Here is a 102,417-nt window from a genome sequence, read left to right on the forward strand (position 1 = left end):
CGCCGGGACTGCAGGCGCCCTGGGCCCTCAACTTGCAGCCACCTGTCGCCAGCTCTGTTGTCCGGGTTCCGCGGCCTCCCCATCCGGACCCTTTGCCCTTCCTTGCGCAGACCGACTGGCTGCAGAGAAGGGTCGGCTGTCTGGGCCGAGAGCCGCGACCTGATCCTCAACACGTTCAGGACAGGACGGACTCGCGCGCTGCTCGCCACCAACCTCCACTCGGGTCCTCCTCGCCCCACCTCTAAAACCCAAACACTAGAGCTACCCCCTCCTTCCCAAAGCGGCGCTTCCGTCCTTCTCGTCGCTGTTCCATCAGAGCTGGCCGCCGTGCCCCTGGCACGCTTCCCGAGCTAGCGGTCCCGGCACCGGAGCGCTTGACGCTCCTCCCGGGAACTGCGACCCCGGCCCCACACTGAGCGGCGCCCGCGCGCGGAGTGAAACCCAACCAGCAACTTCTGCTTCCCAACATTGTTGTGCGCTTGTCCCCCAACTCTTCCGTGTCCCGTGGCTCACTGACCTGTTAAGTGAGTGTGCCTCGGGTCGTGTGTGGAAATGCTCATTCTCGTTGCATTTTAAGGGAATGCGGAATTTTAGCAAAACTAAGGCCAGAGGGGAACAAGGCCCGTCCCTTCGGGGGTGCGCCTGTTTGCGGACTGCGGAGCTGGGGCCGGAGTCTGAAGCGCCCTGCGCGTGGCCCCTCTCCCTTTCCCGGGGAGGTCTTCTACTCTCTTCCTGGGTTTGCGGTCTCTTTAGTTAATAAAAGGCTCGCGGGCAAAACTGGGAACGAACACAAGTTTCTGGGAACCGTTGGTTACCGCGTCCAACCTATGCACGCCCCTTCCCGCGCCCCAGACAGCTGCCCGTTCTCCGCGGCTCAGAACCACACTCACTCTTGGTCTTTCTTTGACAGTTCCCGTCTCCCCACCCCTCATTCTTCAGTTTTTAATCGTTTAATAGTCCCGAGTTCCCTCTACTGGAAAAGGTCACGGCAACTAATAGTTTTTTGACTCCGAAATGCTGAAGAGACAGAGCTCTCGTGTTATTTGGAGTCTGAAATTATGCTAACGACTTAGGTGACGACTCTGCATACCCAGTCCGCGTAGCGAATCTAGCAGTCCGGCCAGAGGCAATTCAGCTTCCGATCTTCCTTTCCCTCTGGTTGTGTCTTTAGGTAAGAGAGCCCAGGCAGGCTGGAAAAGAATGCCAGTGGCAAGGTGGAGTCCCGACGCCTCGGTTCTAATGATGGCTAATAATTACAGGCACACCTGGGAGAAACCACCGGTGCGTTCCAGGCCACTGCAATGAAACCAGTGTCGCAAAAAAAAAAAAAAAAAAAAAAAAAAAAAAAAAAAAAAAAAAAGGCGAATGGTGATCCTTTTTACCGGGGGAGGGTCTTGCCTTCAGTTTGTAAAAACACAGCAACTGTGAAGCACAATAAAATGAGGTCTGCCTGTACATAGCTGTGTGAACTTACATTACATTTCATCTTTGTTGGTTCGTCATTTTTCTAACGAGAGGGTGAATCCTAAAGGCCCTTCTAGACCTAAGTTCTATGTGTTCATGAATGTAGGAGTAGGGTGTTTTATTTATTTATTTATTTTTAGCAGTAGGCTTGTTCAGGGAAACATCGTAAGCGGAGATAAGTGTCAGAGTGAGACTTTTATCTATTTTGCATCATTGAGGAGGCAAAGCTATTGCGTTAGAGACATAAGCATTGCATAGCTGTTTGGATTTCCCAAAGTGCTCTTTATTAGTCAACAATTTTGTGAGTCACAGGCAACGGAAGTTATTTTTCTCCTTCATAGTTAAGGAAATTGAGCCTTGGCAAGATTGTAGGATTTACCCATGAAACCAGGGCTAGCTAACAGCCAAAGCAGGACTCTATATTCTGACTTCCTTGTTTACTTCTCTGTCCAGTACACTTTTCCCCCTAGTAACAATGTATTGATTGGCATTTTGCCTCTCACTTTATAAGAACACCACTGTCATTTACTTAGATTGTGTAGATGCGTTATTAAAAGCAAATTTAAACTCAGATTTCTCCTTTCTCTTCTTGTTCAGATAATGACAGTACTGTCTTAAAGCAGGTGTTTTTGGCAAATGCTTTACAATAAGACAAAATACTTGGTTTTAAGATGAAAGTGATTTATGAATAAGAATGTTCCTAGTAACCTGGAAGGGAAAGTAGATTTTATTATTCAAAGTGTGTGTGTGTGGAGGGGGGAGAGACACTCAAATTGCTTCAGTCCCAGGAAGAACGGCTACTAAAGGGGATTTGGGGAGGATTTTTAAAGTGAATAGAAAGACTATGTTTTTGAGGAAATTAAAAAAATAAATTAGATGGTTGACACATACTCCAAAACATCAAGAATTTATCCCTTTCTTCTGTCTCCACAAGGAGATACATGGGCTTATCTGGGGTCAGTTTATGACTTGTTGAAAAGCCAGGCAGATAGGAAGCTTTGTTAGCATAGGCACAGCTCTACCTGATTGGAGCCCAGGGAATAGCTGTGTTTTTGATTCATGAGCATTAAACATAAAAAGATGCTTATTCTGCCTCATTCTGTTCCTCCTGTTGTGGCTGTTTCTGGTGTGACTAGGTGGGAAGGGAAGAGCTGCAATCTGATGAGACTGTTTCTCATCAGACAGTATTCCTGGAAATTGGTGGCAAACAACTAACTAGCAAAGTTCTCTTATTTCCTTCCTTCCTTCCTTCCTTCCTTCCTTCCTTCCTTCCTTCCTTCCTTCCTTCCTTTTTTTTTCTATACACAGGGAATAAGTGATGATAGTAGAGGATAGATATAATTTAGTCTCAATTTAACATAACATGATAGCACTTTTTGGTTTGGGCCTTCAATATTGATCAAAGCCTCCATAGATGAAAAAGGTATTTTGTCTGAATTACTCAGCCTTTTGCCTCAACTCATTTTCACTTAGTGGTGAAGACCTGACAAAACCATGTTTGTTATGATATATTAAAGAAAGAATTCTAGAGTTCTGATTCAAAAGAGGCAAAAACATCTTTAAAAAAACAGCCAAGGTGGGAGAGTCAGCCTCCAGGTAATCTCAACTATAGTAAATAATTGGTTTCATATTTGTTCTTAATGTTGTTTGCGATGGATTTCACTTTATAGATCCTCATAGAGGAGCTCTGGGTAATATTTCTGCTCACAAGACATAGGAACATAAAAAAGAAACAACACACCATTCAGCCCAGTATGAAACAGATAGTGGCACTAAGAAATGATTAATTGGAACCTATGATGCTGCTTTATAAGACAAGAGAATTGGCTAGTGTGGACATATTTGATAACTAGAGATAAAGAGATATGAAGGCAAAGAGCAAACAGAATGTTTTCCTCTGCTAAGAGAATCATTCAATAAACACATTTAGTTGAAGCAGTGCCTCCCTGGTCTTCTTGAATTGGGCTTAGTATATGTGTAAAAACAATGGATTAATTACAACACTTTATATTTGTTATATTCTTGTCTTTTGACAAACTAAAATTCATCCAATGTACAGGAATCTGGATATAAAAGGTGTGGACAACAACAAATAAAGGAATGTGAATTTCTCTAGCTTGGAGTAACACAGCTTTGGAGACATGTGGAAGGGGCGATTAGCTATAGTAGTTGTATTCAAATGGTTGCTTGGCTATTAAGCATCAAGGAGCATATCTGTTTTGCCATGTGAAGAGAGCAGAATCAGAACCAATGAGTGGTTCCAGGAAAACAGATTTTTGAAAAACATTTAAATACCTTCTATAGATCTGGCATTGTGTTCTTTATCAATAGAACAGGCTAAGTCTACAGAGCACTAAGCTCCCTTCACTAGGACAGTTTGAACAAAAGTTGGAAGGCAAAACATTAGGGATGCTCGATTATGGATGTCTCCTTTAGGGGGACATTGGGCTGGGTATAGTGTGTGGTCCCTTCTAACCTTTAATATCTTAATATACAGTCATCTTTTTATATGAAAGAAACTCTAAGTTCCAACTCATTAAAGTTACTTGTCATTTCACTAAAAATAAGATTTCAGGTCATATGCTCTAATTTAAATAAATAGATCCAGAACACTTAGAAGAGTTAGGGGACACAATTAAAAAAAAGAAAAGAAAAGTATATTCTTCATTAAAGAAATCTCAAAACTTTCATTCTAGAAAGTAAAAACAAAGCGATATTCCACTGAGTTCAGGACAAAGATCTAGTCAGGAAGGAGTGATAAATGTTAGAAGAGACATTTGACAAACTCCAAGCCCTTCATTTTATAAGCAAAGAACTAAGATCCAGATATAATGAATATCTTGCCAATAGCTGAATTAAGACTGGAAGCCAATTTTAATCATCACACCTTACACCTAATGCATGTTTTGCTAAAGTGATGGTGGGGCTATTGTAATTGTATTATGTAAAGGAGAGGAGAGGATTTTACATAGTGTATTTGAGTGTAATTTTTTTTTAAATTAGCTAGAAATTATCTAGTAAAATCTTCAATCAATTTATGGAAACACTTATGATTAAGAACAATCTGAAAAACTTAAATTGGCTTTCCTAGGAGGTACTGAGCCTGTAGGCCCTGTTTTCATTCAAGCCCAGGTCGAATCACTACTTGGCGAGATGTTTTAGAAGAGGTTCATATAGTCAACAGGATGAGGTAGGTGATCTCTAAGCTACTTAAAATCTCTACATTTTTCTATTCTAAATATTTTGGCCTAATGTCCTTTAATTACAGATGAGACCACTGGGAGGCAGAGGGACTGACTTTCTCAGTGTCACACAGCCTATTAATTTGGTGAGTTATAGAATTAATACATGGAGAGGTCAGGGAAATAACCTCCAATAAATATTTCAGAGTGAGATAAAAATCTGAAACGATTTTCATGCTTTCTCCCCAGTCAGGTTCTCTTCGTTGTTTTTTTCTGGTTTTTAATTTGTTTTTCCTCTCTTAGAATTCCCATTGTGCAGACCAGACGACCTTTCCTCCATGATTTATTTATCTCTCTCTCTCTCTCTCTCTATTTATTTATTTTTATTTTATTTTATTTTTTTAATGAGAGAGAAAAAGAGGGAGACAGAGACAGGCAGTGAGGGAGAGAGATGAGAAGCATCAGTTCTTTGTTGTGGCACCTTAGTTGTTCAGTGATTGCTTTCTCATATGTGCCTTAATGGTGGTGGGGGTTCCAGCTGAGCCAGTGACCCCTTGCTCAAGCCAGTGACCTTGGGCTCAAGCCAGTGACCTTGGGCTTTAAGCCAGTGACCATGGGGTAATGCCTATGATTTCACGCTCAAACTGGGGACCCCACATTCAAGCTAATGAGTCTACGCTCAAGCCAGATAAGCCTGTGCTCAAGCCAGTGACCTTAGGTTTTTGAACCTGGGTCCTCAGTATCCCAGGTTGATGCTTTGTCCATTGCACCACTGCCTGGTCAGGCTCTCTATAATTTTATTTATAATAATTCTGTGAGCGTTTTTTTTATTACTTTCTTTATAATATTTGGCATAACAGCCACTGGCTAGATGGCTTGGCTTAGAGACTTAAATTCTAATCTTACTTTTGCTAATGATTATATTACTTCTCTTACTTGGCCTCTGAAAAATGAAGAGGGTGCCTTATAAACCAATAAAGAGTGGAGAGGTGATGTGATATAAGAGACATAAAAGTACCTACTGTGAGATATTGTATAAAAAATGCTAGAGGAAGATAATGAATTACTATACAGATCTGAACATATCAGTTTAGTTCTTGACATCATACTTCATAGGACTATTGTAATATGATTAACTAAAAGGTATTAGTTTTGTGCTCCATCACCATTATTACAAAAGGGTCCTAATATCTCTTTCCAAGGACTTCTTTTCTTATAACTTCATCTTATTTTCTCTTTGTCATTGCCCTACTGTGGGGACTAAGAGAGGACATGTGGGTCCTGGATGAAATATGGGTCAGAAAGTTTCACTGAGGATACTTCATCTAGAATGCTCCTTTTACTCCCCGTTACCGAATCCTCTCACAACCTGCTCCAGGGTTTCTGTTATCCCCTGACAGTTGTAATGCTATGTAGGGAGAGAAGTTAGAATCCAAATCCATGGGGACCTTCTTAAAAGATAAAGAATTGTCTATGTTTTCAGTATGGAATCTACCAAGAAAATCCAGAATTTAAGCGTCCTTTTTAAGCTTTTAAGAAAGATTTTTAGTTTAAAAGGACACATCAAAATATACCTCCACAACAAGAATAAGTGAAAGAGTTGTGTAAAACTATTGACCAATATAAGCCTCGGGGATTATCTGAATATTTGTAGCATGTATTCTCTTCCTGGCCTCCGTGGCTACGCATAATGGAATAATTAAGTACACTTGCCAATATCCTAGCCAGAAGGTAAAGCCAAACAGTTTTTAAAAATATTTATTTTATTTATTTTAGAGAGAGAAAGGGAGATACCGGAGAGAGACAGGAATGTATAGTTCTGTATGTGCCCTGACTGGGGAATTGAACCAGCAACCTCTATGCTTCTGGACAATGCTCAGCCAACCAAGCCATCCGGGGAGGGCCAGCCAAATAGCTTTTATTCTTCATCAGTGCTTAAGTTGGGAAGGGAAATAAACCATAGAAAGTAATGGGACTCAGGTATAGAATGGTTGCTCCATACCCTGAGTTTCCAATAGAACTAATTTACAAGCTAAAAGCAAAAAACTAATACTTTATGCTTGCTCTGATATTTTTCCATCTATTTGTCCCCTTTCAATTCCTAAATTCTCTAATTTTAATTTTAAAAGATTTGAGTTTCCTCATTTACCTATGCACATTGTTTAAAGAGTGACATTGTTCTACAAAAGTTATTTTAAAAAAATAAGCAGTCCCAGGCTCCCTTTCCACAGTCTCCTCACATAGGCAACTAGTTTCAGTAGTGTCTGATTATTTTGTATCTACTTCTGCTTCCCAATTATTTCACCGAGTTGCTGCTTTTGGTATTTTTATTTTAGGAGTTATCTAGGACTTCATGTCATAAAAAAATTAAGATTTAGTTCTCTTTTTTTCTCCTGCTCTTATCCCATATGTGTAACCTCTCCCTCAGTTTTCTCTATACTATAATTTTGTTAAATCATTATTATGACATGTATGTGTAATTCTCAGCTAAACCAGGTAATCAGTTACAATCCCTTTTCTTGTTCTTCAAGACTTTGTTTTTCTTGGAATTAATCCTTGTCTTGTTTTATTTATTTATTATTATTATTATTTTGTATTTTTCTGAAGCTGGAAACGGGGAGAGGCAGTCAGACAGACTCCCGCATGCGCCTGACCGGGCTCCACCCGGCACGCCCACCAGGGGCAAAGCTCTGCCCACCAGGGGGCGATGCTCTGCCCCTCCGGGGTGTCGCTCTGCCGTGACCAGAGCCACTCTAGCGCCTGGGGCAGAGGCCAAGGAGCCATCCCCAGCGCCCGGGCCATCTTTGCTCCAATGGAGCCTTGGCTGCGGGAGGGGAAGAGAGAGACAGAGAGGAAGGGGGGGGGGTGGAGAAGCAAATGGGCGCTTCTCCTATGTGCCCTGGCCGGGAATCGGACCTGGGTCCCCCCCACGCCAGGCCGACGCTCTACCACTGAGCCAACCGGCCAGGGCCTCTTGTTTTATTCTTAATATTTAATGTACCTGTGACTAATTTAACTCCAAGCTCTTCACCATTTGCCTATATCCCTCTCCCAAGATTTGTGTGTATTCTTATCATTTCATTTTCCTGAATAAATCTCTCCCCAAACCTCTGGTCGGCTTCATTCTGGATACTCCTGTCAATGCACCTCCCTTCCCTTTATCCCTGGGATGCCTTTCACTTTATTATTGTTTCCTTGATCTTCCTTTTACTTGGTTTACTCTCTCATTCCATTGAAGAGCAGTGTGTAGCTTCTTAATTGGTGTGCAAAAGGCAAATGTTTTATGATCATCCTTGTCTAAAAATTTCTTTATTCGGGTCTTGTGCTTTATTAGCATTTGTCTAAGTATAGAATTCTAAGTGGGAAATCATTTTTGAATACTTTTGAATAAGTTTGAAGGTATCCTCAAATGATTTTTAGCTTCCGATTGCTGTCTAAAGCCATTTTAATTCTTGATTCTTTATATGTCTTATTTTATTTATTCTTTATTTATTTTTCTTTTTTGAGGCTTGTAGGATACTCTGTTTGTAGCTAGTGTATTGAAAATTTACAGTTATGTGCCTTGGTTGAAGGTCTATTTTTACTCACTGTTTGGATATTCAACAGTCCCTTTTGAATTGAAAACTCAATTATTTCAGTTATGGAAAGATTTCTCAAATTAATCCTTTGATGATTTCTATTTCTCTTTTTCTGTGGTTTATTTTCTTCTTCATGAAAATTCTATTGTTTGGATTTTACCTCCTGGATTTATCTTTTAAACTTATTGTCTTTTTGCTTTTTTGTTTTGCTTTCTGGGAAAATTCCTCTATGGTATCTTCTATGCTTTGGGTTTTTACAATTTCTACTACCATTTTTTTTATTTTTATTAATTTTAATTTACTGTGTTAACATGGATTCAAGTGTCTCACTCAATATAACCTGCTACCATCTTTCTAATTCCGAATATCTCTTTTAATTTCCTTCCCCTCCTGCTTTTTTGTAATCTTATTTGATGTAATAACTCCAGATGCATGGGAGTGCTTGGCTGTCTGCTTATACTTCAGTATGAGAAACAAAAAAGCTAGTGGGAATTTATAAGCATATGGTGGGACTTGTTGGCTGTGAGCCTTACTGTAGGATAACATGGTTGAGGTCTTTAGTTGGAGAACCTCTGAGGTCAGAAGTTTTATATCTTTTCTTTTAGGCTGGTCAGATTCCCCAGAGAAGAACTTTCCAAATTCCTGTTTGTGGGACGAAGACCTGATATTCTGGGGGCCAAGTGGCCCAAGAGACCCAGGAGTCTCTGTACTTAGAACACGCATGTTCACCATTGACTGTGTTCAGTGCTGTGCCTTCTAACACGGTGTGTCTCTCCCCAGACACACTGTTCCGCCCTGGCTGAGGGTAGAGCAGCCTTTCTCTGGGGTGTTGGAGAGGCAGTTGTCATTCATTTAGTTCTCTTCACCTCCTTCTTTACTCACTTCTAGAGATAATTGACACCATTAACTCCTGAGCATTTAGGGGTATTCTTTAGTGTAAATCAGTTTGATCCATGGATGTCCCTTTTGCTAGGATAGAATGAAGTATTTTTGGAATCTTCCATTTTTTTTAAATCCTTAGCCTTTTAAAAAAAATTTTTTTTCTCATCTTTTTAAAAATTTTCTTGTTTATTTTTTGAATTATTTTTATTTATTTATTCATTTTAGGGAAGAAAGACAGAGAGAGAAACAGAGACAGAGACAGAGAGAGAAGGTGGGAGGAGCAGCAAGCATCAACTCCCATATGTGCCTTGACTGGGCAAGCCCAGGGTTTTGAACTGGCGACCTCAGTGTTTCCAGGTTGACACTTTATCCACTGCACCACCACAGGTCAGGTCTCTTCCATTTTTTTTTTACAACTCATTTACCTGCTTCCCAGTTTTGAAAATTTTATTATTATTGTCCCTTCTCCTGTTCTTTCAGTTTTTATATGCTTATGCCTTAAAAAATACTCTTTGCTGTGAGTTTAGCAGGAGCTTGCCAAGAGAGTAAAATGTGTGTGTGTGCGTGTGTGTGTGTGTGTGTGTGTGTGTGTGTGTTCGGTCTACTGTATTTATACAGGAATCTCATTATTTAGATTTTGTGTTGTTTTGCTCTGGCTTGTACTGTAAGGGAGGGAGGTGTTGATGTTTTACCTCGATGCTTCTTTTATGTAACTGAATTGGTGGAGGTTCAGGAGAATCACATCATCATTAGAACAGATTTTTTAAAAAAGGCTAACTTCCTAGCCAAGGACAGTATAGCCCTTCCGAACTCAAAGTCTGTGATGTGGCCCAGTTTGCGAGCATTGGAACTTGGAGTTAGCCCTTAAGAATCCTTGCGGAGGATCCTGAAAAAATTTACAAGATATTATTAAAAATTTTGAGGTGAGGGAATTGATATTATTTTATTTTCCTTGGTTCAGATTAAGTTAAAGCCTAGGTCCCTCCCGTCACCAGACCTGTTCTGGCTACTTCAGGAAGGCGCTGTCCTAGGAAGCCTCATTGCTTCAGTGTTCTGAGCTGCAGGAAGGGAGTGTTTTGAGTCAGGTAGAATTATACACTTATTATCTTTTTGAAACCTTCAGTGCACAAGATCCAGCCATCTCAGGGTCCTGACGTCATGACCTCAGTTTCAGCACACTTGTTCTTGGTCCTCATTTCCCTGTTGTTGGTGCTGTCTGTTGTTAAAGCAGAAGCCAGAGATATAACCGCTCTATTTTAGGTGTGGTTCCCTGTTACAGGCATTGTGCTTGTTCGGAGGTATGTATATGCACAAACAGAAACATGGAGGTGTGACTTTGAAGGGCCTCCTGAATCAAACCTTGCCCTGAAAACATTTGTGCTACTGAGGTTAAAAACTGAGAGTTGGTGTCTGAAAGTTCCCAAGAAACAGTGAATAGAATAATTTCATATTCCTAGTTTCTCTATAAAGGGGAATAAATTGATATATGTTAAATAGAAAAAAATGTGCACTGAAAAGTGCAGTTTGTAATTTGATTTGCTAGTTAGAAAGGGGCAAATAAGTAAGAGGGCTGAAAATTGCATAAGCAATATGAAAGCCCATGAGATGGGCAGAAAGAAACTCTGGCCCAGAATCCTAGGAAGTCGTCATGGCTAGTCAGTTGAAACCACTGCCTCCTGCATCGCTCATCAGTCTTTTTTCTATATTTTTATTAAATGTTTGTCTTCTCTCTCAAGTTGATATTGTACTTAGATATTAGATATCAAATATAGTCAGTCAAAACTTAAAACTTTTATTTCTCTTAAAAGGGGGGAATTTTAAAAATGTGTGTCCTAGCCAGTTAGCTCAGTGGTAGAGCATCGGCCTGGCGTATGGAAGTCCCAGCCAGGGCACATAGGAGAAGTGCCCAACTGCTTCTCCACCCTTCCACCTCTCCTTTCTCTCTCCTTCCTCTCTGTCTCTCTCTTCCCTTCCTGCAGCCAAGGCTCCACTGGAGCAAAGTTGGCTCGGGCGCTGAGGATGGCTCCATGGCCTCTGCTTCAAGCACTAGAATGTCTCTGGTTGCAATAGAGCAGTGGCCCAGACAGGCAGAGCATCACCCCCTAGTGGGCTTGCTGAATGTATCCCAGATGGGCACATGTAGGAGTATGTCTCTCTGCCTCCCTGCTTCTCACTTCAGAAAAAAATAAAAATAAATGTATTTGATATATTTAACATTAAAATGGAAAAAAGATTCAATATAAAACTTACTTTGTATTGACATTGAATTAGAGAAGAGATTAATGTAAAAAAAAGCCTTCATATAATCAAGTAATACCCTGATGATGAGAAACACTGTATTAAATATAAACTCACTATGTTATAAAATATAGCCTAAGTCCCTAATTCTCTGAGTAAAGCAGAGAAAAACTAGAGAGAGAAAGACAGAACTACAGAAACACAAATGCACACACATGCACACACACACACATACACATATACACACATACAACATGAGCTTCAAAAGAGAATAATGCACTCAGGACAGGGAGGATTGGAAGGTGATCAATTAAGACATTAAGTGTTTTGTGGCACATGGACGCATCTGCATTTTGCCCTGATAACAAGGCCATCAGCTCATTTTCAGAGGGCTGCTATCCTTCTTCAGCTCAATCCCCAGATCAAAGAAATACTGTTGGCTTGCATTTTCCAATCAGAATGAGGATGCTAATTTATCCTCCTTAATGTGTGATGGTAAGAGACTCCTTCAATTAACTGAATTCTATAGCCCGCCAAATAAAAGGTATACAAAGAGGCGCAAGCTGAAAGAGCCGAAATTCTCATTAAATCAAAAGGTCCTGTATTCATTACCTCGTGCATCTGAGGCTAAACACTAAATATGGGGATCATCAAAGGCGGTTTAATGGGTTAAATTGAGAATATAATTTAATTAAAATATTAGACATGGCTAAATTGTTCTTTGATATTCATCGGAAGGTTTCATTAAAAATAGGTGCTTGAGGTTTGCAGGATAGATTATCAATTTTAAGTGGAGACCACAATTTTAGGGACGTTGACACTGCTTCAAAATGTTACCATGGTATGGTAGCAGAGGACATGGTAAAAGCATCATTGCCAGGTGGCGGGTTGGAGACATGAGGCAAGGTCAACCAGGCTTCATGATAGTGACCTTGGTGGTGTTTGGATGGCACAAAAAAAAAAAAAAAGAAAAAAAAAGAAAGGCAAGGATTTGAGAGACACATTTGCCATGGAGGAAACATGGGACCGGCATTATTTAGTGTAGAGATCTGCACTGGTTTTATTACCTGTGCAGTCATTCTGTTCTCTACTTCCTTCTCCTGTGTACTTTTATTTTTATTTCTGAGGGTTGTTTCTTTCACCATCAAATTTACACCATGATGGTATCTACTATTTATTTATTAAAAAAAAATTTTTTTTTTTCTACAGAAACAGAGCAAGAGTCAGAGAGAGGGATAGATAGGCACAGACAGACAGGAATGCAGAGAGATGAGAAGCATCAATCATCAGGTTTTTGTTGCAACACCTTAGTTGTTCATTGATTGTTTTCTCATATGTGCCTTGACTGTGGGCCTTCAGCAGACCGAGTAACCCCTTGCTTGAGCCAGCAACCTTGGGTCTAAGCTGATGAGCTTTGCTCAAACCAGATGAGCCCGCACTCAAGCTGGCGACCTCAAGGTCTTGAACCTAGGTCCTCTGCATCCCAGTTCGATGTTCTATCCACTGTGCCACCACCTGGTGAGGCAGTATCTACTATTTAAATATCTCTTGCAAAAGCTTGGGATCTTGGTGACAAAGTGTACACTGAGAAGCCAGTTCAGCAGCCCCAAGATCAGTCTGGTCTCTATGAGCTGTCAGCTCAGTAAAGGATATTTATGAAGTGCTATCAGATATTACCAAACTTCACTAGATATATTTGCCCAAAATTCTCATATCATTATAACCCCCTCAACCTGGTAGACTATTTAATAGCAGAAAATCATTTATGTAGCTTATTGAAAATTAATTAAAGACCCTGGCCAGTGGTTCAGTGGATAGAGCATTGACCTGGAGTATGGATGTCTTGGGTTTGATTCCTGGGCAGGGCACACTGGAGAAGTGATCATCTGCTTCTTTACCCCCCTCCCCCTTCTCTCCCTCTTTCCCCTCCTGAGCGTGTCAGTCTCAGGCACTAAAAATAGCTTGGTACTCAAGCATTGGCCTTAGATGGGGTTGCCAGGCGGATCCTGGTTGGGACTCATTTGGGAGTCTGCTTATCTCCTTTCCTCTTACTAAGAAAGAAAGAAAGAAAGAAAGAAAGAAAGAAAGAAAGAAAGAAAGAAAGAAAATCAATTACTTACATTGCAAGGGGAAAATGCAAGGGCAATGGAGAGGCAGTAAGGGAGATAAACTCTGCCCATCAAATTCATTTTTTCCACTCTCATAATGCCCAAAGAGCCCCATTATTGAAAGGTAGAAAGAACTGAAAAATCTGTTCACTTTGCCTCTTGTAGTGTGACATTTTTATAATATTTCGGGGAAGCCCCAACTTTCCAGTTATTTCACTAAGCCAAAATTAAATAACCAAACATGAAGAATAGGAATCTTCCAGACCGGGGAATAAAATAAATAAAGAAATGAACAAAAGTCTACCAACCAAAATCTCTTGCTTTTCATAGACCAAATGCTTGTTTAGGAAATTGAGGCATTTTGTTTTCAACTTGTAAGAAAACTCTGTGGTTTTGCTTAAAGAAGCTATAGGGAGAAGAGGGACAAATATAGTCTTTAATCTGGATACAATGGAGTGAGAGGACAATCCTGAATATAAGATTTTTAGTTACACTGAGGTCCCACTTCAACATATTTTAAAAAGTGAAATAAATGTCTAAATAAAAATTTTACTAAAATACATATTTCTCTTTTATTTTGCTTTTAAGTATATAAATTTTGTCTGATGATGTAGACAACTTATAATCAGGAACAGAAGGGGAATGAAATAGCATGGATAAACAAAACCCACAATATTTAAAGAATTTCACTTTGTGAGATGTTTTAAATCTTTTCCTCACTGGAAAATAAAGAAGCAAATGGAATAGTCATGTATCTTTTTGTTGTTCTTCTTACCCATGTAGGAATAGAAGTTATGAAAATACACAGCATTAGGGAGAAATCCAATAGTAATATTATGACTACTTGAGAGTTGGATAAAATATTTATCACTCAAGATTCTTACCCTGACAAGAAAAAGAAATATTTTTTAGAAAGGTGTATTTAGGAGAACAACTTTGATTTTTTTTTCTTAAGAACTTTGTATTTTCAAATGCTACTTTCAATATAGTGGTAATAGATATTTTAAAGTACATCTTAGAGAGAATTAGCTGAACTTGCCCTGGTATCTGTGGACTATCATCCAAATTTAATTCATTTTCTGCTATTTTTCAATAAGTAATTAAAAAGAATCCCTTCTGAATTTATCTAGTCTGCTATTGTAGACCATTTGCTATCAACTGAAAGTTCTCAATTAGGTCTAGTGTTGTTATAATTACTGGATGTGTTTTCAAACAACTCCCAGATAATAACTATTGGGATGGAGAGTCATTTTCTCACTATAGCCTCGACTGGGCACGCTCGTGCTTCCTGTGATGTTTCGACAATGATTCATTAGCCAATAATAAGGCCCCAATTGGAACCATTAGGCATTGGTGCTTTTGCTAGGCTTACCTTTCATTTGTTCCTCAACATTGTCTTTTCTTGAGTTGGTTTCTAGATAACTCCCCATAGACTCCTTTTTATACAAAACTGTGTGGTTTTGACATTTAATGAAGACAGCTGTCATTAAATTCAGCTACTTGTAAGAAAGCTCCCTCCAAGAGGCTGCTCTTGTTGGAAACTCAAGATGAAACAACTCCATGAAAAGGAGGCTATAATAAGAGATAATATGGAGTTTAAAGGTCCTTTATTCACCCCTGTTCTTAGTGATTAGGCAGATTAGGCACTGTGTCTTTCAATGGCATATATGACATCTGGTAAAATACAGGCTCCTCGTCATTATATCACTCAAGTTTAAAGTACTTGCTTTCTAATAGGAAGATTATTTTTACTTCTTAAATATCTAAAACAGAAATTCTATAAAAATTTATCATTGATCCACATGGGTCTGTAAGAAATCAATATTATCATCATTAGTACAATTTACTTTAAAGGAGCAGAAAAACATTGTCATTCACTGTTTTTGCCAAGTCTCTTCCCTGTCTTAGTATCATGACAGCTTGGTGACCGTCTGCTGGATCTCATCATTGTGAAATGACTGGGGGCCAGATGAAGGTTTTCTGATTTATTCTTTGTTTTCAACTCTGAACGTTCAACAAATATGCCCTATTTCTTTAGCCAAAGTCATTTTGGATGACTTTTGTCACTCTGTGTACAAAGAATTTTGATGTTGTTTTATAGGTAGGATGGTAAAGATTTGCCTCGGAAGTAAAAGTCCTGTGAAATATTGGACAATTTAACAGAATTATTTAACCTGCTTTAACTAAGTGTAGGTTCCTGATAATACGTGTGAAAATGCCCAAGAGAGTTAACAATGCTTGGGCTAACAGAGAAATGGTTATGGGAAGGTTTGTAAATGTTTTGGGAAAAAATATGAAATAGTGTCTCCTTTACTGGTCAACATTTGACTTGCTTTATGCACGTCTCTTACACCTGTGGTGGTGCAGTGGATAAAGTATCAACTTGGAATGCTGAGGTTGCCAGTTTAAAACCCTGGGCTTGCCTGGTCAAGTCACAAATGGGAGTTGATGCTTCCTGCTCCTCCCCCTTTCTTTCTCTCTCTCTCTCTCCTCACTAAAATAAATAAATAAAAATTTAAAAAATATTAAAAATAACTTGTAAAATATGATAAAGTACATAGTAAAGTATGTTTCTGAATATGAAACTTAATTATGGACATTCAGGTCTAAATATGAAATTCATATCGATTATATGCTCCTTGACCACATAGTAAAACAAGAACTATTTCTTCCCATAAATAAATAATGCAACAATGCTGTCCTTGGTGTTGAAAGATTGACGTTTAGACCTGGCTGCTCTTCTATTACTATCAGTGGGACTGATGGACTTGAGAGTCATGTGTCCTTCCTCCCTCCCTCTCTCCCTTCCTTTCTTTTATATTGAATTTATTGGGGTGACATTGATTAACAAAATTATATGTTTCAGGTGTACAATTCTATAATACATCATCTGTACATTGTAGTGTGTGTTCACCACTGCAAGTCAAGTCTCCTTAACTTTAAGGCATAAAAAAATTATTTCATGTCATATTACTTAGAAAAATCTTCACCATGTACCCTGAAGGCTTTTCTTCTTTTGCAAATATGTTTAAGAGCCACTTGGGCTGTGACTTTTCTGAACCAACTCCTCATGCATGATATGATTTTCCAACTACCATAGAAACATGATTTGTTAGTTTACTATTTATCTTTCCAGACTTGCAATTTTAATTGCTTCCGATTTTAAGAGAAAGTTAAGTACAGATAGTTTTTTTTTTTTTTTCTTTTCTGAAGCTGGAAACGGGGAGAGACAGTCAGACTCCCACATGCACCCGACCGGGATCCACCCGGTACGCCCACCAGGGGGCGACGCTCTGCCCACCACGGGGCGATGCTCTGCCCCTCCGGGGCGTCACTCTGCCGCGACCAGAGCCACTCTAGCGCCTGGGGCAGAGGCCAAGGAGCCATCCCCAGCGCCTGGGCTATCTTTGCTCCAATGGAGCCTTGGCTGCGGGAGGGGAAGAGAGAGACAGAGAGGAAGGAGGGGGGGGGGTGGAGAAGCAAATGTGCGCTTCTCCTATGTGCCCTGGCCGGGAATCGAACAGGGTCCCTGGCACGCCAGGCCGACGCTCTACCGCTGAACCAACCGGCCAGGGCTAAGTACAGATAGTTTTTATATGGCATCATGGCTTATGTGAAATGTATACCACATAGGGATAAATCTGCAAAGTTAGTCCTTATGTCATGCCACCTGTATAGATAAATAGATTCCTAAATTATTGTTAAAATTGTCCATTTCTGGATATGGCCATCCAAGGATACAATGCTCATGTGATACAAGCAAATAAAAAAATTCAATCATCTAGAATTGTTTTAAAACCTGGTAATTTTATAATGTTCATTCAATTTTAAAAGATTTTAAAAAGTGGCCCTGGCCGGTTGGCTCAGCGGTAGAGCGTCGGCCTGGCGTTCAGGGGACCCGGGTTCGATTCCCGGCCAGGGCACATAGGAGAAGCGCCCATTTGCTTCTCCACCCCCCCTCCTTCTTCTCTTTCTCTCTCTTCCCCTCCCGCCGCCAAGACTCCATTGGAGCAAAAATGGCCCGGGCGCTGGGGATGGCTCCTTGGCCTCTGCCCCAGGCGCTAGAGTGGCTCTGGTCGCAGCAGAGCATCGCCCCCTGGTGGGCAGAGCATCGCCCCCTGGTGGGCAGAGCGTCGCCCCCTGGTGGGCGTACTGGGTGGATCCAGGTTGGGCGCATGCGGGAGTCTGTCTGACTGTCTCTTCCCATTTCCAGCTTCAGAAAAATAAAAAAAAAAAAAAAAAAAAAAAAGATTTTAAAAAGTAAAAAAAAAATTGTTAATAGGGTCATTCAATAGTAAAATATAGAATGCTTTTGTCTTACCTAATATTATTTTTTGTGTAAAAGCACATATTCAATAATATTTTAACTAATCTCTTTCCCTTCTCTGATCCCATCTTCTCTTCCACTTTCCCTCTGACCGCTTTCCCTCTGCTCTCTTTGATCCCGCCTCTGCCTCTGTTCCTTTCCTCAGTTTAGTGAAATTATATATACATAACATAGCATTATAGAGAGCAGGACAACAAATCCTGGAGGGAAGGGGGGAGGCGTTGGGGGGAGGGGGCAAAGGGGGGGCCGAGGGGAACACAGGGGTGGGGGGAGATATATTCAGTGGGACACTTAAATCTATGTAAACACAATAAATTAAAATTATAAATAAAAAACAATAATATTTTAAGATATTTGTGATGGCAAGATGTCCAGCAAATTTATATACTTGGAGTACATAGCATTTTTTTTAAAAGTCATTTTTTATTTTTAAATTACAGTTGACATACAATATATTAATTTCAGTTGTACACCCCAATGATTAGACATTATATAACTTACTAATTGATCATCCTGATAAATTTCGTACCCATCTGGCATCATATATAGTTATGAGAATATTGTTGACTATATTCCCTATGCTGTACTTCACATCCCTGTGACTGGTCCATTACTACCAGCTTGTACTTCTGAATCCCTTCATCTTTTTCATTTATTCACCCAACCGCTCTCTCATCCGGCAACTGTCAAAATGTTCTCTGTATGGAGGAGTCTGTTTCTGATCTGCTTGTTCCTGTTTGTTCATTTATTTTGTTTTTTAGATTCAATCATTGACAGATATGTATTTATTGTCATTTTACTGTTCATACCTTGTATCTTCTTTTTTTCTTCTTAAAGAAGACCCTTTAACATTTCATGTAATACTGGCTTGATGGTGATGAACTCCTTTAGCTTTTTCTTATCTGGAAAGCTCTTTGTCCCTCGATTCTAAATGATAGCTTTGCTGAATAGAGGAATCTTAGGTGTGGGTTCTTGCTTTTCATCATTTTGAGTGTTTCTTGCCACTCTCTTCTGTCCTGCAAAGTTTCTGTTGAGAAATCAACTGACAGTCTTATGGGAACTTCCTTGTAGATAACTGCTTTTCTCTCACTAGTTTTAAGAGTCTCTCTTAGCCTTTAACCTTTTATATTTTAATTATGATGTGTCTCAGTGTGGCAACTTTGGGTTCATCTTGTTTGGGACTCTCTGGGCTTCCTGAACTTGTACGTCTATTTCCTTGACCAGGTCAGGGAAGTTTTCTGTCAGTATTTTTTCAAATAAGTTTTCAATTTCTTGCTTCTTCTCTTCTTCTGACACCCCTATGATGCAAATGTTGGTACACTTGAAATTGTCTCAGAGACTCCTTACACTACCTTCATTTTTTGGATTCTTTTTTCTTTATGCTGTTCTGATTGGGTGTTTTTGCTTCTTTATATTCCAAATCGCTGATTTGATTCTCAGCTTCATATACTCTACTGTTGATTCCCTGTAAATTATTCTTCATTTTAGTTGGTGTATCCTTCATTTCTCACCATCTTTTTCCTCATGTTTTCTATGTTCTTTTTTATGCTGTTGAAGTTCTCACTAAGTTCTTAGAAGTCCTCACTATATTCCTTGAACATCCTTATAACCAGTTGTTGTTTTGAAGTCTGTAGCTAGTAGTTTGCTTGCCTTCATTTCATCTAATTCTTTTTCTGGAAATTTCTCTTAGTCTTTCATTTGAGACATGTTTGTCGTCTACGGCCATACCACCCTGAACGCGCCCGATCTCGTCTGAGACATGTTTGTCTCTGCATTTCGTGTGCTTCTCTGTGTTTGATTCTATGTATTAGTTAGAGCTGCTATGTCTTCTGAACTCGGCAGAATGGCCATGTGGAGTAGGTGTCCTATAAGACCCAGTTGCACAACCTCCTTAGTCACCTGAGCTGGGCACTCCAGGTGCGCCCATGTGTGGGCTGTGTGCATTGTCCTGTTGTAGTTGAGCCTTGATTGTTGTTGGTGACACTGGAAAGGACTGACCCCAGGCCTATGGGCTGTGTGGACTGGCTGCAAGTATAGCAGGGGAGCTGCTGTACAGGAGTGGACCCTAAGGGGTAGGACTTGCTTCAGTGGAACCCTCGTGCTCACTGAGTTCACCCCTGAGGGTGTTGCTCGTGGAGGTGGTAGGGCTATGATGGGCATGGTCTGTAGTTGCCCACCAGATGGCCTGGCTCTGCACCATTTAGGAAGAACTGTCTGGGACTCCAGCAGCCCTCCATCCTACTCAGCCAAAATCCTCATTGTGTCTTATAGCCAGAACTTATGGGGACTTCTCTTCTTGGCACTGGACCCTGGGCTGGGTGGCCTGGTGTGGACCTGGAACTTCTCATTCCCCCGGGGGGGGTGTCTCCACACTCAAGATATCCCTCCCAATTTTAAATCACCACACCTGAGTGTGGTACCAGCCTATACCCTATCTCTGTCCCTCCTACCAGTTTCGATGTGGCTTTTTCTTTCTTTCTTTTTTTTTAACATTTGAAATTTTTTCCTTTTTGTTGAATTTATTGGGGTGACACTGGTTAACAGAATTACACAGGTTTGAGTTGCACAATTTCACAACACATCATCTGTACACTGGATTGTGTGTTCACTGATGTGGCTTTAAAAAAATCCCTAGTAGTAGGACTTCCATTCAGCTAGATTTCAGACAGTTCTGGATGATGGTTGTTCTGTAGCGTAGTTGCAATATTGATGTGGTCATGGGAAAATTCAAGTACCGCCTTTACCTGTGCCACCATCTTGACCAGGAGTATGGAATAAGTAGCTTTGACAAAGTATGGCTCTCAAAATTGTCCGAGTTGGGTGTTTCTGGACTTGGAGGATTGCTAACCAATGTCTTCATGCTCTGTTAGAACAACATGGGGATTTGCTCTGCTTGGGTAGGCACAGCTAGATGTATCTTCATTGTTTCTAATTTTATAGTACAAAGCTTTGCTAAATTTAAAGACTTTAGAAATATTTTGTTAATGGCATCTGAAAATATACTGATGATTAGTCCCATTTGAGTTCATTTTAGTAGAAACTGAAGTATTTATACTGTTTTTATTCTCAGGAATTTAAAAGAGAGAAACACAAGTTGACAAACTTATTTCTGGGTAATTTCAAGGTTCTCATTATGCTACGGAAGGGTAGAGATCATTTAAGAAATCAAAACATCCAAAATATAAAACCAAAAGGCTTTATTCCCTAGTTCTTATTAAGTCTAAATTCTGAAAAAATAAATAATTAAAATTTTTTCTTCCTAGAAAGTAAAATATGGCACTACTATGTAATAGGACTCCATATTTTAAATTCTATGCAAAGCAAACATGGACTGCAGTTCAAGGTCACTGCCCTCCATGCAGAGAAGTTGTTGGGAGTTTCTTTGCTCCATGTCCGTTGTCTGGGCACTTCTGGTCTCCTTCATGTCTCTACACAATGCGAAGGACTTTGAAAGCAGCCACAGCTTGCTTTTCCCTCTCGTGTCTGCTCTGCAGAATTTCCAGCAGCGAGATTTCAGGTAAAGTGTCTTCCTTTCTAGCACAGGTTGGAGTTTTCTTTTCCTTTGATACTTGATCAGTCAGATTTGAAGGTTTGGGTTTTGGGACAGTCTTAGCATATTCCAAAGCCTGAAAGCATAAAGATAAAATTGTATTTAAAATGAAAAGTGATCCCTGGATTCCTTAAATTAAATCTAGTCTTAAGCAACATTTATTGGTAATATAAGTGAAGCATATTGCTATAATAAAGTACTAAGATGTGGATGGAAATGCATATTAAATGGAAAATGTCAATAACATAGGAGAATTTAGTTTATTTTTTATTAAAAATTTTTTTATTTTATTGATAGTGAGAGAGGAAGGGAGAAAGAGAGAGAGGGAGAGACAGGAACATTGACCTATTCCCACATGTGCCTTGACCAGGAACTGAACCGGCAATCTCTGTGCTTCAAGATGACACTCCAACCAACTGAGCTATCAGGACAAGGCAACTTACAGTTTAAACAAAATTAATTAGCCACATAAGAATTAGCTGTGGGCCACCTGCCAAGACCAAATTGGATTACTACTTAATTTAAAAACAATCTTCTTGAAAACCAACTTTGGACTAAAGGAAGAGGATTCTGTAATCCAGGGGTCCCCAAACTACAGCCCACGGGCCGCATGCAGCCCCCTGAGGCCATTTATCTGGCCCCCGCCACACTTCCGGAAGGGGCACTTCTTTCATTGGTGGTCATTGAGAGGAGCATAGTTCTCATTGAAATACTGGTCAGTTTGTTGATTTAAATTTACTTGTTCTTTATTTTAAATATTGTATTTGTTCCCGTTTTGTTTTTTTACTTTAAAATAAGATATGTGCAGTGTGCATAGGGATTTGTTCATAGTTTTTTTATAGTCTGGCCCTCCAACGGTCTGAGGGACGGTGAACTGTCCCCCTGTGTAAAAAGTTTGGGGACCCCTGCTGTAATCAATGATTACAGAAGAAGACACAATAAAACTAGTAGGAAGGGTGGGGACATGAAAAGGGCTGCCTCACTCCCAGGAGTAAGTGGCAGTGGAGGATCCGCAAGGACCCTCACTGTGAGGAGAGTGGCACTGAGAGGTGTAGATCCTCAGCCCCAGGCCTGCAGTGCCAGCTTAGAGTCCCAGAGCCTGGAAGAGGCATCAGACAGTATTTAGATGTGAAAAGAGCTGGGTTACTGTTTGCGAGAAAGGGACAAACTCTCAGACCCTGGCTCTGTCTTAAAGGGCCCGTGCAGAAAACCCTCCTTCACAGCCACTTACCTGGGCTCTGGTGGCAGGGAAAGCTGAAAGGACTGGAGTTGTGAGGGAAGACTGTAAACTTGGAGGCCCAGGGAGAGACACTGTGGAGGAAGGCCACCCTTATGCTGAGTCATTCCCCAATAATAAAGTGGCCATTTTTCCTGGGAGAAGCAACACCTTTCAGTGGCACCAGCAAAGGAAAGCAATTACCCTGCTCACCGGAGTCTCTCCTGCTCCAGTCATGGCAAAGGGTCACTCAGAAGCAGGGGGTGCATCAGGGACACAGGTTTTGGGTGGTAAAGCCTGAGCTACATCGCCCCCCTCACACTGCTGAGTACTCCCCAGAGGGTGGGCGGGCTGGTTCTGGTGGGCAGAACACATCTCTGGATCTCAGAGGCCACACCTACTGAACTCCTGTGGCCACACTCTGCTGAGGTCTGAAAATAAAAGTCTGGATAGAATGACAACTGAGGCTAAGGGGCAAGCCACACCCACTATCCTTCCTAATCCCTGAATTACCATGCTGAGCCCAACAAGCAGCCAGCAGTAAGAAGCAGCAGAAAGTGGGACTCAGGGGAACTTGAACTTTTAAGCAGACTTTTTCCAGGCCAAGAATAGATTAAAGCCAGCGTAGGAGTGCAGCTGATATTTACAATGGCACCTGGGCCCAGCAGAGGAAGCCACAAACTCTGGATCACTTGTGGCTCCAAGAAGGTAGCTAAGGGCCAGTCATAGGCAGTGACTCCCACTGATCTGCTCCAGGTTCCAGCCAAGGAGGTCCAGGGCTGGCACACCCAGTGGCCAGATGTGGAGAGCAGAAGTTCAGGACCTAACAACCCTTGTTAGAGTGGTATCTTAAGGGAGGGTTCTTCACACCTGACCCAGCTAAGGCACAGAAAACACTAACACAAACAGCAAAAAGAATAGTAGCTTCAGACAAGTAGCCCACAGCAGATTACAAATGACAGCTGATGCCAACCCACAAAGATCTAGAAACAACACAACTAGAAGCTGGAGGCAGACAAAACCAACCCTAGACTCAGCTAGCTACACAAACAGCATACCCAAAGGAGGAGTCTATACACAGATAAAATGAGAAGGCAGAGAAATGCAATCCAAATGAATCAACAAGAGAAATCCCCAGAAAAAGAACTGAATGAGATGAAAGTAACCAAACTACCAGATGCAGAGTTTAAAACAAAAATTTTCAGGATGCTCAAGGATCTTAGAGCAAAAATGGATGGACATAATGAACAATTAAATAAAGAGATAGCAAGCATCAAAAAGAACATTGAGATCATAAAACAGAATCAGCAATTTAGAGGACAAGATAAATGAAAGAACAAAAGCAGAGCAGCAAAAAGAAAAGATACTAAAAAAAAAGTCTGAGAAAATTCTAAGATAGCTCTGTGACAACATGAAGAGAAACAATATCTGCATCATAAGGGTTCCTGAAGGAGAAGAGAAAGAACAAGGGATAGAGAACCTGTTTGAAGAAACCATAGCTGAAAACTTCTCTAAATTGATGAAGGAAAAAGTCACACAAGTTCAAGAAGCACTGAGAATCCCATTAAAGAGGAACACAAGGATGCCTACACCAAGACACGTTATAATTAAAATACCAAAGTTAAGAGGCAAAGAAAGAATACTAAAAGCTACAAGAGAAAAGCAGTTAATTACTTACAGAGGATCCCCCATAAGAATAACATCCAACTTCTCAACAGAAACACTTGAGGCCAGAGGGATTGGCAAGAAGTATTCAGAGAGATACAAAACAAGAACCTACAACTAAGACTTCTTTATCCAGCAAGGCTATCATTTAAAATTGAAGGAGAATTAAAAAGCTTCCCAGACAGAAAAACAAACAAACAAAAACACCCCAAGGAATTCATTATAACCAAACTAATAAAGCAAGAAATGTTAAGGGGCCTGTTGTAAACAGATCAAAGGAAAAAAATCTAGAAAAAGATAAATGTACATTTAAAAAATAAAATGGCAACAAATGACTACATATCAATAATAACCTTAAATATAAATAGATTAAGTGCTCTAATCAAAAGACATAGGGAGCTGCATGGATAAGAAAATAGGACCTGTACATATGCTGTCTACCAGAGACCCACCTCAAAACAAAAGATACACATAGACTGAAAGTGAAGGGATGGAAAAAAATATTTCATGCAAATGGAAATAAAAATAAGCTTGGGTAGCAATACTTATATCTGACAAAATAGACTTTAAAACAAAAGCTATAGTAAGGGATAAAGAAGGTCACTACATAATGATTCTCCAACAGGAGAATATAACCATTGTAAATATCTATGTGCCTAATATAGGAGCACCTGAATATATAAAACAGATTTTGATGGACATAAAGGGCAAGATCAACAGCAATACTATAATAGTAGGAGACTTTAGCTTGACCAGGCAGTGGCACAGTGGATAGAGCGTCAGATTGGGATGTGGAGGACCCAGGTTTGAGACCCTGAGGTTGCCAGCTTGAGCGCGGGCTCATCTGGTTTAAGCAAAGCTCACCAGCTTGGACCCAAGGTTGCTGGCTTGAGCAAGGGGTTACTCGGTCTGCTGAAGGCCCACGGTCAAGGCACATATGAGAAAGCAATCAATGAACAACTAAGGTGTTGCAACAAAAACCTGATGATTGATGCTTCTCATCTCTCTCCATTCCTGTGTGTCTGTCCCTATCTATCCCTCTCTCTGACTCTGTAAAAAAAAAATTATAATAGTAGGGGACTTTAATACCCCACTAACATCAAGGGATAGATCCTCTAGACAGAAAATTAACAAAGAAACAGTGGCCTTAAATGACATACTAGAACAACTAGATTTAATAGATATTTTCAGAACCTTTCATCCCAAAGAAGCAGAATATACATTCTTTACAAGTGCTCATGGTACATTCTCTAAGATAGACCACATGTTAGGACACAAAATGAGTCTCAATAAATTTAAGAAGATTGAAATTTTATCAAGCATCTTCTCTGATCACAATGGCATGAAACTAGAAATCAACTACAATAGAAAAACTGAAAAACATTCAAACACTTGGAGGCTAAATAGCATGGTATTAAATAATGAATGGGTTAACAATGAGATCAAAGAAGAAATAAAAAGTTTCCTTGAAACAAATGAAAATGAACATACAGCAACTCAAAATCTATGGGACACAGCAAAAGCAGTCCTGAGAGGGAAGTTCATAGCACTTACAGGCATACCTTAAGAAGCAAGAAAAAGCTCAAATAAACAACTTAACCCTGCATTTAAAAGAACTAGAAAAAGAACAACAAATAAAGCCCAGAGGAAGTAGAAGGAAGGAAATAATAAAGATCAGAGTGGAAATATATGAATATATAGAAGCTAAAAAAACAATACAAAAGATCAATGAAACCAAGAGCTGGTTCTTTGAAAAGGTAAATAAGATTGATGAACCTTTAACTAGACTCACCAAGAAAAAAGAGAGAGGACTCAAATAAATAAAATTAAAAATGAAAGTGGAGAAGTAACAACTGACACTGCAGAAATACAAAGGATTGTAAGAAAATACTATGAAGAACTATACGCCAAAAAACTGGACAACCTAGGTGAAATGGATAAATTCTTTGAAACATATAATCTTTCAAAACTCAACCTGGAAGAATCAGAAAACCTAAACAGGCCGATAACAACAAATGAAATTGAAACAGTTATCAAAAAACTCCCAACAAACAAAAGTCCTGGACCAGATGGCTTCACAGGCAAATTTTACCAAATATTCAAAGAAGAACTAACAACTATCCTTCTCCAGCTATTTCAAAAAATTCAAGAGGAGGGAAGACTTCCAAACTCTTTTTTTGAGGCAAGGATAATTTTCATTCCAAAACCAGGTAAAGACACTACAAAGAAAGAAAACATAGGCAGTAAGCTCTCTGACATCTCTCTTAGCCATGTCTTTGCTGATTTATCTCCATGAGCAAGTGAAAAAAAGTACAGGATGAACAAATGGGTCTATATCAAGCTAAAAAAGCTTTTGTACAGCAAAAGACAACATGAACAAAATAAAAAGACAACTCACACAATGGGAGAACATATTTGCCAATATGTCCGATACGGGGTTAATTACAAAAATTTATAAATAACTTCTAAAACTCAACATCAGCAAGGTAAATAATCCAATTAAAACGGGAAAAAGAACTGAACAGACACTTCTCCAAAGAGGACATACAGATGGCCAATAGGCATATGAAAAAATGTTCAACATCACTAATTATTAGAGAAATTCAAATTAAAACCACAATGAGATACCACCTCACACCAGTCAGAATGGTGCTCATTAACAAAACAACACAGAATAAGTGCTGGTGAGGGTGTGGAGAAAAGGGAACCCTCCTGCATTGCTGGTGGGAATGCAGAATTGTGCAGCCACTGTGGAGAAGTGTATGGGGTTTCCTCAAAAAATTAAAAATGGAACTACTTTTTGACTCAGCTATCCCACTTTTAGGAATATATCCGAAGAATACCAAATCACTGATTCAAAAGAAGATATGCACTCCCATGTTTATTATAGCATTGTTTACAATAGCTAAGATCTGGAAACAGCCCAAGTGTCCATCAGTAGATGAGTAGATTAAAAAGCAGTGGTACATATACACAATGGAATACTATGCGGCCGTGAAAAAGAAGGAAATCTTACTTTTTGCGACAGCATGAATGCACCTGTAGACTATTATGTTAAGTGAAATAAGCCAGGCAGAGAAAGATAAATATCATATGATCTCACTTATATGTAGAATCTAACAAACAAAGTGAACTGAGGAACAGAATAGAGGCAGAGGCAGGATCACAGGGACCAGAGGAACAGAGTTCAGAGGGAAAAAGGGGTGAGAGGATGGGATCAGAGAAGGTGAAGGGATTTGTGAAATTATATATACATAACACAGAGATATAGATAGCAGGACTGCAAATCCTAGAGGCAAAGGGGGCAAGAGGGGTATAAAGCGGGACATGGGGGTGGGGGGTGAGGGAGTTATATTCAGCGGGACACTTGAATCCATGTAAACACAATAAATTAAAATTAATAAAAAAATTTAAAAAAAGAATTAGCTGTGAAGCCTGACCTGTAGTGGCTCAGTGGATAAAGTGTTGACCTGGACCACTGAAGTCGCAGGTTCGAAACCCTGGGCTTGCAAGGTCAAGGCACATATGAGAGGCAACTACAGCAACTATGAACCAATTATGATGCAACTAGAAGTTGATGCTTCCCACCCCTACCCCACTTTCCCTCCCCCCCCCGCTTTCTCTAAAATTAATAAATAAAATCTTTAAAGGGAACTATAAAAAAAAAGAATTAGTTGTGAAAAAAAGAAAGAGTTGAAAAATGGTACAGAGTTGTGCCTTTCAATGTTTTCTTTATAAAACAGAATTTTATTCAAGTGTTTGAAAATAGATTTCTCACATTTGATTCATTTAGCTTCTGGTAGTCTTATGAAAAGCAAACTTACAATAACGAGATATTAACAGACCTTTCTATCCAAGGAGGACTTGTTTCTGCTTTAGACCAAAGGTATCACTGTAGTTAACATAAAATAGCACTTCCATTATCACACCAACTATTCTTGTTCCTAGGCTTTTAGAAATCTAGCGGGTATTTATTAGAGGTTAAAAATTATTATTTTTCTTATTTTATACTTTAATAAGAGGTTTTTGATGGCTAAAATAGGAATGGGGAATATATTTAGGTCCTAGAAGGGAAAAGATACCCTCAAAACAGAAAAACTCCAGACTTCTCGGTATGTGTAGGTAACTTCGGTATGTTGCCTGAATCTCTTCATGAAAAAATAATGAATTGGAGAGAAAAAGAAGTGGCACTAGGGAAACTCAAGTGGATTGAGGTCTTCAAGGTCTGAGGAAGAAAAGCAATAGATCAAAAATATGATGGTCTGTGAAAGAGATCATAAAGTACAAATTCTTAAAGGCTCCAAAGGGTCACTTGTCCCTCTTGCAAAGGATCCCTTGCTTTTATTGTGACTGAGGCAGAAACTTGCTCTTCAAGGCTCCGTATCCCTATAGAACATATTTCATTCACATCATGACTTACAGTTGGATGACTACGACTGAGAGGGAGAACATTCTGTATTTTATGAAATTACTTTTCTTGGATAGAGGAAGCTATAAACTATATTTACAACCCATTAGGAAAAACGTAGAATGAATCTGAGAGAAACAATCAAGGACTTTTCTTTGACATAGGCAGCCACAAACAGCACAAAACACTAAATTCATTGATGTATTTAATGGTAGAGAAAGAAACTGATGGGAGAAACTACAAATTCTGATTAACTAAGATATCTCCTGACTGTTCGATTTTTATGTGTGACAAACTTGAAACACTACACTTAGAAGAAAACATGGAGATGAATAAAGACAGTGATGAACTTCAGGAAAAGTAAAAGGCTAACCTTATAGCATCATATGTGTGTATATCATTTTTACATCCATATCTGTGAATGGTGGGGAGCTGCAGGAATGGTAGTAGCTAAAACATCCCCTATGTTCAAAACATGTGGGGGAATTTATTAAGTTATGAGGTTACAAAGTTTTCCTTTAAATTCTTTTTTTATTATTACATGGGAGGAGGGGAGGCAGAGAGACAGGTTCTCCCAACCGGGACCAGCAAGCCCTCTATGGGGCTAAGCTCTGCCCATCTGGGGATTGCTCTGTTGCTCGGCAACTGACCTATTTTAGTGCCTGAGGTGAGGCCATCAAGCCATCCTCAGTGGCTGGGGTGAACTTGCTTGACCCATTTGAGCCATGACTGTGGGAGGAGAGAGAGAGAGAGAGAGAGAGAGAGAGAGAAGGGAGATGAAAAGGGGAAGAGAAGCAGATGGTCACTTCTCTTGTGTGCCCTGACCGGGAATCAAACCAGGACCTTCACACACTAGGCCAACACTCCACTGCTGAGCCAACTGGCCAGAGCCTCTTTTTAATTCTAATTGAAAAGGTAACTGCCCTGGTAAGAAAGTCTTACCTTCTGCCGAGAGATGAGAGATTTATTTTCAGTTTTTGTTGTTTGTGGTTTTGACAGACTGGATAGTATCCTCATGTTGTACTCCTTAACTTGTTTCGCATATTCCTTTTGCTGTATTAATTTCTTCATCTATGCAGAGAAACAAAGTGACAATGACTCGCTGGTCCTGCTAGATCTCCGTTTTCGACTTAAAGTGACACTAATTTTATTGAGCACGGCATATTCTATCAGCAACACAGGGGAGATGGGACTCGCACATGTAAGGTGACAGCGGTGAAATGGTTAAGTTGATATTTCTCTCAGAAAGAGTCCTTTCTCTGAGGGACAACATCACTGCAATAGCATACCCAGAATTCCCTTAACAGTGGCTAACTCACATTCAGCCTCTTCTTTGTTGTATTTACCCAATTTATTTTCATTTTTACTTCCACCTTTGAACTATACTCTCTTTTTATGCCTTGAGTGCAACTGCAGTTAAAACACATTAAATGAAGATCTCCTTTCTCTAGGGGAAAGAGAATAAAGTGGATGCACTTTCCATGGGTTGAGAAACTCTTACCCTAAGTGTCTTCTCTGTAGCCACTGTTCAAAATTACCAAGATAATTCTATTGGGAAAGACCTACAACCACATAACACACACGTCTCTTTTTATGTGCACATGTCCCACTTTTCTGCTCGGGCCTTCAAAACTGAAAGGTGGATACATCAAACAACATTGGCTAAGTAATTTTATTTTACAGTCGGAGAAATGCCTGGGTCTCTATTACCAGTGATAGTTCAGAAGTGTCTCTATTCAGAGTGAGACATTTGAATGAGGACTTGGGTCTAGGGGCAGGCATTTTATACATTTTTTGCTAAAAGATAGATGAGCAAATCCAAGCCTGAAAACACTATATGCACATCACGCTCACTTTCTTTCTGATGGACTCAAGGTCAGGTCCAAGGCCTCCAAGCTTCACGTCTCTTTTCTGATAAACTTTCAGCTTGGGACTCTAAAAATACATTTACAGAGACAGTTTCTTTTAAGGACTCATATGCCCTCCAAAGTTGTCATAGCCACCACATAAGGAAATGAAAAGAGGTGGGTGCATTTTTCTGACAGTTCTTCCATTTTGATGGTAGTTATTGATAATAGCTTCTTTGGTATTTTTGTAGCTGGTTAGCTAACATGTTTTGACTTTGCCACTTCCGCAATTAAAAAAATTGAAATTTAGGAATTCTGAACATTACAAATAAAAATTTTGCCTGCCCTGTGGTGGCGCAGTGGATAAAACGTTGACCTGGAACGCCGAGGTCCTCAGTTTGAAACCCTGGGCTTGTCTGGTCAGGCACATATGGGAGTTGATACTTCCAGCTCCCCTGCCCCTCAACTTCTCTCTCTCTCTATCTTCTTGCTAAAATGAATAAAAGTCTTTTAAAAAAATTTCAAGTGAGCAAAGTGCTGTTTTGTTATTAACATTTCTAGTATAGCATGCACGTTACCACTTTGCTGCTGCTGCTATTACTATTATGTCTAGTCTTAAACTGTTCACTAAACCGAATTAGTGCATTACTTCAAAATAAGAGTTCCCTGTCCAATGATTTCATAATATTCAAAAGAAAGTAAATATTTAAGGGTTAAGGAGTCTAGGTATGACCCACTGAGAAACTCACTTTATTCAGTGTGATTTAGATATTTTACAAGGTAAAAATAATTTTATATAACTCTTTTTTTTTTTTTTTTTTGTATTTTTCTGAAGCTAGAAACGGGGAGAGACAGTCAGACAGACTCCTGCATGCGCCCGACCGGGATCCACCTGGCACGCCCACCAGGGGGCGACGCTCTGCCCACCAGGGGGCGATGCTCTGCCCCTCTGGGGCATCGCTTTGCCGTGACCAGAGCCACTCTAGCGCCTGGGGCAGAGGCCAAGGAGCCATCCCCAGCGCCCGGGCCATCTTTGCTCCAATGGAGCCTCGGCTGCGGGAGGGGAAGAGAGAGACAGAGAGGACGGAGAGGGGGAGGGGTGGAGAAGCAGATGGGCGCTTCTCCTGTGTGCCCTGGCCGGGAATCGAACCCAGGACCTCTGCACGCCAGGCTGACGCTCTACCACTGAGCCAACCGGCCAGGGCCTTTATATAACTCTTATTAGTATTTTTATCTTTAAAGGGACAAAGTAACATGAGGCAATTTAATTAACTGATCATGGAATGAGCACAATAATGGGCAGGAAAAATTCTAATACTCTTCTGACCATAGGATAGATTAAAATATTCTTCAAAATTCTTCTTTTGCTACTAAAACTGACTTGATACATGCAGTAGATGCCCTTTGGGGCAGCTAAGTTTGAGTTTGTGAGTTTATTTGGTTTCCTTTTGTGGGAAGGGTATGAAGAACAAAACCAAAGAGGTGTTTGGATGACAGCAATTCTCTTAGGGCACAGCTGGGTGTGCTCAGAGTGGCAGAAGGGGGAGGAACTCCTCCATACTGAGGAAGCAGTGCTGTACTAACTCTGCACAGGGCTGTCTGTCTCTGTGCTCATGACGACGCATGGTGTTGTTCTATATTTTGAAAGTTTCTGTTCATTATTAAGTCCTAAGATATACAATATATCCAATGTGCTCTTAGATTCCTTAGAATTGGGCAGACAGTCCAGAGACTTTTTTTTTTTTTAGCGAGAGTGACTGGGGGGGGGGACAGATAGGGACAAACAGGAAGGGAGAGAGATGAGAAGCATCAATTCTTTATTGTGGCACCTTATTTGTTCATTGATTGCTTTCTCATATGTGCCTTGACCAGGGGGCTCCATCAGAGACAGTGACCTCTTGTCCAAGCCAGCAACCTTGGGCTCAAGCCAGCAACCTTGGGCTTCAAGCCAGTAACCTTTGGGCTCAAGCCAACAACCATGGGGTCACATTTATGATCCTACCCCACTAATTCTAGTGATCATCTCTCACTATTTATCACATTATTGACTGTATTCCTCTTCCCCTTTTCACCTATCCCCCAATCCTTTCTTTCTGGTAAACATTCCTTTGGTCTCTGTTTCTAGGGGTATGGCTTTTTAGTTTGTTTAGTTGGTTTTTGTTAAATTCCACATATAAGTGAAACTATACTGCATTTGTCTCTCTGTATGACTTATTTCACTTAGCATAATACCCTTTAGATCTATCCATGTTGTCACAAATAGCAAGATTTCATTTTTTGTTGCTGTGTAATATTCCACCACATATGCGTTGTATAAGCACACATGATACACATGTCACAATATGTATATGCCACATACAACTCAAAAACAAAAAGGAAACAATCTGATTGAAAAATAGGCAGAGAATATTAAAAGACATTTCTCCAAAGAAGACATAGACATCTGAAAAGATGCTCTATGTCACTAATCTGTAAAACGATTTCTATTGTCTAGTTATAGGTGAATTATTTAGCTATTCCCCTAGATGTTGAAGGATTAAAATGTATGAGGAATGAACACTGTTAGTGGGCCACTCTGATGATTTTTTGGAGATGAATTAAGAGAAGTAAGATTATGGACACAGACTCAGAAACTTATTAAGGTTATTAATGAACACTTTCATTAAAAAGGTATAAAAATGCCTCTTTTGAACAAAATAAATGGACAAAATTGAAACAGATTCACAGACAGAAACCAAACTGGTAATCGCCAGAGGGGACAGGGGTTGGGTAAAAGAGGTGAAGGGATTAAGAAGCCCAAATTTGTAGTTACAGAGTAGTCACAGGGACATTAAATACAGCATAAGGAATATAGTCACTAACATTGCGATAACTATACATGGGGCCAGGTGGGTACTGGAGATATCAGGGGAATACTTTGTAAAGTATATGATTGTCCAAGCACTAGGATGTATGCCTGAAACCAATACAAAATAATACTGAAAGTAAACAATAATTTAAAAATTAAAAAACTAAAAATATACACATACATACATACATATATATTATATGGTATTTAAAAGGCAAAAAAGAAGAGAATGCTCTTTTTTGCCTAAACCTGTATTACACTGGGTATTACCACATTTTAAATCCTTTGCTAATTTTTAATAAGTGAATAAACTCTAATGTCTTATATTTTGCAACTGCAAATTTGTTCTTTTTTCTGACGTATGCCTTCTGTACCATTGCTTTGCAATCACTAAGTTGTTGTCGATTTGCCAAAGTAAACCAATAACAAAAGAGAGAACCCCATGCGTATCCAAGTCGTATATCCAATTTGTCCAAAACTGATGAGAAAGACATGATCGGGGTCCAGAAATCACATCCTTAGTCTGAAGCCGCTTAACTTTGATCACTGCACTGACTCAAAAAACACACCATGAAGCGTGGATAATCACTTGCTCCTCCCAGTCCCAGTTTTCACTGTCACCTTGAATAAACACGACTTGGCTGTTAGAGGAAAACAGAGCTGAGGGTCTAGCATTACATATCAACTGGAAGGAAAACGTGTGGCCCAAAAGGACTATCTGCAAATGACATTCACCCCTTTAGAGGATAAGACACTTCTAGCAAAAGTGACATATCTCAGGGACAGCAATGGCTCTAACAGAATTTGTTCTGGGTGACTGGCAATGAAAAATCCTGGATTTCCTTAACTCTGGTTCAAGTAATCTTGATTGGTTCACAGCCATGCAAGTTTGTTTGATCTCTTTCCACCAGAAGTCTTTTTAATGGCTTCATTGAGATATTTCACATACCACAAAATTCACCCATTTGAAGTTGTACAATTCAGTGGTTATTTAGTATATTCATGGAATTGTGCAAACATCACCACAATCCAATTTCAGAACATTTCATCACCCTAAAAAGAAACCCCACACCCATTAGCAGTCACTCCCCTTTCCCCTACAAATCCAGCCCTAGGCAACCGCTAATCTACTTTCCATCTCTTCAAAAGGCTTTCATAATAAAATAATCCCTAGAATTTACTTTGATTTACTTCTCTTTGACTGTTACAAGACTAAGAGGTCAAAATAGCACAATGTAAAAAAAAAAAATCAACAATGATAGTCCTGTTAGTCTCCAAACACAGGGGCGGAGGGGAGACAAGCATGTTCTCAGTGAACCCCTGATGGTTTGCTGCTAGTCTTCACATAAAATTCACAAAGCTGACATCCGGCCCCTGGCTCGATGACTGCTAAGCAACGACCTGCCCCTCTGAACTGATACTCACTATTGATCTCTTTAGCAGAAGATGGCATAAGACTCTCCTTATGGAAGATATTTGCAAGTAATTAATGACACTTCTTTTCAAGCCAGAAGAATTATTTTTTATTATAAACATGGGGCAAGGCGTGTCAGAACTGAAAATGACATCGGCTGTCCGTGAGGACTTGTTTCAGCCCTGACATGTTGTACACTGCTGTGGGGGACACTGCTGAGCTTTTTTTCACCCTCAAAACATTCCTCAGATGTGTAAATGTGAGAAAGTTACTCCAAAAACAGGCCAAGAAAACAATGCTTCAAATACTGAGGAACAGCAAGTGAAGGAAATTTGCTCTGCAGTTGCTAAACTTAATCCCAATAAACCTTTTCTTGGAAGCAGTCAAGCAGCAATGCCCAGATGACAACAAACACAGAAGTTAATCACTGTAGCTCAGCTCAACATAGTCAGCTATCAGAGAACCCTTAAGCAGTTATTTTGGGGTGGGTTGCGATAGATATTTTTGGACTGTCATCCCTTGCATTGTGTTAATCTCTTAAGGCCTGACGTCTGGATTTAATGTCATGGACAATGCCTAGTATTTATAAATCAGTCACAACAGAACTGTGAGGAGAAGAGGCATGGTGCTTGGGCCTATTATCTTTACAAATCCTCCAAGTTTTAATGTGATTCAAGTTGATTCCCTTAGAAACCACAAGATTTGCCGACTAGCAAATGGGCATGACCTGGATAATGATTCCTTCTGTCTGGTGCCTCCGCTACCTGCTGTCCTATACAAATAGTTCAGTTCTAAATCATTTTAGCTTCTGGAATAGCATAAAGGACAAGAGTGCTTCTGTGTGTTTGTCAGAAGTAGACTGAAGGTGTTGGATGGAGAAAGTGGATAGGCCTGGATTGTAACATTTCTGAAAGAAGGCAGGAAGGGAGGGATTTTCCAAGTTGGAAACAGGGTTTGGGAGGGAGCAACCAGAGGTTCTCTTTCTTCCTCTTGCTTACCCTCCCATTGTCTTCAATTTTCCTGGTGAGGTACCCTGTCACGAGGGTACTTTCTGTTGCCTTTTCTCAGAAAAACATGAATTCGAAATATTAAGAGGGGAAGAAAGGGAAAGGAAACTAATACTTATTAATGTCTGTTCTTTGCTAACTAAGGTTTCAATAGATCATTTAATTAACCTACCAAATCTACAAAAATAAAGGACAATTCTGATTGTGCATATGAGGAAATAGGGGCTTAGGTGAATTAATAACTTGCCCCAGTCACAGAGAGATCAGGTAACAGACAGGAGAGGAGAGAAGAACTTGGGGATGGCCGACTCCATTGCTTCCACTAACCCCTGCTCACTAAGTACTGAATTTAATGCTTGCATTTTCTTTCTTTCTTCCTTCCTTCCTCCCTCCCTCCCTCCCTCCCTCCCTCCCTCCCTCCCTCCCTTCCGTTCTTTCTTTCTTTTTATAGTTAACATATTTTAGCAATAAAGTATTTTTAATTAAGTCATGTACATTGTTTTGTTAAATATAACACACACTTAATAGAGTACAGTATAGTGAGAACATAATTTTTATATGCATTGGCAAACCAAAAAATTTCATGTGACTGGTTTTATTATGATCTTTGCTTTATTGCAGTGGCCTGAAACTGATCCCATGATGACTCTGAGGTGTGCCCATTACTCTGACACTGGCTCTTTTGTCTCCCTCTTCCACTTTTAAGGACTCTTCTAATGACATTGGGCCACTTGAATAGCCTAGGATCATCTAGGATAATTTCTTTCATGCCAACTGACTAGCAACTTTAAAAATTAAGAATTAACCTTAATCTGCAATAAAAGCTTGCATTTCTAACAATAACCTATAGTTGGCAAGAACCTTTGCTCAGAAGGTTCTCGTCTGAGGTAGTATGTTTGAGCTAGATTTAGGACCTGGTGACACATAAACTCTGGAGTGAATGGACCATTCCCACATAGAGAATGTGTTGGTCCCCAAGCTCTGGATACATTTCCCTTTAGAAATAATAATAGCCATGGTATGTGGCTTCCTAGTCTGGTCTACAAAACTTATTTTATTTATGAAGTACCGTTTTTCCCCATGGATAAAAAGCACCTTAATTTTGAGGCCTGAAATTTGAAAAAAAAATGTATTACATAAAGTTATTGAACTCAAGTTTTATTCATCATAAAATTCATACAACTTCTCATCACTGTCACAACTCCCATCCATTAGCTTGTCCTTATCTGTGTCTGATGACGAATCACTGTCTTCATATATTGCCTCGTCCTCAATTCCATCTATAGCATTTGAAATGCCACAACCACTGTATTAGATGCATCCAGTTTTTAGACTCCATATTTTTCGGAAAAGGGTGCATCTTATACATGGGGAAATACGGTACTTGAAAATGGTACTAATGGTACCTCAGAACCTATCATGCAATGATGTTTCTCTGGGGTAAAAATGACTTGTGATCCCAGAAACCTATTTCTTCTTATTTATAGTGAAACTGGGGGATATCCCAGCTCCAGGCCAGTAGTAGTGGTTTCCTGAGCCCAGGCAGGAATTATGGACTCCGGCAAAGCAGAGGATATGAGGAAGCAGTTGAAGGAGCCCTCAGGTGCAGTACGGGACAGCGCTGAGCTAAGGACTCCAGTGTTATGAGTGAGCGGATGACTGGGGCTATAAACCTGCAAGGTGGGGGTTGCAGAGGTAGGCTGCGTGCCTCATGACCATCAACCTCCAAGGTCATATCTCAGCCCAAGCAGTATTGATTTTCTCTTTAATATGACCCACTGTCTATTCTAGTCCAGTTCCCCCTTCTCTTCAAAGGCACCCTTTTCTTTTCTCCTGAAGGTCCCACGTGAGGATCCCCTGACTTTACAATCCCCTCACTTTCTGGAACACTTTGCATCTGCCTGCATGCAAATCTAATCATGGTCAATATTCTTTAGTTGTGTGTCCATTCCTCCCACACCCTGCCCTACAGAATAAAGCCCTTTTTGAAATGATGAACAAGACCCATCTAGGCTCTAGCCCACTTCTCCACATTCCTCCACACTCTGCCTTCTAGTTTCGGTGACAGCAGCTGAAATGCTGTCAGTGCCCAGGATGTGTCATGCTGTCTCAAGCTTCCTCAGGCCAGTCCCTCTATCAAAAAGGTTCTTTCGATCTTTCTTCTTTTGTTAACTCTTGATCAGCCTCTAAGACCCAGCTCACAATGATTTCCTGAAACTCTGCCTGACCCCCAGGTGGGGAAGTGTCCCTCCTTGTGCTCCTCTGTGTTCCCCATTCGCCTCTCTGTCCCCTTTTAAAATGACAACATTATACTGGAGCCATTTGCATGTGTGTCTTCCCCAGTTCCGTGAATGTAAACTTCTTCCAGAGGAGGGTCATGGCTCGTTCTCTCGATACCCCAGCACCTACCGATTCCTGATACCTTGCTGGAATTCAACAAGTGAGTATGATTTCCTAAAACTGCTCGTAGTGGATGTTCCTCTGGAGGGAGGCCCTATTCTCTCAGCTGCGGGGAGTGCTGTCTGCTAGGGCTCACAGCTGAGTCCCTCCCTATAAACTGCCCTTGGCCAAAGGGAGCTGCTATGCCCAACCCCTCCTAATGGGTATTCAATAGCCAAAGGATGGTTCATGTTGGGTAACAACAGCCTGGGTCGCTGGCCTTAGGGAGCCATCCCAACTTCCCAAGCCTCATGGGTTTGGCTTAGGTGTCTGTCATACCTGCATGACAGTGACACTTCTCCTTGGGCTCAGCCCTGCCCGCCTAGCTCCTCAACAATAGAAGCACTACTCAATAACCCTGGTGCCTGCAGACCTCCATTTCAGTGTCTGTTCCTGAGGAACCAACTCAGAACAACAGGCTTATTGCTTCCTACCAGGTCTTTCCCTGTTGCCCTGTAAAACAAAATGCATTCTCCGGCTTCTTCCCTGCTATGTGACACTAGAAGCAAGTGTGAGGTCTTTCCTGGGGGGAAATACAAAGACTATAAGGAGGCTCCTTCATTACCCCTTCATTTCTTCCCAGAAACATTTCACTTTGCCAACCCCTCTCCTTAACTCCTCCTATTTAGCCATGTAGACCCAACCGGAGAGATTTAAGCAGACAAAGGTAATGGTGAATCTGACTGTGAACAAAGGACTCGGTAAAGATTAGCAAGTGTTCACGAGCGAGCTCCGTCATCGGCTATCCTGAGTATTTTACAGCAGGAGCTGAGGTGCGATTAGGGCCAAGCAGTGTTCTCAGGAGTGGGCAGGCAGTGTGGGTGGCAGGGAAAAGGCAGTGGCAACAGTGGCTTTCACCTGCTCAGCCCGGCTTCCTCTTCTTCTTGGACGTGAGTATGTACCTGGGGATCAGCCCAGACGAGGGCATGAGGTGGGGTGTGGGCAGCTGCCCTGAGGGTGTGATAGTGAAGCTTGTGCCAAAAGGGGGACTGTTGCCTCTCTGCAAATGTAGACCCTTTTCTGAGATGAAGCAGAAAGGGGATGGAAATAGGCATCGCTGGTAGCAACGACTCCCAGCAAGAAGAAGAGGGAAACCACAAGCAGTAGCAAGGCTCAGGTAAAGACTTTCCTTCTGGACCTGGAATACCCAGTTGTTACAGTAGCTTAGTAGTGACCATCCCTGCTCCAGGGCTGTGACAATGGGAATGGAAATCAAGGTCCACCTGTATTATCACAATTAAAAGGTTATTGGGTAAAAAGATTTTTCTTACCTTCATGCTGCTTTTTCTAGGCTTTTTTCCTTTTTCCAGTTGAAACAGATAGCCTTCAGAATTGCTACGACTAACTTTCCTTTGGTTTCTTTGGCTGCTCAGTGAACTGAGCTGGGATTCAGTGTCTATTCTTGACGGTCTGGGTGGAAAGGGGACGCTGGTGGCGGCCCCCTCCCTGGGCTGCACCTCAGCCAGCTGCAGTAAGGCCTGCTGGTGCTGGTCCATGATGTGAGCCAGCCGCGAGTCTGGAGATGCAGGGGCAGCTCGGCTCTCAGAGGGAGAAGGGAATTTCCTTTGTGGGAGAAAGAAGCACAGATCTGTTCGTAAGACCTGGATACATACCTAGGACTTCTAGCATAAATGTCTTTATGAACCATTATTTTGATATATTTATTACTCTGTAAATCAAATGGATGACCATTAGCTTAAACTCTTCATAATTACATTGATTTCTTATCTTAAAATGTTTCTATCTTTTTTTTTCTTGGATAGTCTAGCTCTGACTTAGAATTTTCATTTAATGTATATATATATATATATTTTTGTATTTTTCTGAAGCTGGAAACGGGGAGAGACAGACAGACTCCCGCATGCGCCCGACCAGGATCTACCCGGCACGCCCACCAGGGGGCAGTGCTCTGCCCACCAGGGGGCGATGCTCTGCCCCTCCGGGGCGTCGCTCTGTTGCGACCAGAGCCGCTCTAGCACCTGGGGCAGAGGCCAAGGAGCCATCCCCAGCGCCTAGGCCATCTTTGCTCCAATGGAGCTTCGCTGTGGGAGGGGAAGAGAGAGACAGAGAGGAAGGAGAGGGGGAGGGGTGGAGAAGCAGATGGGTGCTTCTCCTGTGTGCCCTGGCTGGGAATCGAACCCGGGACTTCCACACGCCAGGCCGACGCTCTACCACTGAGCCAACCGGCCAGGGCTCATTTAATGTATTTAAAGTAGAAAAAGAAGCCACTGTTTGGAAAAATCAAAACACTTCCCACTCCAAAGTACAAAAATGGATTAAACAAACACCCTTTCAAAATATAGTTGAATTTGTAAGACTCTTCAAAGACTAAAAACTAAAAAACAAACAAACAAACAAACAAAAAACACTAAAACTAAAGTAGATTTTGCATAAGCTGAATCTATGGCTTTCTTAGTGGAAGTTTTGGACCTACAAGATTGAGTTTTAACATTTAACACTGGCACTGGGTATGTGAGATCATAACCCCGTGTGGGGCAGGGGGACAGAACTGGGATGCCTGCATGAAGTTCGTAACCCTCGAAGAGCTACATCCTCCATAAAAAGATGGATTAGTGAAAAACTCATTCAGCACCCTGAGAAACAACAGGCAAGCTGTATTGTCTTGGTCAAGGCTATGAATTGGGGGGAAATCCCTGTGGATGCAAGGGGAAAATATTTGGGGTTCAGATTTACCTTATTCACATAATCATGGAAATCCAACCCCAAGAAATTAACATAATTAACATAAAAATGATCCTGGAGGAGGAATACCTCTGTAGTAACTGATGGTAACCAACATAAAAGTTCTCTGGAGGGATATACTCTCAGCCAAGTCTGCCTGGCAGTCTACAGACAAGATGGCTAAACATAAGTTTACAATCCGAAATCACGCACACACACATGAAGCAGTAGCATATTCCTAAGAAGTTCAGATAATAGAATATTAGATAATATTCATAAAGAAAGCAGGCTTAAAATTATTAAAGACATGAAAGAAGCAACCAAAACTTGTGGAAACATATTTGGAAAAAAGAACAGGAAGGTTTTAATCAGAACCAAAAAGAAATTCTAGACATGAAAATTATGCTCATTAAAATTTACAACTCAATGGTTACATTAAAGAGCATATTGGACACAGCTGAAGAGAGTTATTGCACTGGAAAACTCATCAAAGGAAATTTCTCAGAAACAAGCACAGAGAGATAAAAGCTGGGAAATAAGAAACAGAGTTAAAAAGACACAGAGTCTAGAATAAGAAAATTTAATATACATGTATTTGGTGTTTCCAGAGGGGGAAAAAAATAGAACAAATATGGAAGACATAATATTCAAAGGGAAAATAAGTGGTAATTTTTTAGAATTTATGAAAGAGATGAATCCTCAGATTTAGGACTCATAGACAAATAACAAGCAGGATTAAAATTTTCATACCTAGACAAATCAGAGTGAAACTTCACAACACTATAAGCAAAAGAGAGAACTTAAAATGAGCAAAAGAAAGCCAAATTAAAAACAAAAAGAATGATGATTATATTGACAACTTTTAAAAGAAACACAAAGTAGGAGATAGAAAAATAAGGTTTTTAAAGAGCTTAATTCTTTACCAGGTTAAATTAAAATTTAAGACAGAGGGTAAAGTATTTTCAGGTAAGTTTACCAGTGACACACACACTTGCTGAAAGAATTTCTAAAGAATCTACTTCCGGAAAAGAATAAAATAGAAACAAGAATATGAGACAAAAACATTAATAAGCAATTAGTTAAATCTAAAACACCATTCACTGGAGGGAAACCAAGATGCCAGTGGGGTAAGGGAAGCTCCACTCACCTCCTCCCAGAACCAAACTGGAATTACTACTAAGATATAGAACAATCAATCCGAATAATCAACCGAAGACTAGCTGAAGAGAAGTATCATAACCAAGGATTTATAGAAGAAGCCACATGAGACTGGTAGGAAGGGCAGAGATGGGAAAAGGGCTGACCCCACCCCACAGGCGGCAGCTGAGATTCTGTAGGGATAGTTCAGCTGCAAAGGTTCCCCTTAGAAGAGAGGTCTCAACCCCATGCCAGGCTCCCCAGTCCAGAGCACCAGAGCTGGGAAAAGGTGCCCGCATAACATCTGGCTGTGAAAATTGGCAGGGGTTCTGTCTGTCTGGGAAAGACAGGAGTCCATTAGAGACACAAGCACCCTCTTAAAGGGCCAATGAACAAAATCTCATTTGTAGCCACTTACCCTGGGTTGTAGCAGAGGGAGGGCGGAGTGGGCTGCAATCACATGAGGAGAGTCTGAGGTTTGTGACTCTGGGGAAAGACTTGAAAAGACAGCTGCCTATGCTGTCCTTTTGAAAAGGATGCCTGTGCTGAGTCCTTCTCCAATACTGCAAACACCATCTTTCTTGAGTGAAGCGCTCCCCTCCATAAAGCATCAGTCAGGGGGAATGTAACAGCCTCACCCTTTGGACTCTGTTGCTCACCTGGTGGAGCTTGAACTCTGCTGAAGGGTCAGCTGCCTGGAGCGGAGGTGTAGAATTCTGGACAAACTCAGGGGGTGTCCGTGACTGAGAAGTGTGGCTTCGAGGCAAGAGCCATCCCTCCCACTTTCCCATGAACCTGGCTTGCCTTAATGGGAGATCTGATAGCCCCACTTGCCAGGCTTCCTGTGGTTTCCACGCAACTCCTGGTGGCAGCACCACCTTGCCTAGATCTATCAGGGGTCTCCAAACTTTTTAAACAGGGGGCCAGTTCAGTGTCCCTCAGACCGTTGGAGGGCCGCCACATACAGTGCTCCTCTCACTGACCACCAATGAAAGAGGTGCCCCTTCCAGAAGTGCGGCGGGGGGGCCGGATAAATGGCCTCAGGGGGCTGTATGTGGCCCGCGGGCCGTAGTTTGGGGACGCCTGGCTAGATAAAATCCAAAACTAACTGAGTTTTGTGTTCTGGGGCAGAGGCCATTCCCTCATCCTTCACCCAAGTGTGACTGGCCCTTCCCCTTCGTGGGAGATCCACTACCACAATCCTCCTGACTCCTGTTGGCCCTACCCTGCTAAGATCAGGCTCCTGGCAGAATCTGGAACTGACCGACTGTGTGGCTCACGATGGCGGCCATTTCTCCCTCACACGCCTGACTGGAGCAGAGCCTTTCATTGGTCTGTCAGGGCCTGATAAACTCTGCTGGCCTCCTCCTGATGACTCCCTGAGACCCCACCCCAACACAAAGGTGTGTGAGCACCCAGCAGGTGGCAGTTAGAAGGGGTATTCACTGGGACATGTGTTGAGTAGCCTCAGATCCAGCACTGGCACAGGGTTTAAACCTGCATCAATCTGGTGAACACCACTTGTCCCTGCTTGGTGCCTCACCGAGAACCTGACTCATGAAACTGGAGAACCACCGGAGGCTCTTTCAGTGCCTGAGCCTAACCGGCAGCTGGCAGGCAGGGGCAGTTAGAGGCAGATCTTGGGGGATATTTTGGGTCTTTTGCTGACCTGTCTCCTGGCTTAGTGCTGGTGGAAACAGGCCTTCGTGCATAGCTTGGTCCTTCACATGCACGTTCAGGCCCAGCAGAAGCAGCCACAGAATGTGGATTCCTTTGTAGCTCCAAACAGGTTGCAGGGCCAGTCATAGACAGCATCTGACATTAGGCTTCACCAGACTTCCTCCCCCACAGAGACCCAGAATCAACACATCCAGTGGCCAGTTTCAGACAACATCACACCAGGATCCAGTGGGCTTCAGAAGCCACATATCCAAAGGGATATCTCATTGGGCACCAAACCCAGTTAAAACAAATTTCACTTCCTATGGTCAGCACCTTCACAGCAGCTCATACACTGTGGCTGGCTGATCCTCACAGTCAGCCAGCCTGAGGGTCAGGTCCATGCATGAATTAGCCAACAGCAATCAAACTCTATTACACAGGAGGGCCCAAGACCCCACAGAAGCGACCCTCAAGGAGCACCCAGATCAGGTGATCAAGGAGACTGCACCACTGGGTCCCACAGGACACTTACTGTATACAGAAGGCCACCACAAAAAGACTGGGAGTCATAGAAGATCTACTTAACACGTAGAAACAAACACGAAGAGATAGCCAAATAGGGGAGTCAAAGATACATGCCCCAAATGAAAGAACAGGAGAAGTCTCCAGTAATAAAGCTAACTGAAATGAATGCAAGCAATTTATGCAATATAGAGTTAAAGAAATAGTTATAAGCAAAAAAACAAAACAAAACAAACAAAAAAACAAAATTCATAGACACAGACAACAGTATAGTGATTACTGGGGGGGAGTGGAAGGGGGAAGGTGGAGGAGGATAAAGGGGGTAAATGAATTGGGTGCTGAACACAAAATACAATATACAGATGATGTATTATAGAATGGTACACCTGAAACCTATATAATTTCATTAACCAATGTCTTCCCAATAAATTCAGTAGAAAGTAACAATGTGAAAAGTAAAACATCATGAGTCTATACAACTATAGTAAAAGTAATAATTTTGGAGATATAAGGTTCTGGATAAGATGCTGAATGATAATAAAATGTATAGCAGAAAGAGTGATTGGGTAACAACAATCCAATGATCTTGAATATGTTCTTGAGGAGAATAGAAACATTAATTTACCACCAAACTAGTTAAGTACAGGTATTCCCCGGGTTACAAATGAGATATGCTCTGTAGATCTGTACTTCAGCTGAATTTGTGTGTAAGTGGGAACAGGTATACTTACGTATTAAATGCAACTTAGATGTTTGTCATAACACAGTATTTACTTTTACCTTTCTGTGCATTTAAATACTTAAACATTTTCAAACCTACAGAACATATCTCACTCATAACCCAGGGACTACCTGTATATAAGTTAAAAAAAGAATAGAAATATAATATGTATTTCCAGATCATATGAAAATGTAACATGAAAAAGTAACAGAGAATATTCTCTCAGTTCAATAGAAAATATAAAAAGGTGTAAAGAGAAAGGTGATCAGAATGGACAAATCAAGATGGTAAAATAAATCCAAATACATGAATACCACAATAAATTTAAGTAGCTTAAAGTTGAAATCTGCCCAAAAGCAACAAAACAAAGCCAAACAAAAACTACTCATAATTTAGTTTTACAAGAAAATTCTATGAAATCTCCAAGTAATAGATAATTCCAATTGTATATGAAGATGTAAAAACGGGGGAATCTTCCCAACTCATTTTATAAGGCTGATATACCTTTTTTAAAAATTATTTTTATTTATTTATTCATTTTAGTGAAGAGAGAGAGAAAGAAAGAAAGGGGAGAACAGCAAATATCAGCTCCCATATGTGTCTTGGCAGGGCAAGCCCAGGGTTTTTTTGAACCGGTGACCTCAGCATTCCAGGTCAATGCCTGATCCACTGCACCACCACAGGTCAGGCCTGATATCACTTTGATAACAGAGTGCTAATGAATCAAATCAAGCGATTTATTTAAAAAAATACAGTATGACAAGTTAGGTTAATCCTAGGAATGAAAGATAGTGCAATATTAGAAAATGTTAATATATTTAACCACATTAAAGAATTAAAGATGAGATTTTTTTTTCAATTGAGGCAGAAAAAGATTTGATAAGATTAAATATCCAATCATGATAAAAAGTTCTTTGCAAAAGGAATAGGGCTAAAAGGAATTTTCCTACCTCTTTCCCCTGCCTCTGTACCAAAAATTAGATATTATTTGTAATGATAAAAATGCCAGAAGCATTCCTTCTAAAGTCAGATAAAAAAGACATGCAACTATCTTTTCTAGGAAGCTAACTATGAATGCATGTTCCATACCTCCAGTTATAGCACTTAAATGTCTCCTGATTAATTGATATATGTAAGATTATCTCCCTTTGAAAGTAAGCTCCTTGAAGGAACCCATGCATCATACTACTTTTGTATTTTCTGTCCATTTTAGCATTCATTATACTCAGCACAAAATCAAGTGTGTAATAAACACATCTATCTGATTGAATGACATCAAGCAATGTCCCCAGAAGTAATACTTAAAATAGTTTTCCCTTTTTTCTGATTGTAAAAGTAATACATCTACACTGTAGGGAACCTCAACAGTTCAGAAAGTATAAAGAAGAAATTAAAAGGAATCCCAATCTTTCTTGCCAGAGATAACCACTAGTGACATTTGGGTGCCTTTTTCTTCTCCTATATGCATTTTAATATAGTAGAGTGCAAACTCCTTAGATGTAATTTTGTATCTTACTGTTTTCTTTTTGTCGAAGTCTTTCCTCATAACCATAATTTTGAGTGGTTACATGATAATAAACATCACCTCTTACCTAGACAATTCCTTATTGTTGGATTATTGTGGTCATTTCTGGAAACATTTCCGTGCATACATATTTTTCTGTATTTTAGATTCTTTTCTTAGGATAGGTCATTACAGTGGTGGTGCTCATATGTTTCCTCCAAACATTATGTAACCCTCAAAATATACTCATCTTTTCTGATTGGGTTTCTAGTCCTTCTCTCCTTCTCCCTTCCCTCTAAGCTCGGATTTAACCAGAGTGGAAAAAGTGGAGGAGATAGGGAGGAAATGCCTGAAAAGTGGACGACTTTAGGCAGAAATCAGAGCCAAGGACATTGCTAGGTGAATGCTTCCTGACCACCCCCTGACCCCACTTTCCTGCCACCAACTTCCCATTCTCCTTCCCCTGTCTGTCTCCGGCAGTCTCTCATTTCTCCTCTAGAAAACCACTTGAGAAAAAAGCATTCTTACCATAATATTTCCAAGTTCTTATATTTTGTGTCTGTATAAGTTTGTTTGGGTTGCTTCTTGTTTTCAGTTGCTCTATGAACGTTCTTTTTAGGCTGAAAGCCTTTGTGACTCGGGGGCACTTGTCTCTGGGTAATTCCATTAAGACAGTTCCAGTCCATATCGGAAAGAGAATTGATGTGTAGCTGCTGGTATGAAAATATTTTCTCTTCCTGGTCTTTGTGTCCTCTTTTTTTATTAAAATTTATCACTGAGTGATATCTAGAAGAGTTTTCATACAATGTCTCGTCAAAAGTCTGCTGTGGTAGAGCAAATTTACTGGAGGTTACTTTGGGGTCCTGGACCCTAAGTGCACTTGAGTGTTGTAATTCGTTACTAGGGGCATTCATAATCACAACTGTTTCATGCTTCATTGAAGTATCCATAGGCTGGTTTTGATTTTGTTGCTGTCTGGGAGTGTTGTTCAGGTTTCTTCGAGTGACAACCAGCTCTTCAGTCCCCAAAGACTTCAGGTCATGATTGTGTTTCTGCTTTTTTCTAATCTTGTGCTTGGCTGGCCTTCTGGAAGGTTGCTGACCATTGATTGCTTCAGAAGACTGACTTCTTGGTGCATTATTTGATGTTGCATTTTCATATTGAGACCAGTGTTCCTGGAAATTCCAAAGAGATATATTTGGTTAATGTAAATTTAAAATATTAGTACTCTTCACAGATTTTAAGTTAGTGTTTTTCAAACTGGGAGTTGAGACTTCTAGGAAGGTGACCATGGAACTGTAAAGAGGTAAAGACTACAGAGGAGTCTTTCTTAATTTCAGGCAAGGAGAGGGTATTTAGCTGAGTATTCCTGCTGACCATTTCAGATTATGAATTTTCTAGAAAGAAAGATAGAGTTTTGAATGTGCTTTTTATCAAGGACATGTCTTTGACTTAAAATGTTATAAAACAAAGAATTAAAAAGTTGGGGGGGGGCGGAAAAGGCTTACCTCTAAAGAGCTATATACAAAGAAAATGCAAATGTATATCAAAATATACAAGTTCATTTTAACTACTATAAATATTTTTAAAATATTGACCAGAAGGAACATCAATGATCTGCTTTATCAACCAAGTACAAGTTAAGTATGAAATACAATTCAGATTATCAGATCTTTCTACTTATATAGTTCAGAAGCTAGAAATGACCTCTTCGCCAGATGAAACAAATTAGATTTTATTCAGAGGATTATAAAAGAATCTGCACTGTGATAGGACATCTGTAAAACCACAAGGGTTGTTTTGCTTCTGTTCCCTAATTTAGCCTTAGGCAATCAAACATCTGGGGGAAATATTTCAATTTCACAACAGTCTTTATGCTTTTCAAAGTCTTGTAACAACAAAATGTATTCCTGATATAACAGATACACTATGTAACTATATTGTGCTAAGCCAATTTAGAAATATTTTCTGAGGAATAAAGCACTCATTACTTTGTGAAAAACTAGCTGAGTCAAGAGGCCTTTGGAAAGAATGATTAAATGCTTATTGAAAACAGTACGATTACCATATGCATCAGTGTGTTTTATAACTGCAACACATTTCTTCCTTTCTGAGCACACATATATAAAATCTCTATGGTCTGTATTCATACAATGTTAATCAAAATATGCAAGTTACCTGGATCATTTGAGAAAAAAGCTTAAAGTGAATAAATCATGGATTCGCTTAAACTATTTGTTTTAGCTTGCTATGAAGAATGACAGAAGTATTGTAATGGGTTCAACTTTTATATCACGTTTCTGGTGTAATCACTAAGATGTCTATTCCTGGTGTAATCGCTAAGATGTCTATTCCTGTATAATATGAAGTGTAATTCTATTTTGAGTGAAATTTCATTATCATATTTTTTAGTAAGAATGGCTTATAATTTGAAATTTAGAATATGTTCTCCTTAGAAGAGGATTGGTCAAATTCTAATGAGCTCCTCTGAACTTTAAATTTTATCTTTGGTGCTCCAAAAAAGCAAACTTCCTTTTCTGTATTCCAATTAAGATAGGTTCTTCCTAAAAAAAAACAACAAAAGTGAAGCAACTATGAGTAGATACTTCTCATCTCTCCCCTTCCCCTCTCTCTTTCCCTTCTTGTCTCTCTCAAAAAAGGAAGGAAGGAAGGAAGGAAGGAAGGAAGGAAGGAAGGAAGGAAGGAAGGAAGGAAGGAAGGAAGGAAGGGAGGGGGTTCTTCCTTCCATGCAGTATATAGCATACTGAGCCGCATGGGAGAAATGTGGGTACACAGCTCAAGAGCATCCTTTCTTGTAGTGGATCCAGAAGAGAACTGTTATTTTACAGTATTCTAGGTCTGCTCATGACACATAGTGGATCTTTTAGTGGCTGTCATCCCTGTTCATGAAGAACAGAGAGGACCCTCTTGGCTATGACATATAAATATTTATTGATGCTGCTAAGGTCATTCTTTTAAATATTTGTTCTGTCTTTTAATTGCTAGAAAAATAAGTGACCAGAAACTCTTTTACTGCTGCCACCCAACTGTAGGTATCTCAGTTCTCTCTCCTCAGTCCCACCAAAAAAAGAAAGAAAAGTCTACCAGGAATTTCTTTTCCTAGAGTAACAGACCTGAAGTCTTAGGTCACCACTTGGTGTTAGTCACGTTACATCATTGCCACTGACAATTCAGGTTATAATAGTATTCTTCATGGGGTGTTGTGTCAACAAGACCAAGGACTCATCATTCCATGAAACTCCAATTGTCTCAAGTGTTAAATTCGCTATTCATGGACATGTAAGTGTCCAGAGATGCCATTTCAGTCCTAGAAAGGAAGACGTTGATGGGCTTGATGTGGTTTCGCTCACCTTCTCAGCAGCCTACTTGAGATCTGTGGTTTACTGAAGATTTATTACCCTACAATGGAGGCATCAGGTGTCACTCTTTAGGTGGCAAGATCTGAGTCCCCTGAAGTTAATATACAAAGCCGTTCTCAAGCTATTTAATCTCCATCAGCCCTGAAATCCTCTATTTCATCCGGCTCTCCCTGGGGTTCCTTTGTTGCCAGCACGCACAATCAGTCTATACTCCATGCACTCAGAATAACTGCTTAAAGGCAGTGGGTTTTCTTGGCACCCAAGGAGCAGGGGAGCAGGGTCCTTCAGCTGGACTGTTAGCATCAGGGAATCCTAATGCCTAGTGCTAGGATGATAATTTCTTAGTAAAACATGTGCTTAGTTATTAATGTTTGTTCATACTGTGCCCTCTGAGAGAAGTTGGCCCCAACCCTGTGAACAGCAGGCAGCACCCAGGGATTTTCTCTTTTGTGGCTTTGCTGTTCACATGGTCTATGCAGAAGGGAGAATATATTCTTATTTCAACCACGAAGCTCATCTACTTTAAAACAAAACCCACTCTTGCTCTTAAGGTGAACACACATGTAACTTTCTATGTCTCTGGCAGTTACCTGATCAACCTTGGAGTCTTGAGGGTTGTGGTCTGGGGTCCAAGGTGAATTTTGACATAGAGAACATTCTGTTGTGTTTATTAACAATAAGGCGCCCGAGAAAGATGGTGGTGTAAGTAAACGTGATAATTGCATCCTCCCACGACCATACAAAAATTGCAAGTAAACTACAGAATGACCATCATTCAGAACTGCCTGAAATCTAGCTGAACAGAAGTCCTACAACAGAGGATATAGAGAAAAAGCCACAGTGGAGACTGGTAGGAGGGGTGGAGGTGTGGCAGAGGATGGTCCCACACCCACATGTGGCTGCTAAAAATCAGGAAGGATATCTCAGGTGTGGAAGTCTCCTCTGAAGAGTGAGGAGGCCTAGCCTCACACCAGGATTCCCGACAAAGGGTTCCAATGCCATAACTTCTGGCTGTAAAAACCAGCAGGGTTTGTGGCTGAGTGAGATAGAAGGCTGCTGGAGTCCCAGGAGTTCCTCTTAAAGGGGCCACACACAGACTTCCTTGGACTCACTCTCTTTGAGCTCCAGTGCTGGGGCAGCAGCTTGAAAGGCTTATGGAGACCTTGCTTGCTGACTTTTCTTGAAATTTCCACATCTCCAGTTTCATAACACTGTTCTATCCTGGACAGCTTTCTGTCTCTCTGGTAATGCCACTGTAACCTTGCCTTTTGCTCTCTATTTCTCCTTCTGCTCATCCTTAAAATTCTGCCATTCTCTGTAGGCTCCTGTTCTTAACCCTTCTCTATTCCCCCACAATTTACAATCCCTTGGGGCATTTCAGCACTTCTGACATGTTCAATGCACCAATGAATTCTAATGATGGAGATATATGTTGCTAAGTCAGATGTCTCTCTTGTGTTCTGTGCCCAGATCAGATACAAGCAACTCCAAAGTCAACATCAGACCTGCCCTGTCCTCATGTCCTCCCACTTTCTGCCCAGCACCAAATCCCTTCTTGTCTTCCTCAGTGGTATTGATACCACTAATCAGATACTTGCTAAGCTTTGCTTTTGGGTCTAGCCCTCAGCCTTGACTCAAATAAACTCTAAACCTTTCTTTAGGTTTGAAATTTCTTTCATTGCCATTTTGGTGATGTGAGCAGGGTTCCAGAGAAAACCACCCAGGACCACCCTGTGGGCCCAGACCTTGTGTAGGCACCACCAGCAGGGTCCCATTATGCCCCACACACTCCCTACTTCCTTTTGGGGGACCTTAGGTGAGCTCTCTCTTGGAATTCCAGACTTTCCTACTTTTGGTCACAGGTCCTGACTTTATGTGAGCTGTTATTAGAAAGTCCTTGAGGTGGCACCAAAAGATAAGGGTTGCTTGCACTGAAATTATCTCCCCAGATAGCAAAATAGGAAGGCAGAGAAATGCAACCCAACTGAATCAAGAGAAATCCCCAGAAAAAGACATTTTGAATGAGTCAGATATAACCAAATTACCAGATGCAGAGTTTAAAATAATGATTGTTATGATGCTCAAAGATCTTAGAACAACAATAGATGGTCATTATGAACACCTAAATAAAGAGATAGCAAGTATAAAAAAGGACATTGAAATAATAAAAAAGAATCAGTCAGAAATGACAAATACAATATCAGAAATGAAGACCACAATGGAAGAAATTAAAAGTAGGATGGATAAAGCTGAGGATCGAATCAGTGAGTTAGAGAACAATCCGTGAGTTAGAGGAAGGGGTGTCTGTTTTTATCTTTCAATTGGGATTGCTTTTTGAGAATATAATTTAAAAAAACCTCTTTGCTAGTTAAATGAGAAACTGAACTCGTTCAGCTCCAAAGAAAAGGGACATCTACTCCTTCTGGCCTAAATGTTGGATATCCTTAGGTAACTGAGAAGAATTGTGGGTTGTCTGAGAAATTGCAAGGCACAGAGTGGTCCCATAGGTAATTCAATACATTGTAGTTAAATAACTGACTTGTCTGGGAAGTGGCAATTAAGGACAGGTCATCCTGTGCTTCAAGTTCTCATGGTTGTATTCCACAGCCAGAGAGGGACCCTAAGGCACATAAGAGGGTTTAAGAGACTCAGGAGGTAAAAGCCCTCTAGGAAGTTGTTGGTCAAATACATTTGTAAAATATGATTTTTATGTTTGCTCGCTTATAGTTTGCATTGGGGGCTGGGCAGTGCCAGGTATATGTGGTCTGTGAAATTGCAAATTACTTTCCTGCTTGGGAAGGGTCATTGTTTTGCTAATGTTTGCTGGAGGAGAGGTAGAAGTTTCATGACAGAAAGTTTTGAAAAGAGAGAGAAGAAAGAGAAAGAAGCCATATTTTGCAGAGAGAGCAGACAGAATGCAGAGTGCTGAAGGAGACACCATGTTGGCAGGGAAAGAGAAAGTGTACAGATGGGGAACTAGGGCTGAGGGGTTTTGTGAATTCCCCTAAGACTGGTGGAGCATTTGATTGTAGGAGAAACCAGAGAAGATTCTCCTGGTTGTGGAACAGAAGAATGTGTAAGAGCTTTGGGAGCTCTGAGTGAGGGGGAAGTGGAATTCTCTGTGTGTTTGCTCATTGGCCAGTGTGAAACTTTAATAAAGGAATGGCCCACCACTTTTTGGCTCCACTGTCTCTTTTCCATCTGCTTGAATCCGGTGTGAACCTAAATGTGAATGCACATGATGACAGTGGCCCCTGGCCCTACAGAAGTCAACCCACAAGCAGTACACTGTAACCCACAACATAATATTTCTATAAGCTTATTCAGATTCTACAGCTTTCAAAAGAGAATTAAATTTAAAATGGGAACTTCTGCCTCCAAGGCATACAACCCCAGAACAAACAGCCGTCCATTAATACTCCCAGAGAATTAGTGTACAATTCATACAAAGCTTTCACTTTCTGTAGTTAAAGAAATGGTGAACACAGCCCCTCCCATGGAGGAGAGGCAGAAACAGCAATGACAGCCACAGTGGGCCAGCACCGGCAATGCTCATACATAAACGCCAGAGGCAGCGACACAGGGGGTGGCGGGCCTGCAGACAGACCTAGAAAACACAGAGGCAACATCCATTGTACTCCAGTGGCCACACCCTTCTTATACACAGACAAAATGGGAAGGCAGAGAAATGCAACCCAAATGAATCAAGAGAAATCCCCAGAAAAAGACATTTTGAATGAGTCAGATATAACCAAATTACCGGATGCAGAGTTTAAAATAATGATTGTTATGATGCTCAAAGATCTTAGAACAACAATAGATGGTCATTACGAACACCTAAATAAAGAGATAGCAAGTATAAAAAAGGACATTGAAATAATAAAAAAGAATCAGAAATGACAAATACAATATCAGAAATGAAGACCACAATGGAAGGAATTAAAAGTAGGATGGATGAAGCTGAGGATCAAATTAGCAATTTAGAGGACAAGATAAATAAAGGCATGGAAGCAGAGCAGCAAAAAGAAAATAGACTCAAAAGGTCTGAGGAAACTCTAAGAGAGCTCTGTGACAACATAAAGAGAAATAACATCCACATCATAGGGGTTCCTGAAGAAGAAGAGAAGGAACAAGGAATAGAGACTTTGTTTAATCAAATCACAGCTGAAAACTCCCCCAAACTGATGCAGGGAAAAGTCACACAAGTTCAAGAAGCACAGAGAATTCCATTAAAGAAAAGCCCAAAGAAATGTACACCAAGACACATCATAATTAAAATACCAAAGCTAAGTGATAAAGAGAAAATATTAAAAGCTGCTAGAGGAAATAAGGCTATCACCTACAAAGGAGCCCCCATAAGGATGACATCCAACTTCTCAACAGAGAAGGAAGGCCAGAAAGGAATGGCAAGATATATTCAAAGTAATGTAGAACAAGAGCCTACAACCAAGACTACTTTATCCAGCAAGGCTATCATTTAAAATTGAAGGATAAATAAAAAGCTTCCCAGACAAAAAAACTCTAGGAATTCATTACAACCAAACCAATGCTGCAAGAAATGTTAAGGGGCCTGTTGTAAACAGATCAAAGTGGGAAAAGAATATAGCAAAAGAGGAATACAGCTTTAAAGAATAAAATGGCAAGAAACAACTAGATATCAATAATAACCTTAAATGTAAATGGATTAAATGATTCAATCAAAAGACATAGGGTAGCTGTGTGGATAAGAAAACAGGACCCATACATATGCTGTCTACAAGAGATACATCTTAAAACAAAAGATGCACATAGACTGAAGGTAAAAGGATGGAAAAAAATATTTCGTCAAATGGAAATGAAAAAAAAAGACTGGGGTGGCAATACTTATATCAGACAAAATGGACTTTAAAACAAAGGCTATAGTAAGAGATAAAGAAGGCCACTACATAATGATAAAGGGAGCAATCCAACAGGAAGATATAACCATTATAAATATCTACACACCTAATATAGGAGCACCTAAATATATAAAGCAGACTTTGATGGATATAAAGGGCAAGATCAACAGCAGTCCTATAATAGTACGGGATTTCAATATCCTACTAACATCACTAGATAGATCCTTAAGAAAGAAAATTAACAAAGAAACAACAAACTTAAAGGACACACTAGATCAACTCGATTCAATAGATATCTTCAGAACCTTTCACCCTAAAGCAGCAGAATATACATTCTTTTCAAGTGCTCATGGTACATTCTCTAGGATAGATCACATGTTAGGACAAAAAAGCAGTCTCAACAAATTTAAGGAGATTGAAATCATATCCAGCATTTTCTCTGATCACAATGGCATAAAACTAGAAATCAACCACAACAGAAAAACTGAAAAATACTCAAACACTTGGAAACTAAATAGCATGTTATTAAATAACAAATGGGTTAACAATGAAATTAAAGAGCAAATTAAAAAATTCCTAGAAACGAATGATATTGAACACACAACAACTCAAAATTTATGGGACACAGCAAAAGCAGTACTGAGAGGGAAGTTCAGAGCATTACAGGCATACCTTAAGAAGCTAGAAAAATCTCAAATAAACAACTTAACCCTGCACCTAAAAGAACTAGAAAAAGAACAGCAAGTAAAGCCTAGAGGTAGTAGAAGGAAAGAAATAATAAAGATCAGAGTGTAAATAAATGACATAGAGACTAAAGAAACAATACAGAGGATCAATGAAACCAGAAGCTGGTTCTTTGAAAAGGTAAACAAGATCGACGAACCTTTAACCAGATTCACCAAGAAAAAAAGAGAGAAGACTCAAATAAATAAAATTAGAAATGAAAGTGGAGAAATAACAACTGACACAACAGAAATAAAGTATTGTAAGAAAATACTATGAAGAACTGTACGCCAAAAAATCAGACAACCTAGATGAAATGGACAAATTCCTTGAAACATATAATATTTTAAAAATCAATCTGGAAGAATCAGAAAACCTAAACAGACCAATGACAACAAATGAGATCGAAACAGTTATCAAAAAACTCCCAACAAACAAAAGCCCTGGGCCCAATGGCTTCACAAGTGAATTCTACCAAATAGTCAAAGAAGAACTAACCCCTATCCTTCTCAAGCTATTTCAAAAAATTCAAGAGGAAGGAAGACTTCCAAGCTCCTTTTATGAAGCAAGCATAATTCTGATTCCAAAACCAGGCAAAGACAACACAAAGAAAGAAAACTATAGGCCAATATCCCTGATGAATTTAGATGCTAAAATTCTCAACAAAATATTAGCAAACTGGATCCAGCAATATGTGAAAAAAAAATCATACATCGTGATCAAGTGGGATTTACTCTGGGGAGGCAAAGCTGGTACAATATTCGCAAATCAATCAATGTGACTCATCACATAAACAAAAGGAAGGAGAAAAACCACATGATAATTTCAATAGATGCAGAAAAAGAATCTGATAAAATCCAGCACCCATTTATGATCAAAACTCTCAGCAAAGTGGGAATACAGGGAACATACCTCAACATAATAAAGGCCATCTATGACAAACCCACAGCCAACATCATACTCAATGGACAAAAATTAAAAGTAATCCCCTTAAGACCAGGGTGCTCTTAACAAGGCAGGGGTGCTCCCTTTCACTACTTTAGTTCAACATAGTTCTGGAAGTTCTAGCCACAGCAATCAGACAAGGAGAAGAAATAAAAGGCATCAAAATTGAAAAAGAAGAAGTAAAACATTTGCAGATGATATGATATTGTATATAGAAAACCCTAAAGTCTCAGTCAGAAAAGTACTGGACCTGATAAATGAATTCAGCAAGGTGGCAGGATATAAAATCAATACTCAGAAATCAGAGGCATTTTTATACACCAACAATGAACTGTCAGAAAGAGAAATTAAGGAAACAGTCTTCTTCACTACTGCAACCAAAAAAATAAAGTACCTAAGAGTAAATTTAACCAAGGAGATTAAAGACTTGTACTCGGAAAATTATAAACATTGATAAAAGAAATCAAGGAAGATACAAATAAGTGGAAGCATATACCATGCTCATGGTTAGGAAGAATAAACATCATTAAAATGTCTATATTACCCAAAGCAATCTATAAATTCAATGCAATACCGATTAAAATACCAATGACATACTTCAAAGATATAGAACACATATTCCAAAAATTTATATGGAACCAAAAGAGAACACGAATAGCCTCAGCAGTCTTGAAAAGGAAGAATAAAGAGGGAGGTACCACACTTCCTGATATCAAGTTATACTACAAGGCCATTGTACTCAGAACAGCTTGGTATTGGCATAAGAACAGGCATATAGATCAGTGGAACAGAACAGAGAACCCAGAAATAAACCCACACCTTTATGGACAACTGATATTTGATAAAGGACGTAAGAGCAAACAATGGAGTAAAGACAGCCTCTTCAACAAATGGTGTTGGGAAAATTGGACAGCTACCTGCAAAAAAATGAAACTAGACCACCAACTTACACCATTCATAAAAATAAACTCAAAATGGATAAAAGACTTAAATGTAAGTCATGAAACTATAAGCATCTTAGAAGAAAACATAGGCAGTAAGCTCTTCGACATCTCTCGCAGCAATATATTTGCCGATTTATCTCCACGGGCAAGTGAAATAAAAGAAAGGATAAACAAATGGGACTATATCAAACTAAAAAGCTTTTGCACAGCTAAAGACAATAAGAATAGAATTAAAAAACAAACCACACAATGGGAAAACATATTCAACAATACGTCTGATAAGGGGTTAATAACCAAACTTTACAAAGAACTTGCAAAACTCAACACCAGGAAGATAAACAATCCAATCAAAAATGGGCAAAAGAAATGAATAGACACTTCTCCAAAGAGGACATGCAAATGGCCAATAGGTATATGAAAAAATGCTCAACATTACTAATCATTAGAGAAATGCAAATTAAAACCACAATGAGATGTCACCTCACACCAGTCAGAATGGCGCTCATCAACAAAACAACACAGAATAAGTGCTGGCGAGAATGTGGAGAAAAGGGAACCCTCCTGCACTGCTGGTGGGAATGCAGACTGGTGCAGCCACTGTGGAAAACAGTATGCAGATTCCTTAAAAAATTAAAAATCGAACTGCCTTTTTTTTTAATTTATTCAGTTTTAGAGAGGAGAGAGACAGAGAGAGAGAGAGAAAAGAGAGAGAGAGACAGGGGGGAGGAGCTGGAAGCATCAACTCCCATATGTGCCTTGACCAGGCAAGCCCAGGCTTTCGAACCGCGACCTCAGCATTTCCAGGTCAACGCTTTATCCACTGCACCACCACAGATCAGGCCGAACTGCCTTTTGACCCAGCTATCCCACTTTTAGGAATATACCCCAAGAACACCATAGCACTGTTCCAAAAGGAGAAATGCACCCCCATGTTTATGGCAGCATTGTTCATAATAGCCAAGACCTAGAAACAGCCCAAGTGTCCGTCAGTGGACAAGTGGATTAAAAAGCAGTGGTACAGCCTGACCAGGCGGTGGCGCAGTGGATAGAGCATTGGACTGGGATGCTGAGGACCCAGTTTCGAGACCCCGAGGTCTCCAGCTTGAGCGTGGGTTCATTTGCTTTGAGCAAAGCTCACCAGCTTGGACCCAAGGTGACTGGCTCGAGCAAGGGGTTACTTGGTCTGCTGAAGGCCCGTGGTCAAGGCACATATGAGAAAGCAATCAATGAACAACTAAGGTGCCACAACGAAAAACTAATTATTGATACTTCTCATCTCTCTCCCTTCCTGTCTGTCTGTCCCTATCTATCCTCTCTCTGACTCTGTCTCTGAAAAAAAAAGCAGTGGTACATATATACAATGGAATACTATGGGGCCACGAAAAAGAAGGAAATCTTACCTTTTGCGACAACATGGATGGACCTGAAAACTATTATGTTAGGTGAAATAGCCAGGCATAAAAAGAAAAATATCATATGACCTCACTCATTTGAGGAATCCAATAAACAATGTGAACTGAGAAACGGAATTGAGACAGAGGAGGGATCAAAGGGACCAGAGGAAAAGAGGACAGAGGGAAAGGAAATGATAGGATGGGATAAACCTGAAGGGAAGGGGGGAGGGTGCTATGGGGAGGGGGAAAGGGAAATGCTGAGGGGAATATGGGGGAGGGGGGGATGCATTTGGGGCAACACTAGAATCTATATAAACATAATAAATTAAAATCAACAAAAAGAGAAAAAAAGAAAAAGAGAATGATTAAAACAGATTTTAAACACTGTATGAGTAGTCTCTATTTGGGGATCAATAAGTCACCGCAAGCCCAGTTTGTAAATATCCAAGCACCATTCACCACAAAAGAAAAAAAAAGAAATGGAAAAATATAATTGAAAATGATCTCAAAATGCAAATCAAAACTGCAATGAGATACCACCTCACACCTGTTCGATTAGCTATTATTAGCAAGACAGGTAATAGCAAATGTTGGAGAAGCTGTGGAGAAAAAGGAACCCTCATACACTGTTGGTGGGAATGTAAAGTAGTACAACCATTATGGAAGAAAGTATGGTGGTTCCTCAAAAAACTGAAAATAGAACTACCTTATGACCCAGCAATCCCTCTACTGGGTATATACCCCAAAAACTCAGAAACATTGATACGTAAAGACACATGCAGCCCCATGTTTATTGTAGCATTGTTCACAGTGGCCAGGACATGGAAACAACCAAAAAGCCCTTCAATAGATGACTGGATAAAGAAGATGTGGCACATATACACTATGGAATACTACTCAGCCATAAGAAATGATGACATCGGAACATTTACAGCAAAATGGTGGGATCTTGATAACATGATACGAAGCGAAATAAGTAAATCAGAAAAACCAGGAACTGCATTATTCCATACGTAGGTGGGACATAAAAGTGAAACTAAGAGACATTGATAAGAGTGTGGTGGTTACGGGGGGGAGGGGGGAATGGGAGAGGGAAAGGGGGAGGGGGAGGGGCACAAAGAAAACTAGATAGAAGGTGACAGAGGACAATCTGACTTTGGGTGATGGGTATGCAACATAATTGAATGACAAGATAACCTGGACTTGTTATCTTTGAATATATGTATCCTGATTTATTGATGTCACCCCATTAAAAAAATAAAATTATTATAAAAAAAAAAAAAGAAAAGAAAATGATCTCAAGATCGCTAAAATGGGGAACTTTTGATATATTCAAATAGATTTTTCTGCATGCACAATTAGAAAAAGCCAGCTCTAAAATTAAACAAAATAAATAGGAAGCTTACTTTGATTGAAAATTAGGAGCCTCTAGATGAGGGGCAGATAAACTCTCTTCCCTCCAGAAAGTTAATAAAACATTTTAGAAGACTGTCTCTGAATTTAAAAGGGCTTCCAAAGCTACTCACTGCCAACCACTTACTCCTTCCCCTTTTCCAACTACTCCACTATCTCCTTTACTTCATGAGCTCCTCTCTGTGGACTAACTTCCCTTCCTCCTCCCCTCCCCCTTTCTTCTTTTTCTTCTCCACTGCCTTCACCTTCAGCAACTGAAAAAGAAACTAAAGTTGGTTGATCCAGGACGAACTAGAAAGACCAGATATTCTAGTGGCTCCCCTTAAGGAAAAGCCAGTCTCAGGAAGGGGAGAATCCGAGACAATTTATACTGCATTTATTAGAACAGAATTTAAAAATCTAACTAAAGATGTTCCCGATCCCTAGGAAGACCCCATCAGACTTGCTAGGGAGTTTGACTTAGCCAACAGAACACATGATTCTGGTTTTTCATACCTGTCCCATCTGACACACCTATTAGTTTCAAAGAGTAAGGTAACACAATAGTTAAATAGGGCTGGTTGGAAAAAAACCCAATCGTAGATTTTTTAAGACAAAGAGAAACAGACCAGGATAGGGAATAGAGTCAATAACTATAGATGATGTCAGATGGGTACTAGACTTATTGGGGTGATCACTTCATGAGTTATTTGAATGTCTAATGACAGTGTTGTACACCTGAAACTATTGTAATAGAATGTTGTTTATTAACCATAATTAAAAAATAAAAGTTAATTTAAAAAATTAAAATAAGTGTGGTCTGGAGGCCACTGGGGAGGAAGGATGGTTTGGGCAGTCCCTCTTTTCTATCGTCTCTGAAACTGGAATGAACTGTAGTATTGTTGTTATTACTTTCACCACTGTGCATAGTTTTAATTGATGATGTCAACAGGCTCTATACAGACTAGTGATTTTAAAGGAATTGTTCCTTCTTAAGCAGGGAGAAAACCAGGTCCATGAGGGTCTGTTCACATGACTTCAGACCCTCACTCAAGAAATTGGTTTCTCCTGATTCATCCAGGAAAACAGTCAGCAGGCACAGTTTCACATACATCTTCCCTGAAACAAAATATGGGTTTTTTTAATTTAGAAAACTAAATTTAACAGGGTGACATTAATCAACAAGGGTACATAGATTTTGGGTAAACATCTTCACATCATTTGGACAGTCGATTATGTTGTATACCCATCACCCATAGTCAAATCAACCTCTGTCAACTTATATTTGTCCCTCCTTATACCCTTCCCCCACCCCCTCCCCCCTCCCCACCTCCAACCCCCCTCCCTTTGGTAACCACTGTCCTCTTATCTATGTCTGTGAATCTCAATTTTGTATCCCACCTATGTGTGGAACCATAGAGTTTTTAGTTTTTTCTGATTTACTTATTTCGCTCAGTATAATGTTCTCAAGGTCCATCCATGTTGTTGTAAATGTCACTATGTCACTGTTTCTTATGGCTGAGTAGTATGTATGTACATGTTCTTTGTCCAATCTTCTATCAAAGGGCACTTTGTTTCCATGTCTTCGCCAGAAAAAATATGGTTTCAAAGTAGTAAACCCATGGCCAAAAAATAACATCATCATGCTAGATTACTGGTTAGTAGGCTTTCACATTCTGCAAAAAAGGGTTCTGGGAGGCTCTGGGGATCATGTTTAAGGGTTGTGTTCACCCCTCCCCCCACTTAGGGGTTCTATGCAACTGCCAATTCCAAAAGGAAACAGACTTGGAGCAGCATAGAATTGGACAATATTTTGGAATTCTGACATTTTTCCCCTTGCATTTTCTCAATGCCTTTCTTCTCTAAGGGTTTATAACTCTGAATATATAGAGAGTGAAATAATGATCTTCTTCTAGGAAGATAGAACCTTTGGAAAAATGGATAGGGTTTGCTGGCTGAGCAAGCAATTGGCCCTTCCGGACAGAGGCCAGTCTTACCCAGAGGAGGGTGTGTAATTGTTCTCAGGAATAAAAACACACTCTTCAGTGATAAGAAGTCAGTCACAAACATTACTTATATTCAGCAGTAACCCTTGACACATGTTTAAAATTAAATTCAGCAAGTAACCTTTAGCTGTTGGGCTCTTTGGTGCCAGTTGTTTTCAGGATCGATGGCAACCTTTTCATTCTCTTTGGCATTCTGAACAGACATCTTGTCAGTTACTCTGACTGGGTAGGAGATCTAAGAGGGCAAAACATATATAGCACATTATTAGCTGGGTTCAGGCTGGTCTTAGAGCCATGGGGCTCAAGTGTCTAGAAAGAGGGCTGGGTTTTATTTTCAGTTCATTTCAAGGATTCATGTTAGTCTTCCAGGACCTACATTGTTCCCAAGGAAAATGGGAATAAATGATGTTTTCCCCTTCAGGCATGGTCTCAGAACTGGTGCTTTGAGGTCACACTACTAATTACTTTAAATGTTCTATACATACTTAGGGGACCCAGTTTTACAGTAGTTATCTGAACCAGATGTGCAATTCATGTTTGAGTATGCCAAACAAAATAATATAATGAAATAACATTACACTGCAAGATGATGATAACAATAGAAATAGCAATAGTATTTAATAAACATTGAATGCTCATAATATGCCATTAGCTGTCCCAGTACTTAGCGTATATCAGTTAATGCTCAAACAACCTTATGAGGTACATACTATTATTATCCTTTTTTGGAAATGAGAAAAGTGAGGAACAGAGAGGTTAAGCAACATGCCCAGAATCAACAGCTAGTAAGCAGTGGAGCCAGAAGGTATGACTCCAGATCCTGTACATATAATAGTTTTGCTAGACTAATTCACTTAGTAGGAACATCATCTTTGGTAGGATTTTTTGTTTGGCACTCAGTGAATCAGAATAATGTAGGTCAATGGTTCTCAACTTTGGTAAGATATTAGAATAACCTAGGAAGCTTTTAAAAAATATCAACGCCGTTCCATCCCAGATCCATTATATCAGAAGCTGGGGGAGGGATATCAATATTCTTTGAGCCAACTCCCCCTGCCCCAGTTAGGTCTAATCTGCAGCCAGGTTTGGGAATCACTGATGAAGGCGACAATGGAAGATTTAGATCCCCAAATTATGAAAGCCCTCATTACCTCCATTAGTTACTTGTTTAAAATAAAGATAAAGAAATTAGATTGTCTCTGTCCTATGTGGAATTCTAGCCAGCAGGTAACATTTTATAAAGCCAAGTTAAAGTTATACAATGTGAACATTGGAAAGGATTCGGGAGGTAATCTATGCAACCTCTGGTCCTTCTATTTCCATCAGGGATATGTTCATCCACTCGTTGCCTAAACACATTACCCTTCTCCTGGCAGAAGTTATCTGTTGGTCAGTGTTAGTATAGGTTTAAGGATCTTATATGAATGAAAGAGGAGAAAAGAGTAAGGTGGTGTGCAAACATTCCCTTTCTTTGGGAGACTGGGTCCTTTCAACCATCCCTCGGAGTAAAACGTTAAGATTTCTTAATTTTTGTTTAATGGATGATGAACCCATAACTCCATCACTGAGAAACCTAAGTGCTATAAAGCTCTTCCTTACAAGAACAGAAATATGTCTTCCTTTTATTTCTATCCCTCTGCCCTCTGAAATAATATGGAATAAGTCAATCTCTCTTTCAGAAAACAGCCTGAAACTGTGAGAAGCAGATGAAGGTGTCTTTCCAATAAGCATTCTCGTATTTGAAGGAACAGCCTTGAGATTTGTCATTCCTCCTGGGATGGCTTACTTGGTTTGGGCTCCTTTGGCTTTATCACCTGTAAACGCTGGTGTCCCCCCACCCCGCCCCCGCCACTTTCTAATGAGATTAATGTCAACATTTAGATTCAGGATTTTATACAACAAGGTGTAACTCTGGGAAGGCTGGGATTTAGAACCTGTCATGTTTGCATTCAAATTCTCTGCCCGCTGCTGACTTTTACTTCCTACTTTTGCAGACTCATCTTCAATATGAAAAGAAGCCAAGGTATTTATTAAATGTTAAGTAATAAGCAAGCATTTAACAATGAAGATAACCTCATTCCTTACCACTCAATGTGATTTCTCTGGCACAAGAAAGACAACATTTTGTTTCCTTTATTTTGAATGTAACCTTCCCTACCTGAGGGTCTACTTATCACAATTACTGTACTTGTGTGCATGTGTGTGTGTGTGTAAGTTTAGATACTTAAAGGTAATTCTGAAAATAGGAACAAATGAAAATAAAACTTTTTCATGCTTGAATTTTCACACCTTCTATCAGGAGCAAATGTACTATCTGGTGATGGAATTTTTCTGATTACAAATGGGAGTCACCAACAGGCTTTGAATGACTCTTGACTCAGCAAATGGAAAACTGCACAGCACCGTGAAGCAGCTGACCTCGTGCTACGTGGAAAGTTTAGCACTATAAATGCTGCTGCTCAAAGTCAGGCGCCACTTCCATGTTTCTACCTCCTGGTCTCTCTCCCAGCGCTGGTTCAAGAAACATTTGGTGACTATAAAAAGTGTTGGGTTTTACAACTCTGTCTTCATTGTTACAAAGGCTTCAATCCATATTGCCACATAGCTCCCTTGAAAGAAAAATTAACTCCGTGCTGGAAGAGAAATGAAGTTTAAGAGTTTAAAAACAATCTAAATAGGCTGCCTATGCAGACATGGAAATAATCCCTTTTCAAAGCTCAAACAGGCGATGTCTTCTTGGAGGACAAGTTGTCTGGAGCCCAGGAGAAGAGCTGGGCTTGTTCCTCCATCTGCAAATGGGCAGTTTTATTCCCTGGCTGTTGTAAAGGGGACTTGGTTGAGTTAATTCAAATTTTCACTGGCGAAATTGTTTGATCGACTAGGATAGGATCTATTATGTAGTTTCGGTAAAAAATTTACAAATTAAAAATACAGTGTCTTATGCTTCCTTCCCCAGGGAAGGCAGGATGTATAACATTTCCATCCACAGGCTGTTTTGTTGGAACTTAGAGTCTGAATCACCCCCGTGAGTCTCTGGGCAAGTAAAGCATACTTCTACATTATCTCTTTGAAAGTGGAATGGGACGCAACCTCTGCCAGCCATTTTTTTTTGAACCATTCTATTAATACCAATCAAATTGAGAAAATGATCAAATGAAATTGCATTTTGAGCATCATAAGCTGTGTAATGTCTATTCTGTTAAATTGGGGCCCATAATTGCTTCTCTACTGAAAAGATACAACAAAGACAGCAATCATGGCATGTCATTATCCCAGACTAGAAAACCGGCCTTTGCTGGGCGGACTTCAAAGGCTTGTGGTTCTCGAATTGCATTTGGCTGCTATTGTTGAAGCGCAGGCAATCTTGATTAGGTGTTTACACCGAGGTAAGGCACAGAGCAGAGAGCCTGAGTGCCTGGGTCTAGAGCCATTAAAAAATTGTACATTATGTTCCTTGCTTTGAAGTGAGGGTTTGTAGGTAGGAAAGCAACTCAGATTGAGCCCAGCTGAGCTAGATTGGGCTGCTACTGCTCTCTCAAAGAAACTCATCAGGTTCTTAGGAAATCAGCACCACATAAAAAAAAAAAAAGTTGCTGCTTTACCAAGAGCTGTATGTGAGTTAATTTATCTGCATAGACATATTGCAACATGTCTAAATAGCATGTTGTCATTAAGGTCTACCATCACTGGGGACTTGGATCCTTTTTTTCCTTTATCTTGTTTTTCATTACTGACCTTATGTTTGGATGTTGTGAGGAGTCTCGTTAATTTACGAGGTTCCTTATTATTCTCATTCTTTGATGGTATTTAACAACTAGCACATACTCAAATACAAATAAGCCAGATTCTGATATTTTAAAACGTAGTGTTTGTTTGCCATGATGCCAACACCTCTGTTAATTAATCCGTTTCTTCAGGGCCTGCTCACTGGCCTCAGGGTGCGTCTTTGTTAGCTCGGCTCACGTGGGACGCGCACTATTAACTCTCTGCCCTATTTCGAATATGTTTTGCCGTGTTGGTTCACGCCCCCGACGTCAGCCCTGCTGCCACCTGCGTTTATACCTGGCCAGCAGAAGAGGCCGAGGCAGGACAGCACAAACAGTGCGGCTCTGCAAGGCTCCAAAGGGCGCAGTTAGCACAGCCGTTTGGATTCGCTGGGCACTGATATTAATTATTCAGCTGTTTAGAGACACAACGCATGGAATGTTTTGGTTCTGCTGTTGGCCACTTTCTCCATTCCTGTAGAATATTTCATAACTAGATGACAGCGGAAACCTTTGGGTATACTACTGTTTACATTCATTTTCTGAATAAGTTACTCGTGTTTTACAACCCTAAAACTAATTATGCCAGTCACCGTCTTAAAAACACTAATCTTTAAAAAAGTACAAGCCTCAGCCCCAAATAAAAAGTAAAAATAAAGAATAGAAAGTTCTAACGCCCTGCATCCTCTGGTCTTCAGCCTCTACTTCTTCCATGCTTCGTTTGTATGTTTCCGTTCCGCTGGTGGGCCACGTGCACCATTACCTCCAGAGCGGTGCGAAGGCCAGCCGTCGCCTGGATGACAAAGAGTCTTCTTTGTCATCTCGCTTATTCTGACCAATCCCAGTCACTGTTTCAGGTTTGGCTGAAATATAACTTCCTCCAGGAAGCCTTCCCTGACACCCCAGAGGTTAAAATAGCTGCAGCTGAGCACCTGTCCTTAGTACTTTGTACTTTCCCTTTTGTAACAAGCATCACCCTGGCGGTTATGTTTGTTTCCCTTCTATCTAGACTGTGAATCCCATGAAGGCAGGAAAAGAGTGGACCCTGTGTGGGGCTGCCAGGCTGTGCAGCTCCAGTGTGCTGCTCACATAAGCTACGTAGTGGCTCTATGTATGCCTGGCACATACGTGCTCAATAAATACTACTGAGTGGGGAAAAAAAATCAACGTGCATTGCTCACTGAACTCTTCATTTACATCAGAATACATATAACTCGCTTTATTTATGTTTATCTAGCTAGATTTGTGGTTTATATTAAAGCCAGGTAGTCAACTGTCAACAAAATCAGGTGGAAACTAAGACCCTGTCTTCCATTTTTTCTCTTCATTCACTAGGCCCCAGGACCACTGGCTCTTCCACCCTTTGTATTTGCTGCTCCCTCTTCCAGAATGTTCTTTCCTCAAATATTTGTAGGTGAGCTCTCTCACTGCTTTTGTGATCTATTTAAATTCGTTATTTCCCCCGATCCCAGAACTCATCACTCTGCTCTGCTTCATGTCTCTGCTTAGCATTTGTATCCCATACTAATGGAATGATTTTTCTATTTTGTCTATTGTCCGTCTCCTATTAGAAGGTTAGCACCACAAGAGCTGCGATTTTTGTCTGTTCTCTTCAGTGATGTATCTTAAGACAATGCCTAACACAAAATAAGCTCTGAATAAGTATATGCAAATAGTGAAGAAATGAACCATTTTAAAAAATGTGAGAGATTTTTAGGAATGTTTTGTGTAACCTGTATGAAGGCTGATTAGCTAGCAACCTGACTCTCCATAACACAATTAAGACTGACTAAGTGTGACCTCTGGATGGTCACAGTATTCAAACTGCTCCATTACTAAAATCCTTCATTGATTCTGTATCATGGAGAGGAAAGGCCCAGCTCTTCATCATAATGGTTCTAAAACTTAAGCATGTATCAGAATCACTTGGAGGGCTTGTTAAATTTTATTTTTTTACATTCAGTGTTACTTTGTGCTAGTTTCAGGTGTAGAGCATATTGGTTAAACAATCATATACTCTCCTACAAAGTGTTTCCCCAATATTTCCAGTGGCTACTTAGCACCATACATAGTTATCACAATATTATTGACTCTATTTCCTATGCTGTACTTTACATGCCCTTGACTGTTGTGTAACTACCAATCTGTACTCATTAATCTGTTCACCTTTTTTACTCATTCCCCAACCCCCCTCCCATCTGGGAACCTTGAGTTTGTTCTTTGTATCTATGAGTTTGTTTCAATTTTGTTTGTCCATATACTTCATTCTTTAGGTACAACATATAATTGAAATCATATGGTATTTGTCTTTCTCTGACTGACTTATTTCATATAGCATAATACCCTTGAGGTCCATCCATGCTGTTGGAAATGATACAATTTCATTCTTTTTCATGGCTGAGTCATATTCCATTATATATATGGACCCCATCTTCTTTATCTACTCATCTATCGATGGGCTCTGGGGTTGCTTCTATACCTTGGCAATTGTAAATAATGCTGCAGTGAACATAGTGATGCATATTTCAAATTAGTGTTTTGGGTTTCTTCAGTTATAAATCCAAAAGTAGAATCATTGGGTCATAAGGTGGTTCCATTTTCAATTTTTTTAGGACTCTCCATACTCTTTTCCATAGTGGCTGTACCAATCTGCATTCCTATCAATAGCATATGAGGGTTCACTTTTTCCCACATCCTCACCAACACTTGTTGGTTGATTGATGAATGGAAGATAGCCATTCTGACAGGTGTGAGGTGATGTCATTGTGGTTTTAATATGAAGTTCTCTGATGATCAGTGACATTGAGCATCTTTTCACATGTCTATTGGCCATCTGCATGTCCTCTTTGGAGAAGTGTCTATTCAGGTCCTTTGCCCATTTTTTAATTGGATTGTTTGTGTGGTATTGAGTTTTGTAAGATCTTTATAAATTGTTGTATGACTTCTTTATAAATTTTGGATATAACCCCTTATTGAATATATTGAGGCCCTGGATGGTTGGCTCAGTGGGAGAGCATTGGCCCAGTGTATGGCTGTCCCAGGTTTGATACCCAGTCAGGACACACAGAAGAAGTGACCATCTGCTTCTCTACCCCTTCTCCTTCTCTCTCTCTCTCTCTCTTCCTCTCCTGCAACCATGATTTGATTGGTTCGAGCAAGTGGGCCTCGGGTGCTGAGGATAGATAGCTCTGTGGCCTCTGCCTCACGCTAAAAAAAAAAAGGCTCTGTTGCTGAGCAATGGAGCAATGGCTCCAGATGAGCAGAGCATCGCCCCCTAGTGGGCTTTCCAGGTGGATCCCGGTCAGGGAGCATGCAGGAATCTGTCTCTCTGCCTCCCCTGCTCTCACTAAAATAAAATAATAATAATTTTTAAAAGAATATATTATTGGTGAATATGTTTTCCCAGTCAGTAGGTTGTCTTTTTCTTTTATTTATATGGTTTCCTTGGCTGTGCAAAAACTTTTTAGTTTGAGTTCCATTTGTTTATCTTTTCTTTTGTTTCTTTTGCCCAAGAAGATATATCAGAAACAATACTGCTAAAAGAAATGTCAGAGATTCTACTTTTGGATTTATATCTGAAAAAGCCCAAAACACTAATTCGAACTATGCATCACTATGTACATATTCTTCTAGGAGTTTTAAGGTTTCAACTTTTACATTTAAGTTGTTAATTCATTTTGAATTTACTCTTGTATTGGCGTAAGAAGGTGGTCTAGTTTTATTTTTTGCATATACCTGCCCAATTTTACCAACACAATTTATTGAATAAACTATCTTTCCTCATTATATGTTCTTGCCTCCTTTATCAAATACCAATTGACCATATAGGCATGGGTTTATTTCTTGGTTCTTCATTCTGTTTCATTAAACTATATGTCTGTTTTTAAAGCTAATACTATGCTATTCTAATACCATAGCCTTGTAGAATAGCTTGATATCAGGCACCATCATACTTCCAACTTTGTTCTTTCTCAAGAAATCTGTGGCTATTCAGGGTCTTTTGTGGTTCTATATAAGATTTTGGAGTTTTTGTTCTAGTTCTGTGAAATATGCCATTGGTAATTTGATAAAAATTACATTGAATCTATAGATTGCTTTGAGTAGTATGGACATTTTAATGACGTTAATTGTTCCTATTCATGAACACAGTAAATGCTTCCATTTATTTGCATCTGCTTCAATTTCTTTCTTCAGTGTCTTATAATTTTCTGAGTATAGGTCTTTTAACTCCTTGATTAGATTTATTCCTGTGTATTTTTTTTTTTTTTCTATTTTTCTGAAGCTGGAAACAGGGACAGACAGTCAGACAGACTCCCGCATGCGCCCGACCGGGATCCACCCGGCATGCCCACCAGGGGTGATGCTCTGCCCGCCAGGGGGCGATGCTCTGCCCCTCCGGGGCATCGCTCTGCTGCGACCAGAGCCACTCTAGCGCCTGGGGCAGAGGCCAAGGAGCCATCCCCAGCACCCGGGCCATCTTTGCTCCAATGGAGCCTTGGCTGCGGGAGGGGAAGAGAGAGACAGAGAGGAAGGAGGGGGGGGGTGGAGAAGCAAATGGGCGCTTCTCCTATGTGCCCTGGCCGGGAATCGAACCCGGGTCCCCCGCAAGCCAGGCCGACGCTCTACCGCTGAGCCAACCGGCCAGGGCCCTGTGTATTTTTTAAATGCAATTATAAATGGGTTTTCTCAGTTTCCTTCTCTGATAGTTCATTATTGGTGTACAAAAATGCACCAATTTTATTTCCAATAGTTTTTGGTGTTGTTTATATGGTTCCCTATATACAGTAACATGCCATCTGCAAATAATGGAAGTTTTATTTCTTCCCTTCAAATTTGAATGTCTTTTATTTCTTCTTCTTCCCTGATTGTTGTTGGTAAGACTTCCAGTACTATGTTGAATAAAAGTGGTGAAAGTGGATATCCTTGTCTTGCTTCTGATCATAAGGGAAGCCCTTTTTGTTTTTAAACACAGATTGAAAGGCCTTACTTTAGAGTTTCTGATTCAGGAGATCTGAATGGGCCCAAGAATTTGCAATTTTAATGAGTTCCCAGGTGATGCTGCCACTGCTGGTTTGGGGATCACATTCTGACAGTCTCTGATTTTAAATGACATACAAGGGCCTATGAAGGCACCTGCCAATTTCTCTAGCTTAAATACCCACATTCCCTAACAGTATAGTTACATACAGCACAACACTATCTGCCTTCTCTTTAAGTAATTTACTGGCTTAAGCAGTAATGTCCAGTCCCCCTGTAAGATGTCCTAAATAATGCCCACAGCTAAGTACTTACGGCTGGTCAGCTACTCACAAATATGTCTTTGTACTCTGTTTCCACTAGTTAAGTTGTATATTTACCAAGAGTCTTTAACATTTATTCCCAAACCTGTTTACTCCTATTGAATGTGTAAAATTATGGAATCCATTTAAAGATTAGAGCACATGGAAAAATCTGAGTGTGAACAGAGCTGTTCTTTTCATGAACACTAAGTTAAATAATTTAGAAGGACCCAATAAAAGCAAATGGCAAAATAACGTGTAGAGGAAAAAACTGTAAAAGATTAGTGGAAACAGTCATAAAAATCTGTAAAGATTATGATCTTGATTGTTTCTAAAGGCTTTTAATGTTTTCACCTTCCTTCTAAGAAATCAGGAGTGGAAATCATAGATGCTGTCAAACTGACTGAAGAAAGACAATGCGACATTCCAGTCCATAGGATGTGCACCCACAGAACAGGCCCTGGCTCCTCAGTGAACACCTGGCAAACTCACATGTGTTGTGTATTTCAAGTTATATAGTTGCCATTCTTCTGCTTTAAACATTTTATTTGATTAATGGACTACCGGTTCATAGCTAGGACCACAGAGGTTCCCACTGTGCCAGTGGGCTTCTACTTACACAGTACCCCTAATGCCTCCTACCATTGTGTGTGCTCCCCTTGCCTTCAGTGCCTGTGCTGCCCACCTACACCTGTTACCTTCTGCTTCTTTTCAAAGAATCAGTTCAGTGATTGCCTCTTCTGTGAAGACCTCTCTGACTTCCCCTGGCAGAGGCTGGCACTTTTCCTTCTAGGTTCATTTGCGACCTCACACATCCCCAGTATAGCAGTTGTCACTTGGCACTGACTGTTTACATGTCTGCTTCCCACCTGGCCAGAGGCTCCTAAGAGCAAGTTCACTGACAGCATCAAACATAACCCCCGACCCCTAGCACTCTGGGGCATTTAATAAGGAGGCAAAGAACCATTCCCATTACCGCTGCTCCAGACTTGATTATAGAACAGCGCAATTTGGCCTCCATAAAACAGTGCAACATTACCAGGTACACCAGGCACAGTGTTAAAGCCGTCATTGGAAATGACTAATTATATTGGTGTTCTAATTTTTGAAAGGGCATGCTTTAGTTACATGGAAAGTTTCCTTTTCACAGATCCTTCGTCAGTAATGTCGAATTAATGAAGTAACACTTTATAGATCATACGAATCGGTAGTTAGGCAGCTAAGTGCTGAATAGCGCGTACAAGAAAGATGCCTTCAAAACGTCTTGTATTGAAAATTCCATCAAGTCCAATTTAAATCACGTTGTCGTAAGTAAGTGCTCTTGCTGCTGTTGCACGGGGCAACATAAAAAAATCTAAGAATCAATAAACATACATAGAGTACTCACTCTGTAGGACAATTTTTGCAAGTGTAATAGAAGAGGGTGGGGATTCAAAAACACCAGCAAACTAGAAGAATTCTATAAAAAAATAATTCTGTGTTTCTAATCTAATTAGAAAGTCATAATTTAAATAAAAGAAAGCTTAATTTTATAGACAACTAATAGTTTTGCTAAATTCAAAACTATAGAAAAGAAGAGCAATATATCATTTAGATATTGATCTTAACCAGTAGGAAATTAAATTTAATGCAAGTGTTCAATAATAAATATGACTTTTCCATAGGGCTGTATGATTATGAAAAGCTTTCGCATATAGTAACTGGTTTGGCCATCCCAATAATCCTCGGTCTGAGGTAGAAGCAAATATTTGCAACCTCACTTTAATGGGGAAAAATAAGGCCCAGCAAGATGTTGTGATTTACTAACGGTAATAAATGGCTTCAATAATAATAAGCCTCAAATCAGGTCTTTTGATGACAAATTCCAGTATTTAAGTCAATAGCACAAGCTCCAGTTAATTTTTATTTTTTCATTTTTAAAACAATAAAATTCTGGACCAAAGAAAAAGATATCTAAAAATGACACCCTTTTGTCAAAAATAGATAGTACTTCCTATATGCCAGGCTCTGGGAAGTCAGAGATGTCGGCCCATGACCTTACGGAGCTCAGAGTCATGTAAAGACAGGCACATTAACCACACGGTGCAGGTGGCGGTGTTTGTGTCTGGGTTCTATGGTGCATTTTTAGGTATCAGGAAGGCAGTGGGAGGGGGGTACTCAGAATCTTCATAAAGGCAGAGGCCTTGGAATGGAACCTTAAAAGGAAGATGAGGTTTTCCCAAGAAAACAAGACAGGGCAGAGTGGTCCATCAGCATGACGAGGCTTAGAGGATACCAGGAATGGGGGCGACAAAGGATGAGGCTGAATCAGCAGGAAGGGGCCAGGTCAGGAAGGGCCTTGTGTACCTCTCTGAGGCTTTGAGTCAGAGACAGCATGGCAAGTGTGAGGACTGACTAAGTGTGTGCCCTTTGCACGCAGTCTTATTTTTTCCCCCAGAGTCTTTTGGGAGTCTCACCGTAAAATGGGCAACCAGAGCATATAGGTGCTATCCTTTTGGCTACACTTCATCCTTATTCTACCAGAAGTCAACATCCCTTTCATGTTGAGGCACTATAGCCTGAAAAAAAAAATCTGTTTAGAAGGGTCTATACCCAGAGTGGATTCCTGTACTTTCCCACAGCTTAAGGTATGCCCAGGGGTATAATAGCTTTCCCTTTTGTCTGCCATGCACCAGGAACCTTGTATAAATTCTTCCAATAACCCTCCAAGGCAGAACTTGACCCCATAGAATAGATGAAGCAGGTAAGGTTTAAAGAGTCACTTGTTCAAATATCTAGTAAGAGCTACCTCCTAGGACACTGAAGAGCCAGGATCTAATTCATGACTGACTCCCAAACCAGTGTTTTGTTTGGTTTTATTTTCCCCCATAACACTATGTTGCCCCATTGAGAGAATGCTGTTACCAAGACTGCTGCAAACCAAAGCTCTTCCTCCAGAACTCTGCCTGCATAATTTTCTCTTTCTCTGATCCATTAACGTGTCAACTCAAGACATATCTCCTTGACAACTCTTTCCCAAACCCCTAAATATCCCAGTTACATGCTCCTCATTACTGTATTAAGTAAAGTTTATTCAGTCTCCCTTGAGTACCTAGGATTATTTTGCTACACGTTACCATGTTTTTTACCTGCATCACATGACTAGAAAGTAAGCTCTTTCAAGACAGGGGCTCTGTAGGTTTTGTTTCCTGTTACATCCCTAGCTCTGATGAGTGTACCTAGTGCATAGTTGTTGCTCAATAAATGTGTGTAGACTGACTGACCTGCTGTCTCAGCAACAGCCACAGAGCCGTGCTGATTCCTAAAATGGGAAATGAATTCTATACATGGCTTTCTGTTGTCTTGAAGACTCTAGGTGATTAAATAACCTTTCTATATCCACATTTGCAAAGTAGCTGTAATTTCTTTCCAAGAAATTACAAGGAAAGAGAAGAGTGATATTTATAAAGCACTTACCACTCTTTTCTGAGCCCATACTAAATTTCATTGTCTTCAGTCTTCAAAGTCACATTAAAATTAAGATAGAAAGGTAGCTCATTTTTCAAGATTCAATTTCCTTTAATGGTAGATCATAAAATAGACTCAAATTCTAATGAGTTTCAGACAAACACTTCTGGCTACTGAACTAATCATGAATAAAAAAGTAAGCACTGTATATTCACCAGCAAAGTTTTTGTCCAATTATGATACTTAGGTGCCCTCTAGTGTGTGTTAGTTTTTACATCCAGTTCTTTGCTTCACACATCATGTTGACTTAGATCTTGTAATGTATTCAAAAGTGACTTTTCCACTGCATTTTAATGTATGATTGACGTATCTATGAAAAATGGTCAAACAATTGTGGAACAATTGAATTTAAAAATCAATGGTTCTACACTGAGCCATTCTTTACAAACAAAAATTGCAATTTTGGTGACTGAGCAATCAGGGTGTGATGTTACAAGGGTTCCTACAAAATATTGTGTACTGCAAATACATAGGCATGCTTCACAACTAAGAGCTATGAAAAGGTACAAATGCACAGCGAGGCTCCCACCTGTCCCCACCTGTTCTCCACCCTGTACAATTAACCATCTGTGTATCCTTCCAAAGCTCTTATGTATACCAAGCCTATACGACATATATTTTTATTTCCCTCCAACTTTTTATATTCTACAGCTTTCATTTCTCTCTTAATAGTAATTCCTCATAAGTTCTTCATAACAATTCAGAAAGATCATCCTCATTTTTAAAACAGCAATAACTGTACTCTATGATTGCAAGTACCCCAAATAATAGACATTTGGGTGGTTTCCAATCTTTTGTTATTATATTAAGGATGAAATAAATGATCTTATACAGGAGTTATTTCAAAACTGTACACATGTAACTAAGCTAAATTCCTAGGAGTGGAATGTGTTGAGTCAAACAGAAGTAATAATGGCTAACGTTTATATAGTGCTTGCTCTGAGCTAGGCTTTGATCTACACATTCTAAATATATTAACTCATTTATTCAACCTTCTTAATAATCTTATGAGGGAAGAGCAATTATTATCTCCCTTTTAAAGATGAGAAAACTGAAGCACCAGAGGTCAGACAGCTAGCAGGTATTAGTGTCAAACCACCTGTTTCCAAAGCTTAGCCATTACTTTATTTTCTCAAGGAATGTGTGTATCTGTATTTTAAAAAGATATTAACAAAATTTTCAGCATATTGATATACTAATTTATTCTCCTACCAGATTGACTGTGTTGTTTTGCCTATAGGCTCATCAAACTTGAGGAATTTTGTTGGTTTAATTATAGGTGAGCCTGACCAGGTGGATAGAGCAGTGGATAGAGCATAGTGGATAGAGCATCAGACTGGGATGCCAAGGACCCAGGTTCAAGACCCCGAGGTCGCCAGCTTGAGCACAGGCTCATCTGGTTTGAGCAAAGCTCACCAGCTTGGACCCAACGTCGCTAGCTTGAGCAAGGGGTTACTCAGTCTGCTGAAGGCCCACAGTCAAGGCGCATATGAGAAAGCAATCAATAAACAACTAAGGTGTTGCAACGAAAAACTGACGATTGATGCTTCTCATCTCTCTCCATTCCTGTCTGTCTGTCCCTATCTATCTCTGTCTCTGTAAAAAAAAATATATATATGTGAAAAATGGAATCCCAATGGTATTAATTTGCATTTCTCTTATAATAACTGAGGTTGAATATCTATTCATATGCTTAATAGTCATATGTATTAATTATCTGTGAACTTTTTTATATCTTTTACATATTTTTATATTAGAACATTAGTCTTTCATTGATTGCTAAGAGCTCCTTAGCTATTTGAGATATTAGGGTATGGTCTGTGATATAAATTAGAAATGTTTTCCTTAGTTTGTTCTTTATATTCTGACTTTCATATGATTCTTCTTGTGGCAGTGTTTGATATTTGTGTCGTTCAAATGTATTAATCTTCTATAGATTCTAAATTTTAAATAATTTCAAGATTAAAGGGAAATTTTCCTGTTTTTAATAGTTTTATGGTGTAACTTTTAACAATTAAATATTTGATCCATTTAGAATTTATCTTGTATGACAGCCATTGAAATCACCAATACTTTGTGGGTACTGACGTACCCCACTTTGGCTTTAGGTTATATGTCCTTTATACTCTAGTCCCTGGCTACTCAAAGTGTGGGCTGTGGACCAGCAGCCTTGGTAACCCCTACTCAACCTAGCGACCTTGGGTCCAAGCTGGTGAGCTTTGCTCAAACCAGATGAGCCCGCGCTCAAGCTGGCGACCTTGGGGTCTCGAACCTGGGTCCTTGGCATCCCAGTCCGATGCTCTATCCACTGCGCTCTATCCACTGCTCTATCCACCTGGTCAGGCTCACCTATAATTAAACCAACAAAATTCCTCAAGTTTGATGAGCCTATAGGCAAAACAACACAGTCAATCTGGTAGGAGAATAAATTAGTATATCAATATGCTGAAAATTTTGTTAATATCTTTTTAAAATGCACACTCTTGTCTCACCCCCAGACCTACTGGATATCCACAAAGTCTGTATTTTAACAAGGAAGTAGTTCATAAGCATCTTCAAGTTTGAGAAACAAAAGTGTGAGCCTGATAGCATAGTGGCATCATCTGAAACCATGCAGAAAATTAAAATTCTTGGGCCCAACCCTACATTTACAAAGTCCGAACTCCTTGGGTTTGGTCTAGTAATCTGTTTCAACAAGCGCTTGTGCTGGCTCTTATGCACGCTGATGATTAAGAACTATGCTCTAAGACATTGATAAGAGTGTGGTGGTTACAGGGGGAGGGGGGAGAGGGAGAGGGAAAGGGGGAGGGGGAGGAGCACAAAGAAAACTAGATAGAAGGTGACAGAGGACAATTTGACTTTGGGTGATGGGTATGCAACATAATTGAACAACAAGATAACCTGGACATGTTCTTTGAATATATGTATCCTGATTTATTGATGTCGCCCCATTAAAAAAATAAAATTATTAAAAAAAAAAAAAAAAGAACTATGCTCTAAATCAGTGAGTCAGTCCTGGCCAGCTGTCAGAATCACTGGGGCGCGCTGAAAACTCCCCATGCTCAAAGGGCACCCCAAATAAATTAAACCAGAATTTCAGGGCTTCAGGTCAATAAGTCAGTATTTTTTAACTTTTCCGGGTAATTCCAATGTGAAGTCCAATGAGAACCTCTTTCCTGTATCCAATAATCCTTCTCGATGCTCAAGATCTCACTCAGAGATGAAAACTGGTCTGGATGAAGCCGAGAATCACTTTTTAAAAAAAATTTAGTTTCTCAGGGGATTCTAATATCCAGCTGGGATTTTATACCACTGCTCTAGAAATACCATTTTGCCAACATAAATGTCAAGTCATCCTAAAAAGAATAAAGTTTGGATATAACGGGAAAGATGCATTTTTCAATTCATATATATTTCCTGAATCCTGCAGTATGTTAGGATAGTTACTATGACAATTAAAAATAAATCCAGGCCCTGGCCGGTTGGCTCAGCAGTAGAGCGTCGGCCTGGCGTGCGGGGGACCCGGGTTTGATTCCCGGCCAGGGGAAGCACCCATTTGCTTCTCCACCCCCTCCCTCCTTCCTCTCTGTCTCTCTCTTCCCCTCCCGCAGCCAAGGTTCCATTGGAGCAAAGATGGCCCGGGCGCTGGGGATGGCTCCTTGGCCTCTGCCCCAGGCGCTAGAGTGGCTCTGGTCGCGGCAGAGCGATGCCCCGGAGGGGCAGAGCATCGCCCCCTGGTGGGCAGAGCGTTGCTCCTGGTGGGCGTGCCGGGTAGATCCCGGTCGGGCGCATGCGGGAGTCTGTCTGACTGTCTCTCCCCGTTTCCAGCTTCAGAAAAGAAAAATAAAAAAAAATAAAAAATAAAAAAATAAAAATAAATAAATCCAAGGCATCGTTCCTGCCCATAAGAGAATTATATAATACAGAAAAGGCTACACATTTCATAAATAAGTAATTATTTGAAACTAATACAGGAGTGTTAGTAGGTTTACAGTTCTGAGTATGTAAGTACATTTGAGTTGATTCTTATATTATTATTTATTAATTATTGCATTACTTATTTGTATTACAACCATAGACCTACTTTGTCCACCCTGTATGTTCTATGCTACTGGCTATAATGTAATTAAAAAAAGTTACACCAATCATTTCATCACTGTTAAATTAAACTAATTTTTTCCTTTAAAAAAGAATAGGAACAAAGATGAAGAAAATATAATATATGTTAGAAATGAAACCTGGAGGAAGCAATGGACAAGGTAAAGGGCCAAAAAATAATTCATGAGCTTAAACCTGAGCAAGCTTAAAATGCTTTAAAGTCTTCTCCTTGTCTTGATGAAAATTATGGTTCGAATCACTGACAACCAATTCAAGCTAGTAGTGTATAGTAAATTAAATTATAATTACTAAAAATTTAGCAATTAAGATATCATCAATTAAAGAGCTTATAAGAAACATTTTCCCCCTTTTATTATTAGAAATATAACTATTTATTTTGCTTTGACTTATTGCCTCTCCTTGTCTACTGACTTCTTTTAAGAACGGATTTAAAAATAACAAAATATACCTTAGTTTGCGGGGAAGTAATTTTTTCCATATATATTGGGCTATCAAATTTATCGTTTTAAATAAGCAATCAAAATTCCAAATTTCACATAAGTTTTAAAAAACAAAAAATACATTAACCATCTAACATCAGGTCAAAATATTGACACTCTGCTTGAATTCAGCTAAGTATTTAATTCAGCTAAATATACTACACTCACTCCTCTGTTTTATTATTATTTACAAAGGCAAGAATCTGACATAATCCTCTAAGGCTATGAAAGGAGTTTCTTTTTCTTTTAAATTTGAAGATCTAATTGGCTTTATTAAGCAAATCATAAATTGAGCAGCATGTCTTCTAGCAACTAACTGGTAAGGTGCTCTCCATAAAAGGAGTTTCTGAATCAAGAAAATAATTACAAATGTTTGTTCTATCTCTCTTGTTCCATCATAAGATAGAGGTTAAAATAGGTTAGATTACTTTAGGCCCTGGCCGGTTGGCTCAGTGGTAGAGCGTCGGCCTGGCGTGCGGAAGTCCCAGGTTCGATTCCCGGCCAGGGCACACAGGAGAAGCGCCCATCTGCTTCTCCACCCCTCCCCCTCTCCTTCCTCTCTGTCTCTCTCTTCCCCTTCCGCAGCCAAGGCTCCATTGGAGCAAAGATGGCCCGGGCGCTGGGATGGCTCCTTGGCCTCTGCCCCAGGCGCTAGAGTGGCTCTGGTCGTGGCAGAGCGACACCCTGGAGGGGCAGAGCATCGCCCCCTGGTGGGCAGAGCGTCGCCCCCTGGTGGGCGTGCCGGGTGGATCCCGGTCGGGCGCATGTGGGAGTCTGTCTGACTGTCTCTCCCCATTTCTAGCTTCCGAAAGAAAAAAAAAAATAGGTTAGATTACTTTAAATGATACCAATTTTGTATTGGAGTAGGTCTAAGGGAATCCCATTTAATATAATAACCTCTCCTTCATATTTGAAACTGACCCTGCAATAGATGATGAATGTCAAGCTGTTCCCCCAATAAAGGTGGTGGATACACTGATTCAGTCACACTTTTTACTTGCGTCCACAGACATATTCATTAGGAAGTGGGTTGATATGATCGTTTTATGTACCCATGAAACAGGACTAAGTTCACTGGCTCCCATGGGATACGATTTACCTTCAAAATGGTCATATGAGAAAGAGGACATTTCTTATTATTATAATTTTACAGATGGAGAGACTAAGGTTTCATCAGGATAGGATAATAAAGGACGGTGCAGTGATTATCAATGGGGGTTTAATAAAAGTGCCTGGGTTAAAAATATATATATATATTCCACGTTGTATCTACCTCCCTCCCACTACCACCCAGTAAGTATACAGAATCCGATTGAGAATCACTTCTGTATGTGAGTTGCTGTTACTGAATGTGTCTTGTCACCTCCAATGTGTTGGGAGCATTTAACAGGGTTGGAACCTCATGTTATGGCACCGACAGAGGCACTGGCACAGGGGATCAAACCTTTGGTCCTCTGTTTTATCTACTGGAGGATGCAGTTTAAAGAAGTTCTTTGGTTCCTTGAATGAAAACATTTTAGAGATAATAACTGAATTACAGCGCCATAAACCATTCGTGACTTTTATTTTGCTCTTAGGAATCTGTGGACTAATTCCTTTCATTCTTCAAAGAGGGGCAAGGGCCTAGGGCATTTGGTTCACTCAGCCAGGTGTTTACAATGACATCACTATCTCAAAGACGTGGTGTCTAGCCATTCAAAAAATAAAAGGCAAATTCCAGGTTAGTACTTCTGATGACATTTTAAAGTAGCTGCTACGTACCTGTTCTGTGTGAGTCTCCTCCCTTTTTTTACTGTGAAGTTGAAGATAAGAGTCTGTTTTAGGGGTAGGTAATCCCAAAGTCAGCTTGTTTTTTTCCACAAAATATTGTTTGGACTTCCTGCGCCGAGGGCCACGTGACCTTGGCAAGAAAACCTCGTTATGTGAACTTGAACTCTTCAAGTGCTGAGAGGGGTCGCTGGCCTGCTCTGCCAGGTCACCGCTGCTCAACTCTGAAAGTGGCTTGCTGGGATGGGCACCACGCTCATAGTCTGGGCTTAAAAATTCACTACCAAGTAAGGAGGCTTCGCTCTGTGGGCTCTTTTGCTGTTCGCCTTTCCCCCCTGAGAGGTCCACTGACATCTGCTGGGAAGGGTAGAGTGGGTCCAAAGTCAGATTTTCTGTAGAACTGTCTATAGATTCCGGCGCTTCCGCAGTCAACAACTGCCCTTCCTCTCTCTTACTCTTCCAGTTTGGATCATAGCGGAGATCTGAGTATTTGTCTTCGTGTAGCTGTTGGCTGCGCAAAGCAGAAAAGAAACATCAGTGATGTAATCAAGATAGATATATACTCATTATGGTTAGTTGATCTTTTTACTCAAAAGCCGTCTCAATCTTTCTCCTAGTATTTTCCTTTTATGACAGACATGTTAAAAAGACATATACATATCTCAGGCTTAAGTTAGGCCTGTGCACTCTACATAAAGGTAAAAGGGTCTCAATTATTCAAGTTTATTAAAATATGAAATAAGAACAGGAGACGGTTATTTTCTAAATGCCAGAAAACAACTGAAAAACCAATGTCTCTAATGTTAAACCAGTTGTTGACTGTGGTTCAAGAAATGCCATTACCTATTCCTACCATAAATACGTATTTCAGCGGCGAAGACAAAGTTGATTTTACACTTTAGTTGGTCATATACACACCTGGCTCTTTATCTAGGAAGGGAATGTGATTGTACCTGAATATCTGTCTCAATCTGCTCTTTTTCAGGGAAAAAGCAAGATTTATTCCAACTGAATTCCTATATAGGTTCATCCTCATTCTCAATGACTTTACTTCTCAATTCATGTTGTGTTTGTAGATTTTTATCAAATGTACTACAGAAACATCCCCATGGTTTAGAATCAGAGGTGGCTCACAGAAAAGCCCTTAGTTCATACTGTTGGTTGTCAGGTCTATGCAGGGAAAACTCAGCGTGTAAGACAGCCCTATCTGAATAAAAGTTTCTATAGAAGGTCCTGGCTGAGGGAAGTGAACTTGAGGGAGGTCCATAACCCATGCATATGACCTCAAATAAAGTCCTCTCTTTTCCCCACAGCAATCTCAATTTGTAGAGTGTTAGGTTCAAGGAAGTGTGCTGTGGCTGCCAGAGTCTAACTCTTAGAAAAACAGGATGAGTCAGAGACCCTTATCAGAAGTTTATGTTTGAAATTCTCCACTGAGCTATAACCCCCCCTGTTGCTATGCTGTGTGCGACCTCCCTAGCGAATAGCTAACTGCCACATCTGTTTCTGTATAATGCTTGCTCAGCCTAGATAGCCATCCTATAAAAAAGAGCCATTTTAGAAGCTTGGGGTTGCAGTGCTCCCTTGCGTGGGTTGCCTGCAGTCCCTGCGCAGGTTTGCAATAAAACTTATAAAATTCACTTTGTGTCTGCTGTGGTCTGTCTCCTGGGATGTAACACATGGAGGCCCCAGCGAGATAGACCCTGTAAGACCCCTCCTCACGGAGTGGGCTGCAGCAGACGTTGGTAGCTGGCCAGCCTCCGGCAGTTGCCATTTGGAAACTGAATTTGGCTGGTTCAAAACATTTGGAGTCTCAAGACTGTTTGGTAAGGAAGCTTCCTCTTTGAATATTTGGAAACAGAGCTCTGGTTAGAAAAGGGTATAGTGGAGCAGGCGAGACGCCACCTGATTTCTCCCTACCCGATCGGTCAGGGAATGCAGGACGCTGCCTTCTCCCTTTGGTTTTGGTTTAGAAGTTTTGTTTGTTTTGTGTGCATATTTGGTTTGTTTGTCTGCTTTGCCCATTGCTTCCTCACAGGATTCCTTCGAGGGTCAAGGGCCATGGGTCAGGGGCAATCTGCTGCCCTAATGCCTCTTCAGTGCTTGCTCGATAACTTTTCTGATTTCTCTCGCAGGGCACGAGACTATGGGACTCCTATTGATTCCGCCACGTTGCGGACTCTTTGTGAACTAGAATGGCCAACTTAAGAGCAGACTGGCCAAACCAAGGATTGCTAGACCCATAGAAAACAGAGAGTTTAGTGTACTATCACCAGCACCCACCTGCAGGCAGGTGGCATGGTCAGTATGCAGCCCAGTATAGCAGCAGAGGTAGAGAAAGAAAAGGCAGCCAGGCTGCAGCTGGCTGCAGGAGAAGTGGCAGAGAAAAGGAAAAAAAAAAAAAGAAGTGGCAGGCTCCCCTCACAGTTTCAGGCACTTGCCCCTCCCCCTTGGGCACTGGGAATCTTTCTTAGCTAAGGGGCTGTGCCACTGCTTAGTGAGGCAAAAGATAACAGCGCTGTAAGTTAGAGGTTATCATCACCTTGCTACAGCCCCTGCCCTCCTCTGCTTTGGCTCCAGGGAATCCCCACCTCCTATCTGGAGCCAGACCCGAGGAGAAGATTTAGGGAATTATAGGGTTACTATGTCCCTGAGAAAATTGAGGACCTTATGTAAACTAGAATACCCCACTGTTAAGAAAATAAGTTTATAAAATTGTGTGTTTTTTTTTAGTTTACTACCCTGACCCTTATAATGACTTAATGTTGTAAAGCTCTATAGGTCAAAAAGAGGGTTAGCATCTCTTTGCCAGCTGGGAAGCCACGAAATAGTAACTACATTTTGACGATTCCTTATTTTTCTCTGAAAATCAGTAGTTCATTAGGAATAGTAGTTTATAATCTCTTATTGTAAATCGTACTAAATTTGTACTAATAGTAAAGCATATGGAATTGTATAGTCTGTCAAATACAAAGACTTCCTTTTTGTACCAAGGATCTGTTGTTGTAAAAAAAAAACACAAAAAAACATTTTCTATGTTAGAAATGTATATGTTATTTCAACAGTCTTTTGTTAATTCTCTTTTTCATTTGCTATTTCATAGCCTGTGATGTTAAAATTTTAGTTTAAATATTAGGGGATATATAATAATTCAGTAATTGTTAATTGTTCAATGTTAGGTCACAAAACCCAGAATAACAAATATTACTACTGATTGGCTTAATAGAAGAATTCTTAACATATAGGTAGAAAAGAGAACTCTAGAGACATAATCCTGAACCTCCACCTGATTTACCACCTACCACCACAGATCAAATCTTTTCTTTCCTCGGTCTAATAGGCTTCTTTAAATACAGGATTCCCAATTTTGTTCTCTTAGTCAAGCCCCTCAGTGAGATCTTCTGAGCATGGCTTTTAAGGTCTATAATGACCAAGGAAGTGACAGAAAAGGCAAATAAGGCCCAAAAGAAGTCAGGAAATACCAACTTTTGGTTCCAGCATCCTAAGGCGCTTCATAGCATTTCATCAAGGCCCTGCTCCAGAGTGGAAAGAAAGGTCATTGAACTGAAGCCTGACAGGCTTCCCGGCCCCACCAGTTGACACATCTGTGCTGTGGAAAGAGGGGCATGAGAAGGTAAGCTGCCCCCTTGCTCCATGGAGGGAGGGTTCAATCTCTTCTAGCCCTGCTCCAGCTACCTGTGACGTGACCTTGCCTAGCATGCTGGGAATTGCCACTGAAGGCCCAAGGACATCGTTCATGAGCCTAAGGTATTTCTTCCAAGTAGCAGATAAGCTAATCTCATTTCTTGTAAACACAAGGGCCATCTACTATGCCTTGCTTGAATATTTAAGTTTTATTTATCCCTCAAAGATCTCTACTGTGGGTATTGACAGTCTGATTTTATTGGTTTATTTAATGTTTAGTATCTCCTTTATTTCTCTTATCTCAATGCCCCATGCCTATTATAGGCTGGGACCTGCTGCTAATTCCAGCTAGAAGCAGTGGTCACTAGGACTTAAACTCTAACTGCAAAATGTAGAAATGTAACAACCTTTCCCTAAGTACTTGCAGGTTTTATAGGTTACTCAGCAAACTGTTCAAAGACTGTCCAAAAGGCACTTCTAGCAGTACACCACCCAAGGACTGACTCCCACGTGGACGGGTCCACACACCATGATCCTGACCACTCCCACTGCTGCCAAGGTAGAAGGCATACCCGCCTGGGGCCACCGCAGCCCGCTGAAGCTTGCAGTCCCAGCAGAGACCTTTGTGAACAGCGAAGACTGACCCCACCAACCCTTGTAAGCTAACCCTGAGAAGGACAGCATGCCCTGCTTCAGCCACAAACCAGAAGTTAACTGGTCCATGCATGGCTAATGCCTAGAGGAACTCACTAAGGACCTCCTTTTAATTAGACTTTGGGGAGGGAGGGAAACTAAGGTAAAGGAAAGCCAAGTAAGTCATCTTAAGGTTTGATGCATGTACTGCTATGAGTCATACAGAAAGGGGGTGTAGGTCCCTTGGCTGAGAGAGAAGTTACAAGGTAAATGAAAATTATATATGTGCTCATAGCTACCACTATAGAATAACCTATGAATATTGGTCATGTGTCCAATAGGCTACTTAGGAAAAGGACACCTCCAAAAAGCAATCTTTAAAAGAGGATTACTTATTGCTAACTTAGTCCTCGCTGAAGGTTAAGGTTTTTAGGAATTAAGAATTCTGATTAGTTGGAAAGGAACTGTATAGTTTTAATAAATAAAATAAAATAATAAAAGGTGTAGAGGTACTTTTGAAAAGAAAAGGAAAAAGTAAGTTGTTGTGAAAGCTGGTTATATATGAATAGTAAAGAAAGTTCATAAAAGTTGAAGGTTTATGTAAGTTGCAGAAGGTTTGTGCAAGTTGTAAGAAGTTAGTACAGAGAAGAAAAATGCAAGGCAGAAAGAAATTAGTCTGTAAAGCTTGTAGTACTAAGGGCACACTATCAGTGTGCCAACACATACTAGGGAGGACCCCTGATCTAATTAGCTTATAGCTACAGCTAAAGTAGAAAATTCTCATGAGCCCCAGCCTTATACCATTCTCCCCACTGATGAAGAATCAAGGGTTTGATTTATGCCCAAAAGAGATGGGGGAAATGTTAGGTTCAAGGAAGTGTGCTGTGGCTGCCAGAGTCTAACTCTTAGAAAAACAGGATGAGTCAGAGACCCTTATCAGAAGTTTATGTTTGAAACTCTCCACTGAGCTATACCCCCCCCCCCCCGTTGCTATGCTGTGCGCGACCTCCCTAGCGAATAGCTAACTGCCACATCTGTTTCTGTATAATGCTTGCTCAGCCTAGATAGCCACCCTATAAAAAGGAGCCATTTTATGCCTGACCTGTGGTGGCGCAGTGGATAAAGCATCGACCTGGAAATGCTAAGGTCGCCGGTTCGAAACCCTGGGCTTGCCTGGTCAAGGCACATATGGGAGTTGATGCTTCCAGCTCCTCCCCCCTGTCTCTCTCTCCTCTCTCTTTCTCTCTCTCTCTCTCTCTCTCTCTCTCTCTTGCCCCCTCTCTCTCCTCTCTAAAATGAATAAATAAAATAAAATTAAAATTAAAAAAAAAAGGAGCCATTTTAGAAGCTTGGGGCTGCAGTGCTCCCTTGCGTGGGTTGCCTGCAGTCCCTGCGCAGGTTTGCAATAAAACTTACAAAATTCACTTTGGGTTTGCTGTGGTCTGTCTCCTGGGATGTAACATAGAGCACCTCCTAGTTTCAACCAAAAAACAAACAAACTAAAATGCTGGTACTATAGCATACTTAATGGCCCCTTTGATCTTCAAAAGCTAAACGGGAGATTTTCCTTCCTTGAGTTCGGTAGATGCAATCTTCTAATCAAAAAGGAAATGTAAATCAGCAAGGTTTTTTACTCTATTTGACATTCCTGTTTACAAAGGACAGAATTCCATGCTGGGCAAACAAACCAGTGGTTCCCCTAATGCTAATTTACTCTACATAATGTGGACCGAGATTTCTTTGATTTGATGTAAAGCAAAAACTAGAGCCAAAACCCAAAACTCCCGTGTCTTGCTAAATGGCCATTTTGAGTTTTCTAGTTCACATAGTAAGATGGAAAACTTTTTGGAATAGGCTGCTCTTCCTTTGCCATCAAAGGAAGAGAAATAATATTCTCCTATAGCAAAATGCCTGAACAAACATGGTTCCCATCTATCAGAAAACCGGACATTAAAGTGTGCAGCTCACCACGCCCTATGCACCACGACATCAACTGTCTCTGGGGCTTTGGTGAGGCTTCCCCTGTGTGATGTCCCATCATGTGAACTCACAGTATTTTTTTCGGCCTTGCCCTTCCCCTGTTCTAAGGGTCACTGGGCACGCATTAGAGCAGGCAGTGGTCCAGCAGGGCACATCTGGACTGGGGCTGAACAGACCTGGGTTTAAGTTCTGGGTCTGTCACCACCTATCTGTGCATCAGGTGGCAGGTCACTCCCTCTCTGAGCCAGTTCCTCTCACCTGTAAGTAGGGATAAATAATATTTATTCTGTTTATTTCTCAAAACTGCTTAAGAATCAAAATGGGACATTATACCTGAATTAATGTTCTGTATTTGTGCTTATTTCCCTTTTCACTATGAGAGCCCTGCCTTCTCACTGGGTTAAGGTTGTTGGCACCAGGGGCTGGGGGTTGTCCTTCCTTCCCTGCCCTAGTCCTCTGTCCTCTGCTGTAGACAGCACAGCCAATAAGTATGTCTTAAATAAATAACCGAGCCTCTAAAAGCACCCTTAGTCAACACAGATTAACACTAGATATTAATTTTTAGAAGTAACAGTAGTAAATTAGAACCGAAACCTGTGGAAAAGCTTCTTGCATTGGAGCACATTACTGAATGATTTCAGGGCTCTCCTCTCACTCAGCTGTAAGGCTTACCTGTGGTTGTTTAGGTGGAGAAAGGGTTACTGAGTACCTCAGTTATGTCTTGAAGTAAAACAAAAATATATATACAATATTTTTAAATGAAGTGCCATTTCACCATACCCATGATATATTGAAAAGAAAGAGTTCAACATTCCTTATTGATTTGCTTGACTCAACAGAACTTCGCTTTCCTCATCCATTTGCTCACTCATTAAGTCTACAGATATTTACTGAGTACTTACTAAGCTGGAGAAATACAGTGGTGGACTCACCGCCTATTTAAAATAGTAGGACAGAACCCTGTTTGTCATTGAAAATATGTTAACTTCTTATTTCCAGATTCAGTTGCTAGAAGATATTGCAAAGTGCATTCCAAGCCTATAGAATTCTATGATAAACTCACAAAAGATTCAATAACCTAGGGATGTCTACTATTAAAAAATATAGTCTTCAATAATTGAAGAAAATGAATTCCTGACTTCTATCTGTAAAAGAACTAGTACTCAGATTGGTCACCATATTTCATGCATCATATTTCATTATCAAGCACCAGTTGATAATGGCATGATGTCTATAGTCACAATTTTAGACCTTCCTCAGACATGTGAAATCTTCATGGTGCTTTTCTTTTCTGAATAATGAGATGGAGTATTTTGGTTCTGAGAAATAGTATAGCAGAGTGTCTAAGGGTAAGGGTTCTGGAATCCAACTGCACTCAATGCCTGATGCTACCAATCACTGTGTAAGCATAGGCAAATTATTTAACTTCCCTATGCCTTAGCTTTCTTATTAATAAAATAGTACAGATAATAATAGTACTTACCTCATAGTGTGATTGAGAGGATTAATCAAATATATTGCTCACAAAAACTAGGGGATATTTCAAAAATAAATATGAAGCTATAAAATATCCCCTAATTTTTGTGAGCAGTATATATGTGTGTGTGTGTGTGTGTGTGTGTGTGTGTGTGTGTGTGTAACCATGTGTATGTGTGTATGCTTGGAAGTATGTCTTTGATAAATGGTAAGGTCCTCCTAATAAGGGCAAGCTATGAAAGCATGTCAGTGAGCTCTTTCCCTATCTTGGCTTGCCGCGTGTTACATCAGTCTCCAGGACATCACATTGTTGCGTATTGTGCTTCCCGCTGATGCACCCCAAGGGGCCCTTCCCTCCCCAGAGCTTAAGTTATTTTAAGGTTACAAGTTGTCTCGTGATGCACTAAGGGGCCTGAAAAAATTAACACATCTTAAAAAAACCATTATTATTTTATTTTATTACGACTTAGGCATCATAGAGAATGTGTCTGAACTGCCATTTAGGAAATGAGATTAAGAAACGTCAGTGTTTCCGCATGATGAAATGTTTTTAGAACTGCCAACAAATGATGAGGAAGATAAAACTGGGGGACTTAAAGTACTCCAGACCTTCAGAAACAGCTGTAATGTCTAACCTCCACAAATTTCCATTCTTAAACGTGCACAGAAGCAATATCACACACTACAGGAAAGATTGATGTTTTAAGTGGAACCTAGAAAATATAAAGGGTTTTGAAACAAATTAGACCAAATGAATATGGCTTTGGCTAAGAAAAATGTTTCTGAACCAACTGTTTGAAGAGACAACCTAATAACATATACATACAAGATGGAATCCGAAAATGTGGCTCTTGCAAAAGCATTAATTACACTGCACCATTTGCACCTGTAATGACTATCTTAAAATACACCCTCCCTTCCCTTTATAGATGGAAAAATTGTACATTGAAACAAATGGGAGGTTATGTTTTGCCAAATTATGAGCATGGAAAGCTGTGATACTTTACAGAAACAAATCTAATGGTTGAAACAGAACATGATACTGAAGGACCTCATTGTCCTGAGCTTGTGCGCTAAGAAGCTCAGTTGTGTTTTGTGGTACAGGTCAACACACAGGAACAAAATGAGTGGGAAGTGCTCCTTCATCAGTAACCATCTGCACACAAAACATGTACCCCTCTCCTCCCCATTTGACAGAAACGTCACACAGACAATGAGTACGGAACTCTTGTTATTGTTCAGACAACAGATGCCAGGTTAGAAATGGATGCAGAGAGGAAGGGGAGGGTGGTCTCATAAGCATATGCCAGGATATTTGCTGGCTTTAATGGACCATATTTGATTACTGACTGGGACAACTTCAAACAAAATAAAATCAAATCCCCATTTAATGAAGAGCCTCATATTCAGTATAGTATTCAATCAAAAAATTACTAAAATTAGAGCATGTTTCTAGCACAATTAACATCCTTTGCACACATAATAAAATATTCAATAACTGGCCATTTTGCCTGTTGAGGAGGTGAATAAAAGCATTGCTATTAATCAGTTAGCAATTATTTATTTGCTACTTTATTTTAAGTAGCCAGTTAAATTGAAATTGCACATGTTCTTATTTAGGTTTAATTTAATTCTTTTAAACAGAACAATTATTGCCAATTTATATGCCATTAAATCTTTCATGCATATGAACAGCAAAGTTAATTTTTATTTAAGTGTAAAGTTTTTAATGCCTCTTTAAGAACTATAAAATTGACAATTGTTTCCAAGGATTTCTGAATTCTTTGCTCGTCTTATCTTTATAGTAACAGCTTTTAAGTAAATAAAATGAAAAAAGACCCCAAAGGATTAAAACATCACTTTTGCAAGTGTATGAAACAAAATGATCCCTCAGGTATTTCATTTAATAATAATAAAAAAAGATGATTTAATAAACTGCAGGCCAAAGACTGTCTACGGAAGTACACTAAACCGAAGGGGCTGGATTGTTACCTAGTAAATTTTATTTACAGCAATTATATAATTTGGACAATTCCAACTAAAGTCCTTTCTTTTCTTTTTTTCTTTTTTACAGCAAATTTGGGGCTGCACAATAACCAGATATTTGTGCCACCAAGATATTAAATTTGTTAGTAACAGTCATGATTCAAGGAAAATCTGAGTTACATGAAAATAAATGATCTAAAGATGTGATTACAACATAAAATTTTAGTACCTCACATCCATTAAGATGATCTTATGTAAAATAAAGTCTGCATCTTCACAAAGGAAATGCTGTATGACGTGGTATTTAAAACCATAACTCCTTCCATTGAGGGAGAGGGTACAGTGCTCCTGCCGGACTAGAGAGGCTCTATTGTTCTTTTCATTCACTAGAAATAAGGATGAAGAGTCAGGGGCCCAGATTTAGAAAACTTCCAGGTGTTGTACTTTCTATAGGTAGAATTATTTTGTATTTTAAGTGCCAGATATTAGCAGCATTGGAATTTCAACGTAGCTGTGATGTCATGGGAAAAGCAATGGGCAGGTTTTGACCCATGGGTCCTAGTCAGATTTTGCCACTGACTAAGCTGAGCGAACTTGAGTGAGTCTTAAACCACTCTAGGCCCTGGGATCCTCATTTGTACAATAAGGGGAATAGATTGAACTTTAAGAGCCCCTAAAAATACACGATATTAGTAGCTGGGTTGGAACTGTCATGTGAAACTTGGCAATCTATAGTAAGTATTGGGAAAAGCATTTGTTTTCAATTCAATACGTTAAAAGTTATAGTTATCAAAGCTTGCTATGTTTTCAAACTTGTCACAGAATGGAAATAAACAGTAAAGGCCATGAATTAAACTCTCCCTTTAGGAATTTGGTAATAAACTTCTTATGATGACCTCATGGGCTTGCAGGTGATATAATTTTAAATTACACTTGGTAGGATTTCAAACTCACTATTTATTTACTTAATTTAACATAGTAATGCCTCCCTGTTTTGAAATAAGCTAGAAAGGAACTGGTTGTTCTCTGAGGGCAATAAACCCCAGAAGTCACTGTGGCTGTGGCGTTTCTGGCGGGGACTCTGCATTTAATAGACACAATTCATGCCCTCGCATACTCTGTAATTTCTTCTCTGACTGCTCATCTGTTATTATGGCAGCATGCCTGCTCTGAGCAGTGCACCAGGGTTTAACTACAGCAGAATCTGTGAGCAAATGAATGAACATAAAACACAAATGACTAATACCTATCACAAAAAGTCACGTCTCTGATATAACTATTCCCATGTGATCCAAAAATAAATAACTAAAATGCTCGTGGCTATCCCAGTACTGTGTGAAGCCCTGAGAATAAGATATGTAGTATAATATATTTGAAGAGGTTGGCCAACGATCTAATAAAGACAATAGAATCAACATGGATGAATGTTGCTAGAAACCAAAAGAAATGAAAGTTGACTCCTGGAAACTCTCAGATGTTCTTAATAATACTAGAATATTAGACCTAGCCTCAAGTGGTGTCTTTATACCCCCAATAAGAACAAAAAAATTTTTTTTACACTTATGGGAGAGAGTTGTCTATCCTCTCTGCTTAACTATAAATTTCCAACGTGTTGTACAGAACAGTCTGGGAAATTTGATGGGTGATGGAAATGCTGAGGTTTGCTCCATACGCACTATCCATTTTGGTTATTCAGTACTGCTACTTAAGTCCTGGAAAGCATCATTCAATAATTCACCTGATTCTTGTACTGTTAATCTGAAACCATATATATGGAAGCATTTTACAGGAAAAAAATATATATCACCGCAAAATAAAAATGCAGATTATTTTACTGAACCCCTTTCTTTCAAGCAATTCTGAATATTCAATTTAATTTATAATTCTTCATCATCTCCATCCTCTGCCCAGTGATCTATGGCACAAGGTGGTTCATTAGAGAGAATATGGGATCTACTGTGATGGCTATAGTTCCCAGGTGATAAGAGGAAGACATCTGCAGACCTCAATGAATAAAACGTGTCTGTTTCCCAGGAGAGGCGTGAGGAATATAGGCTACCAAGACCCTGCTGCCCTGAGTAAAATACAACTAATGTTTATTCTGAGGGCACAGATTCCTTTAAATGTTTATATGACTTTAATAAAATTTATAATTTTACATGCATCTGTACTCTGGCCTCAGTTTAGTTCATATTCAAATAGTTATATCTTTGATATTTGTTAAAAAGTAAAATTGAATCTTTTATTAGATCAGCCTTTGATCATCTATCTAGTTACTTATAATTAGAGGCTCAGACTCTGCCTCTTAGTAATATACAACTCTCAAAGCCTCAGTTCCTTATCTGAAAAATGGGGATAATAATGCCTCTCTAAGAGGCTCTTATAAGGTTAATGAGACCATGTATATCTATAAAGCAAATAGTTCTACAAATAGTAGCTAATTATATTTGAACATTCTTGTAAACAAGACTATACACAGATATAAACACATATACTAGGTATTGTACTGCAGCTCTCTGTTTTTGTTTTGTTTTGTTTTTTTAACATATAAGGTTTCAGAAGGCCCCAAGACTGAAGAGGTTATTTCTAATGCTTCAGGAATTACATTGATCTCTTTCTTCATGAGCGCCGAGGGTCAATAAGGCTAGTTCTGGAGTGGGGTTTAAGGATTATCATGTGAAGATCCTCTTGCCACTCTTGATCCATTCACTACAGTCAATGCAGCTTCAATTTCCATTAAGAAAAATGTTTTCTCTAATCCATAGACATTGAACTATGGCTTGACTTTGGTGAGATCCAAGGAGTAATTGCTTTGAGGTGGTTCTAGTAACATCAAAACACAAGAGTAGGGCTTGAGTGATTTGGCAGGCAGCTTTTAAACATGTTGTCTATAAAAGCAAGAAGAATAAAAGATTTTTCCTGGTTTTAAGGCAAGATTTTGACTAATTTTTTGAACCACCACTCCCAGAATGCCTTCTACCTTACAGAAATGAAAGCGTACTTAAACCTTACTTTGAGACTCTGATATCAATTTGTCCACTTGATGGCTCATAACCTACCAGATCCAAGCAATAATACACCCAGGCAAGCTTTCCAAGACTTAAGTGAGACAGAGAAAGGAGTTAATAATCGACACTCACACGAAGAATATTTTTGAGGCATTATTTGGCCTAATGCTTTAGTTCTGTGTTCCTTTGTAGTGAACTGTCTTCCTAATGTTCAATGTTTAACCCATTCCAACCCTGGTGATTATCATCTATCATTAAATATTTCCCAGGCAAATCAATCTAAGGAAAAGAGCCTTTAAAGACCTCTGAATCAGAAGGCCAAGGCTCTACCCATAGTTTTTATTTTTGTAAGTATTATTCTTTATTTTGAAATATATTGAGTGTAGTTACATTGTCCTTGGGTAAAGAACAAGGTGGAAGTCGAGTCCCTGAGCATCAACTCAAAGAAGAAAAGCTAAACTCTGGGGAAATTAGGTTACTTAATGGATCCTTGCCTTGGTTTCTTCATCTTAAAGTACAGACAAGAATACCTATCCATCGCAAAAGATCTTTCCTTTCTGATGTCCCATTTCTATAAATAAAACTGCTGCTATTTATTACCAAGGAGACTATAACTCCATCAGATTAGAGCTATAAGAAAAACATGGTTGCAAGCAGTCAGACTGCCTGACTTTTCTGCTCTACCCTCACTATATATAATAAATGGGTATATATTGTATAACCTTTAAAATAGGATCATTACTGTCCACCTACCAGAGCTGCCATAGGATTGAGATAATGCATGTAGTATTTAACACAGTGATGAGTTTATGATAAGCACTCTGTAAATGCTAGTTATTGTTATTAGAACTTTAAATTAGTCTTTGGCTTCCCTTGTTCATATCTAATCTGTCACCAAGCCCTGTCAATTCTTCCATTTTATATCTATATAGCTCTATCTGTATCTATACTATACCTATATCCATCTAGATCTAGATCTCTCTACTAATTATGAATTAGCTGTTGCAGAATTGAGTAGAAGACTGCTAAGAAGGAGTAGATACTGGTTTTCTCCAAGGAGAAAAAGAGGGCAATGGACTGCAGAAGAGGAACAAGAAAACTATAAAGTTTTATGTCTTTAAAACATATATATCTGAAACAAATATGGTAGTAGAGTTATAAGTATTTTCCCTGTCCTGTAGATTAGAATTTTGTCAAAATTTAAAAAGACAGCATCAATAGTAACATAACAAATATGGCCTCACAGCACTATGACATTAGACAAGTTACTTAATCTTTGTTAGCTTCTTTTTCTTATGTATAAAATGGGGATGGGTAACTGTACCCTTTCCCAGGATTACAGGGAAAAACTAAGTGAAATTGCAGACGGACCTATAAAAAGAGATATTGTTATAGTTGTTATCATCATTGGAATTTTACCATCTAGTAGTTTCTCTGTCCCCTGTGTGTTTATCTTCTAATTTAAACTGAACCAGCTTCCAGAATAATGTTCCTTAAACCCAGCTTTCTCTCACTGCCCTCCCTCCCCAAGAGCCCGCATTCTCCCCTCCTGGAAAATCCAACCTAGGTGTCAGGGGTGGCTGGCTGCCTGGAGTTTTCCTGAGCCCCACTTTGGCCCTCAGCATTATGGCTACACCTTACTGACATCACTTGGACTGAATTTGAGATCCCCTATAAAGCATATGAGCTTAACTCAACTCACTATTCTCAGTGAAGAAACGATGGAAAGAAGAAAGGAAGAAAAAGACTCAGGACCAGGCTCACATTCTGTCTTCCAAAGGAGTCCTCGCTGTGATTGTAATCCTGGATAAGTTATTAGAGTTTGGTCAATGCCCTGTCAATGGTATGAGCTTGTTTCACTACATGAAAGCCCCTATAATCAGGTCCCTACTCAGACCACTTTTCCTACACTGAGGACAGATCCTCTGCCATAAAGCAGGGCTCCTTTATCTGCAATACACGTCACTCTAATTCCATTCTTTTTTTCCCAGAATCTACCTTGCCCCCAGAATCCCACCTGCCCAAGTTCTAGGACTTCCAATAAACTTTTTTCAATATATTTTACTTCTAACTAAAAAAAAAATCTAGCACATATTAACTTATAAACAGCCAGACCCTGTTCTCAGTACTTTACATATTTTGTATATGTTAATTTAATTTAACATCACAATAACTCTGTAGGTAACCTTTATTATTATCTCATTGTTAATGATGAGGAAACTGAAGCACAGAGAGATTAAGTGGACTTGGCCAAGGTCTTACAACTGGTAAGAGAGATAATTTGAACCCGATGGTCTGTTTCAGACTCTATGGACTTCACCACCACACTAACATCTCTTGCTGATCAATAGCATTTAATAACTTCTATACTCTGTCCTACCATTTATATTTTCATTAAAACTGGGTAATATTGATAAAAGACTTAAATGTAAGTCGTGAAACCATAAGCATCTTAGAAGAAAACATAGGCAGTAAGCTCTCCGATATCTCTCGCAGCAATATATTTACCGACTTATCTCCACGGGCAAGTGAAATAAAAGACAGGATAAACAAATGGGATTATATCAAACTAAAAAGTTTTTGCACAGCTAATGACAATAAGAACAGAATAAAAAGACAAACTACACAATGGGCAAACATATTCGACAATACGTCTGATAAGGGGTTAATAACCAAAATTTATAAAGAACTTGTAAAACTCAACACCAGGAAGATAAACAATCCAATCAAAAATGGGCAAAAGAGATGAATAGACACTTCTCCAAAGAGGACATACAGATGGCCAATAGGCATATGAAAAAATGCTCAACATCACTAATCATTAATGAAATGCAAATTAAAACCACAATGAGATATCACCTCACACCAGTCAGAATGGCGCTCATCAACAAAACAACACAGAATAAGTGCTGGCGAGAATGTGGAAAAAAGGGAACCCTCCTGCACTGCTGGTGGGAATGCAGACTGGTGCAGCCACTGTGGAAAACAGTATGGAGATTCCTCAAAAAGTTAAAAATCGAACTGCTTTTTGATCCAGCTATCCCACTTTTAGGAATATACCCCAAGAACACCATAGCACTGTTCCAAAAGGAGAAATGCACCCCCATGTTTATGGCAGCATTGTTCACAATAGCCAAGATCTGGAAACAGCCCAAGTGTCTGTCAGTGAACAAGTGGATTAAAAAGCTTTGGTGCATATATACTATGGAATACTACTCAGCCATAAGAAATGATGACATCGGATCATTTACAACAACATGGATGGACCTTGATAACATTATACTGAGTGAAATAAGTAAATCAGAAAAAAACTAAGAACTATACATAAATGGGACATAAAAATGAGACTCAGAGACATGGACAAGAATGTGATGGTAACGGGTGGAGGGTCACAAAGAAAACCAGATAGAAGGTGATGGAAGACAATTTGACTTTGGGTGAGGGATATGCAACATAATCAAATGTCAAAATAATCTGGAGATGTTTTCTCTGAACATATGTACCCTGATCTATCAATGTCACCCCATTAAAATTAATAAAAAGGAAAACTGGGTAATATTGCACAATTTTATTTTTCTTATAGTTTTGGTAGCTCATAGAAAAAAGTTAATGCCTCAGCAATACTGGTAATTAGAAATGGAATCTTTACATAGTTAGATATATAAGTCTTGGAAGGTAGACTTCTACTAGCTCAGGCAGGATTCTATTGTCAGAATGTACCTTACTGATATTTATAGCAATCTTGGGAGATAGGCAGGCTGGTTTATTGAACTGGTGAGAAAAAGTGAGATGCAAAGGAGTTAAGTGACTTATTCTAAATTGTACACTAAACAGCAGTGCCTGGACCCAAGCAAGACCACCTGACTCCAAGTTATAGCACTTTTCTCTACCAGCCTTTCTAGGATTTCCCCAACAGGGAGTCACAGCCGTGGAGACACTTGAACTACGGACAGGAAATAAACAGCCCAAGGAAAGCAAATGCCTTTATAAATACCTCTCCTTGTGTTCTGCATACTTTTTAATTAAAAAAAAATGAATGTGGCCTGACCAGGTGGTGGCGCAGTGGATAGAGCATTGGACTGGGATGTGGAAGGACCCAGGTTTGAGACCCCGAGGTCGCCAGCTTGAGCGTGGGCTCATCTGGCTTGAGCAAAGAGCTCACCAGCTTGGACTCAGGGTCGCTGGCTCCAGCAAGGGGTTACTCAGTCTGCTGAAGGCCCGCGGTCAAGGCACATATGAGAAAGCAATCAATGAACAACTAAGAAGTCACAACGCGCAACGAAAAACTAATGATTGATGCTTCTCATCTCTCCGTTCCGGTCTGTCTATCCCTGTCTATCCCTCTCTCTGACTCTGTCTCTGTGTAAAAAAAAAAAAAAATGAATGTGGCCATAAAGCCTGGCTTCAAGCTGTCCTTAGATGCGTGGGGACCTGTATCACACACATTACAAGGTGCTCATTAGGAGAGCCTGTCCTTACTCTCACTTGGGAAGGTACCAGTATTTAACAATACATTTCAGAAACATCTGTTATCTCACACACGCTGTTTCTTTACCTGTTATTCGTGCCACTGTCCTGGGTACAGAGGTTGTCCTTGCCGGCCACCCAAGCTGCTTTTCTGCTTGCTTCCTCCTCTGTCTCGCTCAAGCTTTCCTCCTCTAAGCTGTCAGGCTCCATACTGTTGTCCTGGATTCGGTCTTCAAGGTCAGACGAGGGATTAATCTCTTCAGTGAGGCTTTCTGAATCAGCTTCCAGGGAGTCTTTTGACATCTGATGTAAGTCTTCTTTCTTAAAAGGGGATTCTGTGGACTGACCCTTTAGGTTGGCATGATGAACAGGAGAATGAATAGACAGCTTGGGAATTAATTTACTATGACTCATCTTGAAAACAAATACAAAAATGAACACGGATATTCTTGATAGGAGCAGTTGGTGAATATTTAAAGTTGTTCACAAAGCATCACCTAAAGAAATTATATTTATGTTACTCTGTGACTATGGAAATCTCTTTTAATTCCAATGTTAATCAAAAATTTAAATTAAGACAAGACTTTGTTATATTATCTGCAGGCTTTGGTGTGCACCCTTTTGTGTGTGTGAGAAAGGCCTATTGGAAAAATTATCGTGCTTTTCCTACTACAGGAACACATCTGATGAAGCTCTTCTAACCAGCCTGAGTAATCAGGGGCAGCTTCATGGAGGAAGTCAAATGCTTGCACTTCCAAGGGCCTGTGACAGACAAGCCTGGACAAGCCAAGTGGTAATTATGAAAGGGACTTTGATGGCCTTATTTCAAATACTCAGGGCACTGATCCAAATATGCCATTGTTCAGTTGTATTCATGGATAGAGTAAAACAGGTTCATGGTCTACCTTGTGGATAGGCGGTAGAGAGGGCAAGAGTGTGGTTTCCATAGTCAGAAGTGTAAAGAGGGAAGCTGTTTTGCTCCTAGACCTACATGAGCTGGCTTCATCATTGGGAAGATTTTTTGATATCCAGGTTGCTACTAGATAAGAATATGTTATTTAGGGGGTTATTACATGGAGATCAACCTCAGCACAGTATATATACGTATGTATGTATATGTGTGTGTATTGATATATATATTGATATATATATATGATTAAAACTGTTCAGCGGAAGATTTGGCAGCCATGTGAATTCTGCTAGTGAGCATTCATAACAGAGACAGGATGTCCCCTACCTGAAAGGGATGCACGCTGTCCTGGCGAGTGCTGGGAGATTGGCCTGAATAACAGCTGGGATCTCTTCTAACTCGCTGAAGAGTGTCATTCCAAGTGAGCCTTCCCTGTCTCAAAAGGCTGTTATACAGACCCGTGAGACGGGTTATGGAAAGGGTACTTTGAGTTCATATTAGATTGAAAGGAGATGATGTTTGGATTGCACTTCCTTTCATCTCAATGTAGCATTTCTCTTTGCTCTGTCTCCTCTCTGCCTTTATGGCATCTTTTTTCTGTAGGTCAGATAACAGGAACCTCTAGCATCAGAGATTATAGTAGAATTTCTTTTAAGTGCTTGCTCTTGTTTTTTATTTATTTATTGTGGCAGATCTTAATTTTATTTATTTCTTTAGGTCCTAATTTTAATTAAACAACATGACCTTATTCTTACTCCTAGCGTTGCTGACGGTGACTTTGTTGCTAACGTTCCTAAGGAACATTACCAATTCCTTGGAGGAAAGCACCTAACAAACCAAACAGACAAAAGGTAACATTCATATTTAAATATTATTGTCTAACTGTACAGACAAGACTGGGTTGCTATACAAAGCCTCTGATTTTAAAAGTACATCTATATCATTCTATTGTATTCTGTTAATCTTGGTAAGCTGACTAACTCTTGCTTTTTAGTCTATTTTTACGAACCAGCAAATCTATCAAGTAACAAAGTTTAAAACACCCGTTTTACTATTAAGACTTCAAGTTACTGTACTTGAGGTCTTCAAGAAAAAACTTAATCATTCTATTTCAATTTGGAAATGCTTTCACGAAATTATTTAGTCTCTTCAACTTCTTTTCTTAAACGAGACAGGTCAGCGTCTCCTGGAGTTACAATAACAAATGTCCATAGACGATAATACTTTTTTTTGCTAACAGATTAATGAGGTTTGGGAGGGCACGAAGACGGCAACGCCAGATACCACAACAGCTGGGTCTTCCGTGGACGCTGACTGTATAAAAGCATGGGCCTCAACAAGTTGAAGCCGATAGCTTCACTAAATGAGAAAGTGGGCATTTTCAAATGTCACGAAGGTGGCTCCCTGGTGGCACAACAGTTTTCCACTGGTATCTGTGAGTAAACGAGACCCACAGGGACACCTAGGCACTAAGAAACGGCCAATTCCCTAGGGAACTAACCTTGGGTCTGTCCACTAGTCCTGGGAGGAATGAATGACCTGCGGTGGGTGACAGGGAACCAGCTTGCGCTCCCCAAGGTGGATGGTGGAGAAAAAATCGGTCCGTTTAGGAGCAGGCCAGAAGCTGCCCGCAGGAGCGTTGGGGTTTGTTTTCTCCCTCTGCCTTTTCTCTGATGGACAAGACTGGGCAGCAAGGGGCGGTTTAAGGCCCAGTAAGTGTCACGGGTCCGGGGTCGGTGCCCTGGACTGGTCTTAATCGGCCGAGGACCGCGCAGCTTTGGGAGTCTGGGCACCAAAGCCCTTCCAGGTCCGGCCCGCCGGCACCCCGCCCACGGGTCCCCGGGCCCGGGTCCTGAATGCTGTCGGGGCAGGCTCCTTTGGGTTCTCCCCGGTCCGGATCCAGTTCCCTCTCGAGGCTTCCTACTGTCCCCACCTCCCGTCCCAGAGCTCCCTGCCTCCCCACCCCCAACCTCCGCCCCCGCCCCAGGCGCGCCGCCTACCCCGTTCCGGGTGCAACCGCCAGTCACCTGCCGGGCGGTCCTCAGCCCCCGCGGCCCCGCGGCCCCGCATCTTCCCGCGTCGCCGCAGCCGCGCCGGCCCGCCGTGCGCCGCCCCTGGTTCCGGCCCGTCCGCCGCGTCGCCAGCGCTGCCCTGGAGACCGAGGCCCCGCGTGGCCCGGGCTCGGGCCGCCATGGGCAGGGCCGCACCGTGAGGGAGGGGCGGCTGCGGTGGCCTCCACGTCGGGTGACACCTGCTGCTCGGGCGAGAAGGTGGGACGGTTGTGCTGACGGCGTCAGGGGCAGATCCAGACCCGCGGAGCGCTGGGCGAGGCGGCTCTCGGGCCACCCTGACTTTCCAAAGTTGGAAAGCAAGGAAATGCAGGCCACCAAGTGGGAGGACATTATTTGCCACAAATACTGCCAAGAATACGTGAATAACTCCTACAAATCAAGAGAAAAGAATCTAATTAAAGAATGGGCAAATGACCTGAACAGCAGTTTCACAAAAGAAATCTAAATGGCTAATAAATTCTGTTGTTGATTTAAAAGGTGCTTAATTTATTAATAATCAGAAGAGGACAAATTAAAACCACAGTGGATATGACTCCATACTCACCAGATGGGCATAAGATATCTAACGGTGCCCAGAGTTGGAGAAGATGTAGGACATAGGACCCCCATGCAGCAGATGGGGGTGTGAGATGGTCCACCCACCTGGGAAAACCGCTTGACATTAGCTAGGATATGTGGACCCTACAATTCAGTAATTTCACTTTTAGATGTTTGCCTTAATAAAAGTGTGTGCTTAGGCCCTGGCCGGTTGGCTCAGTGGTAGAGCATCGGCCTGGCATGCAGAAGTCCCGGGTTCGATTTCGGCCAGGGCACACAGGAGAAGCGCCCATCTGCTTCTCCACCCCTCCCCCTCTCCTTCCTCTCTGTCTCTCTCTTCCCCTCCCGCAGCTGAGGCTCCATTGGAGCAAAGATGGCCCGGGCGCTGGGGATGGCTCCTTGGCCTCTGCCCCAGGCGCTAGAGTGGCTCTGGTCGTAACAGAGCGACCCCCCGGAGGGGCAGAGCATCGCCTCCTGGTGGGCAGAGCGTCGCCCCCTGGTGGGCATGCCGGGTGGATCCCGGTCCGGCGCATGTGGGAGTCTGTCTGACTGTCTCTCCCCGTTTCCAGCTTCAGAAAAATACAAAAAAAAAGTGTGTGCTTATGTGCACGCAAACTGGAAATAACAATAGAATGATTCGTTAAATTGTGGTATTCCGTATACTGGCATACTATACTCCAGGGGTAGTCAACTTTTTTATACCTACCGCCCACTTTTGTATCTCTG

At 40.3% G+C, this 102,417-nt stretch overlaps 1 protein-coding gene across 2 annotated transcripts; it reads right to left on the reverse strand.

Moving 5' to 3' along the window:
* Positions 1 to 18,313: 18,313 nt before the first annotated feature.
* Positions 18,314 to 101,159, reverse strand: JHY (junctional cadherin complex regulator). Of its 2 annotated transcripts, XM_066366481.1 has the most exons (8): positions 101,110 to 101,159; positions 98,261 to 98,669; positions 80,972 to 81,488; positions 62,184 to 62,297; positions 46,930 to 47,576; positions 39,445 to 39,736; positions 29,561 to 29,689; positions 18,314 to 21,405 (listed from the first exon to the last, which is right to left on the reverse strand). In XM_066366481.1, exons 2-8 carry the CDS (start codon positions 98,584 to 98,586, stop codon positions 21,208 to 21,210), a joined length of 2,223 nt encoding a protein of 740 aa, XP_066222578.1. In that variant the 5' UTR covers positions 98,587 to 98,669; positions 101,110 to 101,159; the 3' UTR covers positions 18,314 to 21,207. The 2 variants fall into 2 exon arrangements, with proteins under 2 accessions (XP_066222578.1, XP_066222579.1); XM_066366482.1 differs by lacking the exon at positions 62,184 to 62,297.
* Between the last annotated feature and the right edge of the window lie 1,258 nt (positions 101,160 to 102,417).

This window comes from Saccopteryx leptura, chromosome 2 (genome assembly GCF_036850995.1).
Source record: "Saccopteryx leptura isolate mSacLep1 chromosome 2, mSacLep1_pri_phased_curated, whole genome shotgun sequence".
In the NCBI taxonomy this organism is placed as follows: Eukaryota; Metazoa; Chordata; class Mammalia; order Chiroptera; family Emballonuridae; genus Saccopteryx; species Saccopteryx leptura.

Coding starts and splice junctions, on each gene's coding strand:
- JHY (XM_066366481.1), bottom strand. CDS start 98,586: ATGAGTCATAGTAAATTAATTCCCAAGCTGTCTATTCATTCTCCTGTT. Junction 81,489..98,260: donor GACAGTGGCACGAATAACAG/GTAAAGAAACAG, acceptor TGCTTTGCGCAG/CCAACAGCTACACGAAGACA. Junction 62,298..80,971: donor AGGAGACTCACACAGAACAG/GTACGTAGCAGC, acceptor TTGCCCTCTTAG/ATCTCCTACCCAGTCAGAGT.